This window comes from Varanus komodoensis, unplaced genomic scaffold (assembly GCF_004798865.1).
Source record: "Varanus komodoensis strain SLA01 unplaced genomic scaffold, ASM479886v1 scaffold25, whole genome shotgun sequence".
Taxonomy (NCBI): Eukaryota; Metazoa; Chordata; class Lepidosauria; order Squamata; family Varanidae; genus Varanus; species Varanus komodoensis.
The window spans coordinates 2,281,425-2,425,603 of record NW_025335661.1 but is presented as its reverse complement, the minus strand read 5'-3'; the positions used below and the strand labels follow the sequence as shown (position 1 = coordinate 2,425,603).

The 144,179-nt window shown below is 40.8% G+C and overlaps 6 protein-coding genes across 7 annotated transcripts in view; 2 read left to right on the top strand and 4 right to left on the bottom strand.

Annotated features, from left to right (window-relative positions):
* Positions 1-25,589, top strand: part of CAB39 (calcium binding protein 39) — a 55,275-nt gene extending 29,686 nt beyond the window's left edge. Inside the window, exons 3-9 of the mRNA XM_044432762.1 lie at positions 7,104-7,268; positions 12,388-12,506; positions 16,198-16,366; positions 17,541-17,600; positions 18,150-18,215; positions 21,818-21,961; positions 23,039-25,589. Coding sequence (XP_044288697.1) covers positions 7,104-7,268; positions 12,388-12,506; positions 16,198-16,366; positions 17,541-17,600; positions 18,150-18,215; positions 21,818-21,961; positions 23,039-23,227 — 912 coding nt within the window. The 3' untranslated portion in view covers positions 23,228-25,589. The remainder of the gene's footprint in view (positions 1-7,103; positions 7,269-12,387; positions 12,507-16,197; positions 16,367-17,540; positions 17,601-18,149; positions 18,216-21,817; positions 21,962-23,038) is intronic.
* Positions 25,590-33,076: 7,487 nt separating this feature from the next.
* On the top strand, positions 33,077-62,591 carry ITM2C (integral membrane protein 2C). The gene is made up of 6 exons (XM_044432838.1): positions 33,077-33,548; positions 46,708-46,881; positions 51,602-51,793; positions 52,437-52,547; positions 56,950-57,100; positions 58,937-62,591. Exons 1-6 carry the CDS (start codon positions 33,435-33,437, stop codon positions 59,026-59,028), a joined length of 834 nt encoding a protein of 277 aa, XP_044288773.1. The 5' UTR covers positions 33,077-33,434; the 3' UTR covers positions 59,029-62,591.
* Positions 62,592-62,993: 402 nt separating this feature from the next.
* LOC123024738 (G-protein coupled receptor 55-like) lies at positions 62,994-67,569 on the bottom strand. Its single transcript, XM_044432837.1, has 2 exons — positions 67,466-67,569; positions 62,994-64,403 (listed from the first exon to the last, which is right to left on the bottom strand). Exon 2 carries the CDS (start codon positions 64,389-64,391, stop codon positions 63,483-63,485), a length of 909 nt encoding a protein of 302 aa, XP_044288772.1. The 5' UTR covers positions 64,392-64,403; positions 67,466-67,569; the 3' UTR covers positions 62,994-63,482.
* Positions 67,570-70,374: 2,805 nt separating this feature from the next.
* LOC123024764 (tubulin alpha-3 chain) lies at positions 70,375-78,562 on the bottom strand. 2 transcript variants are annotated; one of them, XM_044432900.1, is made up of 5 exons: positions 78,180-78,562; positions 76,137-76,359; positions 74,716-74,864; positions 73,570-74,250; positions 70,375-71,090 (listed from the first exon to the last, which is right to left on the bottom strand). In XM_044432900.1, exons 2-5 carry the CDS (start codon positions 76,255-76,257, stop codon positions 70,794-70,796), a joined length of 1,248 nt encoding a protein of 415 aa, XP_044288835.1. In that variant the 5' UTR covers positions 76,258-76,359; positions 78,180-78,562; the 3' UTR covers positions 70,375-70,793. The 2 variants fall into 2 exon arrangements, with proteins under 2 accessions (XP_044288835.1, XP_044288836.1); XM_044432901.1 differs by lacking the exon at positions 78,180-78,562 and having other exon boundaries at positions 76,137-76,839.
* Positions 78,563-79,075: 513 nt separating this feature from the next.
* On the bottom strand, positions 79,076-87,131 carry LOC123024765 (G-protein coupled receptor 35-like). The gene is made up of 2 exons (XM_044432902.1): positions 86,672-87,131; positions 79,076-84,154 (listed from the first exon to the last, which is right to left on the bottom strand). The coding sequence occupies exon 2, from the start codon at positions 84,139-84,141 to the stop codon at positions 83,197-83,199; it is 945 nt and encodes a 314-aa protein (XP_044288837.1). The 5' UTR covers positions 84,142-84,154; positions 86,672-87,131; the 3' UTR covers positions 79,076-83,196.
* Positions 87,132-88,544: 1,413 nt separating this feature from the next.
* On the bottom strand, positions 88,545-91,663 carry LOC123024690 (G-protein coupled receptor 35-like). Its single transcript, XM_044432735.1, has 4 exons — positions 91,554-91,663; positions 91,077-91,244; positions 89,537-89,660; positions 88,545-88,571 (listed from the first exon to the last, which is right to left on the bottom strand). The coding sequence occupies exons 1-4, from the start codon at positions 91,661-91,663 to the stop codon at positions 88,545-88,547; spliced, it is 429 nt and encodes a 142-aa protein (XP_044288670.1).
* Between the last annotated feature and the right edge of the window lie 52,516 nt (positions 91,664-144,179).

Sequence of the window (144,179 nt, the reverse complement as noted above, 5' to 3'; positions counted from 1 at the left end):
TTTCTATCCTTTTGAACTACTAAGTAATCAGACTATGTCAGGTTTTACATTCTGTGCATTTATGTGCTGGTATTAGCATTTGCAATCCACCTGGGGAACCTTCGAGCTATGAGGCAGCATAGAAGTAGAAATGAATGAATGAATGAATGAATGAATGAATGAATGAATGAATGAATGTTCAAAACAAGACACTTTGGCTTATTTAAGCTACAGCTCTCAACCCAACAACAGGTCATGTGTTCAGGAAGGTTCCTTCCCACCAAATAAGCTGTGCTTGCATGGTTTGCCTTGGTGAGTAATTAGAGTAATGGCAGTTGGCATGGACCACCAATTTTAAAAAGCTACCATGGCTTAAATGAATGGTTTTTGCAAATCAGTAGCTTTCAGAAATTGGCAGCACATTGGTTGTTGGGTGGTTGAAAAGCTAACCAGAACCCTAAAACAACACATGAAATTGGGGTAATTTACTCACCACCTCAGCAACCTAACCTTGCTGAATTCACACATAACAGGAAATATTCAAATATCCATAGTTCTGGCAGCCAACATAACAGTAAAGCTTACAGGGAGAGTCATCCACAGTAGTTTTTCATTACATGTGAAAGTTTTTCATTACATGTGAACTTGGCCAGTGTATAGATCAAGTAAAGAAATTATTCTGAAACATGGTTCTTAATAACTTCTCAGCATATGTTCATACTTAGCTAGAGAAGAATCTCCATAGTTGCCCTGATGTTGAGAAATTTAGTTAAAACATAGCTGCAAGACTTATGATTCTGCCCATATTTTTAATTAACGTTAAATTTAGGTATTGACATGAGCCATAATCCACTTGAGTATTATTATGTATCATGGAGAGGCTACAAATACTTCTAAAACAGCTGTTCATGCCAGGAATATTCCAAACTTGGGTTGCTGAATTACTTTGAAGTTAGCACTAAAACAGCAATTTGAGAACATACTGGGAACCCCTGCTAAGAATAGGGTGGAGGTGCAAGCAGTTGAAAATGAAGAGTGGGATTAAAGATTTCCTGGACAGCTTTGGGCCCAGTTAACATCAGGCTGTGGGAAAAAGAAATTTCAATGTAGTGAGGAGAACTGGGGGGTGGGGGTTATATGCATGCAAGAGCTAGAATGTGCCCAGATTGGGGAACCAGGAGAGGTAGGAAGCAGGGTGGTATCTCCAGTGTAGGGATTTTGTTTTGTTTTCTGAGGAGGGAAAAGTATTAATGAAGAATCTAAAATATGAAAGGCATCAGTATGAAGACTGGGAAACTTGAAAAAAGTACATTAGTAAAGGTTTGGGGAAAAAATAGAACAGCTGCCTTGCGTTGCTTTTCATTTGACAGCTGTCAAGTGAACTTAAACTTTATGTGGACTTGCTTTGTCAATTTCCATGTGTGTTACCTAATGCAGTTGGACAGCAGGCACTTATTAGGATGTTGGCCAGTTCGGATACAACTTTTCTGGCAAACTAAATACCCGAGAAAGACTAGAGAGAAAAGAAATTGTGATCTCAGTTGCGCACATTTCTTCCAGCCAATTATTTTTTAAAATGAGCAATGAGCCATTGGTGGTTGCTACAGAAGTGTCACTTGCGCATCAGTGAGCAACTCACTGGCAGCTGTATGGGGCTTCGGGCAATGAAAGTGGGTTGCAACTTGGAGCAGTGAGGGAGATGTAAAACAGATTAGCCTGCTATGCAGACCCCTGGGATGCTGGCTGAAAAACTGGGAGGGAAGGAAGGGAACAACAACCCAGGGTATGCTTAATCATCTGTCAGGTGCAAACAACCCCAATTCTGTGGTTTCTTGGCAGGTATGGGTTGTTATACCATGTGAATCCACCCACCACAAGTTCTGGGTGATTTCTTAACCATCCTAGTACTTAGCATTGATATGTTTGCCACACCCAGCAAGGTTAATTAGGGAACTGAGCCCCAACATGCACAGAGGTACTTGATAAGCCACCGCCCCTATTACCCACCCTCATATCATGCAACTGGGCTAGTGAAGCTGGCTTCTTTTATTTGCTTTTGTTTTGATCCTTTATTGTTTTTCCATTTTATTTTCAGAACTCTTTTTTCCCCTTTGATTGTTTCCATGCAGGTGTATTGGAGTTGGAATTACAAAGTCATTGTCCCCTTTTTACAGTTTTTTTCCCTCACACTCCTTGTAATAATAAAAAACAAGGCAAAAGAGCATATGCTCAAACATGGAAGATGGACTGAAACAACATTTTTGAAAAACTGAATTGAAAAAGACCTGTCAGAAACCAGCCTCTAATTTGCAGTCTTATCACTTAATTATGGGCTGAACCTTTGTTTTAATGTGTTTACTTGAGATAGCTTTTATATGTAATCCAGTAGGTTAAATAGGGTTTTTTCCTGAAATGCTACAAGAAAATATTTACATATTTTCTATTTTTCTATTTACCACCAAATCTACAGGGAAATGTGGCTCAGGTTTACATAGCATATGTGAAATTATATTGCCCACATGACACAGCTAAACTTAAAATTAAAGAATAATAACCCTCAAAAAGCATATTGTATCTTATGTTTTCAACAAAACCTGGTTGGCAGGAACCAGGACTATTTGTAGTTTGTGCAAACACTCCTAGAAATTAAAGGGCTGACATTTGTTGTAGTCAGGTGTATGTCTGTGTATGTAATAATAATGAATGGCATTTCCCATTGCAGTGTGGCCCCTCTTAGTGCTCTGTTTCCAGATGATGCTGTGAAGCATTTGCAAGAAAGTTATTACCTTAGTGGCTGCTAATTGCTTATCCCTGGAGTAGGGGACAAATTAAATTATCTTGAAACTGAAGTTACCTGTGTCTAGAAAAAGATCTAAAATCACACTGGGAATTAAACATTCTGACAAGGGATCATGCATTGGTTGTTTATGCTGTTCTCAGTAGGGTAATTCTATCATTTTTTTTATCTGGACCTTTGATTAATCACAATTTTAGAGGTGTTGTGCTTTTTTTCTGGCTGCTAAGATCTTGATCATGCTGGCTACCAGTCCTGGAAATCTGAAAGTTAGTCTGACGTTTTTACTTATTTGCCTGGATGACAGGACCCCCTTCCCAGAAAATAATAAATACACAGCTGTTTCTAATAAACAAATTTACTGTTTTCAGTACAATACTTTTTACATTTTTCTTGGTTGGCAATTTCCTCACCTCAGATGTATAATATTAAAGAAAATATTCTGCAGTATTGAATGACCAGTATTGTACTCACATATACTAAGTTTATTCCATGGAAGAAACCTACCACATTAAGAAAACAGTCTGGCCAATGTAATCTTCATGTTTATATACACTTGCATGAGTAACAGAAGCTATTGCACAATTCCAAATACTGTCCTTTAAGCTTATATCCATTTTGAGAGCAAGTTTCATATTTCATATATGTAGCAGCACATTAAAGCTGACACACAAATGCATCAGAAGATTGTTCATTCCAGTGGGAATCATTTTATTTAATTCAGGTGTATCAAAATGGAAGGGAAACTGGAAAGTACTGTGAAGTAGAGACTGAAAACGTCTGTCCTTCCTGCCCTCTAGGGTTGAGATTTGAGACACAAGCTATAATTATTTGAAATGATGCATGTAGATCCTTGTCTATTTCTGTTAGACTTTAGATGAACATGGCCTTTCCCATGTCCTCAGCGAATGTGTACTCATTACAAGAAGCTCTTTGTAATACAGAAACTCTCTATGGCGCTTTAGATGATGAGTAGATGAATTTGGAGTTCTATGTATAAATTTTTTCACAGGTAAAGTTGTATGTTGGTTTACAAATTAAGCAGCTGAACTACGGAGAAGTGACTTGATTCCTAGACCCACCACCACTACTCTTCTGTACATACAGCAAGCTTTTTTCATTGGAAATAGTAACTAGTCTTACAGCTGGCAGTGGTCAGAACTGGTAGAGTCTGCATATTGTGCAGCCTGGCGTCACTTGTCCTTCAGTCTGTTTTTGTGCATAAAAGATCTAGCAGTTTCTCTGAGTGCACAATGCACTCATATATTAAAGGATCAGATAAATCCCGAGACTTGTGAAAGTCACTGACCCTTTTCATTATGTAGGTGTAGCTATTAGGCTGCTAAAATCCCTTCCATAGCATCATAATTAAGGATCAGAGATAGATGGCAACTTGATCAGTCTCCTTGCTCCTTAACTAAGCTTATTCACTGTATCCATTTCTGTAGACATAGACAGGAGCTTTAATATGAGCATATCTTTCCAATACTTGCCTTCTTGCAAATCCCAACAACAATTGTTTAAACTTTGCACAAAGGATCTAGTAAGGTTTCTGTTGCCCAAGGGGCATGGAAGAGACACCATCATTGGCTAAGAGTCTCTCATGCTGATCTTGAGCCTTTCCACTGTGGGTTTTCTCCCTGGAGATATTTGTCCATGATCTTTGAGATGACAGCTTTTCCCAAGTGCCCAAGCAGTTTGCTTGCACTGCCTTGCCATCCCCTTTCAAACCTTTAAAGTTCAAGAAACTTATATTTACATGGGAATCTGTGCACTTTCAGGGGGCTGTCGTTTTGGAAATGACAAAATCAGTCTCTGAAGAAAAAAAAGGCAAACGGGAAGCATAGTAAACTCGAGGATTTTGTAGTTACAGTGGAGAGAGGAGACAAGGTAGCCTTAACCACCAAGTCTCATGGAATTGTGGGTTGAGGGGGCTGGAGGACAAAGAAGAGAGCAAGATAGACAACTCACTGTTGTTGGACCTTAGATATTGGGCTTCAGAGATCTTCATTAATTTATGTTCTTTTTTCTTTCTGAAAATTGGAGATAGCATTAGGAAATGTAATTTGTTAAAACATGGTTATAAAGCTAAATTCATTGTTACAGTAGTGTATCTAAATAAATGTTATGAATTAAAAGCTTTGGTTTATTTTTTAAACTAACAAGCTGGAATAGGTAGGGAAAGAGGAGCTTTCATGAACTAGTGGCTAAATTTCAGATACGTAATAGACTTCTTCCAGTATTTGAGGCTGGGATCTACTTGGAAAATATTTTGTCAAAATAGTAGGGTAAAGAATGTTCCATCTGGTGCTTGAGAAATGTTTGTCTTCGGACCTCACAGATTTGAAGATGCTGACACCAAGTATGAAGGGGTCCTTTGAAGAAGACGTTAGATATAGATAGTACAAATCACAGCTACAGTGGGTGAGTGAGCAGTGATGTGCAGCTTGTAGGATTGATGGCTATTTGAAAATAGAAAGATAAGAGTAGTCTGGAATTATACAGCTTTTGAGGTTCTATTCAGTGCTGGAGTGATTCAGCTGTTCTTTCAGTGGACCCCTTTTTCTCCTAGTATTTATTGTAATTTTTGCAGCTGTTTTTCATGTTATGGCAAATAAATGGTTGAAACAATAGGAAATATTAGATAATTAATCTACATCTTCTTAAATATGCTGTCAGCTTCAAACTTGGTTAAAGAAGCAGCACAGTTTTTTAAGTGTTAGTGCAACTTTCTCTTGTTTGTTGGCAATTCCTTTGCTCTAATACCGAAACTCCAATTTGGCAGATCAACTACTTTGAGTAGTGAATAACTTGATATTAACAAAATGTTGCCTAAATGCTAAATCAGTGGAACTTCCATTTGTAGGAAGGCTCATGCTCACTTTGCCTAAAGTAGTATCTGGTGATGAACTTACTCTACTTTGAGTCAGGCTTAGATCACTTCCTGGGTCTTGCTTAAACTTGTGTGTTGCTAATGGGTACAGATGAGCTCACAAGAAGAAATGGAACTGGAAATATCATTCCTAAAATTAATTAGAAACAACATTTCCTGCTGGTGAGTATAGAATCAATAGTTTACTTCCTGATTTGGTTTGGGAATCACAGCACATCTCAAAACCAATGGTTTCCAGTAGAGAAATAATAGGCAAGGGTGCCATTAAAGTTAATGATCGATCAGGTAGGTTTTGCTTGTCTCTAGCAAGTATTTTCTGCCATTAGATCCTTTCCTCATTTCAAAGGCGGTGTTTTTGTTGATAGGGTAGGGCATTTCCAGCCAAGCCAAGGAAAGTGCCCATCACTAAACAAAACAATGTTCAGTTAAGGTGAAGTGTGGAGATGGCAGCTTATAGGATGAAGAACTCACTTCTGTGGCTAGAATAATTAACCTTCTCGGGTGCTAGTTTTTGCCATTTTAAGGGCCTCTACTGACCAAAACAGCAAGCTTATTTGAGTTTGAGTTTCCAACATCAGTTCACACAGCTAGGTAAGTGCCTGAGAAATGTCCAGTAGATTTCTTTCTTTATTATAGCAATGAACTGTTAGGGCAGCTTTGGGCATGCTTTTTAATGTATGTTGATCTACTTCCATTGTTTGGTTTACCTCAGCATTTATTTTTATGCTGCCACTGTACTGGTTTGTGGTACGTATAATTGTTCTTGGTGCTGTAAATATTAACTTAGTCATAAAACAGGCATTGCTAGTCTTCTGCTCTCTCTTTCTCTCTGACCTTATATCAGTCTGCGGTGGCCTTTAATTTTTAGCCAAGTACCTTTTGTGGGAAAAGACCTAGGGAACAACTGGCTGTTTTGCATCCATCACTTATTTAAAGTTCAGTCCTATGCATGTTTGGACAGAAAAATGGCCTTCGACTCCTAGCATGTAGGTTGGTTTTCTCTCTAAATAGGCATAGAATGGAGCCCTTAGCCAGTTACTAAATCATTCTGATAATTTCCTACAAGTTGTGATAGTTACAGGAATAGCGGCTCACTTCACTGGGAGTATAGTATACAGAATCTTACCACTTTCCAGGATTCTGCAAACTGGCTCAGCATAGTAGTGAAAATGTTTATATTTTAAAGTAATGGAATTCGATCTTTACTATCCGAAGTGGTGAACTATGAGTCCAACACATACAAAATACACAGTAGCTTAGTAACAACTTCACTGTTTATGTGGGAAGTGCTTATAAATGGGTGGGCAAAAGTAGCGACTGTCATTTTTCTGTGAAATAATTTATTGCTTCAGCTCCTAAATTGTACAGTCTGATATTGACAACAGATGACTATATAAAGCAGGTCTCCATATTAGAATGTTGGTTTTTTTTATCCAGGCTACTGAAGAAGTTTCAAAAAATCTAGTTGCCATGAAAGAAATCTTATATGGCACAAATGAAAAGGAACCTCAAACAGAAGCTGTGGCCCAACTTGCTCAAGAGCTGTACAACAGTGGTCTCCTTAGTACCCTAGTAGCTGATCTACAACTCATTGATTTTGAGGTAAGACAATATTACATTTTCAAATTCATACTACTTTAGAAGGGCATCTTTACCTGAAAACCCTTTAACAGATTTTCCTAATTCCTATTTTTGGAATCAGAGAATATGAGTGCAGGTTTAAATATTCTGGATTTAATGAATTATTGTAAACCCTTTAAAAACAGGAGAAATTTTGCACTATCGTAACACATTCTGTACATAGACCTGTTGTTTCATTTGACATCTTTTCCTGGAAAAATGAAGCACACAGAATTCTTTAAAGGCTTAGGGGAAGTCAGGATTTTAACACAGCTGGGTTTGCCACTCTATTGCCATGTTTCCCCACTTGAAATTGTTTAGCACATTGGTTTTCAACCACCAGTCCATGGACTGGCACCAGTCCTCAGAAGAATTCCTGGTGGTCTGTGGGGGCTGCTTCTCACTCACTATGGACCAGTGGGTGGCCACTGTGGGGGCCAGGGAGGGGAGAGATGACTTGGTGAGAGCCGGCTGGGAGCCATGCTGCACCAATTTTGGTATTTTGTTCTTTTGTTGACATGTTTTGTTGCTAGGTTTCTGGTTGTTTTAGAGAACTTTCTTTTGTTGTTTGCTTGCTTGCTTGTTTATTTTTTCTTTTGCTGTTGTGTTTGGAAGCTAGTATACAGAATACTGTATTATGTGAATGGTGCTTTTTGTTTCTGCCTTAGCAGTCCCCGAGGTGGTTTTCCTGTTTTTGATGGTCCCCCGCTGTGGAAAGGTTGAAAGCTACTGGTTTAGCAATAAAGCTATGGAGGTCCTGTCCATCATATAGCAAGTTTTCTTAACTGAAATGGTGTTTACCATTGACACAGATTTAAATTCATGAGATAGTAAATGATAAAAACTGTGACAAGGATGGGGATGTTCTGAGATAATTTCATGTTTACCAGAGCCTCATGGAAAGAATAGTGTTCAGACAGCAAGCCTGTAGTCAGTGTGCTTTCCATACTTCTTTTCTGGCGTAGGAAGCGGGGTTAGCTTTGTGCTATTTCTTTTAAAGAAATTACTCCTCTTAATGAAATTCACTGCGAAGCCATGAAAGTGGAGTATCCGGGATGTGCATTAAAACTTGGTGCTTGCAAATTATTACTAGACTGTGGTTAGAAAAATGATGTACAAGGTGTCCAAGATGTGCTTATTAGTAATTATGTTGACCAGAAATTTTCTTGATGAGCCAATGTCTGCATAGTTTTGAGTCACTATTCCAAACAATTCATTAAAATGTATTTCAAGAAATAATGTTACTTTCTCCTGACACACTGTGAACTAGAGATAAGTATGTCTTACAAATGGACCCAGAATGATGGGTTTACGTTGGAATGTCAAATCTTTCTGGTCTCTTCCATCCATTTTCATTTCTGGTGCACTTACATATTTTCCCTTGGGCAAGCATTCCGGAATAGATTAATCAGGAAATAAAGCCACAGCTGTGATTAATTGTGTCATTAGATTCCTGGGATACATGAGGGAAAATATTAAATAGAAGTCACATTGAATAAAGTTGAAAACAAGCTATTTGGTAACCCCTTTTTTATTTCTTTACAGAAGTGGCCCATTATAAACCATATGCATTCTGTGAACTAGTCCCTTTCAGTGTGCACTGAAAGAGCTCTTTCTGTGGCCTTGGTGTGCTATAGCTATCAAGCAGGGCATAGCCACAGTGTATCTTGCAGAAGATTCTGGGGCATATTTTAGAGCAACCACTGATTGCATGTGAAAGCACAAAAAGTCTTAGAATATACCCAGGCATCCCACAAGCCAATTGCAGTGTCATGGAACCTGCCAAAGTCCATGGACTGACCAGGGGCTCATAATCGGAAAATGAGGGATAACCCAAGTAATTTTCTTTTTCCTGTTGGGAAATGTATGAATGGGGAGATGGAAAGAGTAGACCTGTGGCTCTGTTTTAAGGTATTCAAAATCTGGAATTGGCCTTGAGCATGCCCACTAATTCCTATGGCTGTTTGATGTCTAGGAAGCTCATGCCTCCAGGAAGTAATTCTGGTCCAGCTGTCTTTCAGGAAATGTAGTATCCCCATGGTTACTTTTCTTACTAAGGAAACCTAGGATTCTTGGCCCCAGGTTGAAAATGCTGGTGTAAAATGAAAGACCAGAGCTATAAAATACATAATATAGTTTTCTGGCAGCTAGGAAAAGGCTTTCTTACTTATTTGTAATTTGGCTGTAGCAACTACAGATTCTGTGTTTAAGCCAGGATACAAAGAACTCTGATGGCATTTTGTAGATTAATTCACCTGGTGCAGCAAAAAAAATGTTTCCCCTCCCCACACTATATTGTAAACATTGTAGATAAAAGATAGTTTGCTATTCTGCTTTGCTCCCACAATATCACAAATTGTTTGTGTTTGAAATTCACCGGTATTTCAGGAAAAGTGAACCATGCAGCTCGGGGAATGATTATTCAGGAAGGCATATTCAAAACCCCAATGAACGTGCAGAGCTAGTTTCACAATTCTTTGGAATTTGGCCTCCTACTTTCATAATTGTATAGGCTTTATTGGTTCTTCATGGTCTTTATGTATCACACATATGGGCTCTCCACCTGTATGGGGCCTGTTGTCAGGAAGATCTTCTAGCTAAACTCATTTTTGGCAGAAGCCCCTCTTTTCCTGCCCACTTTTTTACCACCATTGTGAGTTCCTCAGGAATTTCTCACCAGTTTGGATTGCTTGGCCCCTTTCTGGTATCTAATTAACCTATAAACATTGACTTTTCTGCCTGGGTAATATCTCCTTTTGCTTTTCCGATGCTTCCTCCTCAAAGTAGGGCAGGGGAACCCTCCTATCATCTCTCTTCACTTTGCATTTTGCTTTCCCAATGGTACTGAAGATGCCATTACAGAAATGTGTTCACTGTGGGAGTAAACACCCTCCCACAGATGGTCACTCTTTGTGCCTCTTCGGCCTTGGCAAAGGGCACATGGTGAAGGCTTGTCCACATTGTCAGCCCTTCACTAAAAAGACCTGTGAGCAGGCAGGCTGAAAAGCTTCCATGCTGATTTGGAAGAGAAGGAAATGCTGGTAATCACAATGTATTTTAACATGGAAGTAGGCATCTTTCAAATCTATAGATGCAAAACAGCCCCCTGGTATAAGAAGAGGGAGGATATTTTGTAGGGACCCCATCCAGAATTTCTTCAGTATAATGAAGAAAGTTGATGTCTCTGAGGTCTAAGAATGGCTGGACTGCCTGTCCCATGAAGTGCCATGAAAAGAATCCATGGCTATGGTCAGGTAGCAGTGTGGGTTGTATGGCCCCTTTCAAGAGGAGTGTGTCAACTTCTGTTGCCTCATGGAACTGAGAAGTGGTACAGCATCAAGCTGTATACAGTATTCCTTCTCCATGATGGAGAGAACCCATCTGTCCAATTTTCTTTGGTGCGTGGATCAAAAAATTACATTTTACATAGGTTTGAAAACAAGTGCAGTATTTCAAATATGCAATGACTTTTCCTGAATTCTTCTGAAAGCTATTTGCCAAAACATCTTCAGTTGGTACTTGTAGCTTTTACTCTTCACCTCTATCAGTGTAATATGTGTGTGTATCATCATAGTGCGAAAGTTAGTTCACTTGGAAATAGTCAATACTTCAAATAAGTAATGAATTTATTATTGTGAATCATTACCATGTTCATTATATGACTAACAAGGAAGTGCTGTCATTAATGACAAATCCAGAAAGAATGATGGAACCCTGGGCAAAGTTTGTTGAGCTGCTGAATGATGTTTGAGTGTTGTGATATGTGCATCCTGGGTGAGGCAGTTTCTAGAAACACACTGCCCTACACATTGTTGGAACAAAGAACTCTAGTGCTGCTTTGGGCCAGTTTACAATGAAATTGGAATTTAGAAAACAGGCTATCTTGTAAATATTTATCATTTGCATTCCAACTGCATTTCACTACCCAGCTTCTTTGGCCGGGGGATACTTTAAATTTTCTTTATTCAAATCACAAATGCTTAAACACTGTTTTAATGGACTGATTCTGATGACATGTATCTTTTTTCACTGAATCATCACCTCTTGTAAGTGCCAAGCCTTTGTCGCTAGGCATTTGGACACTACCTTGGCTTCATGGGAGCTGCTAATGAAACATGGCTCCTTCACATATAGGTTAATCTTTTAAAGAGCTCCTAAATTAGCAAAGAAACCTAGAAATATTAACAACAAATGTTCTTAAGATTAGTTTTGTTTTTGGTCTGTGGGCCTGTGCCTGTTTTGTGTAGTATTAACAAATGTCAAGCAAATGAATTAACTTTTCTGAAGAAACGTATACGAAGAAAGCACTTTTGAGTCTGAAGTATTTCTCACTGAAAAAAGAGGAGGACTAAGATATGTGAGAGTTGCACATAGTTGTTTTACCACAATGGCATCCAGTACCACTTTTGTATACACAAGATGGTAAAGAACAAAAATAAGTCTGTTGTTGTGTGCTGATCTTCTGTGGACAGATACTGTGATGGTGGAGTGGGTCATTTCCATAAAAGAACAAATACAAACATTTGTAATTGTCTGGTTTAGTCATAGGGAGTAGAAATGTTTCATTTGGATATGCCTAATAGTAAACTCTGGACATACAATTTACCTCATAATCAAGGGCAAGACAGAAAAGCAAGTCAAAATGCAAGATGGGATCTTGGGTCATTATTCAACCATACTTGAATAATACCTGGAAGGAGAAGGGGTTGCAATAGCAACCAGGAACATCTTTTTGTAGGTGCAGAATGCAAGCTTACTATTATATTTCTTAATATTACTATTATATTCACTGTTCACTTTTTGTACTATAATACTATTTGCCATTATAATATCTTTTCTAGGAGAAAATAAAATACTCTAGGCAGGAAACTACACAATTGATTAAACTGGCTAGCAAAAGATTTATGTATGCTTCTGTATGTTAGAATGGATGTCATATCAGTAAATACTTGGAGGATTCTTGAATAGTGCTTAATACAAATCATTCTACTTCACTGATTCCGTTTGCTGTTTTAAAGTCATGACACTAGATGCTTATAAAGTTATACTTTTTATAACACTGCTGGTATTACATGCTTTCTCTGGCTTGTGTTTTTGGCAGGGTAAAAAGGATGTGGCTCAGATATTTAACAACATTCTGAGAAGACAAATTGGTACAAGAACTCCTACAGTTGAATACATCTGCACTCAGCAAAATATACTATTTATGCTGTTAAAAGGGTATGTATTATATATAGTGCAAGTAAAATGATCACCTGCTGAACTTTCTGTATAAGACTATGTTTGCAGTTCATCATAGACAGTTTCTCCATGTGATCCATTATCGCTCCTTTGCAGCCATGCACACTGCTTGCAATTATAAATGTTTATATCAGCTAGGTAGTGGCATGTGCCCACATGAATATAGATGGTGGCTGGTGAAAAGTGAGTTATGATGACTGCCGGTTGTCTTCAAGTTAAAACAGCCTTCCCCAATGTAATGTCCTCCAGTTGTTTGACCACAACTCCCAGGAATCCTGACCATTGGCCATACTAGTTAATGGGAATTGAAGTTCAAAGAAGATGGAGAGCACCAGGTTGGGATGTATACTTAAAGATATACAGAAAACAGTGAGCTGGTTTGAATGTAGTTATTTATTGTAAAGGACACAGTGGCCTAAACCACTGAGTGATTGGGCTTGTTGATCAAAAGGTCAGCAGTTCAAATCCACGTGATAGGGTGAGCTCCTGTTGCTCTGTCCCAGCTCCTACCAGCCTAGCAGTTTGAAAACATGCAAATATGATTGGATAAATAGGTGTCACTTCAGTGGTAAGGTAACAGCATTCTGTGCGCCTTGGCATTTAGTCATGCTGGCCTCATGACCAAGGAAACTATCTGCAGATAAACGCTGGCTCCCTCACCTAAGAAACAGAGATGGGCATCGCCTCCTAGAGGCAGGCATGATTGGACTTAATGCCATGGGGAAAACTTTTCCTTTCTTATTTATTGCTTAGCATTACAAGCATGAGCCCCAAGTTCATGTTCTGTTCCCCTGCCCTCCTGCTGCCACTGCATAGCCACCGAAGCTTTCACTTTTAAAATTATACACAATTTACCACATCACCCAAATCCACCCAATCTGAGGTTAATTTAACTGTGGTTTAGTGGAAACAAGCAAACTTCAAAACATAGTTTATAAATCTGGCTTGTGCCAATTCACCATAATTAAGTTTAGTCATAGTTTTAAGGTTGGGAAATGTGATAAACTGTAATTAAGCTAAAAAATTTCTAATTTCATGGCTGTGCCAGAGAATAGAAGAGGAATGTGTGAGTCTGGGAAAGGGGAAGAAGCAGCGAAACTCATTCTTGCAAGGCCAAACCATGGCTTAATTTATATTTAAATACAGTCACTATATTTCCAATACCATAACTTTTGTTCCACATCATTATTTGACGAAGCCTCATGTTTCTCTTCGAAGACTAAATTAGTCTGTCTGTGGAAGAGCTGTAAAACTCAAACTGCATTCTGTAATAACCTCTCTTCTGTGTACCTTTTGAGGTCATCTCCCCTTTGTTTCAGCATTTGTTGCCTTCCTAAGTTGTCCTTGTGTACGGAACTGTTCCAATTAAAGTTTGCTCATGGGAGCTCTGTTCTGCAGTTGTTTACTTACAAAGTTGTGCTGTGTGCACTAGCCCTTGGACACTGGCCACGTGCCTTTCATTCACTGAGCAGAACTTCAAGCTGAGTTCCTGCTTCACAGTTTACCCCAGGCTTTTTGATGCTTGATTCATATCCTTGGAGCTGTGTGCACCGTTGATTCAGACTTGCCCAAATAAAAGCCAATTCTTTGTGTGTTTTCCCTGCCAGATTGCTGCTTGCTTTTCTTATATCATCTGTATTGTTCCACCAAAGCATGATGCTTGATTTTAATTCAACATCAGAAACAAATACAAAGCCTTTCACCAAATGTGTGTGTTGGTACAGTTTGGAACAGTGGGGTATTGGTGATTGTTTTGCTCCATTCTTGAAATGAATCACCTCTTCTTTTTATTTTTTAAAAATCTGTTAAAACACTGAAGTGGTGTGAGAAGTCATAGCATGAGAGAACTTGTCAGCATAAAATTATTTTAGAAGTCTTTCTCACAGTGCATGCCAGTTCTTCTCTGTGAGCATTTTCTGTTATGATACTAATCTCAGTTTCACTTTGCCATCTATTCAGAAAAGCTACCCTCCTTTCTTTCACTATCCAGTGAAAGCAGTATAGTATATTTCTGTGCTGCTTCCTTGATAGAAATGTCATCCCTTGTTCTGAGAATGTCAGTGTTCCTTACGTAAACAGGCAGATAACTTACAGTATTAGGCAGGACACAGAATATGCCGTATTTCCTGACCTGTATGCTCTTGATATCCCAAAGTGCAGCATTAAGATCAAACACAAGGATTCTGAACACATGAAAAAATATGTGTGTGTTCAAACTCTTCACTCATCTGAAAGGATCAATATTAAAAAAAATTAAAATCCTACTTAATTTTAAGTCAGTCCTATTTCATTCCTTATTTCTGGGTAGCTGTGTACAGGATTGCAGCCTCAAATAGCTAAGAATCAGACTACCTTCGTAAAGGACAGGCTAGAAATGCTTTTAATAAATAAGCAAGCAAGCAAGCTAAACTTAACCCATTTGAAGCTCTAGCAGTCAAATTAGCACTTGGTGTCCTATTCAAGCTAAGCAGTTCTTCCAGGTATTGGTGTCCGTTGCTTTCCATCCCCATGAACACTTTCTGAAACCACTTTCTGCTTTATTTGGTGCTTCGAAACAATTAAGCAGAACTCTACGCTTAATGCATTTTAAAGGCATGAAGAGGGGTCACTAGGTCTGAATGGCAAAAGGAACCTAGCACTAATAAGTGCTCCTGACCTCTGCTCTCATTCAGTGTATCAATGCATCTGGCTGCATTTGGAGTTGTTTTTGATAGTCAAGTCATCATCAGTTTGAAACCAGGGCATCTGAAGGATTGCTTTCTCATATACCAACCTTTACATTAGAATTGTCAGTGGAGACCTTACCCCAAATGCCCTCACAGTCAGAAGTTAGAGAAGGGGGCAGCCTGAGACAGTGAGTCTTCTTGGTACTGGCGTCCAAGGTTTGACATTGTCTCCCAGATCGGACAGCAAGGTAAGCTTTCTTGGTTATTTCACTTGCTGTCAGCACCACAACATTGGGTAATTTTAAAAAGTTTCATCAGTATAATGTGCAAACATGACAGATGGAAAGGCTCGGTGTTCATAACTAGCACTTTGTGAATGCTGCAGAGTCAAAAATTTTGGAGTGGATCTTTATACAGCACAGCAGAATCAAATGTCTAATATGTGGAGCTAGAATTAGCTCACTGTTTTCATAGGCCAGGATACACAATCACACAAACACACTTGTTCACCATGTGTAAACAAAAAGCATTTCTGTGCTGACAGGTTGGAGAGGAGCAGGAGTCTCACTTTTCACTTCTTACTATAACATACTGCTCCAGCTTTCAGGGGGCTTTTCAAATGGTGTGATCTGGATTTGGAAGAGCCCCAACACATGCACAACCATTTGTTTAAATATTTACATCTGTATTTTTAGTAGTACTGTATATGGCGAATCTTCTTAATGGCCATGCAGTGTGTGAAAGTGAAAAAATGAGTTGGTACACAATATTGAATATAAAACTACCAGCAGTTAGTTGTAGGTTTGGGAAAAGCATGGGTCTCTTTTTTCTCAGTCGCTTGTTAATAATGCTTCAGTGCTACTCTAATGAAAATTTGGATATGTAACCTGGACTGTATATGGAACAATCACAGGCAATAGGGATGCAAGCAGTTTATATGTCATTTATACTTTGCTCAGATTGGATTTCTTATGCAGCAGGTATGTTGGATTCTCAATTTGCAGGTATGAGTCTCCAGAAATTGCTCTGAATTGTGGAATCATGTTAAGAGAGTGCATCAGACATGAACCATTGGCAAAAATAATCTTATGGTCCGAGCAGTTTTATGACTTCTTCAGATATGTGGAAATGTCAACATTTGACATTGCATCAGATGCATTCGCCACTTTCAAGGTAATGCCTTTATTTTAACCACTACGTCTTTAAAATATGCATTACCGAATTTCAAGAAAACTTGTAACAAAGAATAAACATGCATAAATAATAACTCAGTATCAGTAAAGTAGCACCTATAGAATAGCATACATAAAATCATTGCAGTAAAGTAAACTGTTAAAAAAGAGCCATGCTGGAACAGGTGATCATTGCATTGTTTTTTGAATGCAAATAAATGTCAACTTGAAGTGAGTTCCATGAGTATCTGTTGAGAAGGCCATGTTCTGCTTGAGAACCAGTATGTAGCTTTGAGCAGTGGGATTCTCAAGCTGCTTGATTAAGTTTGGAAAAATTGGTTAATATCCCCCTTTTAATTTTTTACTGTTAATGTTTTTTCTATCGCAAACATACTTTATCATTTAATTTAATTTGTGTAATCCCACCCTGTTGGATATGATGCATAATGGGAGCATTCACATGTCATGCTGAGCCATCCTGCAAATAAGCCACAGTAGGTTAGTTGTTATTTAAACAACCCACAGTGTGCCCAGTCCTCTTCTGAGTATCACAGGGATTACCACAAGAGGACCAATCTGTCTTCCCACTCCTGTGGCAATTGTGAGCTGTTTTTACGGTTTGCTGCAGCTTTTACCCCTTTTTCTCAAAGAATGTGATATCTCTTAGAGTTCCTGTTTTCCCTTCAAAGTGCCCAAGCAGCACCTTGCAGAGGCTGAGTGTGATTTCAAACAATGTTTTTCAAAATATTGCCCCTCCCCCACAATATATGCCAGTATTGCTATATCTGCAAAATACAACAGTCCAAAAATAATTAGCCTAAGTAGGGCAACGTCCAGGGTTAAGGTTAGCGTTGAACCCTAACCCTAATCCTGGCCATTGACAGAGAAAGACTCTAAATTGTGTGTCTGTCAGATGAACTGTCTAACATTCAGAAGGTCCTGATTATTATTATTTTTAAAGATTCCAAAATACTTAACCATCGATTATGTGACAGTCAAATACCATAGGAAAATGTCGTATGGTAAAGCTAGGAAAAGTATTGAAATGTATGAAACCGCCTTGATGTAGCAACCAAGCAGGAAGAGAATGTGAATAATTATATTTCAGTGCACCTGAAATATAAGGATAGAAAGGTGAATGCCCATTTAAATATAGTGTAATCACTTGTTTTTAGGATTTACTTACAAGGCACAAGTTGCTGAGTGCAGAATTCTTGGAACAGCATTATGATAGGGTATGTATTATTTCATTTTAACTAATAATTGTCATATTCATTACTTTGTGAGAATAATAATAAAACCTTTCCTTGTCCCTTAAATTTGTTAACAAATTTTATTGATTCATAGTATCAATGCATGTTTAACCCAGAAACTTATTTTTCACTGTTTGATAGTAAACTGCTACAATTGCACAGTCTTAAAAGTGCTGAGAATGAAATTATACATTAATTCAAAGAGCATCACTTCATTGTGGGTTTTCCATTGCTGGTGTGTCAAACTATAGACACCAAGGGCATATGTAACAATTTTGCTCCATCTAGTGGCCACATCTGGTAATAAAAAATGTGCTTGTATTCTCTGGTTTGTGATTGCGTAATGAATAATTTGCAAACTTATCAGCCCGCCATCGACCATTTAGGAATCCATACTGTGTCATTTGAAATACTTTAATTCTTCTCATTTCTTTACTTTTGTATTTGTGCTTTTAATACAATGAAAACATACGGGATCAGCATGTGTGTGTTGAATGGAAAAGTCCTAATTTTTCCCCTTTCTCCTTTTAGTTCTTCAGTGAATATGAGAAGTTGCTCCACTCAGAAAACTATGTGACAAAACGACAGTCACTTAAGGTAAGAAGATACTATGGCTTGTGTAAGCCTATTATTAGCAGAATCTCTGAAATGTTTGCTTTGCTTTATAGGACTGAGCTAGCTGTTTTGCTTTAGCCTCCCCAAGTATAACAAAGTAAAGAAAAAAAACCAATGTGTTAACTCTCTTTAACTGCTAGTATAAGCAGCATAACAACCTTTCACAGATTTGTATCAATATTGGTACTATATAACTTTTGTGAAAATGTTCTTATGTGTTGTATCAATATGGGAATCCCTTCCATTTTTCCTTAGTCTATCATGACAACTTAGCTACATAAATAAGATTGAACAATGCAAACAATAAGGTCAGGGTGTGGAGGTTTCTGTGAATGCAAACTGACGATGAGTCAAATTTGTGTCCCCATGCTGTGCCTAGCAATCTTGTGGCAGTCTCGAGCAGCATGCTGAGACCTCCTGTGTTGTGCAGATGGCCAGAGCATGCTTCTTCCTCATGCTGTTAAGTACAGAGGCCTTAGAAGGGTGCTGTGTTCCATCCACTCCCCTGTAGTTCCCTTTCTGGTCTAATTTGGAGAGACGGTCCACTTTCCTGTAATGCTCTTGCACTAACTGGATCAGTAAAGCCTAGCTCTCACCCATATTTTTCTGAAAGTTGTTGAAATGCAGTAGTCTGTCTCAGTTATACTTTGATGGCACAAAGAACAGAATAGGGTTATAATAGTAAAAGAGCATAATACCACAACTTCTGGATCTTGCAAAATATTTTTGATCAAGAATGTAGTTTTGAATGCAGTCATTACCTATGTTTATTTAATAAAGATTTTTATTAAGATTTTAAACTAAAAACTAAAAAACATCAATCATCAAATACATCGGACGTACTGGGTCATATATCTTTTTAACATTCTATAATCATATTCAAATCGATTTATAAAAATTTAAAAACATCTTTAAATCTAAGCCAAGTTCCGTTTCTCCAGCCAGTCATAAAAAAGGTCCCAAGTTTGATAGAAGTCAGTATCTTCTTTCTCCTTCAGTAATAGAGTCAATCTGTCCATTTCTTCACAGTCCAGAATCTTTTAAAATCAGTTCCTCCGTGGGTAGTTCCTCACTCTTCCAGTATTGAGCAAACGCAATCCTCGCTGCTGTGATTACATGTAGCATCAAATACATTTCTTGTTTACTAATATTTTCCGGTATAATGCCTAATGAGAAAATTTCAGGTTTAAAAGCTAAGGGTTTTTGTAGCATTTCCTCAAGCCATTTATGTATTTTAATCCAATACTTTTTCACATATTCACAGGTCCACCACATATGGTAAAAAGTACCCACATCCTGTTTACATTTTCAACATCCATTTGACATATTTGGAAACATCTTAGCTAATCGACTTGGCGACAAATACCATCTGTAAAACATTTTAAATAAATTTTCTTTATACAAAGTTGCTAAAGTTACCTTAATATTTCTCTCCCATAGCTTTTGCCACTTTTCTAATTCAATATTATATCCAAAATTTTGTGCCCATGTTATCATAGTTTCCTTAACCTGTTCCCCTTCCATTTTCCTGTCAAGAACTCATAACCTTGCAAAAAAATCTTCAGCTATTTTCTTAATTTGTGTATTTTGTACCTGTAGTCGTCCTTCTCCGTCTTTCAGTTTCGAAATCAGTCTCTTCTCTTTCTTTTTTTACTTTATATGCTAGCCATCTCCCTGGTTTATTAGCATTTTCAAAAAAACTCTGTTTAGCCAGTTTCATTTGCTTAGTAAGTTCATTTGTATCCAAGAGATTCAGTTTGTGCTTTAAAGTATTCATTTGGACCCTAAGATTTCTTTTTGTTGGATCCTCCTGCAGTTCTTGTTCCCATTTCCTCAGTTCTTCTACTAATGTTGCTCGCTCTTGCTTTTTCTTTTTATTTATTTTTTTCTGAGTAGGTTATTATCAGTCCCCTGACATAGGCTTTAGCTGTATCCCAGACATTCTGTAAAGAAGTTTCTTCCGCTTTTTTTATTTGAAAGAATATTTGCATTTCTTTGCTTATCTCTTCTGTAAATTTTTTATCTTTTAGTAACGCTTTATCTAGACTCCATCTGGGCATCCTTGCAGCTCCTTTCAGTGATATAAATACAGGATTATGGTCTGCCCAGACATTTGTCTCCATTTCAGCTTCTATCAGATCTGGAACTAAGTCTGGATTTATCCAAACCATATCAATTCTAGACCATGAACTATGTCTGTTTGAATAAAAAGAGTAATTGGCAGAAGTTGGGTTTTTATGCCTCCAGGCATCTATCAATCTGAGTTCTTCAGTCATGTTGGAATAAGACTTTGGAAGCATCTTCCTACCCTTTTTTCCCCTTACTTTCACTCTTGTGATTGATTCTCTTGTTCACAATTGCGTTAAAATCACCCATTACACACAATCTGATAGTCCACTTGTAAGAGTAACGTATGTAGTTTTTGGTAAAAAGTTTCCTGATGGTCACTTGGTGCACTAAGAGCACCTTTTTATGTTTAATTGTAATTTCTGCCATCAAGATCCTACCATCCTCATCAGCAAGAATATATTTAGGGTCCAATTTTTCTTTAACATATAGTGCTAAACCTCTTTTCTTTTACGATGCAGAAGATACGAACAATTTTCCCAGTTTTAAACATTCCAGAAGTTTAACACATTGTTTCTTAATATGTGTTTCTTGTTTCTTGTAGACAAATTATATCTAACTTTCGTTTTTGAAGTTGAGCAAAAATCCTTCTTCTCTTAGATGGTCCATTTAGTCCATTAACATTTAAGGAGAACAATTCAATTTTCCCTTCCTTTTTAAGAGCCATATTTAATAAAATTATCTACTTATTCTTTGCCTTTACAGTTCTACCTTTTTTTTTTCTCCTTTGAGTCCAAAGTCTGTACTTCTTGTTGTGAATCGACCTTCAGTATTTCTCCTTCAGAATGGTATGCTGTTATTTCCATTGCTTTGGTACCCTTTTCTCCTTCTTTAGAGACGACAGAGTCCTCCTCTTCCAACATGACTCTAAATTTTTCATAGAACTCTTGTGCTTTAAGAATTGAATCCAATTTATATCTTACAGAGTTCCATGTGAAAAATATTCCTTCTGGTGTTAGCCATTTAAAGATAATCTCTTTCTGGATCAGTTTTGTAGTAAGGAATAGATATTTCTTTCGTCCCTCTCTAATCTTCCACGGTATCTGTTTCAGGACCGTCACCTCCTGACGATCATCTCTCTTTAACGGCTTCTCCTGTACAGCCTTCAAAACATTGTCTCTTATAGACCTTAGAGCAAATTTGACATGAACTTCTCTCGGAAGTTTATTTTTTCTGGTATAAGAGGAATTGACCCTAAAAACAAGGTCAATTCCCTTACCCATGACCTCATTCTCAATTTCTAAAAGCTCCGCCAACATGTCAGTTATAAGCTCTCGCAGATCCTCATTTTTCTCTTCAGGTATATTCTGAAGTCTTCGATAGTAAGATGCCTTCTCCATCTCTAATGCAGCTGCTGAGTCCTCAGTCCTTACCTATGTTAAAAGTAGCTGATCATGTTTTGTATGTTATAGCTATATATTACAGAGGGGAAAACACTTTCTTCCTTTTTTTGGCAGCTGCTTGGTGAATTGTTGTTGGATAGGCATAATTTCACGATTATGACGAAATACATCAGTAAACCTGAAAATCTTAAACTTATGATGAATCTTTTACGAGACAAGAGTCGCAACATTCAGTTTGAGGCCTTCCATGTCTTTAAGGTAAACCTTGATTTTAATTAGTATTCATAACCATATTCAAGTCTTCCTTTAAATGTAAGGCCAAGGATGCCTGGTTTTAAAGGTGTGCTCATGCCACTTTAGGGAAGCACAATAGAGCTGAACAGGAGGTTTGTATAATTGGAAAAATTTGTATAATCTGAAACAACTGACTTTGTTTCAAGGTCAAATTACTTTTTACTATCCAGGTCTGTCTTTAATGAGGCTGGCATTTTATTTTTTCTGAAACACACTATACATCACTTGGATCCATCTGTTTATAGAGGAACCTGAATCTGGTAATGGTTCTTGCTTGTTGTTTTTGTGTTTTTGTATTTCAGTCCCAAATTTTTGCATTAATTACAGTAAAATTCCCATATCTGCTGTTTCAGTTACTGTAGTTCCACTTAAGCTTGCTTGACTTAAGTGGTCCAAAAACAAGACTGGACATGCTAGAGCGCTGTCCCCTTCAAGGGAGCTCGTCCTGTGTCTCATCACATCAAGAGCCTCACATGCATCTGCATGCCCAGTCCTAAGTCCAGTGGCTGCCCCACCCTCACCAGGGGGCAGGGCACCATTCTGGCCTGGCAGTGGCAGCCACTGGGAAAGGAAGCATTCCCCACCTGGCTGTCTGTGCAGAGGTACAGTGCTGCCGAGCTCTCCTTCCTCTCGCCCCCCCCCCCCCCCCATGCCTGCCGGCAGCGCAATAGGCTGCAAAACTCCCAAAAGACTTTCATTTAAAGTTATAAGCCTGCTTCTTGGTATTGCAATGGTTGTGAATATTGATAAGCAGGTGAAATCATTTTTGAATCTATCTAGATCTTTGATAAACAGTTCTCTCATTAGTATGTAAAAATATTCAATTACAGGAAGAAACAATTTATTAAAAATTGAGTGATTCCTGGACTCATGCACTGTGAAAACTCATGTTAATATTTATGCATATATTTGTTGTGGGTTTTTAGTTCCTTGTAGGTGTGGGTTTTTTAATCTAGCAAGTAAATCTTTATTCCACTGTTAATATTTTTAATAAACTAACTGAACTTTTCATTTACTATACTTGGTCTTCTTTCGTTTCAGGTGTTCGTAGCCAACCCCAACAAAACACAGCCTATATTAGATATTCTCCTAAAGAACCAGACCAAACTTATTGAGTTCCTCAGCAAGTTTCAGAATGACAGGACCGAGGATGAACAATTTAATGATGAGAAGACCTATTTAGTTAAACAGATCAGGGATTTGAGAAGACCAGCACAGCAAGAAGCTTAATCTCCTATAAACCCCTAAAATATTAAATCCAAATTCAGCATTTGCTGTTAGATATTCAGCATCAGGCACTCTTATCAATTCATGAGGAACATTACTGCTAATCTGCTGTTCAGTGAACAGTGTTTGTTTTTCTCTCTTTATTTTTTAGTCCAAGTTGACAAACCTAGCTGCTGCTTTCTTGCACAATGTGGACTTTCTTGGTATTTGTGTCTGAATTCAAGCACACTGCTTGTTTTTAGAAGTCCTCGGGGGGAGGGGGAAGGATTATTGGTTCATGAAAGCAAACATATAGAAGTTAGTCTGGGATAGGAGAGAAGGTATTAGAGTAGTTTAAGTGACGGGGTGCATGCTTGCAAATCTGATTCAATCCGTATGTTTGCACTTAACCTTGTATGAGATGCGAGCACAATGTGATCTGTGCATACTTGGCACCATAGTATAAGATTGTATGCCTTGATTTTTTTTAAAAAAAATGTGCAGTGCTTTATTTGTAATCAAGGGGGAAATGTATCTAAGATGTGAGCTTACTGGGATGAACAGTTGTCTTGCAAATAAAACTGATACTGAAACATAGCAACTTCTAAAAGAGTGAAATCTCAGCATTCATAAGGAAAATGTATATATGCCTTTCACTGCTTCATAGTTTGTTTGAGAGAGTGATTTTCGGAGAACTAAGTTGTAGACTTGGAAATACATAAGGGTTTTTGTTAATTTTACTTTGAAGGCGTTTCAAGCAGTAGAGCTTAGCAGTGACACTTTGCATTTCATTTCAACAAAGCTTGTTGGTTTCTTTTGTATATAACTCCTAGGCTGCTCATTTCTTTAAAAAATGATTTAATTTGTACAGCAGAGGAATGTTAATGTATTAGTCTGTAACTTTTACCTGATACTGAGTTTTGCAAAATGAAAGCTCATGTGTAATGAATACTTTGGATCGCATGAAAATGATGATTCCACATTTCTTAAATACTGCAGCATTAAAAGGCAGAGAACCCCTTTTTCCTTTATTGACTAGTTTAATGGGGTGCCATCAGTTAGTGTAGAGTAAAATATAGCACTGAAACCCACTAACCTGTATTCTTCAATGTTGGCCTTATCCATTTATATTAGTGCTATGTTCAAACACTTGCAAATTATAAAGATTATACTAAATTAATACCAAATTGTTTTCCTTGTGGGTATATATAGAATTTCTCTTCCTCTCATATAGTTAATACTCAGTATGATAGTTGTGATAATAACTTTAAATCCCCCTTTACTTCAAAAACAGTTTCATAACTATCCTAGTGTCAATATTTTGTTCATTAATGCTGCAAACTATCAGTATTTATTTTTTTAAAAAACTGATTTTGCACCACTTTTTGTTACTGTGATCATAACAAAAATGCTAAATATATCTAAACTATGTTATCAAAATGGTATCCATCTTAATAGTAGTACTAAAATTACAACCAGCCAACTTTATGGATTAGGAGAATGAAAGTTTAAATTCTGCATGATTGAACCTGACTGAGAATGCTATACAATTATTTATTACCTTCTAGCTTTCTGATTAAATTATTTTACAAATAATTAAACTAATATCCTGATTTACATTTTAGCTAATTTTTAAAGCCTTCATGAAGGAAGTAGGAAGACAGCTTCAGCAAATAGGATTCTAGTAATGTTGGACATCTCAACATTGTCATGCTTCCTTTAGAAGTCATAACCTGTATTTTGCAAAGTGATTTATAATGTCTACTGAAAGAAGAAGAAAAAAAAGTAATCATAAGCCTCTATTAAGTCATTTATGTAGACAGGCAAAACTGGCCATGAGCTATTATAGTTCAGTACCCTTGTCCTTTTTTATATTTTGGTTTATTGTAGTTAAGAAGAGGAAGATATTACTTGGCAAGTTATTCTCCATTATGCATAAGGCTTCCACTTTAAAGGGGGAAAGTAGAACTGCTAAAAGTTGTGTGTGCGCGTGTGTGTGTGTGTGTACATATATATATATATAAAGAAGTTAAAAGATGGATTTGGATATAGGTTTTGCTTCTCTACTATTCGGCATGGGAGAAACTTTTTAAAAACATTAATCCTTGGAGTGTTGGCATTCAAAAAAGTTGTATTTAAGACCATTTGATGTGCTATTCATATTAAAAACTATTGTACTGGAAGTGGTTTCTTATCTGCGTGAAGGCTTAAAGATATTACTAAAAGTTATTTAATGTGAGGTCTTTTTGTTTGTTTTTAAAAGCTGTATACAATTGTAATTCTACTTCCACAAAAGCATTTCATTCCTTCAGATGAATGCATTTCTTATTAGAAGATTTGGCTGGCCCCATAACTTAAATTGAAATAAAATTTTGAAGAAACACAATTGTGTGTTCTATAATATGTATTGACAAAAAGGTTCACCTGAATCTGAGTATTTCTCTTAAGAGGTATACATTCTGCACTTTCTGTGAACCATAAAACATTTGCAGTACATACAAAACTGTAATGCCAAAAAAAAGAAGAACAACCATAAGGCAAACCTTTCAGTTGTTGTATTTGCATATTGTTATTACTGCTTTAGACTGGATGTTCATTCTGTTAATGACTGGCCAGTATGCTGAGAAATGGAGAAGATGAACACCTTAGGACAAGTCTTTATTGCAAACATACGTCGCCTTTATACCTATGTAGCTGCCATGGCTTCCTCCCAAGTATTCTGGAAATTATATTTGGAAGAGAAGATGCTGAAAATTGTAAAGCATCTGAGCACCATCTGTGTCCCCCTCAGAGGATTTAATAACTGTAGAGGAGCCCACAGAGTATTATAAATAAGGTATGTTATATCCCATGCTACCTTCAGTTCTCTGTCGTGTTCTCTGTGCATCTCCTGCGCAGCACCTATATGTGTGAATGCACAGATAACCACTCAAAGAATGGCAGTAGGCAACCTGCCTTTACACTGATATGCATGTCTGATCTAGGGCACTTCACACACGTTTTAGGTTTGGTGTTCTGCATGAGTACTCCCCAGCGATCAAGAGGTGTTTGTACCATTCACAGATTTTTGCAGATCTTGTTTTAGTACTAAGCTGACAACACTACTAAAGTGTTCTTACAAAAATCAGATGTTTGCTGCATCTCATTCAAAAGCATGTTAAAATTTAGCTATGGCTTAAATGCTCTTCCTTTTTCTGTATTATACACATACAGTATTCTTTTTTGGCCCTGATTCACATGTTAGAATATGAAGTTTCACCCATCCTTATACAGCATCATTTTTCAAGTTGAAAAAAAAATATTTGGAAGGTGGTTGAAATCTTGCCTATTGTCATTGTTTCTGGGAAATGCATAAAACTACAGATTGCCAGAAAAGCTGGGCATTGTTTGGGCTAAACTGCAACTATGAAAACAGTCATAGTGGAAGAGTGGAGTGAATGAGTGGCATGTACATTCATATGCATGTGTAATTCCCACTGGACACCTCATGATCCTGGAAACCAAATAGGTTGTGCACCCCTTGCTATAAACGGTGGTCGTAATTAGCACACAGAACATAACACTACAGAAACAGAAAATAGTACTATTAATGAGTAAATTTAGGGGTGCAATCCTGTTATTTAATTAAAGCAAGGACCTGAAAACATGAAAAGAGTGAAGTGTTTGCAGATATTTTTTTAAACCCCCCTCACACCTATGGTGGCAACCAGAACAGCCATATGAATGGGATTGTACATGCTCACTAGCTGTGGAATATTGACCCTTTGAAGACCTTAACAGTTTCCTTGAGGATGGTTGCCTGGAACCACGATCAAGAAGCATTCCATACACCAATATTTTGTTAATGATCCCATTTTCTTTTCTAACTCCTAAGACTTTGAGTTCTGGCTGGGCAAGTAATGTCTTCCTTACAGAAGATGTGTTCTAAGAGGCAGTAACTGAGTCAGAAATCAGAGATCCTGTGCTGGTCTACTGCAAGGTAAATGGAATGGACTTCAGGGAATATCCAGACAACTAGTAGAAGATGATGATCCCAAGAAGTGACCTGAACTGATGTAGCTGATGTAGCTTTTGAACTGATGTAGCAGTAGCTTGATCTTGAGACTAGCAGGTGGGATGAAATGAGAATAATGATTGCAATATGTACATATTCAGGATGACAGCTGTCTGGGTGTAATAAAAGATCAACACAGCCTTTTCATACAGATTTCTACTATTTAGCAGTTGTACCGCAACTTTTATTATGCACCCTTTATTGGGAGAAAAACATTTCAGTGCTCCATATTTGCCAAATAGCTCCCTTTCCCCTCAGTTGACCTTGAACAGTTTAAACAAAACTGGCTTTCTCAAAGTCATGCTTCCCAAAATCATAGCACGTGCCATTATATAAGCAGTGACATCCTGAGCCTAGAAGAGCAGTAATCCAAGAGAAAACACATACTATTAATTTCTGTAGGTCAGCAGAGTAAGGAGGAAAGGGTGATAGCAAACCTGTTTGCAGAGTGAAACGTTGTTATGCGGGAGTTTGCCTAAGTGAACTTGGACTCATCAGACGACTTCCCTTGAAAACAGAACAACTCATCAGAAGAGCTGGGGGAGTGATATGTTCATTAGGAGTCTGCTTATTTAGTTACTCTTTAACCTGCACATCCTCCAAGGATTCAAGGTACGCCATTCCCTCTACTGCTCGCCCTCCATAATAGCCCTGTGAAATAAGTTGGGCTATGGTTTTTGTTTTTGTTTCAACCTCCCCTGCCTAAGCAGAGTATTTCCTTGCTGGCCACCTGTTGCATTGCTAAGACATTCTTGTTGAGGACTTTTGACCTAAAAGCTGCTCTATACTGCCTGGTCTCACACAACTAATATGTAGCTTTCTGTATGGTTTCTATTTCTATCACTACTTTGATTTACATGCAGATGCTCCCCCACACCCTACCCCTATCTCTCCATACATCGGGGTTTACTATGGTTATATTTGAAGTTAGCCGCCTTCAACTTTTTCCCTACAAGTAACAGCAGGGTTTCAGTTTTAAGATCAATAAATGACTGCACGGGGTCACCCTGAGGGTTGTGAATGAGTCAAGTTTTGAAATCGACACTCTGCTCCTAGTCTGATGTTAACCATCAAACCACAGTGATGTTCAAGTACATGCCCACTTCCATCCCTTCTGTAATTTCTTTCTCTCTGCTTCCATACTCTTCTCCAGTTGCGGTGTTCTGCATTATGTGAAAGCAGGGATGTGCTTGCTGGCCCTGCTGCAACTTTTATCATGTACCCTTTATTGGGAGAAAATCAAGTTGCTCTATACATGCCAAATAGCTTCATTCCTGATGACCTGGCCCTGCAGCATCCCATGTAGTAGGGATGAGCTGCAGCAGAGGGGCTGCTTGTGGGCTCCCAGCATTCCCTGGAAATCCTGCCTGAGATAGTAGCTTCTTCACTGCGGACATTCAGGCCCAGTGCATGGACAAGTGCCAGGTCAGAGAAATCTATCAAATCCCCTCTGCTCACAGATTGATGAATGCTCAAGCAAGCTTTTTTTGTGACAGCCTTTCAGAGAAAAGGATAGACCTGAGGGCTTAGCACAGCACTTTTCTGCTTCATGCAAGACATATTCATTTACACACTTAACTGCCTTAATTCTCTTTGCCAATGCATATCCTTTGGTGATTCGGACTGTAGAATTGCTGCTTGGACCTCCCATTCATTCTTGAATAAATATTAATTGCTGAATAGGTTTCCTTCCATGTGCCCTTTCCTAATTTTTAAATATTTCCTTTGCTGACTTTGATAAGAAAATAGCTTGGAAGAGAAGCTGCGTTTGTTTTGAACTGTTCTGCTGTGTTCCAAATCTCAGTATTCTGATTGACCCTCGGGGCAAGAATGGATAGCAAGAATGCCCCCCCCCCCCGTGTACGCACGTGCATGTGTCTGTGCACACATGCACCTTTTCATTCACTGCACTGAAACTAGTTTGACCAAATGCACAAAAGCAAAACGTAATTCATTGCAAAACTGATTGTCACCAATAAGACCTTTGCTGCTGCTTCATTTCCCCAGCTCAGTAGGCTTGCTTACAGCTTAATGTAGAAAAGGCTGGATTTGCTTGATGTGCTTCCAAGTGAGGAGAGGATTTAGAACATGGCTAATATGGTTAGCCTGCGCACCTGGAGTCTTCTAATTGTATTCTAAATCTGGAAGCAGGCCTTCAATGGTTGTGTTCTAACCACTGCATTGGAGACTTGAGAAAGGGATGCACTATGCACAAAAGGCCCACCCCCCACTGCAGCACTACTATTTGAGGCAAACACTGGCAAGGAGGCCCATAAGCTACAAGATCTATAGTTGTGAATTTGCTGATGCTGGGCCTGCGGGGAGGTGGTGTGGGAACATCCAAGCTGGTCTAGTATGTGATGTGACGTGATGATGTATGACGTGCGTACTGATTCCCCAGGTGAGAGGGAATCCAGGGCAGTTCAGGCTTGCCGTTTGCAAAAAGGCCCCAGTTTCACAAACTTGCCACATACGTAACCGCTGGGTGGGATCCTGGGGGCTTTGGTTGGCCAGCTCAGCCATGTGCCCTCCTAGACATGTTTTAAATGTGTGCTCATCAGAACTGCTCAGTAGTCCTTTGTTTAGTGATAACACAGAAAGTGTGGGAAGGTCATTAGCAGTTTGTTGGTGTTGATAGAACCAGTAGAAGTTTTACATTAAGTGCAGATGTTCCAGGAGAACCATTTCCCCTCATAATACTGACTGCCTTTGGATAGCAATGTTGGCTAGATGCATTACTGGGAAAGGTGAGCCGAGCTGGCGCAGACTTTTTGCTGCCTGAGACAGGACAGCAATTGGTGCTTTACCCTCTTCTAGTTATACTTGCCCGTGAGATGGCAAACTCATAAGCCCTTCTCCGTGCAAGTAAAAATGCAATAATAAAGAGCTAACCATTTGCTGCTGTTTTACGATGTCCAAGGTCGACTGTGAAAGGCACTTTCATTCTTCCCTATGGAAGGACTGGGCCTGAAGGGGAATTATTAGCTCTTCAAATAGCAGGATGACCAATAATAATGTGTGGAATGTAATAGCAAAACAAGATCTCCCAAGAAATACTTAGGGCACCAAGAGGGAGCCTGGTCTGTCCTGACACCAACCATGTCTTTTCCTAAGTTGGCCAATACTATATTCGTCTTGTGGTTTAGTTCAGTCTTAACTCAGATGCTGCATCACCTTGGCAATGGAACTGGCTGCCATAGTAACCTGAAGGCTGCATTACTCATCCCTTGGATTTTTAAGTAAGCAGATGGCAAGCAGTTTCACAGAAGGCATGAAAAGCAACTATTATCTCACAGAAGCATGAAAGCAACTTCTCCACAATTTAAATGTATTTATTTCATTCTGTGCCCCACCCTTGTGTGTGATTTCATATAGGAAACACTGTTACAACAGAATTGCATGCATGTTTACTAAGTCCTATTGTATTCAGTGCAGCTTACTCCCAGGAAGGTGTCTATAGGATTGCAGCCATAATCATAAAAAGATCAATATTTGTGCAAAAATGTCATGAATTTGGTGGTGCATTCTTGTAAGCTGATCAACTAAGGCTTTACTTGTACACTAAGATTTACCTCCTCATTAATTGGTTGAGGAGGATTGAAGGTGATACAGCCACAACAATCTTAAGGAGATACTGTTTTCCATGTATCAAATCAGAAGGGGGGCAGAGAAAACACAGCCCTTCAGTTATACCCAGAGTAGCAGAGTTTCTACATTTCATAGTGAAACAACTATAGTTTTCATTTTAAAAATAAGACTTGTGGGTATCTCAAGAGTAATCAGCCAACCTCAGAGGTAACATTTTTTACTCTTGAATTTTCTGAAATATCGACTACCCTTGAACTTGCTCATAATGACCCTATTCACAAGAAATGATGGTATGCCACTGCTATTTTGAATCTGTAACTGGCGGTCACCTGAATCATAAGCTGCTCTGTGACATGTGAACCCAGATACATGCATTATTCAGGATTAAAGAACCCAAATTCAATATACAATTACTTCTTAGGTTAATTTTAGCCTGGTTGTGTAATCCACCAATACAATATAATGTCAAGGTTCAGTGTTACCAAGCAACATGTGACTGGGCCAGTTGGAGGCTGATTATGTAAAGTGGCAGCCCATGAATTGTGCTCTTATGTGCAATTAGGTCTAATATTTCTACCCAATCTATCAGCTATGATCTACCATATTAGGAAAAGGGGGGTTGCTTATTTTTAAAAGTAATGGGTAGTCCCTGAGTTTAATGTTAAAAAAGATACCCCTCCTCCTCCTCCTCCTCTTCTTCATTAATTTATTTTTTTATTTAATTTTTTTTAAAAAAATTTTTGATTTATATCCTGCCTTTTTCCTACAAAGGGCTCAAGGCAGCTTACATCATTCTCCTCCTCCATCTTATCCCCACAACAACCACCCTGTGAGGTAGGCTGGGCTGAGAGTCTGTGACTGGCCCAAAGTCACCCAGTTGGCTCCATGGCTGAGCGGGGACTCGAACCCAGGTCGCCTGAGTCCCAGTCCCAGGCTCTTAGCCACTACACCACACTGGCTCTGGGTGGTGTGATATCATAGTGAGAGTGATATCATAATATCACTTTCTGAGATATAGAGTGTCCTACTTCAGATCTGGTGAGTATGATGAAGAAAAACTAATACATTTACTCAGAACTAAGTCACAGTGGGACTCACTCCCAGATGTGAGTGAATAAGGTTACATGCTTTGATTCTGTACCTGAATACTTGAGAGTAAGCCCCAGGGAACTCATTGGTGCTTAGTTCTGCGTGGATGAGTCTAAGATTGTGCTACGCATCTAACAGAGGACACAGTTGCCTTCACAACAGCCATTGTCTGGGTGACTCAACTTCAGGGAAAGCAACTTGAAAAGCAGAAGTCTTGCATTTTAATACTGGGACTTGTATTTCATTACTGCACTAACCGTTTTTCAAAACAAAGGAAACACCTGTGACTGAGTTCATGCCTAGTTAAGTATAGTGTAAAAAGCTTATGAAAAAATACGTATCTTGCCCCATATGAAATTCAGTTATGGAGCTTTATGAATTGTCAGTAGGATTCTGTGCCTCTCTCTGTGTGTGTGTGTGTGTGTGTGTGTTCTGCCCTAGCCAAAATGAGTGACTTGCACATTTTTATTTCACACTATTAGCATTTGTGAGTGATACACTGAAAGAAAAGGCTTGACTTTTTTTTTTTTTTTGAGAGGGAAGTTGACCAAGGAAGAGGCGGAATGTAATAGAAGGGTGGGCTCTCCACCTGGGCTGACCTAATGAAAGCCAAAAATTTGTTTCCATTAAGCCCAAATGCTGCATAAGAAGACCTGCAAACATTGTCTCACTTTGCTCAGCACATTCTGATTCCAAGGTTGCCATTTTAAACATACATCCTTCAAAGAAAGCCCCAGAGAAATCAGGGGGACTTACTTCTGAGTAAACACGCATAAGCATTGTGCTCTCCAGTTCTCATTGGAGAAGAGTTGGGAACATCTGGCCCAGAAGCAGAGTGGCCAAAGAGCAAGGTAATAAAATTGTAGATAAAATTGTATCCAAGATATCGACTTCTGTTCAGTGGGTCTACTCTAAGTAGGGCTAACGCTGGACAGACTCCTTGCCCTGATCCAGCAGCTCTCCCCGATGGTTCTAAACCTAGTAATAGCGACGAGTAAAGGTCGATCCTATGAGCAAAGCAGAAGTTGTGGATAAGAACTCTTAGCGCAACACTTCTGGGTAACAACAGATAGGGAAAGAGTGTGCGGCGTGCATATGCCGAGAAAGATTACGGGGAAGCGTGTTTCAGCATAGGTAAAGTTTCTTAGTATTGAGCAGGGGAGGGAGCTGGCACAATCCACGTCTTGCGTTTTGGGGAGGGACTTTCAGAAAACAGGCTGCATCCTGAATTGCTCCACAGCGGCTTTTTTATGTTTTGAAGTTACTCCTGGATTCTAGACGTGGGATCTCTCGAGCCTGGAGCGTGGCTCGTTCGCGAGCCGAAGAATCGAGGACGAGCGGGCGGGCAAACGTGAGCGCGTCTGGCGTTAACTCTTTGCGGGAGTGCAAGAAACAGGCATTTCTGATTCCCGTGCTTTCTCCGGGCCGGTGCGGGTGGGACTGGGAGAAGCGACGCCGAAGTAACGACCGCAGCCAAGACCTCGAGCGCGGATCGCAACCATGGTGAAAATCGGTTTTCAGCAGCCGGCGGCTGGGTTCAAGCCGGACAAGGAGGCAGACTCTCTGGGACCGGGCAATGGAGCCAAAGCAGAAATCCTTCTGCCCCAGGACGTGGTGAGTGCTGGCTGGGGGTGGGGGGCGTTTGCGGAGCAGGACTGCACCCCCGTATCTTTAGAAATAACACGGAGAAGAGAAAGCTGCCATGGTGGGGTTTTTTTGTGGGGGGAGGGAGGCGCGGGGGTTGCGGGTGCGTTTTGAAACCCGCCCGCGGTAGGCTTAGGGATAGCTGCTTCGGGAGGAAACCCCGCTGCCTGCCACAGCCTTTGGCTGCGTCCGCCGCCCGCCGCCCGCCCGGCTCTGCACGGGATCCTCGGGGCTGCTGCGCGCCGGCTCCCCCTCTGCCTGAGCCGCGCACGGACGGAGGCGCTGCGCGGGGCCTTGGAGGGGGCTCCAGCCCTGCCACGTTCGCCCGAGTGCCCGAAGCGCTGCTCCGGGAAGACGGGGAGGATGCTTCAGGGCATGTGCAGAGAGGGGCTTGCCAAACCTGGGCAGCTTCTGGTCCGAGGCCGACGCAGCTGGGCCACCGAGCAGGGAGCCCGTGGGAGCCGCAAGCCCGTGGACGTGCCCTGAGCTGCAAGCGAGCTCTGAGACAAACGCCGCTTGGCCAAGTCGGGGCTCCTCATCTGCCCAGGTCAGGCAAGCCCACGCCGTCCAGCTGTTATGGACTAGAAGCCTCATCAGCCCTGGCTCAGAGAGCCCGTGCTGAGGGAAATCGGAGCTGGTGCCCGCATCACCTGGAGGACACGCTCCTGGACAGTGCACGTGAACCGTCTGAATCCTGCCCCACCCCAAGTCTGAAGCTTGCCCTGGCGGGCTGCAAATTCGTTGTACCAGGGTTAGAAAGGACTCTTGCGCCTCATATTCACGAATGGTCGGCATCCTTAGGCAGTTCACTGTCTTCACTTACAAATTCAAGAGGGGCAGACTGGAGTGTTTGGGGCGAGCAGCTCTGTCCCTGCCACAGAAACTTTGCTGGTGCCCCCCCCCACCCGCTATATCTGCCCCAGTTAAGGGCGCATCATGGTGCCTGTGTAAACTTGACCGACTCCTTTGTTGTTTGTATATAGTGCATAATATCTGCCCTGTTTTCCTCCCACCATGGAGCTCCGTTTGCCTTCTGCGAATTGCATTGCACCCCCTCTTTGTGTGTGTGGCACAATTTCTCTTTCTCCCTGCCTGCTTCCTTGCATGGCCTGTGGGACATCCAAAATGCTCAGATAATGTTCTCATTCAGTCACATTTCTGAGCATTTACAAAGGCTCTCACTGTTACAAGGAAAACAAGGAGGATGGAAATAATGAGATTTTTATAAAGGAGATCTGAGTGATAAGGGTTCTGCCACCCGTGGTCTAAACGAGTGTATGGGTTCTGTGTGTTTTAATAGGTCACAGCAGTGCATTTCTCCTTCCACAGCCTTAGTCTGGAACATGTGCTCGGAAAGTGAACAAAGTGCTCTGCCTTGCCTTCCTGTTGCGCCAGAGAGTGCATAGGAAACTGCCTTACATAAGGCAGGCCACTGGTCTGTCTAGGCCTACATTGGCTACTCTGAGGAGCAGCTATTTCTCAGAGACTTGCCTCTCTCATCACCTGCTACCTGACTCTTTTGAACTGGAGATGCCAGAGATGGCTCCTGAGAGCTTCTGCACACAAGCTATGCATTCTCCTGCTGAGCTGTGATCCCTTCCTGACAGGTGCAGAACAGGTGCCTGGGGCTCCAGGCCTGGGGCTCCAGCTGGCCCTCCAGATGGCAGTGCTTCCTTATTTGATTGATGGACTGATTGATAAAACTGCTCCCAGTAGTCCCAAATGGGACTCTCTGGGTGGTGTATATCCAACGATAGCATATCAAATTATACAATAAATATTAATAAAATATTTTACAATCTATTAAAAGCATACAGTGATACTAATATTAGTATGAGATTGCCACATAGTATTTTAGCAAGATTTATCCTCAGTCAAGATAGTGACTATATGATCATTAAAATTTAAAATCATTTCAGTACTATTTAATTAGTTATTAAAATACCTGGAAAATAAAACTGCTTTTGCCTGGTGCTGAAATAATTGCAAGGATAGTGCCAGACCAACTGTTCTGGGGAGATGATGCCATAGATAGGGTGCAACTACCGAGAAGGCCCTGCTTCTATTTGCCCTCCCCTTCACCTCCTTCAGGGATGGCTCTTCAAGACAGATCTTAACAATTGGGTAGGTACATGTGTGAGAAATCAGGTAGGTCCATGCTTTCTTTCCATGGTGGTTTCCCAGCTTTTGTGCATTTTTTCTGAAGATGAAAGGTTAAAATAAGGCTCCTGTTGCTGACATTTTGGCCCTTGCTCCCTTTGACCCTGCCTGCCGTTGCAATGCAATGCAATGCCCAAGAAATGAAAAGCAACTCTTGAACTGAAAGAGGGTCAACACTCCTGTCTTGAAGGACTTTTCTGCCACTTTCCCTGACAGTGGGAAAGGGAATTTGAATCTGGGAGTTTGTGGGTCCGAAGGTGAGCTCCACCTCCACAAAACTCCAGACTGCTTGAAACAAACAAACAACAGATGCTGCCTATCTCCATGATCAGCAAAAGCAGAATAAACCATGCAATTGGAAGTGCTGAATACCTTATGAAAATAGTATTCATTTGCATGGCATCATGCGGAATTCAAATTTTCTAGGATCAGAATTTGGGCTCCCTTTCTTCAAGAAAAGCCAAACGTTGTTACATTCAAAATTATGACAAGCAAATGCACATGTAATTTGATTGATTTGCATAACTGCTTTATGGGGTGGGGTGTGGTGTGGGACCCTTGAATTCCTGGGCTTGTTTAATATGGTGCATTTATGGAATTCATTGTTTATCTCCTTGGGGTGCACGGTATGTTTCAGGAACAGTGATGTCAATAATACTGTTTCGCTTCAGCATGTTCAAGCTGCATCAGATTACCATAGGCTGCAATCCTAGATCCACTCCACTGAACCAAGTGGGACTTCTAAGTAGACATACCCATTGCATTGTTGTGGAGATTAAGAGCTTCTCTGTAAGAGGAGTTTAACCCACTGCTTAGTTGTAGGGAGAGAAGTGTGGCCTTTATAGGGGGTTTTTTCATAGGATTTGCATTTTTCTGCTTTTTGATGTATTCAGTTAAGCAGCCACAAGCCAGTATGGTGGTATAGCTGTACTACAGCAGACTTGCAGAGATACAGGAGCCTTTTGGTCCCATTTGTCGCAACTCAAAGTTCAATATCAGACTTTTCTGGCTCTAAAAACCTGCAAAGAAGGCTGGCAAACATGGCAGAGGCTCCGGAGGGTGACGATGCTGTGAAAAGCCCCCGCAGGCTTCGGTGAGGACCTGACGTAGAGAAGCCCTGATGATCTGCACAGCACATCAGTGGGATTGTCACTCCATTCTAGACTGCAGGGATGGCATGGGAATTTAAAGAATGCCCCAAAAATATACTTGTTGGATAAATTTGATCTTACCTTTTTAAATTAAATTTCAAGACAACTTACACATGAAAAACATCAGCAACTCATTATCAAAGTAAAACTATAAAAACAATTAAAACAGTGCTACAAAAACAGCAATATAATTTGTGGGAAGAAAATCTCCATCCCTCCCTCCCTCCTATATACTGGTCTCAGAAACACCCTCCATGCCTCTGACAAAGTGGACAATAGTTTGTTGACAGCTTATGCCAAAATACATTTCTAAATCCCTACAGCAGTTTTCTCCAACCTGGTCCCCTCCAGATATTTGGACTTCAAACCTCTCCAGCCAATAGTTAGGAATGCTGGGAGTTTGTTTGTTTATTTATTTATTTGATGTATATCCCACTTCTTTTAAAGAACTCAAAGTGGCTTATATCATTCGCTGCCACCTCTCAATTTCATCTCCACAACAATAACCCTGTGAGGTAGGTTGAGCTGAGAGTCTGAGACTGGTCCAGAGTCACCCAGGTGGCTTCATGGCTGAGTGGGGACTAGAACCCAGATCCTGAGTTCCAGACCTGTTCTCTTCAACACTACACCACACTGGAGTTGTACTTCAGACCTCTACTTCAGCATTTTCTAACCGGGTGACCTTCAGAGGCATTAGGACCACAACTCCCAGTATTCCCATCTAGCAGGGCCATTGACTGGGAATTCTGGATGTTGCAGTCCAAATGTCTCTGGAAGGCACAAGGTTGGGGAAGGCTGCTCTAGAGGACACTTAATTCAGGAAGGCTGCTTTAAGGTGCCCCAATACTTTTTTTCTCCTGAACACATAGCTATCTAGAAACTGTAAACAGGTAAAAATCCCCTGAGCAGCTAGAGACAAAAAGCATACTTGCTCAACTGAGAATGCTCAGTCTTCTGTCATATGCCTGTTTGCTCTTCAGAAAGTCCTGTCATCTAAGATCAAGTGGGACATATGGGAGGAAATCTTTGACAGCTTGTGGAAGATCTAGCAAGTTGATGGACACTATGAGATTTAAATAGGAAGAACACTGATGAGAGGGTTTTCCATTTTTTTATTTTTTTTGCGGTATGACGGCTATCTTTTTGTGTCTTGCTAGAATCCCAAGTCTTTTTGCGACCCGCTTCTTCATTTATGAAATAATGCGGAGGTCATAGACACTGACACAAAACTCCTATGGCCACCCCTCTAGAAATTGTGCCAGGAGTGCTTAAGCACCATGTAACTGAAAGATTTTAGCTGTGCTTGGGTTTGCAGATATGGAGCTAAGTTTCTTTCTTTTCTTTTCAACCCATTTGGCAAAATAGACTTTACATATCAGGCTATAACTTAATTTTCTCCTGCTAAAAGGTTAAATGCAAGCTGGATTCCAGATCTGAAGTTTCTGAGCACAGATCAATTGAAAGACAGCCTATCCCCCCCTCACCCCATATGGCAGGCCCAGAATAGCTACATAGCTTTGATATGAAGATGTTGACCCAAATTTCTTTATAAGTTTAGAAGTCTGCTTTCTCTGCTTCTGTGGAGGTGGGGTACTTGATAACATCTGATTCAATTCAGTTTTGATTTAAGTCTACTTCTTGTCCTTGTATCCTCTTGCTTTATTGTTTGTGAATCCATCTGCTTGCTTTAATGATTGTGAATCCATCATGCCATTTGCAGAATGGCATGAGTGTATAAAGAAATGAAGTTAACATACAATATACAGTTACAAGACTCTGCTGGAACTAGTCTATGTTATTATTAATTGCAGAAGACTAGATAACACGACTGCCATTAATTACCTAAAATGCTGGTAAACTTAATTTAGGCTGATGCTGTTTTCCTTCCTCTGCCTTGTAAACCCCTCTCACTCCTATGCATGAATAGCTTATGGCTCTCTGCAGATGGGATGTGGCCAGTATTTGAGGTCTGTTTATCTGATGACTTCATCATCTTTTGACCAGAAGCAAAATAACAAAGCAACTGGCATAAACACTATTCAGCTGGTATCAGAAACACAGTTGGTGTCTCTTTGGCATTAATCAGATGCTTCTGCTTTCTCAGTCATAATGCCTGAGAAGCATTGTCCTAATGCCGCTAATTCATACCTGCTGTTTTATCTTTTCTGTTGTATTACTATTTATTTTTTATATTTTAAACCTTCCTTGAAGTATCGCTGCTGAAGTATGCCATATTTATCTGCAAAATGACCTGGATCTACTGCTTCCAGCTAAATGACTGATGTGGACTACTGATATTTACAGATTTCAGAAAATAAATTGAAAATAAATTTTGCACATGTTTGAAAAGCTTGAGCCCTACTTGGAAGCAACACCTGTGCATTGAATCAGCACATGAGCAGGGTCATCCGATTCGGGCAAATTGCTGTGCAGAATACTGGAGGCAGGGCTATTTATTTATTTAAGGTTTAATTTTATATTTAGCACTCGTGGAAGCTTCCCTTGGTCAAGGTATTAAAGCCACGGACAGTGATAAAGGAAAGGAAAATTTCAAGAATTTTTTTTTCAGTGCTTTATTTTCCCATTTTGTAAGTTTGTTAAGAAAGATGATTGATTGATTGATTGATTTATATTCTGCCTTTTTCCTACAAAGGGCTCAAGGCAGCTTACATCTCCTCCTCCATCTTATCCCCACAACAACAACCCTGTGAGGTAGGTTGGGCTGTGAGTCTGTGACTGGCCCAGAGTCACCCAGTTGGTTCCATGGCCGAGCGGGGACTAGAACCCAGATCGTCTGAGTCCCAGTCCCAGGCTCTTAACCACTACACCACACTGGCTCTCATGAACGGCTCCAAACTGCAGATAGAATATTAGGCAATCTTGGCAGTTTCAAAGCTGTAGATGAGTAGTTGCAGCAAGTCATGCATAGCTCATTCAGTTGCCTAAATGGATCAGTGTACAACACTTTGCAGTATCTTTGTTGTTTTCCTCTATATTTAGACATTGTAGGGCAAGTGTGTGCTGTTGTCTTTAATTTTTTTCAACAAGTATTCCAATAAAATGCCTTTATACCATCTGAATTATGTTAAATGGGCTTCTGACTCCCCCTGCCAAGGTCAAACCGCTGTCTCTGAGTTTGCCAGGGGATGATGGATTCCCCCCTGACCTATTTCAGGCAATATCTAAGGGCTTATATGAATGCATTTTAAGGTACCATGTAATGCATGGCCTGCTGTTTCACCCACTGCTGTGTCTTTTGTGCTGTTATTTATAGTTTTCGGATACATGCTTTCCTGTGACATTTTAGATTGTGGGAATGTGGGCAGTTACAGACTGAATACAGTAATCAGAAGGTAGAGTAGAACCTTCAGCAATGTAAGAAGGTTGGTGGGGAGAGCTGCGGTGTGTATCGGGTTGTTCCAAGTGCTCCCCAGGAAAGTGAAGTGGACCCCCTCACTGTAGTGCTTTGGATGACTGATAAAAAGGGTCATTGTTCTGCCCTCTGTAATTCAACGATGAATGCCCCTCCTCCATTTTAGAGGGTTTCCTATTTTATTGCATTGCCTCTCTTTTATCTGCATTTTTACATTTTATCTCTTTGTAGTTTTATTATGACTCACCTTGAGCACTAGTAAGTGGAGGGATGATTCAATTAACAATCACATTAAAATATGAAACCTATGAAGTGTGGGGGAGTTTACCATCCCAAAACCCTCCTTGAAGCCTCAGCATTCCCGTTGCCTCCCCATTCTGCTGCTCCACTCCTCAGCTGCCTGTAACGGGGTTTCATTCTGGTAGAGCAGGACCCCCAAAGTTTGAAGGTGGCTCAACAGTCATCTAGTCCAAACCCTCAATGATGCAGGAAATCTAGAGCTACATCATCCCAGTTAGGTAGCCATTTTAATTTGGAACAGACAGAGGGTCTGCAACTCCAATGTGGCATCCACATTTTAAAAAAAGAAAGAACCCATTTCTCCAATGCATGAGCCAGTCAGGTATCAGATTACCAGGGGTTTCTAGCAAGGTCCCTGTGTTTCTTGAGCCTTTTAAAGTTGCTTCTGGGGTGAAGCTAGTTATAGCTTCATCTGTCTTGTATTGGTTTCCATGCTATTTCTTTCCCTTCCGGCCCACAGCTGAAGATGGTTCCAGAATCACCATGGCATTGGGCAAAATTGGATTACTGGGAATTTGGATATACTGTCTTATCTCTCATCCCCTTCCCACAATGTTGACATTCAATTTCCACCTTGACCTAATGAGAAAAATACAGTATCTGAAGGAAGAATTACATGTCCTGTTTTCATCAGGTTCCCTCGTTCTGATCACGCACCCACACTAATCAGCACAGAGTGTCTTGGCACCTCTGTCTATGGCAACAGTGCTGCGTGTTAATTAGAAAAGGAGCTATTTTAGATACGACGTATTTAGCTTCTCCTGCTGCCTGCCATCTCTGCTTAGGAACAGTGGTTGAGTTTTGTTTGTAAAGCATGTGGCTGGTCTTATTTTGAGATGCAGTTAGATGTGTCATTGTGATTGTTCTCTTTAAGTGGCTTAATTTGATCTGCATGGCTGCTCCCAGCTGTTTTTCTGTCTTTCCGTTGTCCAACTTGCTGTTGATTCTTAATGTATATATCCACTATCCCCCTTTCTAGGGCCCTCAGGCTGTGGGGACTACAGCTCCCATCAGGCCCACTCAGCATGCCCTAAGACTGTCTTCCTCAACTTGGCACCCTCCAAACTTGTAAGACTACAACTCCCATAATTCCCAGCAAGGCCATATGGCTGTTACAGCCCAGAGTACCAGCTATTATCACTTTGCACAAGCACCCTCTCTCCTAAGTTTTTTGCTGAAAAATTGGTCTCTTTGAAGACTGAATGTGGTGTATATTCCATCCTCAGTTGAAGCTTTCAAAGCAGCCTGTATCATCAGTGTAACCTTGTCCTATTTTCTGCCGATGCTTGGAGATGATATTCACAGAGACCTCCCCCTGGTCCTGCAGTGCTCTGTAGCGGCAGGCACAGAGACAAGGGGTCCAGCTGAAAGAGCTAGAGCCACAAGAACTCTTGGTGATAGAGGAAACCAGGTGAGATAGAAGAGGCAATTCACACACGCAGCAGAACGAGCGGGTAGAGTTCCTGTGGGAGTGGAAAGTACTACTTCAGAATTCAGCGACAGACTGCATCTTTGAGCGCTCCCTTTGCATACATTCTTTCCTGAACGTAGAAGGGTCAAGAGGACAGCTGGGCTACATCCTGGTATGCCAGTTTGCTACTTACAGGGGCACCTTTTGCACAGGGACCATTCAAGAATAAGACTCTCCTCTTCCCCCTGACTTGTGCTCTGAAGCAGTTTAGTTTGTTCTATCACCTCAAGACTCAACTTAATCCTTCTGCTGCATGTGACCAAGGAGAAGGCTGTTTCCGTAAATTACCTTTTGTGTTAGCAGGGGGGAAAGAACTGTGTAAACAGCTTTACACACTCTCCCTTCCTGAGAATTGCAAAACAAGTACCTCATAGGATGGGAGGAATGAAGGCTGTTGGCATGCACCTCTTCCTCCTTTGTTAACATGGGCTCAACAATCTACATGACACCTGTCACTTGCAGAATAAAATAAGTGGCCATCTCTTGCAGAAGCTGCTCCCCTTGCACTGCAAAATCCTCATGTGGGCAAAGGAAAACTGAGTTGGAGAAAAGAACCCCAGCCACATTTTGCTGTCATCTTGAGATTGCTCAATGAGCTCTGTGCCCATTCCCTAAACCTTTAGGCTTTTCCAGGCAGGAGACTTTCTTAACCAGGCAAAACTCTCAATCCAGAGTAGAAAGAGAAAGAACCAGCTAGCTACTTCAAATGCCCACACGTAAGCATATTTTTGTTCAGGTAATTTTCATATTGCACTCTTGTACAATAGATGTGTCCTTTGGGAACTGCCAGTTAGTAGAAGAAAGACACTGGGAAAGAGCCTTGACATCTCAGTGGAATAGAAATGGGAAGACTTCAGCAGAAAGTCATAAATAATGATGCACTTCTCTGCGTAATTGAATGTCATTGTACAGAGGACTAAAATGTGATAAGATTTGAAGGTCTGGATATCCTTTTCTCTTTATTTGGGGGAAGTTGTGATATTTGATCTGATGTGGCAGCAGCTGAAATTGGAACACATGGAGAGTTCCTTAAAAGCTAAAGAGGCAGTGGCAAAGCTTTGGGTGAATGGGTGGGATGAAGCCAAGGAACCTGTTTCCCTGAACCTGGGTGTGCTGCCATGGATCCCGTACTTATTTTCTTCCTCTCTTCTACATCAGGAGAAAACTGTTCAAGCTTGTCCTGATTCAGATTTTGCAAGCAAATTGCTCTAGCCTATTTTCTCACGCAGAGACACATAACACACTTTTTCACCCACCCACTGATGAGTGGACACTGCATACTTAGGAGGTCTAGGTCTTCTTCACTTTTAAAAAAGCAGTATGTTCCCCTTAACTGGCCAGAGAACAGCACTGAGCTCTGTCCCTCCTCCTAGAATTATGGTCAGAACTGTAGGTGGGCACTACCGTTAGGCAGAGTGAAGTGACTGCTTAAGGTAGCTGATTTAGTGTCATGCAAGACAGAAAACTCTTGGTTTGTTTTTATTATTATACTTTTAGTGCTGGGGCAGGGAGGGGCAAATCGAGGCTTGTAAGCTAGGTGACCTAGGTGCCAAAATAATCTGATGGGCTTTAAGTAGTATGCACCTTGACCATTGGGGCAGCAGGATCTGGTTTTGCATTTTAGGCAGCAAAACACTTTGGAAGGGACACACATGTGAATAATGAAGATAATTCTAGCAACATTGTCTCTTGGAACTTTAAAATCTGTCATCTTTTTAAAGCGGTGAGGTGGTTGGGAAAGAATGATCTGGGATGCTTCTGTACGGCATGCTTTTAATGCAAGCAGTCAAAGGTCTTTGTACATCTATTCCATCTTTTTTAATTTATTTCTTGAGAGAGAGAGACGAGATGGAAGAAGAAGAGGTAAGAAAGCAGGAGCAGGCTACAAATGGACAACGACAACATCTGGATTCCCAGCAGCATTTTATTAATGAAGCAGGGTGATGGCGGGATAAAAGCCTCGCCTGCAGGCACTCCTGTTCTACCCAATGTCTGGTATGTACATGTGCATCTGCAATAAGAAGATAAGAAGAGCCATGCTAGATCCGACCAGGAGTTCGTCTAGCCCCGCATTCTGTTCACCAACGAGCCGCCTGTGAGAAACTCGCAAGCAAGACATGAATGCCATACCGGCGTCCTGCTCATGTTCCCCAGCAACTGATGTACAGAGGCAAAATGCCTCTGATACTGGAAGCACCACACATAGTCATCATGACAAGTCATCCTTGCTAGTCTTGTCATCATCACCACACATTAAAGGAGTGAGTTCCAGAAGGGCTCTCTTTTACCAGTCCTGAACCTCCCGGCAGTCAATTTCCTGGGATGACTCCAGGTGCTGGTAGTTTGTCCCTTTCTCTCCTTTCTCCACCCCATGTGTAATTTTGCATATCCACAACATTTGTTAACCTGCTCCCCGCCCCCTCAAAAAAAAAAAAAAAAAAAAAGGCATGATTCTGCCATGATTCTTCTGCTTTATGCTGAACTTGGGAAGTCCCAGTTTGTTGACTGTCTGACTTTGATCTTGCTATTATCATCCCATGAATGTCTTTCAAAGACTTTGGAGCAGACTGGGCACCTGAGCTGACCCTCATGTTACCAGACTGTGGACCCCGGTATCCTTTCTGCCGACTTGGAGAGCACTGACATGCTCTCAGTGTTTGATTCCTTCGGCCTGGCCAGGCAGCCTGTTGTCTTTCTCTTACCAAGGCCACCAGCTCGATCTGCTCCCCACCCCACTGAACTATGGAGCGTTAATGGCAGTGTGCCTGGCCACAAGCCAAACCACACAGCTTGCCTTGTTTGCCACAGTGCTGTTTTTCTTCCGTGCTTCGGGGTCACGTGCTTTGTTTTGCTTCCTCTGGATTCTTTCTTTTATAACAAAAGCCCCATGCACCAAAGCCACACGCTGGGTTGGTGAAGTCAGGGATAGGCAGTCCTTCTTGGGTCGTCGGCAAATTTGGCAGTTTGAGAAAGCATCCTGGGTGCCAGCACAAAATGGTTGTTATAGTTAGCTTGGCAAAAGACAGATGGTTTGTCCAAAAGACTGAGGCCAAGGCAGAGGGGAGCCCCAACACAAAACCAGTTCCTTTTACCTATCTTCTCCATCATCAGCAGAAACATATTGCACAGTATCCCCACTTACTGGAAAGATGCAGTGTGCTGCTCTGATTTTTCATGTAGGAGGGCTTGAGCACCATGGCAAGGGCCAAGAAAGGTATCCTGGGTCTCACAGGGCCATGTCGCTTATCCCTGGCTTAGGAGCTCCCATTCAGAGACTGCTATTTGCAGTGTCCCTTTGCTGTATTGTTAGGTGGTGTGCCTGATGTTACAATGGTGAATTAGCATTATCATCTGTAGGCTGATCTCACTCCCACCGGGAAAGTGATGTCATGCCAGACAGCAGATAGTAGTTGTTTGTCAAAATGTGTTTCTCTGGTATTTTACAAATGTGTCTGGGGCAGTGTACAAAGATACATTTGAAGAATTTAGTCAACAAAACATGTTATGAATGCCTACAATCAGCAAACTGAAAAGTTATGCAGTAGTATAAAAAGAACAAACCCAAAATTTGTTTGTACATATTATTTAGACATATCCTGGATATGTTTCATCAAATGTTGTAAGCATTTCACTCATTTTTGAAACTGGACAGCACATGAACATGGTTATAAGGGAAAATTGAATGGATGCCTTACAATAAACAATATATTGAAAGGTTCATGAGATGTTTAGTATAATCAACACAGACTGTCAACATGGCAGCATACAAATTGAATCAGTCTGAAGCTCAACTAGAGTGAGTTTTTACTCCCTTTTCCACCTGCCTGGTTGCTGAGGATATAAGATGGGATGTCCTTACTGGTTCCATATGGACCTTTGGCATGGTTGGTTTCAGCTGGAGAAATACCTTCATTCTGGCAGCTCCATTTCCTTGGAACTCCCTGACGCTGCAGGTCAGACAGGCACCAACACTGTGGTATTTCCAGCAAATCCTGAAAACATCTTTTATGTTTGATCAGCCACTGTCTTTTCATTGATGTTCTTTTCCTACAGTGTTTTATCCTTTTTTATCTGTTTATTGTTCACTGTGGAGCAGTATAATGTTGCGAGTGTGTGTACATGTGTGTGTATGTGCGTATGTGTACACATGCACACATGTCAGTGCAGTGTAGAGCCAGTATGGCTTAGTAGTTAGAGTGCTGGAGAGTCAGGAGACCTGGCTTTTTGTCCCCATTCAGTCATGCGGCTCAATGGGCGTCTTTGGGCCAGTCACTGACTCTCTGCCTAAGCTGCCTCACAGGGTTGTTATGAGGATAACATGGAAAGGACCATCATGAGTCATAGCGGCTCCTGCCAACAGGAAAGCAAGCAGGATATTAATATAATAATAACCTTTACATATATTTATTAACATTTAATGTAGTATTATATGTAAAGATGTAAAGATAGTGATCTCATCTCACACAATATGTAACACACATATATACATACAAAGAGAAGACAAAGTTGCAGGGATCGGATCTTCATTGTGGAAGCAAACTATCTGAATGTCCATGCCTAGCCAGGATGACCTTCTGGAATGCCTGTATTCCCTCTAATGTGGAGAATCCCCACGGCCATTTCAACATGCATTGCATTGTTCATAAAATGGGTTTGTCTCTTTGCTTTATACAGGAGGAGCAGTGCTTTCCTTCACCTGTGCGGAGCAGGAGATCTCTTAGCCACATCTTCTACTTGGCCATGATCCTGATGCTGTTGTTCCTTGGCTTGATTTTAACTTCAATGTATATCTACAGATATTTCTCCTTTGCTGACTCAGTTACTGACTCTGTAACTGCCTTAGACATGGTATGTACGATGCACTGTGAAAGATTTTCTAAGTTGCTCAAGGTTCCCACTGGTTCACCAGATTGTGCCCCCATTAGCTGTTTGACTTCATTTTCCACCCCTGTCTTATTTGTCCATATAAAATTGGAAGATGGCTTTTTGTCCCTCCCTATATCTGATTCAGTTTTTTTCTGAGTTGTCTTCTGGGACTGGAGGGCAGAGCGTCTTCTACCAGTAACCATGGGACATTGGACCGCATTTCTACCTCTGTTTCCTAAGGGCAACATCAAGCCAGAGGGAAGGCTGACCTGGACAGTCCATTGCTCAGAGGCAGGGCAGTCACAGGAAGCTTGCATTCCTCTCCCTCCTGCGTTGCTTCAGCTGTCCGGAACTCTGGGACCGCAGGGGTAAGGTGGCAGGGACACTGTGGGCTGATGCATTGGCCAAAGGAACAAAAAACACTTTTTCAAGTGGAAACAACAGGAAGAGAAGAACAGCCTGGCCCAGATGGTTGCTTATACCTCACCATATGGTTCTGGTGTTGAAAAACTGTTCTCCCTCTTCTTCCTTCCCTCTCTCCCTATTTGCTTGTCTGTCTTTTCATTTGGGTATATAAGCAGGACAGCAGCGCCTGCCTCTTTCTCACTGATGTGAACATCTCTGGGAGACAATAATTGTCTGAAAAGCATGATAAAATGCAGCAAGTCAATCAGACTAATCACCAATGTAAATCACCTTTAATGTTGTCTCCGTCTCTCTCTCCTTGTGTGTCTCATCTTACTACCTCCCTTTCTCTGTCTGCTCTTCAGAGGCTAACCCTCAATTAGCTCCCTTTGCCTCCTTCTCCAATGTATTTTCTCTGCCTTCTATTGCAATACTTGCTCTGCTTAAAACAATTCACTGCCCACTCCCTCCCACATGGCACCAATTTCCTTCCCTTTTTCTGAGTCATGGGAATATAAGAATCACTCTGCTGGATCAGATAAAAGTTGAGTTTGCGCACCATAGCAATTCGCACTGCAAATAGGCTATGCAGTGTTGAGTTGTTTGCAAAATGACCATGATGCACCAGGCAGGTGATGGTGCTCACTGTGGCTGTTCTCCTCCATCCCCTCTGGTCCTCCTTGGAAGAACGCCTCGCTTCCCGGGGTTGTTGTATCCACCATGGATTTGTATGCCTCCCAAATCCAGGCAACGGACCCCATTTTTGGTACCAGGAAGCAGCTAGCAAGCTACTTGGCAAGATTGGCCAAAATACCTTCTTGCACTCGCCCGGCTTGCCTGGGCCACTGCCACTGCCAGATGCTGCACAGGAGTCCAAGCAGCAGTTTGTTTGTTTATTTATTTAGCAAACTTCTATGCTGCCCCATTCGCCTCATTTTTCTAAGCCTAACCCTACCCTGGTGCACACCCCAACCCTAATATAGGGCTAAAGTTCAATTGAAAATAGGACGATTTTGAAAAAGCCTTCCTTGAGTAGCTTTTTCTGCACATCTCAACATTTCTGCCCTTTCTAAACACATTCCAACCATCAAAATCATACCAGGACACCTTGTTTTTCTAGCCCTAACCCAGTGATGGTGAACCTTTTAAGGACCGAGTGCCCAAACTGCAACCCAAAACCCACTAATTTATCACAAAGTGCCAACACTGCAATAAAACCTGAAAACAGGCATTCCAAGCAAATATATCTATCCATCCATCCATCCTTGGCAGCGCACTGACTGGCCATGCAGAAGCTTGGACGAGTCGTGGCTAATGAGTTGTGGCTTGTGACGTCATTGCCTGGCACCACTACTCCCTTCTGGGCGTGCGCATGGCCTCTGTGTATGCTATTATCCGATGCTCAGCTGCTGGGGCGATGGTGGGGCGACTTGGCTCACGTGCCAACAGAGAGGGCTCTGCGTGCCCGCTGTAGCACACGTGCCATAGGTTTGCCACCCCTGCCCTAGGGGTTGCCTGCTGTCAAAATGTATCCTGTACCAACCCTGGAGATTGATCCCAAAAAACTTTGGAAAGGGTTTTCCTTTACTTTCTCTTGACAATTGTCAAAAGGTGAGCTGTCCATGGAAAGCAAATGTGTGCAGAATCTTAGCTCATGAAAAAGCAGTGATGAGATATGCACCCCCTTTGTGGTGCAAAGACTCACTCACTGTGCTCAGGATGCTGTCCATTTTACAGTCTTCCCTCTGAGACTCTGCCTTTCTGGAAAAGCACAAAATTGCACTCCCCACCCCATTTTCAGGCAAAAAGGAGTTTCAGAACCTAAACTCTGGATTCCCTTTAAAAGGCTGTTTTGACAGGGCAGTGGGTCTTCCTTGCCAGAGACATCAGACTTTCCTTTCCCATGGAAAGGGATTGGCTTGCACTTTTCTGAACAGCCAGTGTGCTAAGCTTTGGGAGGCATTTCAAGCCTTTTGGAATGAGGGGGGAACTACACAAAAGCTGGGAAACTACCAAACGGGGAAAGGAGATGGGGCAGGGGAAAGGGGGTGGCACGCTGGGAAGCTTGAAATGGGCCATATGGGCCAGACAGTAAATTTCCTCTTAAATTGCTTCTAACAAATAATATTCTGAGAACTGCAAAGTGAAGTCCACGGTATATTTGAGTAACAGCACTTATTCAGTGTTCTCTTCTCGTATCTGTTTCTTTGCATGTTGCATTCTCAGCTACAGCATAATTTTCAAGTACTTGTTCATTGCTATCTTGTGCAATGGCTTTTATTTTGCTTGCCAGAGACAGGTTTGCTCTGTATTTTTACCGTGAAGAGGGCTGTGTAAAAAGTCTTTACTAAACAGTTGAGAGGCTGTGATTTGAGACACTTGGTTCCAGAGAACAGGGAATAAGAAAAAAAGGTAAGATGGTACTTTTTACTAAGCTACTCTCTTTGGAGAAAAACAAGCTTGCTTGAAAATTACATGGAATTCTTCTCAGATGAACAGAAAGACAGCATTTCCTTAGCCTCACTCAAGGGCCATCTGTGCATGATACACAGTCTGTTTTAGATTTGTTTCACAAGAAAGGCTTTGTCCTGGCAGAACACACTTTGTTACAGAGGCAAATATTTTCAGGTGCTCTAGATGGAAAACTACTGGGACCTCAAACATGGTGACTGCAAAAGCTTGGAGGCTATTTGTGGCAACCCAGGAAATGATGGCCAGCTTGAGGGTTTGGTGGGCCTGTGTCAATAGATGGTGATCCAATTAAAAGACTTTGAGATAGGGCTGGGATCCTCAAATTTAATTTAATCATGCTTTATTCCCACTGAAATCAATGCTTCTCAATGACTCCTTCTCAAATTTGGGAGAAGTAGCAAGTAGGGTACTGCAGGGTTCAGTCCTTCAACATTTTTATTAATTATTTGGATGAGGAGGTGTGGGGAATACTTATCCGATTTGCAGATAACACAAAACTAGCTAATTTTCTGGAAAATACCCTGGAATACCCTGGAAATACAGCTAATACCCTGGAAAACAGAAACAAAAATCAATGTGATCTGGACAGTGCTGGGCTAAAACAGCAGAAAGAAATTCAGAGCCCTGCCAAGTTCTGGATCTAGGGAAAAAGAAAGCAAATGCATAGTTAGGAGCTAGGAGATACTTGGCTCAAGAATACTGCAAGCAAGAACTCAAAAATTTTTTAGATCACAAGCTGAATGTGGGTCAACAATGTGATGTGGCTACAAAAAGCAAATGGTATTTCAGCTGCATCAATAGAAGTATTACTTACAAATCACATGAAGTACTAGTTTCTTTTATTCAGCACTGTTTAGACCTCATTCTGAGAACTGCATCCAATTCTGGGCAGCACCACTTAAGAAATATGCAGACAAACTGGGAAATGTTCTGAGGAGGGCAAAAACGATTTCAGGGGGACTAGAAACAGCCCATGAGAAACTAAAAGAATTGGAGATGCTTAACTATGAGAAGACTGATGGGAGATATCGTAGCACTCTTCAAGTACTTGAAAACTTGTCATCCAGAGGAGGACCAGGATATTTTTTCTGCCACCCCAGAATGCATCGCATGGAATAATCTGCTTATTACAGGAAGCCAGATTCTGGCTGAATATTGGGAAAAACTTTCTGTCTGTTACAGCAATGCAACACTGCAACCTATGACCTAGGGAGTTCGTGGACCCTCCCGCACTGAAGGCGTTCAGGATGCAGCTGAAGAGCCATCTGTTAGCATTGCTTTTGAAGGCCTGTCTTGAGCTTGGGGTTGGACCTAATATCTTTATTGGCTCTTCCAACTATGATTCTATGAGCCAAGTTAGTCATGATTAACTTGGATGCCCATGGGAATGAAGCGTGACTAAATTAATCATGATCCAACCCACTGACTGTGGTCCAGGACTCAACAGTGACCAGTGACTACTACCCTAAGTAAACTTGAATTCTGTTTTAAACTAGCAAAAAAGCACAGAGTTCAGTTGTAATTCACTCTGCTAGTTTTCTGGAGTGCTGAAGAAGTATACGGAGCACTCACCACAGGCTTCCTTTATTCCTCCAATGAGGTATCACTTAGTTTGCCTGCCTGTTTCCAAGCCTTTCTTTTGCCTCTGTTTGTGCTAAAGCAATACTGGGCTAGATAGACCAGTGGCTTCATACAACATAAGGCAGTTTTCCATGTTCCTAATCCCGCTCAGTAGTTTTTTTCTCTTAAGTCTTGCAGTTAAGGCCACAGTACTGTGATAGTGTGATGTGTTTACCACTACCCTTTTATTTAAATGTTTTCACAGCTTGACTTAGATTATATAGAGTGGGAGTGTGAAATTATCTTTGAAGATGACTTTGACTTGCAATTGAAAGAAGAGCTGAAACTGCACGAAGATGTGAGGATTAATTTGGAGGAGGATTATGAGCGGATCAACGTCTCAGCACCCCAGTTTGGTGAAAGTGATCCTGCAGATATTATTCATGATTTTCAGAGGGTAAGGAATTAGGAAAATGCAACAGGTATTGTGATGACTACAGAGAACAGTCCCAAGAGGCTTCAGGGTTAGAGACAGGAAGTGCTGAAGTCACAACAGTCTGTAGAACCTGCAGATTCCTTCCTCATGCCAGGCCATGGACTTCCAAGCACAAAAATTGAGATGGGGGCATCTGTGTTGTGATGCCAGTTCTTATTAACCTTGTGACTCTTGTCCTCTGCAATGGTACTCCTGTGCAAGAAAGGTACAGACAGAGCGGGGGGGGGGGGGGGAGAGGGAGGGAGCGGGGAAAAGAGAAGGCAGGAGAACAGGACATTTTGTCTCATTTTGTTCTCTCTACTGCTGGTATGTGGGCCCCAGATGGTTACCGCAGTAGAGTACAGGCCCCACTATCAACATGTGCATCACCCCCTTCTTAAAGAGAGCTTTCTGAAAGGAAGGTACATCAAACATTAATATTTTAAATTATTAATATTAATAATTGTGTGTATGATGTAGCACTGAGAGATGCTAACTAAGAATCCTAGGTTAATGGAATACACCTCTAATGCTTTCTCATCAAAACGAACATACCTGTCCCCAGAGCTTTCTGTTGGAGCTCATGGGTCTGTTTTAAGCCTATCCTGTCTGGTTTGGATTTTAGGGGCTGACAGCTTATCATGATTTAGCCCTGGATAAATGTTACGTCATTGAACTGAACACCACCATTGTCTTGCCACCTCAAAATTTTTCAGAGCTGCTGGCTAATTTAAAGGTAAGTGAGTATTTTCTTTAGTTAAATAAATTCTGCAAACCTTGCTCCTGATGCCAGGTATACCCTGTTCCTGGAGAAGAACTCACAAGTGCTTCCCTTGGCATGAAGAATAATTTTGCAATCTATTTACACTGTGTTTTTATGGCATTTTTCAGATAGCATACATAAATCTATTCAAGGAGAATTACTATACTTGAATGCTTACAAACTGCACAGTAGCAGTTTGATGGTATGGACCTAGTAAAGGTAGTTGAAACTTGGATTTCCCTGCTTTCTAATGGTATCGGTATTTAAAAGTTGGGACCTGCAATAAAATGTTGCATTGTATTTCTTAGCTTGTAATAGCGGTCTTCTCATTTAGAGTTTCATCCAACCAGAATTTCCTTCATGGTATTCCACTCCACTCCACTCCTCTCTTGTTTAAGTTTTTATTTTCCTCCCTGGCTCTCAATATTCCATGGTGGCTATGAACAGTCAGTGCTTACTGGGCTGTTTTGGGGACAGGGAGTTACCATTTTAAAAATACCTTTTATTATAACTTCTGCAAACTTTATAACTTCTGCAAATTTGGGGTTTCCCAGAGCATGCGGAATCTCTCTCTTGTTTCTCAGTACCCCAATTCAATTGATACTCACAACCTAAATCTGGTGCTAGAGGAAGTTATACCATTCTTTAATCCTTAGAATTATAATGTACAGTGGCGTACAGTCCTTACCTGGACAGGCAGAGCCTAGCAATGGTAATCCATACTCGTGTAACCTCCCAATTGGACTATTGTACTGCGCTCAATGTGGGTCTACCCTTGAAAATGGATACTTCAGTTGGTACAAAATAGATCAAGGCTGCTTACTAGGACTGGCAGGACTGGCCACATAATGCCAGTCCTATATTAACTTTGCTTTTTACTGATTGACGTCCGGGCCCAATTTGAGGTGTTAATATTGACCTATAAAGCCCTAAGGCTTGGATAACTGAAGGATAGTCTCCTTCCATAAACACCTGCACAAACCTATTGACCTTCCGCTGAGGTCCTTCCCTGTGAGCCCTCTTTGAAAGAGGATAGAAGAACGGCTACCTGGGGAAGGGCCTTTTCAGTGGTGGTGCCCCGGATGTGGAACCTGCTCTTCAGAGCAGTGCAATGGGCACCGACATTTTATTTATTTTGGTGCCAGGCCAAATAAAACTTTATTCACCCAGTATCTTAATGGTTAATGCTTTATTTGATTTTACTGAATATGTTTATATATATTGAAGATCATGTTTATTTACTATGCTGTTTTGGTTTTTGTCACTGTAAGCTGTCTAGAGAGGAATCTTGGACATTAGACACCGTAACATGTTTTGAATAAATAAATAAGGCAGTGTTCTGATGTTGCTTATAGGGGATGTAGAATAACAAAGAGCAATTTGCCTTAGGGCCAGCGAGCTAGTGAATTCATGGCTCAGGTGAGATGAAATGGAGATTTCCCCTCTCGCAGCTCACACCAAGCCATCCTGCCATACTGTACTGGGTCTCTCTAACTTCCATGGTGGATTCTGCTCCCCCCAAAATTGACTTTGCAGGGTATCAACAGATCCCGATCCCCTCCTCTCATACACATGTTGTGCATGCATAACCCTGTGCATGTGGCAGGGAAATCTTGTGCGTCTGTGAAATCAGAATGGAGCTTTGAGTTCATTGTGCTAATTGACAGAACCCTAATAGCTCAGGTTTTGGGTTTTCCAGTGACAATGAGTCCATGCTTATAATGATCTTTAGATGTCTGACATCTCTGGCCTTTCTTGAGCCTATCTTTGGCATTTTTCTGTTTTTTTCAGATAGCTCATTAAGACAGATTGGATGGTAGTGATTGCCTCTGAGTGAGAGTGAGGTTGGAAAGATATTAGAATATTAGTAGGAGAACACAGCTTTCCTCAAGGCTCAAAGGATTCTAGATCTGTTGGTTGAATTCAAGATCAAACAGCAAGTTCTGTGGGTCCTTTTCACACCTGGTAATATTGATGTTCTTGAAGATGAATCATGCCAGTGTGCTGTAGGGCTTCAGATCCCCTCTCAGCCACAATACTCACCTGGTGACCTTGGAGCAGCTACTGTTTTACAGACTAATTTACATCACAGGATTATTCTGGGATATAGTAAGGGTCAAGCAGCTACGTGCACAGTCCAGAGCTTCTTGCATGAAAGATGGGATAGAAATGTAACAAGTGGAATGAAATAGTTGGGCAGCTTTTGAGACACACTGGGGGAAATGACTCTGGCCACCCTCATCAAAAGCTTCTCCTGCCCTTTCCCAAGGTAAGAAGTGACAGATAATGAAAGCATCTCCAGTGGCAAATGACTTCAGTGGGTCCAGGGCCATTTTTGCCTTGCCACATCCTGCCCATGGGCTGCACTTCCATCAACTCCAAGATCATTCTCACTAGCAATATGGCAAGCCAAGGATTCCTCATCAAGCGACAGTGCATTTGCTTCCAGGCGCTGCTGCTGCAGATTTTGGCCTTGGATCGTGTGCCACCAGCTGCTGCTATACCGTTTCCATGGATGCTTGTATCTAATGGTTAATAAATAAAAGTTAATGTCTTCCCCTTCTGAACCCCTCTTCACTGAAGTCAAGACATATTTGGCCCTGCAACTGGGCACTCAGGATCATGTTTTTTTCTCCTCCTTCAAGGCAAACAGCTTAACACATCTTTATATGTTTTCATTAACAATCCCACTAATAGACTATGACTGCAATATTCTTTGACAGACTATCTAGTTAGCCTGCCATGCCGGCATAACACATGCTCTCTGTTAAAATGACCTCTTCCTATTGAGTTTTCTAATCTTTTAGGGAATGCTAAATGACTGGTCAGGGGTAGTGGGGTTGGAAGGTGTCCAAGGCTTGCTTATTTTGTCATACAGAAGCATCCATTCAGCTGGTACCAATTCTGCTGCCATAATAGATAGATTTCTCTGATTGTTGCTTATGAGGACAGGATCTCCTAGGTTAATTGGCTGCTGGGATGGTGTCTGTTGTCTTCTGTTATGAGATCTGCCTTCCTTCCTTCATTTATTTAAAGCACTTACATAGCTGTGCTTTCTGGAGGGCTTAAAGAATAAAGTCACCTCTCAAAATATGAATATAATGTTGGAAACAAAGCCCAGGTATTAGGAATCTAAAATAGGAGCAGATAAAAGGGTGTGAGAAAATGAAGCAGTCTTCAGCTGGTACCAGAAGAACACCAAACTAAGTGCCAGAGAGCTTCTCCAGAAGAGTGCTCTGAAGCCAGGGTGCCACTGCTGAAAAGGCCCTTTCCCTGGTAGCAGCGTCTCACTTGACAGGGGTACTTGGAAAAGTGCCTCAGAAGAAGAACTGAAGATCTGGATGAGCGCATCTGGAAACCGGCATAAAGTGCAGCACTCCAGGCTTTAAAGATTAAGTCCAGCACTTCCAATTGGAGCTGGAAATGGATTTGGGAGTCAGTGAAGACGTTAAAGCACGGACATGCTTTGCTTATACTATCAAGCTTCCCCATCCTGCAGGGTGATCTGATTTAGCAAAAGCTCTCAAAGGCTCTCCAGCTGTGAGTGTATGGCTCTTCCTCACCCACACAATAACTGCTAAGATTGCAGCCTTAGAGACAATGCGGGTGGGGAGAGGGACATAAAGCTTTCCATAAAAGAATAAACCAAAACTGAATATGTTTTGGTTATATTTTCTCAATTTTCCATTTGAAGACTTAGGAAAATGGATAATTATATATATATCATGCTAGCTAGGACGAGTTTCAAAGATACCTTTATCCAAGGAAGCTGACTAGTTCAATGCTATTATCCCTCAGAGTTGCAGTTGCTTGTTCACTTGAGTTGTGGCACCATCACACCTTCAGAATCACATAAGAACATTTATGTTCAGAGGCCATTACAGGTTAAATGCAGACCAGGGGGAGAGCAAGGAGCAACATAGGTCAGTCCCATCTCCAAACTGATACCCTCCAGATGTATTGGATTGCAAATCCCTTGACTTCCAGCGTGTGTGGCAAGGTTGGAGAATGGTACAGGGAAGAAAGGAGCACTCTGAATCTGGGTATTTGCTTGTGCTCTTTGATTTGCAGGGACCTATTACGGCTGTCTGAGAAGGTGTTGCCTTCAAGCTTTCAAGAACAAACTTGTTCTGTAGCTCTAATCCCAAGTGCCCTGCCATCTCAACCATGTGTGCATGTGTGTATGTTTCATGTTTATGAAGTCCTTGGATGATGGGGGTGAATGAGTGTTGTTTGGGTCAGAATTCTGAAATCCAGATGAATGATTTCTGATGAATGACAGGAATGACTACTGGACTCTATGAAGGGGTTATTTCCCCTTGTAGTTGAAATCTCATTGTGTGATCTCAGTGGACTGTGAATTCTGTGATTTCAGAAAGAGGCTTACCTGCCACATACCTACATAATCCAAGAAGAGATGATAGTGACAGAATATGTCACTGACATGGACCAGCTCGGCTCTTTCATATATCGCCTGTGCCATGGCAAAGAAACCTACAGGCTGAAGCGTCGGACTGCAAGGAGACGTAAGAAGATTCTTGCTCTTGCCTTGGCTGTTACTGTGTATACTATACTACTCCCCTGTGTGGTGAATTAGAAACTGTGCTTATTTTTGCAATAACACAGTCGAAGACAACTGCTGTACCTGGGCAGATGTGGAAGGTTGCCATACTTTAAAGTGTCTGCCATACTTTGTGCATCAGTTGGGTTCAGTCTTCATTAACTGTTAGCAGGAACATGCATGTACATTTGTCCAGAACCCTGTTGTGGGAGCTGTTATGACTGTGTGTTGGTTGTGCCTGTTTTTGTTTCCTGTTTTGGAATTAGTTTCCCCCACTTCCCCATAGAATAAATGCATTGAAGCAATCTTTTTAAAAATCTGAAAAAGGATAGGCATCTATGCAAAATATTATACTGAGTACAGAATATCACACTAAAGTTACCTTATACGTAGGCAGAGCACTGATCCATGTAAGCCAGCATCATCTGTTTTCACTGGCAACTGTTTTTTTAGTCCCATGCAGACATCTTACTCAGCTGCTAATTAGAAATCCAAACCTGAACCTGTGATCTTTTAACCTTCCCCAACCTGGTGCACTCTAGATATTTTGAATTACAACTCCCAGCATTCCTTATCACTGGCCCTTTTGGCTAGGGCTGGTGGGAGCCGAAATCTAAAATCCCTGAAGAGCACCAGGCTGAGGAGGACAGTAATCAATTGGATTGCAGTCTGTAACTGAGGAGTAATCTCTGTCTGGCTATAGCTTCCCTCAAGTATAACCCACTGGCAACTTCTCACAAACTACATGATTACATTGAGTAGAAGTTCTGGGCTGCTGCACAACTCCCATTCATTTCACTGACATGTGCACATAACGGATTTCCTGGTGCATTGGCTCTGCTGGAATGACTGTAGTACATAGCAGAGTTCTTGTAATGCAGATGTTAGCATGCCTGTATTAAGCTGGAGTCAAATGATCTGGATCATTTGAGTGCCTGATGGCTCAGTGACTTATGTTTTATATGGAAATCTCTCAGATTCTTAGTTGGCCTGCAGGAACTGCATTATTGAATTAGCACAGATAATCTTTTTATTGAATTTAATATACTGAGGTCAATGGGGACATTTTTTTTTTATTTCTGTGGCTTTATTGCTTACATCAGCCACTCACTATTTCCTGCCAAGGGCTTCTAAGGTTCCGTTTTAATTTCCAGCAGAAGAATATAATATGTGAACAGCCTTGAGCCAGCATGCATTCCTGTTAGCAAACTATTTTAGTCCTCCATTGTAAGTAAGAAAGGACCCTTATAAACAACTGACAGGAAGTGGCAAGCAGCAGATATAAGCTGCAAAGCTACAGAGACTAAGGAACACAACAAACATGAACCAATGGCAATATGTGGCATACATTTGTGATGCAGTTTAAAATTCAATGTTAAAACCCACCCTACTTTTTACTATTTACTATTTTCCCTTTTAGAGACTGCTTGTTGCCCATAGCAATGCTGTTTAATCATTCTTCATGTAATAGAAAGTTGCAGTGTTTTGACAATGTGTTCTGCTTAAGAGTAGGTTTTGAGGTTTGTTTGTTTTTATTAAATACATGTCGAAGTTCACCCTGTGAGGACTGTAGCTTAGTACTGGAGTATATGCTTTGCCTGTGGAAGGTCCCACACTGAATCCCTGACATCTCCAGGTACAGCAAGAACATCTTGTGCCTAAAACCCTGCAGAGCTGCTCCTGGTCAGTGTTGACAATTCTGAGTTAGATGAACCAATGGCCTGAATCATTGCAAGGCAGCTTCCTGTGTTCCATGCCACACCTAACTTAACCTGGCTTTCTTTCTGGTGCCTTCTTTCAGATATTCATCGACGAGCTACTGAGAAGTGCCATCACATCCGCCACTTTGCAAACACCTTTGCGGTGGACACAGCAATTTGCCAGGAATCGTGAGAGCTGCTGTCCAGATGTAACCTTCTAGGCTTTGCTTCTACTCATCCTCATAGGTGCTCTTGCTCTCTTCTTGAGAGAATTGGCACAACTTTTCTTCTTGCTCCCACTGTTTGTGCATTACTAACTCTTCAGGTTGCTTGTGGTCAAACAGTGGACCTGTGATGTCTCTATGTTGCATTTGCTTCTTTCTGTTCATACTTTGCTGGGTATAAATTTGTCCATTACCCCCAAATGGCTTCGGCAAATGGGGCGGCATAGAAATTTTTAAGTAAATAAATAATAAAACAGTAAGCAAAGGGTTTCCCTTGTGAAAACCAGCACAATAATCTCATCTGAGAGTACACAGTGCCCTCTGAGAAGTGTGGGGATGAGGAGAGAGGGATAAGGAGGGAAAGGTAATGAATGCCTTTAGCTTTCTCATCAGTGCTGAATGTGGCAACTGCCACTACCTTGTAAGGAGATCCCTTTGCACAGAAAACCTTTTATATATATCAATTTAGTATTAACAAAAAAAACCACTATAAAATTAATTCCCTAAAGGGGAAAAGAAAGTTAGCTAGATGGATGATGTCTGCAGCCTTAAAAATTTATGGATCGACAAGACTGATTTATTCTACAGAGCAGCTTATGTGGCCTTTGTTAGGCTTCTTTATGATTATGCTCGTTTCCCTGAAATTGAAGCAATCCTGTGATGCAAGTCATGCATGTACAATCCATCAGCATGCAATTCTGGTCAGAATAGTTTAATCGCTAAGTGCCCTTCCAGCGCAAATAATGGGCCAAAGCAGACTTGCCACTGAAATTCTCATTCACTGGTTTTCTTTTGTAGATGCTCTGCCTAAATACGTAGCTCTCAGTAAAAAGACAATGTACTTGCTGACACCTGTTCGCCTCTTCTGTCCCTGATTGTGGCCTCAGTCAGATGGGAGTCCAGACCAAGTGGGGGACAGGTAGGCAAGAGTTTGGGTTCTGCTAATGGCGGAGTTTAGCTTCCCTGACACCTTGGATAGCTGTTTGGGGAGTTCAGGCTGGAGATTCATAGGACCTGACTCAGCTTAGACATCCCCAAACTAAGTCATAAATTGGGCTTTAAAAAATGCCTGATGGTGCAGGGGAAGCAGTCGTCATGGGATAGCTGCGCAACTTAGTCAGGCTAGGGAACTGGTAGCAAAACAGGCTTCTGGTAGTGGAGTTTCTGGGAAAGTCCAAGGTCTGTTGTGAAAAACTGCCTCTTCCCCTTTGACAGCTTTCACATGCAGAACGTGGGGAGTCTGCTGCCAGAGTCCTACCGTTATCCTAGCTCCTTACCGGCAGCTTTAGCAATTCTTCTGGATATTGTGGCAATTATGATAAACACAAACGCAAATTTGCCTTCTCTTCACCTCCAAATGAAATGCAGAGACATTTCCCTGTTTAATGTTGGATGCGCAATGACTGAGGTCAGACCAAGTATTTTTCCCGCAAAACTGGTTGATTATTTTTGGATTCTTAGCTTATTGATCCAGAAGATTGCTTAGGAGTTGATTTTAGCATGTGGCTATGGTCAAACAAGTGCAGGTGTAACAGTCAAATTCAGTCCTCACCTGTCCCAGCTGTTGCTTTAAAGGAGTCAGTTGGCTTGGCAGAGTTGCAATGATGATCAGGATGTCATGCAAAGCCTGACAGAAATAAGTAAGGAGCCAGACCACTACCTGTGATCCTCAAGCAGCATAATCACTCTTTTATGTCTGGCCTGGGTTTGGGTGTACCTGTTCATCATTATCAACAATCGAGTGCCAGGAAAGAATAGAACTTCTATTCTGTCACATCTTTCTAAACATGAGGACTGGAATAGTAGGCCATGATCAAAGTTTCAAAGTTATATCAGACTTGATAAAATAAATCTCAGCTGCCGTTGGAATTAGGCCTTAGGGTGGATTTTATCATGGAGGGTGTAGAGATCTGTTGTCACTGGTTTCTAATGACAGGCAAAAGAAAGTGTAGTAGATGGGATACATGTGAACTGGCAACCCTTAGATGGGTAGGTTTCAGGGTATGATAGAAGTGAAAGGAGACCACTGCCAGTTCTGTGGACTAGAAAGTTCACACCGACTTGTAAATAAATGACTTTCAAAATCAGGTTGAATTACTTTTTAAACTGGAGTGCCAAGGTCTGTGAAACACCATCAGGCAAACTCTGCACATCTGCAGTTTTGGGAGTGAGTGTGGCATCGTGGCTGGAGCATTGATTGAGAGTCAGGAAATCCAGGTTCTAGTCTTCACTCAGTGATGAAGCTCACTGGGAGACTTTGGGTCAGTCGCTGACTCTAAGCCAAACAAGGTTGTTGTTGGGACAATGAAATGGAGAGGAGAACCTTATAAGCTGCCTTGGGTTCCTTGCAAGAGGGGAAAAAGGCAGGGTATATTAGTATTAATAATAAAGGAGAGTCTGTCCCTTGGTGCAAGAGGCTATGATCAACACAAATTGGCATGGTTTCCCACAGTTTATTTTGCACACCCAAATTTTCTCCAAAAGGGTTGGAAATAAAAGGTTAAAGTTGTGAACTGTCTCCATTCCAGAAGTGTGCCTGGTCTGCCTGCATCTCACTTTGAATATAGGGCAACTATGAATGAAGAAATGGCTGAACAGTACCCAACTGAGATAACCAATGTTGCATCTGCCTCCCTCTGGTGAGGCTTCACTATGCGATCGCAAACACACCCACATGTGGTGAAGAGCATTTATTATCATCAGTGAGAATAATAAAGCACATGATGATGCCTGGGTGTCAATAAAGAAGACTGACACTGAGCCTAAATCCCCATGATCCCTTACCATTAGCTATCTTAGCTAGGGCTGATGGGAATTGTAGGCCAATACATCTGGAGGGACACAAATTATTTGTCCCTGATTTAAATGGTACACATACCTTGCCATGTGGAATCCGGAAGTCCTATGTAAACTGGCCATAATTCAGGGGCTCATTATATATGACCACAATTATGACTTTAATATTGCAGACAGTTTTTGGCTCCTGTTGATGTGCACACACTACTGGGTTACTATTCTTGTTGACATTCCTTTTGAATTCAGTGAGACTTCACCTGAAGAACTGCAGAAGCAGAGACAAGTTGTAAAGGGGCAGGGGCATCATACAGTTTGTTTAACAACCCTGCATATGACTGATAAATTTGAGCCTTGCAGCTTTTGGAATTTTGCCCTCAGTTTGGAAAGCCAACCTTTCTCTGTGTGGTTCTGTAAGCTGTATCCTGGTCATTAATCTAGTTAACTTTCTGCACAATTTGAATCACAAGAAGGACACCCTGGCGTCTTGCTGGGACTAAACTTGATCCAGAATGTTGCAACATCAGTACTCCGTGGGATGGGGAAGATGATGAAGGGTGCAATCCTATGTGTGTTTAAGCAAACACAAGCCTTACTTAGCAGCTGAGAGTTGTAAGGTTGTCTTCTTGCTAAATATGCATATGACTGAATCCTAAGTGCTTTATATATTTTGTCTGAAACAAATCGTAGCTTTTAAGTAAAATGAATGAAATAATAAAGTATTTTAATTCTGGTTTAAGTAGCCTTTTGTTTGTGTTTCTGAAGTATATTGCTTTAAAGTAGAACCAGCTGAAAACAGTTTTTAAAAATAGCATGGAAAGTTACTTCTTAGCCACAACTGCTTGTTGGTGTGCTCTGATTTCTCTTAATATCTTCAACTTTTCAACATACATTACTTTACACTTGCTTACAATGAACTACATTTGCTATTTTGATGCCCAGCTTGAAGAGATCTCTTTGGAGTCATCCTAAATATTTTGGTGTCATGAGCAAACTTGGTTACTTCATTTCTTACTCCTAATTCCAGACCATTTTTGAACAGACTGAATAACATTGGTCCTAATACAGAATAGAACGAATGCACTTCAGAGATCTTGCTATCTGCTCTGCATTTTGATTAACTGGAGCAAATTGGCCTTGAAATGGTTGTGTTGTCAATTTTATTGGGAAAAAACACACAAATATATTAAGTGAGGACTTTATATCATTAAGTGCCCATTGGTGATATGATACACACAACAAAAATCAGGAATAATCAATCATATCTAAACATTAACACTGGAATGGGAAGGGGTGAGAGACACCTAAACACCCTCCTGAAAAGGGCTCCTGGTTTGACTCCCAGGAAAGACACAACATTTGATACTTATCGACCAACAGAGATCTGGATTTTTTCATTACACAGTCATCAGTATGCTGTTCCAAAGGGAAAATGGTCAACAACAGGAAGTGGCCTTATACTGAGTCAGACCATCAGTTCCACTAGCCCAGCATTGCCAACACTGACTGGCAGCAGTTCACAGGAGTCTTTCCCAGCCCTACCTCAACTGAACTGGGTCCTCTGTGTTCCTGTCTCCATTTTGACCTGCTCGTAACATTAACAAAAACCCAGAACTTTATATGAAATGGTTTAATCAACATCAGTGGTGTTAGTCTCCTTGGAAGGGCTTTTTAGAGACTCCTTGAAAACAAAATAATAACTGATTGCATCTAGAAAGCAGTTGAGGTTAGCCCAGCATAGGCTGATCTGAAGAAATGTGCGAATAATTTCCTGTCCATCATCTAGAATACTATTCTTTGCTAGATAGTGCAACACAAGTACCACATGGAAAGGAGTAAAGCAGACCAGAAATGTTGCTAGGTTTGCCACAACTATATTGCCAAATTTGCTTCTGACAGTGGAATTATCATCTGTTCCTCGATTCCTATGAAGACGTATTAAGATCTGAACTGTACAAAAGATCATAGTTGTCATGCAGGCAAGAAAGGTTGTCTCCAGGAAGATGAGCAAGACTGTGTTTTTCCAAAAAGTTCCAGAAAAGCCACGGAAGCAGAACTGAGGGCCTTGGTATTCATGGAATTTGTAAGTATATGCAGTTCCTGCCCAGATCCCAGCTGAGATGATCACACAAGTTATGGCAGCTTTCCTAGGAGATCTCAGGATTACTGCTACAAACGGGTGCAGGAGAGCGATGTATCTATCAGCACATATACATGTGGAGATGAGGATGCTCCCATACATATTCACAAAGTACAGACTTTCCAGGAATGAGCAAAAGGCACCCCCAAGGTTCCATGTTGTGTTACTATAGGAAATTATCTTAAAGGGAAGAGCAAAGAGCACCAAAGTATCTAAAATCATAAGTGATACCATATAGATCACAGGTTCTGTCAGTTGCTTGATCTTGTAGAAGGCAAACCACATAGCCATGCCATTGAACAGCAGCCCCAGGATAAATGTGGGAATATATATCATGATCTGGAAAATCTCCACATATGATTGTATGGTGTGCTTAGTGTTCGCTTGAGATGTCTCCATCTATTCAGTTTCCTTGAAAAATGAGAAAACAGAAAGAAGATGTTCAGTTCCAGAAATGCAAAGCTTCCAGACACATTTAGAACAGATACTTCAAGATTCTGACCATTTTTCTGCATCCATCTTCTCACCCCAATTACATGTTCAAAACTTTCCTGTTGCTTTTTGTGTGATCTCTTTTCCAGTAGCCCATGCCTAAGAATAAGTCAGGAGCTCTCTCAATTTGTTGGGAATTGCTCTCTTAGGCATCGATATCATAGCAGTAGAAATAAACTTGTATCTGCCTTTGGAAACACAGGGCTCTCTGAAGCTTAGCAAGTTTTGAATTAAGGGTAGATTATTGGATGCTAGCACACAGTGCTGTATGGAATAAGCTGTGGGTTGGGAATTCCTCAGCTGAAACCTTGCGTCAACCAGAAATTCATAAAAATATGAGAAGAGACCTGCAAAATCTGATGATGAGTAAAACTGGTCCAGCATTCTTTCTGTACAGTGTCTAACCACATGTTCCTGCAAAAGTCCACAAGGATGACGTCAGTGTAACATCATCCCTTTGTCTTCCAAATTTAGAGCCCAGACAGCACAGAAAGAACAATGCTGACTGTGAGAGCAGGGGGAGGACGCTCTAAAGTCGGGGTCCTTATTCTGACCATGGAGCACTTTTCCGAGATCAGAGCTAGGACTCCAGCTTTTTCTGTGGCTGCCTTGATAGCATCTAGCGATTATGGGTTTACACCCTTACTGCCGTTTATTTGTCGAAGCCTCTTTTAAAGCCATCCAACATGTGTGTGTGGGGGGGGGCATTAGTACATTTTTGTGGTATTAAAATACATGGTTTAAGAATACATTGTGTAAAGAAGTACTTCCTAGTATCTTGAATTTCAAACCATTCAGCTTCAGTTCCCAAGATGTTCTTGGCTTCTATTATCATAAGAGGAAGAAAAACATCTCCCTATCAATTTTCTCCACACTATGCATCATTTTCTAAGCCCTTATTTCTAAGTTAACAGTCCCAAACACTGTCACCTTTCCTCATAGGAGAGCTGCTCCAGCCTCTTGATCCTTTTGCTTGCCCTTTTCTACAACTTTTCCACCTCTGTAGTACCTTTTTTCCCCAGTGCAGTGCCCAGACAGACCTCATCAACACATATGTGAAGTGAGTAATTTGTTTGCTGTTTCTACCCTAATGTGCATCATTTTGCACATGTTAATGTTTGCTATTTTAAGCCAATTCCCCTGGTTTTGCAGGTTTATTTGGAACTCTTCACTGTTCCTTTCTGTTTTATCCACCCTAAATAGTTTGGTGTTTTCAGCTTGAACAGTTTGTTATTCAGCCCAGTAACAAATCATTTGTGAACAAGTTAAATATACTGATCCTTGGGGAGCCCAATGTTTTCATTCCTATCAAAATGAAAATAGTTTCATTTTGTGAACTAATTAGTGGAGGAAAACCAGTTTCTATTGATAACTTCTGCGCATCCAAGATGCCAAGGATCACTGACTTTTTGTGCACTCAGTGTGAAAGAGATACAGTCCACTAGATTGAGTGAGTGAGTGTGTGTGTGTGTGTGTGTGTGTGTGTGTGTGTACTACTCCTATCAGGCTATTCAGCGGTCTATACATTTGAAAATAAATAAATAAATAAAATAGTAGGCTGAATTGGATTAGTTAATCATACAGAAGGAGCCAGAGGGTTAGATTGAACAGTTCTTCTGCCAGAGGAAGCTGACTTCCATTCACGAACATGCTGTGCTGGAGTCTTGCACAAGATAAATGAAACTAATAACAATAACAACAACAACAACGACAACAACAAAAACATTTCTAACCCATCCTTTACTACAGTGTCTCAGGATGGCTTACAGACATAAAATCCACAACAATGATAAAACAATTCATAATATGATGACAATAATAAATAAATACAATCAATAAATAAAAATACAATGAGTCGGGATAAATAAATTTTTAAAAAGTGACTGGTGGCTTAAACTCTAAAATCTCTTAATCTTAGAATGATGTTCAAATAAAAAGGTTTTCACCTGGCGCCGAAAAGAGTACAGACTTGGCGCCAGGCGAACCTCTCTGGGGAGCGCACTCCACAACCTGGGCGCCACTGCAGAGAAAGCCCAGCTCCGAGTAGACATCCTCTTTACCTCCTTCAGGGAGTGTTCCTGGGGCAGAGCCTCTCCTGCAGATCTTAAGAGGCGTGAGGGCATATAAGGAAGGAGATGTTCCTCCAGGTATCCTGCTCCCAAGCCGTTTAGGGCTGTTTAGGTTAATACCAGCACCTTGAATTGGGCCCGGACTTCAACTGGAAGCCAGTGGAGCTGGTAGAGGACCAGTGTTATGTGAGCATAACAACTGGTCCCCGTCAGCAACCTGGCAGCTCTATTTTGTACCAACTGAAATATCCGGACCATTTTCAAAGGTAGCCTTATGTAAAGTGTGTTACAATAATCCAACCTGGAAGATAAAAGATATCCTACTTGTGCAAGAACTCTTCTGCAAGTTTGAGAACTACTATAGCAGCCAATTGTTAAGCTTTTGCAAATATGTTGCAGAATAATACCAACTTTTGTGCTCCTTCCATGGCTTCTTTGGATCCGTGAAATTGTGAAATCTTTCACAATTTTGATTTTTTGCATTATCAACAGTGATGTTCCATGATGTTTCTGTGGAAATTATTTTTGTTTTCTTAATATTTAGCAGTAGTCCTGCTTTTGTACTTTCCTCTTTCATTTCTATTGGAAGTCCTTTGATGACATTGCTGCTTTCTGCTGGTAGTATGGTATCATCTGCATATCTTAAATTAGTGGTTTTTCTTGCACCAAGTTTGACTCCTTCCTCTGATTCTAATCCTGCTTTTCTCATATGTTCTGTGTACAGATTGAACAGATAGGGAGATAAAATGCATCCTTCCTTGTCTAACACCTCTGCCTATGTGGAACCATTCTGTGTCTCTTTATTCTAGTAGGAGCTTCTTACTGTGTTCTAACTCAGAGTCTCAACACTGCATATAAGCCTGCACTGCTCAAATCCCACTTGGCCTTCTATTTATTACTAATAGTACTTACCCCAAACTCATTCTCTATAAGTGCATCCAGATTACTCCATGAACTGGCTCCAAGTACTTCTTTAGCAAATTAAACATCACTTCTGAAATGCAAATAAAGAACTGGGGTTGTGGGGAGAGGAATGCAGACTTGTTAAGGAAGGGGAAGTTTTCACTGCGGTGGGTGGGTACAATTCCCGGAATTGCCGTGTCACGCCAACGCATCCATTTTGTGGTATAACTGACCTTAAGAGCACAGAGGGAATATTCTTTGATGGTCATAAAGAACTTAGCAACATGCATGACAAGCTGCTTAACTTGAGCCTGGAAATTCTGAGTGAAATATGCTTGCCTGAAACCTCTTTAGAGACACCTGCCTGTCACCAAAGACAGCATTTACCGTGTAACATAGCAGTTGATATTATTTCTGTATTGCCCTGAGCTGACACAGCCGCATGGTTTAACCTATAATGCAAATAATTAGCAAATGTGGTAGTGGGGCAGGGAAGCAATCGTTAATCATTTTAATTCAAGCAGGATGGCACTCTATATTGGAGGTGATACAAAACCAATTAGGATCCTCTTGCCAATAAGGTCAGCCTTCTTTGTTCATTTACATTTATGTCCTGACTTTTTTTTTCCTTCCAAGAAACTTTTAAGTGGCTATGTAATTCTCCTTTCACTCTTACCCACACAACAACCCTGTGAGGTTGGGATGACAGTATGTGACTGGCTCAAAGTCATCCAGAAAGCTCCTGGGCTGAGTGGGAACTAGAACACGTATCTCCTGAGTCCCATTCCTACTCTTAACCACTACATCACTGGTTTTCAACCGCGGGTTCAGGGACCTGCACTGGTCTACTGGCATTTCATGTTGGTCTGTGAAAGAGCCGCTCACGTGCGGGCATCTTGCTCACCAGGACCAGTGTGGGGCTAGCTGTGCTCTCGCTGCAGATTCCCCTCCACTTCATCAGTTGAGGAGGCTGGGGAGGGGCGAGACAGCTCGATAGAGGCCCGCTGGAAGCAGTGCGCACCAGGTACCCCCTCTGCGAGGGCCTGAAGACCGGCCCTTTTCCTTTTCCTGCTGTTTTCCACTGGGAAGAGAAAGGCTAAGGCAAGACTGTGCCTAGAGTGTTTTCTCAGCCAGTCTGTGTCGATGTGAATGGGGGTTTAAGTGAGTGGGGTTCCTTGTATTTTATTCAACGTTATAAATATTATTGTATTAACTTTCTTTGATTTTGTATTGCTGTGCTGTTACTGTATTTGAATTTGTATTTGCTATAAGCAGAGTATTGCATTTATATTGATTTTGTATATTGATATTGCAAATTTTTGATCAAGCATTTTTGAAAAGCAACAGATTTTGCAGTAGCCTTATATGTAATATGAACTACATATTGCTCTCTAAAAATTTCAGTTGTATTAAATTACATTTCAGTATTTTATTCTTTTATTAGCATTTTTACTGCTCAGTTTCTGATTAGAGAATTTTCATTTTTTGGTACTATATTTAAAAACTAATACACAAAATACTCTATTATGTATATAATGTTTTTTATTTCTGCCTCAGTGGTCCCTGAAACAATTTTCCTATTTTTGTTGGTCCCCAGCTATAAAAAAGTTGAAAATCACTGCACTAAAACACAGTGGCTCTGAATTTGTAGAGTAAGCAGAACTACATTATTCTTTTGAAAGTTATCTTTCAACTTGACTATTTTAGAGTTGTCAAAGGAGATGAGTTGCTATTCATTGAGATAAAAGGGAGATGGATATGTGATCATTTTTTATGTTAACTCTCCTCAGCAAACTTCCACATTTGCTAGGATGTATTTGTTGCAGACTGCCCTTTCCATTACGGATATTGTTAAGATGTCAAAAGGTTAGCTGTGCACCTCACCTCTGAAAGGAACAGCCAACTGTCTAACCTTGCATGATTATGGTACTCATTCATGAAATGCATACTCCTGTTATATGAAACTGTACGTGCAATGAGTCATCTGTGGCTTTCACCCGCTGATTAGTCCAAGGCAGCCAGTTTATGACAGAATTGTCTACTGCATGATATGTACTGAATATTCATAAGATGTCAGAAGTGAAAACACTGAAAATTCACGTTCCTTAGAGTGCAATTCAGTAGGCTCCAAACTCAGAGGCTTCCATGTATCCATTTCAAGGACTGAGATGAGTTCTACTGTGCTTCATCTCACCATTTATGTATTCTAGAGAGCTGTTTTCAGCCATTCAAGATTAAGCACCAGGAAGAGGGAAGGAAGGAGCTGGGCAACCAATAGGAATCTGTATTAGCTGACAGCCCTCTAAAGTTTCTTCTGATTCCGATGCCCAGCTGTGTCCTTGGACAGACATCCATCAGTTTTTCCACACAGAATCTGGGGAGCTGGTCATCTGGAGTCCCAACTCTGAAAGGTCCTATGTTGTTAGTTGCTAAGTTGTGTCCAACCCATCAGGACTCCATAACAACATGCCTCCAGGCCTTCCTATCCTCTACCATCCCCAAGTCCACCCAAGCTCACATCAACTGCTTGTTACTCCATCTAACCACCTCATTCTCTGCCAACCCCTTCTTTCGCCATCAATCATTCCCAGCCTTAGGGTCGTCTCATGATTTCAGTGCTGAGCTCCCCCCACTGCCCCCCGGTAGCTGGCATGGTAAGATCTGAGCAGGGAACCTCTCTGAAAGGGCCTCAAGAGCAGGAGGTGTATGGATGGTAGGTAGCTGGACCTATCTACCTATTCCAATTCCTATTGGCTCCCCAGCTGTTTCCCTTCCTCATACTTTTATCTAAATGAATGCAAACAGTTGTCCAGATAAAATACATGGCACTAGGAGCAGTGGTGGCTGAGGCTGCTTTCTCTGCACTTCAGCATATAGGATGCACAAAGGCCACTGAATCTGGGAAGAGCACGTGCGTGTGTGGATAAGCTGTGACCTAGAAAACATGAGCAAATAAATAACACTAGCTGAAGGTACAGTCAACTTAACTTGCCTGTTATGCTTGAGTTTTATTATAAAGATATACATGTTAAGTGTTAAGATTCAGTAAAATTTTAACCATTTTCTTTTCAATATATTTTATATGCTTTCAAATGTCAGCTATGAAGAGTAGGAGGGCAGGAAGGAATATTCCCTATCTGGAAGCATAGACATAAAACTTTTCAAGTTTCCTCAGAGAGGTTTTGTGGAAACTTTTTGTAGAAAGATGTGAATTTCATTCTAAATAGTAATTATTAATTCAAACTTGCTAGAACATTTAAAAGTTTATTTGAAACTGAACAAGGGAACTCCAGTATGAAAATATTTTGGAACATTTATCATCTGATATTGCTTTTTTTTAGTATTCTTCTCCTTCTTCAGCCTCAGCCTCCACAGAATCAACACCCACTTCTTCATAATCTTTTTCAAGGGCAGCCAAATCCTCTCGAGCTTCAGAAAATTCTCCTTCTTCCATTCCTTCTCCAACATACCAATGTACAAAGGCTCTCTTAGCATACATCAGATCAAATTTATGGTCAAGACGAGCCCAAGCTTCTGCAATGGCAGTTGTATTACTCAGCATGCACACAGCACGTTGCACCTTGGCCAAATCCCCTCCAGGCACTACAGTGGGTGGCTGGTAGTTAATGCCCACCTGAAAGGCGAAATGGGAAGCAAAAAAGGAAATCAAGTTTTCCTCGAGTATAATGCTGTAACACCTATGATAACCCTAACTATATTTGAAGAATAGCTAGACTTTTAAAGAACTGTTTCTTTCCTGTCTCCTGTCTAAACAAAACAACAAAAGATATTATAAGGTAATGTTGGTTAGAACTGAACTATATTCCAAGTAATTTTAACACAGCAGAAAGGGAAGGCTGGATGGGTGTTCACAATAATGATACTGCACTAATATAAACAAATGCGTGAGCATTTCCTGTTTTTTTTAACAGGAAAAAGTGTCAATCTGACACTGAAGTTCAAAACTTACAATTTTTCCCTGTCACTTTAGTTAAATTGCAAATGCAACTTACGCTACTGCAATTGCATTAGAACCCAAACACTGTTGCATATTACTGTCACAGAAGGCGTGCACATCTGTTCTCAATGTCCTTACGGTCTGCTTCTGCAAACCAGGTTAAAAGGAAGGAAAATAATTAGGGATTAATGGAATAACAGATTCATCTGTAAGCACTACCATATCCTTGAGCAGGGAATTGTACTGTCTCACATTTATCAGTATACTCAAGGCAACACATGGTTGCCATTCAGAATGCTGTCACTGTTACACTACAGCCCCCCCTCCCACCCCCCAAATACCATGAGATCATTTCAGCATTACTTGCCTTTTTAAAGTCTATAGAATGTGCCAGGGAGGGAAAATCATTTGGAAGCATTTTTTAGTTAGTCTCATTTCCATTTGTAGGCCACATTTTCTTTTAAAAGGATTATTTTAGAATGCCCTTAATACTTGGCCACATCATTCCCATTTTGAACACTAGTATCCTAACTGCGTAAGTCTGCTGACAAATAATTTGAAGTAAATATAGTTTGCTGGAGCCAGAGTTGGTGAATGAGCTAATTAAATTAATGGTACAATGCTAAATCATAACAAGCCTGGATCCATGCAGTAACTATTGTTGCCCTTATGGATATTTTTTCAGAAAGCATGTAAGTATATTGCAGATGTACTATAGCCTTATCAAGTTCTTGGGGATACTTATGCATAAAATTATGTCAACTGTTATTATTTACTTTGCAGAATGGAGTAAACTCAACATCCCACCCTGGTGTGCTAGCACTTTCAGAACCTGGCAGCAATTTCTCTACAGGAGAAAAATCTTTTTCTACGAAGCTTATTGTAGTTTTAGACTATCAAGCTACTTTACAGTTTTTGTGAGAGTAAATGGACATAAATCCATGTATGCTGCTCTAAGTTCCTTGAAAAAAGGCAAAATACATGAAATGTACTACTCATCTTCCTTAGGTGTTGTTTCATTTTAAAAAGTCACTTTTTTCTTTCCAGATTGAGAAATTAATTGAATTTGAAACAGTTAACCTAGTCTATTAAATAGCAATGATTTATTATGCAAATAATCCTTTGATTGGTGTAACTAATAATTGTAAACAGTAAGCACATCAGGAAAACAGAAGCATGAGAATGTCAGGTAAAACAGCTTTACTTATGAACTACTTTTCCTTTTAAATTTTGATTAAAAATTTAGCCATCTACTCTATCCTATTTATTAGAAGCAAAGAAGGACCTCAGCTGACCATCTCAAAGAAAGGATAAAGCAAAGAGATTCTTGTGGTATGAAGATCCCAACTCAGAAGGACTTCAAAGGTCAAAACTAGAATTTTAAATTGGGCCTGGAAACAGACTGAAAGCCAGTAATCACAAGTTAATGGCGTAATACTGGCATGATATGTAGCACACTCCTAGTCAGGACTCTTAAATGTATGTTTTATACAAATTGGGAGTTTCCAGACAATTTTCAAAGGCAGTCATGCATACAAAACACTGTAATTCAAAAAGAGGCATATATCACTGCCTTTGAGCTATCTCTGTCCAAGTAGGATAGCAGCTGGCATACTAATCTAAGGTGCTGTGTAACATAGAGTGATTCTACCAAATCACTAATATCAGTACTGCTTATTTAATGTAACATACATGTTTTAATTATCATTTTAAGGGTGACAACTGTTTGCCAACTTTCCAATTTCTTTGGGAAACACTTGCGCTGTCAGTTGCCAGTTTCTTAAATCTCTTATGTATAAATTATCATTTGCAGCATTTTTATGAAAAGCAAGTTTTATGTTGATCTTTACTGTATACCAAAACTGGTTCCAGTAACCTCACTTTTAAATTTAGTGTGGTCTATAAAAATGTATGTAACAAAATATGAAAACAACTACTCATTCTTCCTTAGCCTGCACATATTTACAACAGGCTTAAAAATGAGTATGTGGAAAGCATGTGAATAATGAAAAACAGTTACAGCAAAGTCCTATACATATCTAACTCAGACCTAAGTTCCACTGAGTTCAATAGGGCTTACTTCCAGTTAAGAATAATTGGTAGCCTCATAAAGTTAACAACTTGTATAAAACACACAGAACATATTTTAAAGTACCTTGAATCCAGTTGGACACCAATCCACAAACTGAATGGTACGCTTTGTCTTGATGGTAGCAATAGCCGCATTAACATCTTTTGGGACCACATCACCTCTATACAGCATACAGCAGGCCATGTATTTACCGTGGCGAGGGTCACACTTTACCATTTGATTGGCTGGTTCAAAACAGGCATTAGTAATTTCAGCTACAGACAACTGCTCATGGTATGCCTTTTCAGCTGAGATGACAGGTGCATATGTTGCAAGAGGGAAATGGATTCGTGGATATGGGACAAGATTTGTCTGAAATTCTGTCAGATCTACATTCAAAGCACCATCAAAACGGAGTGAAGCTGTGATGGATGAAACAATCTGACCAATGAGACGATTTAGATTGGTGTAAGTAGGCCGTTCAATGTCAAGATTGCGTCGACATATATCATAAATAGCTTCATTATCTACCATGAATGCACAGTCAGAATGTTCCAGTGTTGTGTGTGTAGTAAGGATAGAATTATAAGGCTCCACTACAGCAGTAGATACTTGTGGAGCTGGGTAAATTGCAAATTCCAATTTGGACTTTTTGCCATAGTCAACTGAAAGTCTTTCCATGAGCAGAGATGCAAACCCAGAGCCAGTGCCTCCACCGAAACTATGAAAAATGAGAAAACCCTGGAGACCTGTGCACAGATCAGCCTGGAGGGAAAAAAAACAGATCCAGTAAATTACAATTATTAACTATTGCAATTATATATACACCTAAACATACAAAATCATATAATTATTATTTATATTTCAGACAATGTTAAACATATTTTCCTTTCAGTTTCAGATACAACAGGTTACAGAATCCTTTACTTATTTCTAGGTAAAAAAATAGACACTGGCCCCTAGTGTACTTTACTAGAAATTTTAAAAATATGTTTAGAAACCATGTCTGTCTCTAGGACTTGCTAATTTCATTGTATCTGTCACTCACGTATCCATACCTCTCTGGTCATGGGGAGAAGATATGAAGGAAAATCTGACTAAAGTCTACTTAGTAGCAACTCCTATGATCTACTTTAATTGAACCATCACAATTTCTTAATGAACAATTTCAAAAATTCAAACATCAAAGCTACTTATCTGCAGTTACATAATACTAATCTTAAAACTCACCAACTTGCGAATGCGATCTAGTACTAGATCAACAATCTCTTTTCCTATGGTATAATGTCCTCTAGCGTAATTGTTAGCTGCATCTTCTTTCCCAGTTATGAGTTGCTCAGGATGAAATAACTGTCTATAAGTGCCTGTACGTACTTCATCTACAAAATAACAAATAAAAACCTCCTCTAGTTAAATGTTTCTATTCTGGTCTCTGTTTTCCGTCCCTCTGTAATTTGGCCTGAAAATTCGTACGAGAATGATTTATGGCCATGAAATGCCTAAGCACCAAGAAAACACAACAGCAAGAGAAGAACAAGAAAGCATACCAATATAGTAATTACAATAGTACATCAATAAACAGTCCAAACATTTCACATAACATTAATAAGCTTTGCTGAAAAAGATACTTTCATCTACCAATGACAAGTCTAAAACTGTTGCTTCAAATTGCTATGTGGTCCAAATAAAGTGGCTTTGATATTAACTGAATATTATGGAATATGAAGGAAAACTATTGCACATAAATACATTTCAATTTAGATATAGTATGTGTCACTAATAAAACTTAGGGTCCTTCAGCCAAGATGAGCAATGAAATATTTCTGGATTTGTTTTATTTAAGTATCTTTAGACTAAGTTTGTGATTTTGCCATATATAAGATAATCTTGTTTGTAACAGAAAAAAAAACAGAAAAAGCTTTTTTTCCCCTCGGGATTCTTAGAGTAAACTTAGGTCTGCTCCTGAAACTGGAGGCTGCCTTTTATGGAGTAAGAAAACAGGACCATTTAACCTAGTATTACTGACACTGACTGGAAATATTTCTCTAGGATTTCAATATTCTTGCAGGAATTCCAGCCCTACCTGGACTTGCAAACTTTAGACATTGGTTTAATACATCCAACAACAAAAACCCAATTAAGTTTACTTCAATATCATCTTAAGAGTGCAATCTTGCTTACTTGGAAATGAATCACATTGAGCTCATGTATTAGATTAGGCTGCATATTTATTAGGTGTAAAACATATACTTAGGACACAATGCCATAGAAAAGGAACAGTCAGACCTTTGTCTACATGTACTCAGGCTTAATTCTTAATTCTAAATAATGAGATGCAGACAACCTGACAGCCAAATCAGTTAAGGTACAATGTATTTGTGACTGCCCTGTCTATGTAGCTAAATTATTTTATATTATGTGTAACACTTTACTTTTTAAGTTCTTTAATCTTTACAGTCCATTTAGCTTTGACAATTTGTATAGAAAAGTAATAAATGAAACCCAATAGCAAGTTAATAAAATGGGCTACACAAAACGTAAATATTGGAAATTAGAAATAAGTTACATTCTAGCTGTGTCAATTAATTGATAAATGACTGTTCAAAATGTTTATCACAAAACAGAAAATGTCTTAAAATTCATATACATACCAACCACAGTTGGCTCAAGGTCCACAAAGACAGCCCTAGGCACATGTTTGCCAGCTCCTGTTTCACTAAAGAAAGTGTTAAAGGAATCATCGCCCCCTCCTATGGTTTTGTCACTGGGCATCTGACCATCAGGTTGTATTCCATGTTCGAGACAGTACAGTTCCCAACAAGCATTACCAATCTGAACTCCAGCCTGTCCAACGTGGATAGAGATACATTCACGCTGTTAAGGGAAAGGGGAAAAAAACAACTACCTAGATTACTTCTGGAACGCTGTAGCACCGTGAAAACGCATCCTACTTAGCCAAATACGTATTGGATAATGCAAAATTAGCTTTCAGGTTTTTTAAAAAACTTCGGATGCTTGGGCCGTTTCCCTCCCTCAGTCCAAGTAAAAAAACGTGGGATCCTTAAAGGACTTTCAGCAACATTCCCCGAAGAGGGGGCACATATTTGTGTTCCATTTTCTTACTACCGAAACTCTTACTCCTTTTGTCACTAACATTTAATACCTGCCCAAATGTTTAATGATGACTCACTTTTCATCCCTCTCTGCGATGTATTTCCATGATTCCTTCTTATTTACTGTAACGTACGGATTTCTACATGGCCTACCCCTGCCCGCCTATACCCTAATTCTAGGAAAGCAGGAGAGCAACCGCTCTCGCGCCTGTCCTCAAAATCACCGCCCCCATGTTTCCCCGCGCTCCTAATATTACGACTGTGAGGCGGCGCGACGTCCAGCCTCGGCCGCCAGACGCGCAAGGGCGCCAACGACACGAGAGCAACCGCCACGCCAGGCCGCTTCGCGCCTTCCCGACGCGAGGCGCAGCTCTCCATTGGCTGCCCGCAGAACCTCTTGCTCCCCGAGCGCGAGGCGAGGCGTGTTCGCGCACGCGGCCAGCGTTCGGCCCTCGGCAGCGCGCTTCAGTGCTGCCGCCCTGCCCTGCCCTGCCTTGCCTTCCATCCTCCTACTCACGGCTCCTCAGGACTCCCGAGGACTCCCCTCCTCAAGCCTCCCGACTCCCTCACAGCACTCTTCCATGACGGCACCGAGCCGAAAGGCTTCTGGAACCGCCACGCACCCTCTCCTCCCTCTTGCTTCTCAGAGTCCCCAGCCACAGAAGCCCCCGCTCCCCACCATGGTGCCTCGCGGAGAAAACGAGATTCACGGTCACTGTTCGCACGTTCGGTGCCCTGCGCCGTCTGAAAATGGCGTCAACTGCCGACCGTTGGGGCAACTGTCCGCTTCGCGCGCCCCAGCCTTGCTGAGCACGCGATTGGCGGCTGTTCCGCTGCTGCATGCTTATTGGTTAACACGTTCCTTCTTCATATGGGATGTGTGGGGCGTGATGTGGCGCGTGTGGCGGTGGTGGCGAGGGGTGGCCGTGGGGTTCTTGTGGGCCAGGTTGGGGCATTGCCTTGGGTGGGGAAAGGCTCTTCTACAGCCATATTAAAACTGAAAGCGACGTAGTTGAAATGAGATTTCTTCGTGTGTGGTACTTTTGAATTACTGGGCCATCGGTGTACATTTCAAGTTTTCTTTGAGCGCTAAAACTCTTCATGCTGCTAGGGCTTATATATGCACATTTTATTCATTTAGTTACTGTTTTTATATATCAGCTTTTCTCCTCCAAGGTGTCTTTCAGAATCCTTTACATTTTATCCTCACATGGATCCTGGGAAGTGGTGTAGTGGTTAAGAGCCTGGGACTGGGACTCAGGCAATCTGGGTTCTAGTCCCTGCTCAGCCATGGAGCCAACTGGGTGACTTTGGGCCAGTCACAGACTCTCAGCCCAACCTACCCCACAGGGTTGTTGTTGTGGGGATAAGATGGAGGAGGAGATGTAAGCTGCCTTGAGCCCTTCGTAGGAAAAAGGCAGGATATAAATCAAAATAATAAGTAGGTTTGGCTAAGGAATAAATGACTTGTGTAGGAAAGCTTGTTGAGGGTCATACAGAGAAGGAGATAAACATATTAATTTCCTCTTTATGTATTCCTTTTTTAATAAAAAAGTAATAATTGACAGTTTTGTATTTTACCAGGTTTCAACATGACAACCAGCCATATCTGTTTGCAAGTTATCCAGAGCCTTCTGGAAATGATCCATATCCATCAACCTCCAGGAATGGACTGCCCTAATGGGTTTCCCTTCCCTGTCATGGAGAAAAGTTGCCATTAGTGATCTGACCATAGATAAAGAGAACAATTCAGAGTCTACCACCTTCAGATCATTATCCCCTTGTCCAGCTACAAAAATATCTAGTGTTTTCCTTGCTGTGTGTGTTGGACTGATGACTTGTTGGTGATGTACAAATCAATAGGTATAAGTCTTCATAGGTAAAATCATGCAATTACTGACATATAGCTAGGCCAGAAAAAAATCCTCTTTCCTAGCAATCAACCTGTGTGCATCCTTGAAATGTAACTGGTGCTATCCAGGCACCTTTCCAGAGAAAGCTAGTTGGCACTTGATAGATAATAGCAGCTCAGACAAATGGCAATTCACACCAACCCACCCCATCCTCTTTTTTTCCCTATGTAATAGCACCCCATGCTCCCCCTCTCCTTCAGAGCATCTTCTTTTCTATGCAGGAATGGAAAATCATGCTATTGTAACTTTTTACACTATTAGAAAGTGCTAACTGTGTTATGTGTAACCCTCCAATGATCAATGTATGAAAGGGCAAACTGGATTGCTCAAATGCTCCATCTGGAAGGATTTGTTGGCAGCTGGTTATTCTTGAGAATAAATCTTTTAAAAGAAAACCTTCCCCTGTTGTGTATTTTGGGCATATGCACACCAGGACACGGACCGTTTGGTCAACATTGGGATAGTCCCACTTGTCATGGAGTTCATGGAGTTCACTCAACAGCTCAAGCAACTGTGTGTGTGTGCACGTGTTTGCTTTTTAATTTACCTTTTTTTGGTCTGTTATGTTGTCTGAACCCTGTCATGGTATTTATGCATGGTACGTTGGAGTTTGATAAACAACAAATACAAACAATATTCTGTTCTGTGGCTTCTCAGCATCACAATTATTTGTTGTGCTGTCCAAATTGGAAATTATTTGTTGTGCTGTCCAAATTTCTGATTCTCATACTGAGGAAAGTTTCTCACAACTAGAACCAAGGGTGCTGCTTACATTTTAATGAAGGCTTAATTGCCTCTTTGAGATGTGAGGATTTTAAAGGAGATGAACAGGACATTTTCCATACGGATACATTTTAATGCTACATGCAAAAGCCAGTCACTCATGAAGTCAAATTATATAATCCAGAATATCATCCACAATATCTAGAGCAACAATCTTGTTCTTAGGACAATTGAAAATTAAGCTTGACAGAAAGAAGAGAAAAATAAATGTTATTTTTTTCCACATAAGATCTAATTCAAGTACATCTAATCTATTAAATGTACATTTTAACAGGCAAACAAACAAGTCTTACTGTATTACATTTCTGGAATAATTGTTAGATTAGCATCTTCAGTGTTATATTGTTCTGTGGGTATCAACCACTTCAAGTTTAACAAAATGGCCAGTTTAGTTTGCATAATGGCCAGGGCAGTTTATATAAAAAAGCTTCCAATAAATATATTTGGATACTTTTTAGAATAAGTGTTGCATGGACACAAGTTTAAGGATCTAGGAAATGGATCTAAACTTGGTGAAGCTTCTGATGGGTTTTGGTTTTTTATTTCCCCTTGCTTGCAGAGCAGTGCACTTTTCATGATTCATTACTGTGTAAAGCCTTCGTGGGAAAAGAGGTAGATGTGAAACAATCAGCCGCATATGTATTGTATTTCCTCTTTCTAGAGGGAAGCAGCCAGACCAAAGTGCCCAACTGTGAGAATTATAAAAAAGTCCCTCTTTTGCAGCTTGGGTGTGTCCAAATATAGACAGATGTTGGTAGCTAAAGATAAAAGAAAATACAACTTTTCAGGTTCCTAATGCATTTATTTATAAATGGAACCTGGAGCAGGTCTTATGTAAACAGAGAAATCAAAATCTAAGAACCAATATATACTTCAGTGGGCCATATTTCATGTGGCCTTTGCTCTAATTTATAAAATGAATCATGTGCTTCATAACTTTACATCATTATGGTTGCACATATCAAATACTTCTGTTTGTCAACAGTGGTGGTCCTGTCTTCTCTCTGAAGATGTTGGTTTAACAGTTATTCAGAAATGTAAAAAGTAAGGCTCCAACCAAATTGCAGTTTTCCAATGAGATACTCAAGATTAGGGCTGGTGTGCTTATTTTACAGATCATCTACTTGCTAAAATGCACCTTAACACATGCACTTACTTACAAATAGTGTCTTTTGTGTTCTGTATTTTTCTAGATGCTGCTAATGTTTCCCCTGTGAAGACTAAGGAGTCATTCTCTACTCTTTTTGTGTTTACAGCACAGTGGATGCAGTTAAAAAATTTCAGGGTTAATGTTCTTAATGCAATACTTCCTTTCCAAGTACTTAGAGGCCAGCCCTAATGCCTTTGGGGCACTCTTGTTCATTCTGCTTTGAGACTTCTCCCCACAAATCCCAACTTGATGGCATCTCTAAAATATACATGCTACTAAAAGTTTTCTTTTTCACTCAAAATAAACCCAATTTTTAATAACATCGTGTGGGAAATTTAGAATTCTATTTTCAGGACTGTGCTTCCATTTCAAGGTAACCCTACCTTTTAACAACTCAGGCCAAACAACAATTTACTGAAGGAAAAATCCACTCATCATCTGAATGGGAGAATAGTGCAAGACAATATTTTTCTTCAGAACTGTTCTGTTTCTAGTCATACATATAATTTGTTCCATAAAATTATTTAATAACAAAATTAATGGATACACAGCCAATCACATGAAGCCCAGGTGGATCCTGCTCCTGATGGCATCTGACCTGTGATATGACTTTGTGAGTGGAGGAAATCCAGGAACTAAAGAGTTCCCCACCCCAATGTTAAATGGGCCAATAGTCCAATTTGAACTATAGGCAGTTTCCTATCTTTCCAAAATGGTGCTTAGCTCACTGAGTGATTGACTGGAAAGACTATGTGAATGATTAAATGATCAACATTATAACTGGGTTTGCATGGCACACTAAGCCATGGCAACCATGTCCCAACCCAGCAGGCTTTCTGTGGGGTATTTCATTGGGCTATGAAGCCACTACAAGATGTGACTTGTATGGTTTGCTTTATCTGCCTTTCAAAATACAGATTCCATTGCTTTTAGGACTGGTCTTTAATGACCCACATCTTGCCAATTTTTCAGGGAGGTGGCAATTCATTGCCATTATATTTGTGTGTGGGGGGTGTGGTGGTGAGAGGAATCCTTGAGCAATAACAGCAAACTTTAACTTTTAATTTCTAGCATTTTGCTTCCATCAGAGGCGGTAGCAGCAAAAGCAAAGCTCTTCTTTGGCAAGGCACTGTTGAACTGTCATTGTTTTCCTCAGAATGCCTGGATACAGCCACGGTCTGGCTCATTGTTGAGAAGGAGGGAGAAATTGTGCTTGCCAGTGGGAGACAATTTTCTGGCAGAAGGAGTGGCCAGAATTTTTCCCACAGTGCTGTGGAAAAGGGACTATCCAAGGCATTCCAACAACTGGTTGACAGGCTACCAAGAGGGGAGCTCTGTTGCTGTCATCACTGTTTATGGCAGCAGGATAGTACAGTTAGAATGAAAGCACTCCTGCAGCTACTAAGGGAAAGCTCCCTTGCACAAGGAGAGATGGATTTTGCTGGCCCCTCAAAAAACAAAGATAGTCAGTAAAAAGTGCTCCCAGTTATGGGGGAGCCATTTTTTGCCCCCAGTCAGCTGAAAGTACGCTTGCTGAGAACTTTTGAGGTCAGGCACAGTTGCCTTAAGCCTATAAAGCCATTTCTGCTGTATAATTTGCCTCCCATTAAAAGTCAAGATTCATCATATATAGACAGAAACAACTGACTCAGCCACATTATGCATATATGAATAGTAAACTTCAGAGGTGCAACTACAGTTTTTGCTGTAAACAAATCTTACATGCTCTAGCAGAGTGACCATGCTGTTATTAAATTTAGCTTGGGATTGGAACAAATTTTCACCCTGAAACTTTCAGTTTCTGCCCAGTGATTTCCTGCAATAAACAGCCAGTGATCCAAATAATCAAAAAGTAGATTGTGAGTTTTATTTATATATCAAAAGGCATACCTACTTCTCAAAACTGCAAAAAATTATTTAAAAATTCAAAATGTGTTAAAAGGTTTGGAATATAAACTTGAAATCTTAAAGTGAAAATCTGAAAATTAGGGAGGAAAAGCAAAGAAGATAAACTGCTTTGAAGGGCGACTCTACCTGTGAGCTTCTGGGAAATACCATTTTCACTCATATCTTACTTGCAATGGAATGCCAACAGAGATTACCAATTTACCAAATGTGAAAGCCACATTAAGTACCACGAGCTTTATCACTAAAATTCAAGGCTCAGAAATATATACACCACATTTTCATGAGTACAAGATAATCAAGCAAAAATGTGATAGGAACATTACAAGCTGGTAAGCTGGTAATCTGTACTGAAGTTCTACCAAGAGCCAAGTCCAATGGGTCAAGTTTCAGGGATCACAAGTAAGCCATCTGTCAGCAGAGAAGAGAAGAGAAGCCCAGGCATCAGTCAAGTACTATAAACAGCAACCCAGCAACAGAATCAGGTCAGAGACAGATAAAAAGTCTGTCCATGTTATCCCAAAAGCAGCTGCTAAAGTTCAGTAACATGAGAAGCAACTAGCCAATGTAATCAAAAGCAGCAGGGTGAACTTCCAGAGGCAGCCATGTGGGGGAAAGGAGCTAGATGGTCTTAACCAGTAAGGCAAGTTGCTTAGAATGAACACTGAGTCTTGTATTTTATTAGGCTTGTAATGTAACCAGGTTACCATTAAAGTCGGTTGATGGTACTAAGCCAGGAACAAAGAGCAAAGAGCTATAGAGGCAGCATTGTAGGGAAATTGTCCCATCACTTTAGGAGAGAGAAAGAAAAACAGTGGTTGAAGAGTAGTTCTCATGCACTGCTGTACTAAATAATTTCAGAAACTTCATTTGCGGAGCTTTGATTTTTATGTGATACATATTTAGTTGTTAGTTCCATGGAAGCCTCCTGAAATTCCTTGTTTACAAAATAATAGCAAATGACATCAAGGCAGCAGTTGGTGTTGGCGAGAATTCCTGCAAGGTTTACAAAGATGTCAATTTTTTCTGTTGTAGTACAGCTGACTTGTTTGGCATCGGCTATGAACCGAATTAAGTATGCAAGATGAATGGGTAAAAAACATATGATGAACACAGCCATATTTGCAATAATTATGTTGATTGCTTTCTGAATTAGCTTTTCTTCATGTGGCTGGATGTTTTTCTTTCTCCTGAGTTTTTTTACAGTTTGAATGGAACAGAAGCTCAAGAAGGTTAAAGGTATTAAAAATCCCCAAATGACAGCTGCAAAAATATTCCATGATGGTGCTCTGGAAACCTTTTTAAAGCAAATGCTTCCTGTCTCTCGTTGGTCCACCATTTTAGTTGCACATAGAATAGTTATTATTAAAATCCAAAGAAGTCCACAGACAATAGCTGACTTCACAGGAGATCTTACATTCTTTGCTTTGAGGGGATATGTTATGGCAATGTATCGATCAATTGCCGTGATGGTGATAAGGAAGATGCTCATGTACCGATTAATAAAGTATGAAGATTCCAAGACTAAACATACTGTATCCACACTTCCTGACTTATAAATTAACATGAAAGGCAAAGTGAAGATGAAGAAGCAGTCTGCAATAGCTAAATTGGTCATATATATTCTGGTTTCAGTCCATTTGTTTAGTTTGCAGCAGAATACCCTTAAGGCCAATGCATTTAGGATGAGTCCAGTAAAGAAAACAGGTACATAAATAATTGCTTGAGTTAAATCTATGGTATTATTGGTGATGGTGCTGCAGGTCTCTTCATGGTTCATGTTTTGGACCATTACTGCAATGTTGCTGTAAAAGAAATATATAATGGCTATTTCTGTGAAGTTATAGAACAATTACATTTAGCACTTATGGACAATTTTAGAGTGTTCAAAGTACTGCATATATATCATGTTAATAAAGTGTACAACATCCCTGTAAATGTAAGTCAATATCAGTATCCCTGTATAGCAGATGAAAGGGCTGAGGCTGCAATGCAGGGGTTGCCTAAGGCTTCTACAAAATTTTATGAATTGATGCCATGTGTTCCCATTCAGTTATAAAAACATTCAATTCCCCTTTTGGGGACCTGTTATAAATTGTAGGCAAGATCTATGATTGGCATGAGGAATGGGGGAGTGTGGCTCCGCTGCTTCTTCTCAGCTTTGATAGCATTGACCACAGTATGCTCCTAAACTGCTTCCATGTGGTGGGAGAGAAGGCACTTTTTTATAGTGGTTCAGGTCATACTTGTGGGGTTGGTTCCAGAGAATACCATAGGTAATTGCACCTCAGTCCCATACCAGCTGAATGTTGGATGCCACAGGGTTCTGTCTTGTTCCCAATCTTATTGAATACTTCAATGAAGCCATTGGGAATGGTCATCAGGAGTTTTGGGACAAGAGGCCATCAATATGCTGATGATACCCAGCTCTAATTCTTTGTGGGATCTGAACTGAGAGAGGCTATGCACATTCTGAACTCATTCCTGGATGTGGTTATGGCTTGGATGAGAGCTAATAAACTGAAGCTAAAACCCAATAGGATAGAAGCCCTATGGGTTGGCAGTTCCCTGATATGGGAACTGGGCTGTTTACCTGTTCTGGATGGGATGGCACTCCCTCTGAAGAAAGGATATGTAGTTTGAGGGTGAGCCAGGATCCAACTTTGTCACTAAAGGATCAGGTGACCTCAGTGACCTGGGACATCCATTAGCGGGTTTGGTATTCTATCTACACCCATTCCTGGATAAGCGATCTAATCATGGCAATCCATGAACTAGACTACTGCTAGTGCACTAAATCCATAGTGCACCCTGTGTTTTCCATGACTGGGCCTGTCTTAAAAGCTATAGGTAGTGCCAAATGTAGCAGCTTGGGTGCTTACTGGGACACTCCACCATTCTCACCTAAACCCTGTGCTAAAAGAATTGCACTGGTTTCTGTTAGCTACCAAGTCAGTTCAAGGTTATGTTATTGTCATACAAAGCCCAAAACAACCAGGGACCAGGATATTTAGCAGACTGCCTTCCTTTATGTATACCCAGATATATCATCAGAGGAGGTCTTGCTGGTCATTCCAACCTCAGTGGTAGTCCTTCTTGTTAGTGATGCCACTGTGTGGAAACACCTCTCTTGTGTAGTTCGGGAGGCAGAAAATTTGCTATCCTTCAAATGCCTCCTGAAAATGCACCTGTTCACCAAGGCTTTTCCTGGCCAGTAATTAAATTATCTACAATTTACTGTTTCTTTACTGCTTTGTATTATCATGAATTATTATTATTGCATTGTTTTTAAAATTCTATTTTAAATGTGATTTTAATATTTACATGGAAACCGCTTAGGCATTTTTCTCAATATTTAGTGGTATAGAAATAGAACAAATAAATAAATGATCAGCCTGAATACGAAACCTTATGCATACTTGCAGCTGTGATCCACTTTCTCCACAGTTGTAGCCGTGCCATTAGTGTCATGGGTAAATTATGCCTGAGATAGCAGAGTGCTTGCAATAGTGTTTTCAACTGATTTGTCTTTTATCTTTGAATGATAATTTTGTGTTTTTCTCTATTATATTTTTGCCAACTGGTTTGAGTACTATTTACATATAAATGTAATAAATACATTACTGAAAGTACCATGTTATAGATACAGAAAAGCATTTCATTATGGAATTGAAAAGCAAATTTTAAGGAGTAGAAGACAAGCACAATTTGGTTACAAGTTAGATTTTCATATTATTTGTATCTGGAGATCACAATGGTATATTTTTAACAACTGCCAGATTACAAACAAAGCCTGTGTTTAGAGAGTAGTAGATTGTAGCTTGTCAAAAAGCCTGTGGACCAGGTTTTTTTTTTTTGGCAGGCTACAATACACTGCTATGTAAACTCAGGCTTTGCTTCTAATCTGGCATGTATGAGCCCTGGAACCAAATCCTTTTTAGTTCTAGGTGACAATCGGCTGCAGCACAGGCAAAGTGTCAGATTAAATGGCATTGGATGTGCATGGTTCTGTCACATGGAGGGCTCCTAGTGCTACCAAACAGAAGGCAGAGTGCAGTTATACTGTCTGGCATTGTAAAACCCCCTTTGGAAGTATCCATGCTTCTTGGGAGATGGCTCCCAGAAGGCAGTGTGCTGTTTCTCCATCATTTTCTCCTTAACAGTTTTATTATTTTATTTTATTGTGGAAAAGAAAAAGTGATAGGAATAACAGAAAAGTTACATATTCAAAATGATGCTGTAGGACTCGGTAAAATCAGGGTTATTACATCATAAAAGCCATGTCTGGAGGCACCTGGAGATTATCAGAAAACACAACTTACCATACACAGTTTGAAGTACTTGACTGCTATAGGGTTGGGGTCCTTCTGTTAGGCTTCCTCTTTGGTTTGTAGTCTTTGCGATGACCTTGATTGCTCAGCCTGCTCCTTTCAACATCTTATCCTCACCGTATTTTCTTCTTGAAAGCTTACCAGCTAGCTTTTCCTGCATTAAAAGTATCACATGTACTAATGCTGATGCCAGTTCTCCAAGAGATGGTCTTTCTAAAGCCAAAATGAAGCCATCCACACTCAAGAGACTTTTATCAGCAAGCTTGGGGGATCTGAAGAAACATAATCCTGTGATGACTGAGAGGTCATATTTCCATGACATAACAGCCCATCCTGCACAAAAAGCTATGCAGCATGAGCTGGTAGAGTCGCAGGCTACCATGGGCGGTCCCCCACTTCCTTCCCCTTCAGTCCTCCCGTTGGTTTAGCAGGAAACTTCACAGTAACACCTTGGTATCACCAAGGTATTTGGAATTAACAGTATTTTTAAAACTGTGGGAAAGTGCAGTTATCTCACAGAAAAATACAGCATAGTCAACTATCAGATGACTAAGAGCTTCCTCTTGCACACCCTTGTTCAGAAATGCAAATGCATTTGAGAAATGGTTTGCTGAAGACTAGAACATGGGATGGAAGTATGCACTTTGCTAGAGCCAAAACATCTAGAAAGTCCTGGCCCAGGTCACAATTCTGTCACCATGAGAGGAAAGTGATAGACTATTCAGCAGAATAATCAGGGACATTGATTCTAGGGACAGCAAGTGGTGGTGGAAAATTACAGTCCCAGAACATATTATGAATAAAGGAACAAACTTATGGATCCTTGACATTGTCTGAGATCAGAGACAGCACTGAACCTCTGTCCACTACATGCCACCCTTACAGATGGTGCTGATGTTAAGAGATTAGAAAACTGATTGTGGCCATGAGGGGAAAGGGGAAAGGCAAAGACTCAGAGCTCATTGGCACTACTTCTTGGTTTCCATCATATGACTTCAAGAACCATCAAAGTGCATGACTTCAGGAAGGGATGCAGTGACTTGGTCATCTCTGCAAATCTGGGGAAGTTCTCGTTGCCAATAATGTGGAGGCTCACAGCAGGACAGCACTTAAAATCAGGTTTATTATCGGATATGCCCAACTATACTGAATAAAATAGGCCTTGGGACACCAAAGGAATAACATCTTACACTAGTTAATGAAACACCATAGTTTTCCTGTAATTATCCAAACTGGAGTTACAGGCAGCCACATTGGATTGTGCTGTTGGTTCCTTTTAATTTTATTTATTTTATTGTTATCTCCTTTGAGCATTTTGTATGGGAAGGAAGAGTAAGCTGAAGCCAGCTTAAAGTTTGGTTTTAACTTTTAAGGCTTGGGGTCAGGTTACTGGCAAACGACTGTCTCTCATAGGCTAAACCTAAAGCCCCACTGTGAATCCCTCTGCTGAGTTCTGTGTGCAACTACCAGGGAGATAACATCTGACAAGGTCTGGCACTCCAGTTATGGAAGGGCCTTCCAGAGGAGGCTTGCCTGGTGCCATCTTGGTGGTCTCTTCACCCAGGACTTTGTACTGTTGTCTGGGTTTTAGATTTTTTAAAATCCCTGTTTGGTGTTGGAATGCTGTGCTACTTGTTTGGTTTATGTATGTTATGATGAGTTTAAAGTTATGCACTTGCATTTTGTTTTGTATTGAAATTGTTTTGTACTTGCTTGTTTAGGTCCCTCAGAGAACTTTATGCCAAGAAGGACATATATAAAGCAAACAAACAAACAAAATTGTGTGAACAGGTGGGAAATCTGCTCTGGAACTAAAGGTGGAATGATGCTGAATGTATTAGTTATAACCACTGACATCAGCAAACTAGCTATAAGCATAGATATTGTGAACCTGGAACAAGAATGGAGATGGAAGCTGTAACCATTACTTTTATCTAGTTTCTTGTCTTCAAAGTTATCAAGGAATTCTTGAAAGAAAATCTTTCAACCAACATTTCAAAGACCTTCTTCAGCTTAATGAAACCCAGAATTCAGAACTCCAACCCTTCCTTTTTCAGTATTTAATGCTCCTGTGAAAAAAAATTCTAATTTTTCTGAAAGTTTACATAATACTTCACTATAGTGTGGTTGTGACTAGCTACCTTCCGTAGTAGCAGATAGACATTTCTTTCCTGTTATAAGACTGATTACATTTTGTGTTGCATCAAAGAGGAAGACCAGGTTTGACACTAGTAGCAAACTAAGCAGTGGGGGGGGGGGGAATACTACAGTGCAGATGCCAATTTTGGGTGCTCTTTTTCCAAAAATGTATATACAAGAGAACGTAGTCCTGCATCCCATGCACTGCATTTTACTGTCTTGGAAGCATGGGGATTACATGCAACTGGCAGTGGTCTGTTTTTATTTGCTACAGAATTCATTGGAATCCTGTGGTTCAGGATCTACTGAAAGAATGATGAGGAGGTTATTAAGGTTCAACAGGTAGTATAGCGAACTTTCTCAGTGTCCAAATACTTTCTTGAAAGCAGGCCATAACTTTCAGTTTGTTAAGATCATCAGAATTAAACTGCCTTCTGCAGTCACTCTGCAGATAAGCCCTGCCTTTGCAGTGAGAATGAAGCTGCTTGGGGAAAAATAGTGTTGTTCCCCTGATGGTGGAATGTTATAAAATCCAGAGCAAGAGGCATTGCCTTACATTCTCAGCCTGTGGGGAGGTATTGATGGGGTGCTTGCCCAGGTACCCTTGCAGGCCCACAGAGCATCCTCCTGCCTATTCAAGACACCAATAAGCCGCAGAATAGGGGAATAGAAGCTTTTATTTATGCATCTATTAATAATGTGCATCCATATCCATACACATCCATCCAGTGTATTTAATAAACCAGAATCATCACTGGCATGGGTGGTAATAGTCTTCCAACGTATCCTCAGACCCAAAGTAGCATGCCTTGAGTGACTCAGGCTCCTTGGAGCATAGGCTCTGTCCGTCCATGTCATGGCTCTCAAGACATTGCTGGAAAAGGTAGAAGCTGATCATTAGGGGCCCTCTGTTGACTTCAGTGGGAGTTTTAAACTTTAAGTGTGTAGGAAGAGTCCTGCAGTATCAGATGAAATGCCTTTGTGTCTAGCATCCTGCTTTCCACAGTGGCTACCCAGATGTCTAAGGGAAGCCCACTAGTAGGACATGGAGGCGACAGCTCTTTCCCAGTGCTGTTCCTCAGAAAAGCTCTCTGTGAAGCATCATTATGATTATGATCATTTGTATCTCTTCTCTCCATGAATTTGTCCAATTCTGCTTTAAAACCATTAGAGTTGGTGATGATCACCATTTCATGTGTGAAGAAGTGCCACCCTGAATATCCCATGGGACCTTAATGGGAGAACTCAGGCTCTAGGAGTAGAACAGATTTGCCCTCATACTTAATTTGATACACCTTCAAGAGTTCAGTTTCTGACTATCATATTCTCCTCACTAACTAAATGCATTCTGAGTGAAATGCTGATGAAATGGCTGAGGCTGAAGTACATGATGTGCTCAGGTGAGAGAGTGCCAGTGGTACAGGAATAATACAAATAAATGATATGTGATCTCTATCAGTCATGAGGCAGGCTTCAAAAAGCCTATGGCTCAACATGGCCCCAATCAATACATTTTTTGTATATGAAATTTAACATGCTGCAGTTACAGATTATGAAACTTACTAAGTGGTTCATTCTTCACAAATGTTGAAGAATCTGCATATTTATACACTCAGTGACATTATAGCAAGTCCATTCTCTGACTATCTACACTTATATGTTCAAAGCAGCAGCATCCATGCCCAATAGTGAGGTTTCAGCAGGCTTGGGGAAGCCTCAAGCTTTGCAGAAATCCAAGACAAAACAAAGGAGTGGTGGAAACCCTTAAACAACTTGATGGGAACTGAGTGTGCTGAGTGGTCATGGCATGTTGATTAACTGTTTGGGAGAGGGATGGAAAACAAGGGTGATGATAAAATGGAATGGAAATATCCTGGAAGAGGACATGGCTGGCTGAGTGGCCCCGTCAACAGCAGCACTTTCTACTTTTGTTGTAGATCCAAGGTATATTTCTAGGAATAGCTAGCAAGGCCCAGAAGGGTTCAGTCTGGTGAATCGTTAATTTTCTTGGTCTACATGGTTATATCATTATTTTGTCTAAACTGTATTTTATTTTTATGTTTTCTGCCTTGCATAAGCCATCCTAAAAGTCACCCTATAAGTATGCATGTATGTAAATAGACAAGGTACTTGCTGTCAACTCAGGGATCAAGACTGGCACAAGTCAAGGCTTTCAATTTGCACGTGAGATGTCCCATTCTGAAGGTGTGGAACTTGAGTTACGTTGGACCTAGTTTGCATAGTCTTAAAGGGAGGCAAAGCAGAGGCAGCTTCCTGGAACTCCTTGGCCACCAAATAATGGCAGATTGCATCCAAGCAGCAGTTGAGATTTGTCAGGAACAAAGTTTCCTGGGTGGCTTTGACAATAGTTTGGTGCATCTTGCAATCTGTTCCAAACCTTCCCAGTGCATATTGAGCCAGCCGGCTGATATGGAAAGGCAGAAAGCATAGAATGAAGGTACCCATGTTCACCAAGACCAAACAGATTGCTTTATGGGTCAGCTTTTTCTCCTGTAGGCTTGCATTCTGTTTCTTCCTCAGGCATTGGATGACTTGTATAGAGCAAAATGACAAAATGATCAGAGGTAAGAAAAAGGAAATGATGAATTTGATTGGAATATGAGCTGAATACTTGACAGAGGTTTTGTAAAAACAAAGCTTTTCTGTTTTTCTTTCAAAATCGAGGACCAGTGTAATTATATAAAATAAACAGCAGAGCCAAAAGAATAAACACATAATAGCTGCCTTCTCTGGAGACCTAATTACTCTGGCTTTCAGAGGATGTTTGATTGCTATGTACCGGTCTAATGCAATCAAGGCAATGTTACTGATGCTCATTGGCATGTTCATGGAATGGACAGCATATATGACTTTGCAGAAGTAATCAGGGGTCCAATTGTATTGGTGAAAATATATTATGAACGGTAAGGTAAGGACCAGCATGAAGTCTGTAGTTCCTTGGTATTGTTGACAATTTAGCATGCCAAAAAAATATCCAGAGCAATGTTGACCTGATGAACTGAAAGCCACTAGAAACATTTCAGAGACTCTTATTTCATAGCAGTGCTTCTTGTTTGTACTGGATGCTGCTTGCCATCAGCGTGTTAATCCATCAGTTCTGCAAGCAAGCGCTGTAGCACTATCTGACATAGCATTCTCTGATTGTGGTGGCCTAACAATCTCATGTGGGGGTGGGAACATAGTTGAAGAAGTTTCTCATATGCAACTTCTTATGTATAGGAAAGTATAACAGGAGTGCACCTGATAAGGCTTTTATCACACTGCCTCTTTCAGATAAATTTATAGGGGTGTGTGTTTTTTTCTTCTCACAAGCATCTTGTTTTCCCCCACTATGACATCTGCCTTTTCTTCTTATGGCTGAATGCCATTAAGATTATATATATCTGTAATGGCTGCACAATGACTTCTAATAGGTTGCACGAAAACCCTCCATCTGGAAGCACCCAAGGTTTTCCTCACTGAGATGCCAATGGAGAAAGAGTTCCCACTTTTCATCCATGGAGTGTATGGCCAGTGGTGGCTTTCACCCCCCCTCCTCCCCAGATGTTCAAACTATGGCATAGCATATTTTTTCCTGCCCCACCCTCCTCCCCAGATGTTCAAACTATGGCATAGTGTGTTTTTTCCTGCATCACTGAGTAATCACAATCTGTTCGAAATCTAACTATTTGCATGTTCTGCTTAGTTTGGTCTACTCTGATGGGCAGGGGCTTTCCACTGCTGTCCAGTACATTTAGTTAAAGATGCTGCAGATCAACCCTGGGACCATTCATGTGTATCCGCGCTTCCGCCAAGGCTGTAGTCCCTGCCTTTAGTCAACATGCGAAATATAATCCTGAAAAGCATGGAATGAAACAGTTTCCTACATTAGGACACTACAGCATAGGAAATATTTCTGTGGGATTACAGAAGCTAATGTAATGCCTTCCATTTGTAGTTGTTTGCATGGTACTATGTAACTTGATTATTAGGTGCAAACACACGGAAATGCCCAAATTCTACAAACTCAGAGGATTATAGGCACCCTATGCATGACAGAAGGATGGAGATGAATTTCATTCTTCCGTGCTCTTCCTGCCCTGTAAATCCCCGTGTAACTGCAGGGCTTCACAAAGGGAGGAAAGGAGATCCCACCAAGATCTTTCATATCTTGGCAATGCTGGTCTCCTCCCTTCACCTCCCCTCTTTCCTGAGCACTAACTAAATATCCTCTCTGTGATTGTGGAAGTATTTCTGTGCCTGTGGTGAAGTGGGTTGAGAATCCAAGCAAACGGAGAGGGGGATTGGATTGACTATCCAACCCAGAGGTAGGAATCCAAACAGTCCCATTGTCCCTGAGACTGTGTTCTGCCTGTAACTTTTTGCAAAGTTTGCATTAATTCATTGAAAAGTTGCACAGGGATATTCATGATGCAGGAAAGTACAAAGATTGCTATCACTGTTTTAAAGCCAACCACATAGTTTTCAGAAGTATTTGCGCCATTTGTGTTTATCTCTGTGGTAAAAAACTTTTTTTCCTGGAAGTGCCAAGTGGTCAGATTGGTAGTATCAAACAGGACACAGTCTTGCATGCTGAAGGACCGAATTGTGTATTGTTACAGAAAGGAAAACCAATGCATAGCTTTTTCTCCTTAAGAGATTACTAAAAATGATTAGTGGTTGCTTCATTTCTCTCTTACGCCACTGAAAAAGTATTCTCAGTCTTGCTTTTCTATCTCAGTCACTGTCTGCTCTTAGATGTTATATGTTAACACATTTCTTTCTTTGTCTGGGTCATCTTAGGGACATGTTACATATTTTTGTAAGAAGCTCAGGATTAGCAGCTCACTTCTATTCTACATATCCCTAAGTGAGTCAATGCCCCATTTCTGCAATATGGAAATAATAAGAATGACTTGCCTTGCAAGTTTACTGTAAGGTTTATCAGGTAACAACGGCTTTGTACACTCTAAAAAAGACAATAAAAACTTACTGTTGTAACAAAGTGTTTCTACATAAGCCATGCTATTATTAATACACAAATTCTGGTAATTTCCAACATTGAGAAATCATAGCATTGTGGGTCTTTAATTTTCCATGAGATAGTGTCTGCAGTCTTTTGTCAAACATTTTTTTTAAAAATCCATTTATCCCACACCTCTGTTATGAATGGATGCAATTATCTTCACTGTAATAATATCTTTATGAAAAGCCTCATCTGCAGACAGCATGCCTCAACCTATTGGAGTAAGTATGTATTTACAGTTAGAGGTAGAACTACCTCCCTGCACAGAAGATAACCCCATGCTACTAGGGACACAATTGTTTGGAAATATTCTGAGTCATTCTAGGTTCTGATCTTGGGTTGAATGATATGGAAAGTTTCAGTTAGCAGAGCCACAGACTTTTCCATATGACAACTGTAGACATTGTTAAAATTTAATTCTACCTTTCTGTAACACTTTCTGATTTTCTGTTTCTGCTGGTTTTTCAGGTTGGGGAACCAGCAGTCCAGCAAATAGTATATTTTTCCTCCCCAGATAGGCAAAGGGGTAGTCTTTTCGGCAAGCTTGTGCCAGTGTTGCAGCACCCAGCATAAGCACCTGAGCTGTTAATTGTTGTGTAAGGAAGTCAGTTTTTAATTTAGTTTATCTTAAGAGCCGGGTGTAGTAGGACTGCTGTCTGTAGGGAGATGGGCCCAGAAGGTCAGAGAGGTTTTGAGAAGAAGGCTTATACATGTTGGAGTGGGATTGGAGTTTCAGGAAAGGAAGCCTAGCTTGCACTGGGGCAGAAAAGATAAAAGATATGTTGCATTTCTAAACTGCATGGCTGTTCTCTCTCAAAAATATCCTGCCAGGCTGAGCCGGTGGAGTTGCCTGAGAGCTATGCAACACTGGTGCTACAGGTGGGATTGTGTAGAAATGGATGAGGAAAGCCGTAGTGAAGAGAATGACACACAGCAAGTCACATCGGGAATGAAAGGAAACAGGACATGCTGCTTTTGATGTCTGAACCATTCTTAGGGGTGGAAGAGTAATGGCACTCTTGAATAAGGCATTTTGCACATGCTGTCATAGGTAGACTGATGAGAGAAAGGATTTCTTGGTGTTGCTTCAAAAAGAAAGCGCATCACAAGTGTTTACTAGCTTGTTTCATCAAATGCAGGAGAGGTTAGAAACTGTCTTAAAACCTAATTTTTTTTAGGACACCATCTTATGATGACTGGACCAGAGAAGCATTTGCAGACAGAAAATCTGTCTGAAACCAAATTAGGAATTTGGTGGCAAAAGCATACCTTAGCTGGGATGCTCAAGTACAGGGGAATTTCAGTACTAATTCCGGCCAAGGAGAAATCCAGATTCAATGCAACACCAGAAGCATGCAACGGAGCCATTGCACTAGCCACTGAATGAACTGGATTAATAAGCTGAAATGTGGAAGAAACATCACATACAATTAATTCCCAGGCAACTCAGCGACTCAGTGATGCAAATGCCGGAATTGATTAAACAGTCAAAAGTTGTAAAGATGAGTATTAAAACTGACTCAAGTGATCAGGAAGCTTCAGGCTGAAGAACAAGCACCCCCAGCTTGGAAGGAACTGCAGACAACCAGAAAAGAAGGCCAATTAAGGCATGGGTGTTATCCTAAGCAAATATAATTGGGATCTTGCAAAGAGTCATCATACACTAGCCAGGATCAGATCTGCTGCAAAAAGCCAGGTAAGTGTAAATGAAATTGCCTGCTTACTACATCTGAGGGGGCACAGAATAATGTCGAAGTACAGTTGAACCTGCTAATCAAGAGGCAGCAGGTGCTGTGGCAGATAATGATATAACCTGCCTGGTAGTCTTGGGGTGTACTATGTGAAATCCTACTAAATTTTGGGACACAAGATTCTTTGGTGCCTTGAAACATTATGGAAGAAAGCATCATAAGGGTTTACTTTGGGGGTGGTCAGGGTGGCCAGAAGCTGGAAGTAGCAGAGATAGTTAAACTGCTCTATTTAAAGCACAGAGGTGCCCAGTCTTGTGAGTGGAACTCACTCACAAACTGGCAATTGCTTCCACAAGAGGCTTTACTTTAGATGCAAAAGCTAGTGACATGGGAATTGGGGCTGCCCTTTTCCAGAAGCATTTAAACAATGGAGAGCAATCGCACATGCTAACAATGCTCTTTCAAAACCAGAATGCAAATGTTCTACAACTTCCCAAGAGCATATGGTTGCTTTGCTTTTTTGTTTTTTGTAAGCCGTCCAGAGACTTTAGTGTTGGACAGCATATAAAAACTTTAAATAAATAAATAAATAAATAAATAAATAAATAAATAAATGTGCTATAGTTACTTTTACTCATCAATTCTGGCACTGTTTACTTATGGAAGGGTTTACCTTATGGCCAGGTCATCACTCATGAAAATGGTGTGCTGCCAGCGCAAATAGTAATTAATTACCCTCTTGGAAGAACACATATTTGATGTTGCTGTTCTTAGAACGCATACTCTAGTATATTTTCCAGTATGAATTGCAAGTGTATTTAAAAAAGGAAAGATAAAGGTGGTCCCCAGAGGCAAGGCTGCAGGCACTACCAATTAAAAGGCTTGTGCAGCTAATCTGTGTTAATTTCATGCCCCTGCCCACCCCCTGGAGAGAACAAGATGGGAGAAGCAGTAGGAAAATATGGGAGCACAACAAATGAAAGATGGTGATGCCCGGAGCCCCTGTAAAATTCCATGAAAACGACAAGAAGACTGCTCAGTAAAAGCCTCTTTTGGAAATATATTGTTTTAATTTTATATTGTTATTTTTATATTGTTACTTTTGTAATTTTCTTCATATTGTGAGCCGCCCCGAGGCTTCGGCGAATGGGGCGGCATATAAATGTCTAAATAAATAAATAAATAAAAATACTCTCCCAGAGTGTTTGTACACTTGCCAATTCTGGCTGCTGCTATGACCGGTATGGCATTCTGACTCTAACGCAAGAAGAAGTGGTAAGAAGCGGATAGGCTGGGTTGCCATTTTCTAGTGATACACTTTATGATACAAATTTAGAAATGTCGCGTTTCTTGCTACTGAAGTCAAATTCAACAAGACTCATGCAGCATCACGCCCAACCAGGAGGAAAATTTGTTGGGGGAGCAGAAGGGGGAAGCCGACAAAGCAGGCCCCAGCCAGAGTCCCCTGCCGCAGCTAACCGCCTGCCAGTGGAAGGGCAGCCTGGACCCTCCAGGTCCATCCCTGGACGTCCCCCAGAGCAGGAGGCAGAGCTGTCAGCAGTTCATCCTGCTGAAAGGCAGAGGATGAAGTGCAAGTGCCAGAAGCCCACACGGAAGGCACCACAGGAATCCTCCCTTAAAAGCAACACACTGACCAAAAGAACCAGCTGTGCTGCCTTGCAGCCAGCTATCAGTTAGTCCAGCTGGCACATGCGGTGGTCTGCTGAAGACAGCAGCATCTCCGCTTGGTGCTTTGCCTTGCTCTTCTGGAATGGACAAACTCCTGCCATTTGGCTACATACCTGTCTTACCTGCATGCTAGGCAGGAGCCATGTGGACTGGCCTCTGGACTGGACTGATTTCTCCCTTGGAGTACCTCCAGAAGATACTTTAGCCTGCTCCAGGCTCTGGTGAATGTGTCAGCAGCTCCCGTTTTCTGTACAGCTGCCCCGTTGGCACAATGGAAGGCTGTCAGCTCCAGCATTTGCTTCACTGCCTGGCTCTTGCTCTGGCCTACCATGCTGACTCTCCCCTTCTTCTTCCTCAGATGAATCCTCTTCCACCAAGGGCATGGCATGCAGATTCTCGGGCTTTCTCTGAGGGAGCCTCCACATTACGGAATGATCTCACTGAGGCTCACCTGGTGCCAGCTTTGCCATCCTTCCAGTGCCGAGACATTTAACAGCTCTTAAATAGCACTTGTATCTTTGGCTGTTTTAGGAGGCCAAGCTGCTTGAACCTGCCTTAGCTGTTAAAACTTGTTAATTTGGTTTTACACTGTTAGTTACATTTTACTGTTATTGCTATTTTATATTGTGTTTTATTAATTACTATACACCACTCAGATGGCTTCAGATAATGGGTACTATAGAAAAAATGAGAGAGAAGCAGAGAAGGATTCTACTCCATAAGTAGAGTCTTGTAATTAACTTGTAGTAAGAGAGATTAGCGATCAGAAGACGTGAGTGGCCAATACATAGCCTTCTAGGTGCATCCAGTCAAATTGCTTCAGCTCTTTCTTTCACTGCCCTTCCAAAGTCAGCCTGGAAGCAAATCACTGGGAAAAGCCAGGTTGACTCCACTCAGCAAGCTGTAGGGACCCATCCTGTGGTCCCTATTTTAAAGCATTAGACACAGACTAATATTCATTTATTGCACATGAAAAGCCAACCAGAGTAGAAACACGGCTGTGGAGATGAGGCTTCAGAAGAGTGTTCAAATGAATTTGCTCCTCCATCTGCAAGCCTCATGGGGCGAAGGAGAAAGTAGCGAGAGCTTGCCATGAATTGTTTCACGTTCCTGCCTAACAAGAGGTGGGCTGTGGAAGCAAGTGTTCCTCCAAGCAGATCGAATCCTTCTTCCTATTCCTCTCCTTAATTGCCAGATTCCAGTGGTAATTTGAAGGAAAGATACTTTTCACAAACGATAACTGAGTCCCATATTGGAAGTCAAAGAAGGGTGCAGAACAAAGCATGCTTACATGGAAGTTAACTTTCCAAACTGCCAGAATTTACTTCAGAGAAAATGTATAGCATACATTATGAAATATGATTATTATTTTATGTTAACATGAAATATACTCTCTTCAGAAATCGAACATGTGGAGCAGCGTTTCCCTGCAGTATTTTGCTGAAGCTGTTTGAAAGAATTACTAGCAGGCTTTGGTCTCTCAGGGCCAGAAGCAAAGGCAAAGTACAGAGCAAGCAAAGCTTCCAGCCAAGCAGAGCTCCGTCAGGAGCAAGGTGAGCCCAAAGAACAGGGCAGGGATAAGTACGGGGCAGGGCAAAACTGGGGAACCCAGTGAAGCCAACACAGAACCCTGTATTGCTAAAATCAAACCGAGCACTGTAGGAAAGCCTTTTCTAGAGTCTTCCAGTGCTCCCAGCTGTGCCACATGATTGCACAGGCCCCAATTCTTGCAAGTGCCTACAGGTCTGATCCACTTGCAGGACACTTTTAGAACCAAGGATCAAAGCTGGCTATGATGCAGAGCCTGGAAAATTATCTCACCTTCAGTAGTAACTCTGTGTGAATGACAGCATTGATGAAGCAGGTGACCCATCAGCACTGACAGAGCTGTATATGCACAAGTTACTCATCTGCACCATTGCTCCTTTCTCTGCTTACTTTAAAGAAAATTAGGAAAGGATATTCAAAATAGAATAAAAGAAGGGCACACTAATTTCCTGCTTTGGCTAATGAACACTTATTTTTATAAATGATGGTTCTGAAAGGATTGGGTAAAATCTGAGGTTGCACAAGAGGGCCTCCGCTTGTGCAATGGGACTTCCTCTTTTTCTCCTCCTCCCTGCAGACTCATATGCATCTCCCAAATTTGCTCTGCAGGGGCTACCAAACCTCCAGAAAGCAGCAATGAATTGGAACAACTCCTGGTGAAGGAAGGCAGTGTAAAAGCGGGATTGCAACTGAACATTAAGAAAACAAAAATCATGACTGCAGAAGAATTGTGCAACTTTACAGTCCACCATAAAGCAATTGAAATTGTGAAAGATTGTGTATACCCTGGCACTGCCATCAATTCAAATGGACAGTGCAGAGAAAAATTTCAAAGATGGCAGAGACTTGGAAGGAGAGCAGTGAAGGAAATAGAAAATATGAAGTGTAACAATGTTTTATTGGAGACCAAGGCTGAGATCATCCACATTATTATATCCCAATCACTATGCATGGTTGTAAAAGACGGACAGTGAAGAAAACTGACAGGAAGAAAAGTGATGTGTTCAAAACATGCTATTGGAGGAGAGCTTTGTGGACTGACATTAAAATGAGCAAGTGGGCTCAAGATCAAATCAAGCCACAACTTTCCCTGCAAGCAGATAGGATGGAACCAAAGTACTTGTTCTTTGGACACCTCATGCAAAGGCAAGACTCACTGGAGAAAACGATAATGCTGGGGCAATCAGAAGCAGCAGTGGCAGAAGATGACTTACTATGCGCTGGTTGAACTTCACACAGGAAGGCACAGTGCTGAGTTTACAAGAGCTTAGCAGGGCTATCAGGGACAGGACATTTTGAAGAGCATTCACTTATGAGGTTGCTATAAGGTTGCTGAGAGCCAGTGTGGTGTAGTGGTTAAGCGCTGGGACTGGGACTCAGGCGATCTGGGTTCGAGTCCCCGCTCAGCCATGGAGCCAACTGGGTGACTCTGGGCCAGTCACCGACTCTCAGCCCAACCTACCTCACAGGGTTGCTGTTGTGGGGATAAGATGGAGGAGGAGATGTAAGCTGCCCTGAGCCCTTTGTAGGAAAAGGCAGGATATAAATTGAAAAATAAATATAATAAATAAGTCAGAGGCAACTTGACAGCAAAACAAAACTGTGTTAGAAATTTAGTTGAAAGATGGTACACAAATATGCTCAATCAATCTTTTAAAATGTACTCTTTGGCCATTGTATAAGCATTTCATATCATAAGTAGCTGGTTATCCCTTTACAGTATTAGGAACATTTGCTGCAAAATAAATGAGTCCTTTAAAATTAATAAAAATAATATAATATTTATATTATTAATAAAATAATAAAAACAATAAAACACTTTCTCCAGAAGTAAAAGTATAACATAATTCTTACTTCAGTTCAAACCTGTGCACAGCAAAGAAAACACACTTTTAGTGAGCTTGTTTTTGCTGGAGAAGTATCAGCCTCTGCACATGTGACCCAAACAGACTGACACATTCAGGAGCTATGTGGTCACCTGTGGACGGTTCATAAACTATGCAGTGCTTGCAAGTCAAAAAGCCCCGGCTGAAAGCTAATGAGCATTCCCAGTGTGGTGGTGCTGATGCAGACATGTTTGCAAGAAACCTGAAGGCATCTCAACTCAGGATTCATTTGAAGGAACACACATTCAAAAGTGTGTCAGAGGGTGGGGGAGAGTGTTACTCGGATTTCCTGTAAGCTTCTCTGCTCTCATTTCTAACCTGAACTCTCAGAACCAGCAGCCTGTTGTTCCATGACCAAACACTGATCCTCTTTTTTGTAGAAATTTCTTCTGGATTCTTGTGGCTTCCAAGGAGAGAAATTATTTTCACTTAATAGTACTCCCCCCACCAATTATTCCTGGACAAAATATATACCCCAAGACTGAATGTACATAACAAGAATTTTGGGAAACCTTTACACAAGTTTAGGGATGGATAAGATTGTGTTTTAGAGAAAAAATGTATTAGATCTTTGGTATATTGTTCTGCATGCAGTTTTGATGTAGCAAATGCTTTATCTGAAGATAAATGATGGGTACCACAGGTAATGTGGGAGTGCATGCAGGCACCTGAGGAAGCTGTTTCTGCAAGTGCACAACAGATGGCAAAGACATTTGGATGTGGGGAAAAGGAGGGCTATTTTTTATCATAGGGTGGAAGGAAGGATAGAAGAAATCCCTGCATGTTAAAAGTGCTGATCTTCTCCCTACTTCTGTTGCTGCTTAAAGAATGAAATCCATGCCAGTTAATGCACATTTATCATTATATGTAATTTGGTTTCACACAGAAATGAAAAAAAAAAATGCTTCTAAAATGCTTTCTCTGATTCAGAAAGCACTCCCCAATTTTGTCTGCATTTATTGTGCATTTTCATTCCTTACTCATGATTGTGTAGAGGTCCTTTAGAAGATGTTGTCATCCTCCAATTTTGCTTTGCTTCTGCTTTTAAAAAACACTCTCCTGGCTGGCTGGTTGGTATTTTATAGGGGAGATGGGACACTATTTTTAAAAAGGGAAAGAATTTTTTTCCTTCTTGTATATCTGAGCAGTTCCACAATAGAACAGTGCTACACAGAGGCTGTGTACCAGAAAAGCAGGACAGGAAAATCTCTTTGAATAGAACTCAGTTCTTAATAATGAGACTGTACCAAAAGCAGGCACTGTGTTTAACAGCCTTGCGTAGAAAACCTTTCTGTCCCTTATCTTTCCATTCATATTGATATTAAGTGCATTGGAAAACTATATGTATGGTGCAAAAGCATGAGGGCAGCCCATCATACACCAATGGTTTTACTGAGCAGTTATCTGAAGGCTTACAAAAATTCTAAGAAATGTCATCAAAGGATTTTTGCCCTGCAAGTTTCATTTTACAGAGAAAAGAAAGTGCATCTTAAGTGACATGTCCTAAAAATTGAGATTCTCAGTTTAGACCAAGCATGTTTCTTCTTTACACAGTGTTACAGTCTTTAGTCCATGGAGGGAACCTGGATTTGTGTGCATGCATGTGCTTTTGTATTTGCATATGCCCAATATGTATGGGAGCTATGTTAGTACCTATGCAATGACTACCCTTTAAAAAGAAACGCAATGTCTCACTATAGCAAGGGAGACTGACCAAGGAATGTGTCGACCTGCTTACTCTGCTGCCCGGGCACTAAGTTCAAGCCCCTTCACTCTCTTCTTAAAGTTCTTGATCTTTAAATGGCCTCGGACTGCTCAGCCCTTCAAAAAGAGGACTATCCTCTGTAAAGTAGAGGACAGGACCACCTCCTTCTATACCTGCCCTCACTGGGGAGGCTTTTCTAAGCAAGGAGCCTATCTTCCACCAGAAATTCTAAATTCCCAGAGCAATCTGCCATGTGAAGAGAAAGACATGGAAGCCACCCAGGTTTGCTTGTTGGAACATGTGAACCCAGCCCTTGCGTTACTTGAGTTTGTGGTTCTGTTACATACATCCTGGTTGGGGTGGCAGTGGGAAGCGGGGGCTAGTTCTCTGTAGGTTCTATGAGCTGGGCAGGGCAAGAGCAACACGAGGGTTAGGAACAGAACCTTTTAATGTCATAGTTCTCCCTCAGCCCTTCCATATATTGTATTGCCTGCATTTTGAGAGCCAGAAGGTGCTGATAACAGCTGTCCATTGAGGTGTACCTACCTGCAGATAATAAAAATGGAGTGGGCATTTTAGAATTAACATTTTAGGTTTATTCTAAGATACAGGGCGAAACGGCATATGACTATAACCACTGCTTGCATATATGCAAGCAGTGGTTAATTGCCTTCCACTGGTTTCTCATTCCTTAAAGAACCAGTAGGTGGCAGCAGAAGACAACAAAAAAACCCCTCTCTCGGTAGCTGTCCCTGCCAGTTTCCACCCCAATGGTCTGATTCAGTAAAAGGTGTCACCCCATGAGCACGTTTTCTCCTCACCGGTACCCCCATCGGCTTGCCTAGGGCCACTGTGCACCCTTCCTCGTCCCCCTCCAAGGACTTAGTGGATTCTCTGACGTCTCCTCTTTTTCGTGTAAGGCTGCATGCCACCTGAGACTAAGGGTGCAGAGGAAAGTCCAACGCTCTCCAGTCAGGACTTTTTTCCATCATGACATGTGTAAGATTGTCCCCTAATCCAAGGTGGTTTATAAAGTTGTACAAAAGCCATTTGCGATAGACTGTGTCCCACTGTAGGATTTCCTCCTTGGAAAGCATAAAATAAACCACAGAGGGATTCATTTCTACTCATCCTAATGTCCAAGGAACGTGAAGGTTTAGGGGACATGGAAAAATAAAAGTATAGGCAAAAATACCCATTCACCTTCTGGCAAGTCACATTATGCCCAATGAAGCTTCCTTTCAAGTGACCATATTATTTCTTTTTATTTTTTTAAGTAAGCACATTATCCAAAGTTGGGTTCCAGAGGGCAATAGACAGCAAGTACAGATTTATACTGATTTGAAAAGCACTGTAGTGCCTTCTCACTATATTGGAACCTTTCTGCTATTGTCTTTGACTTTCAAAGTATAGGATGAATAAAGCGAAGGGTGCATCTGTTTGAGAACATCTAAGAACTCTGTGCTATGCATGTGTACACAGCAAAAAGTTCTCCATCTCCCAGTATTGTCTAGCCAGTCATGCTGGCTGTGGATTGCAGAGAGTTGTAGGGCTTTTTTTCTGCCTGAGAATTCATGGGAATGCATCAAGCAAAAGTTATAGCGGTAATTTACACTAGGCATTCTTGCCAGCACGGTAATGCCTCACTGGCATGTCATAAGATGCTCACCTCAAACCGTCCTTCAATCTGTCACCGTGCCATGAATTTCCGCAGAGCAATTACAGCACATCTTTTTAATACGTTGCCTGTTTTCTGTGGGGCATGTTTCACTGTGTGCTAAACTTGTGGGCTGAGAAGTGGTGGCTTCAATGGGTCGGTGAGCTGGAGGGGCATGGTAGTGCAAGAGGAAAGATTTTGTTGGGATCTGACAAAACAGCAGCTGCTCTGAGGGGCAGAAGAACGAGATCAGCCCACAGTTGCTTTCCTGCCTCCCTTGACCTCCAGCTCCCCACAATTGCCAGTAAGCAGGAGAGTAAGTACAATGCTGCTTCCCCCTCATGTCCCAGAACATCTGCATGTCTATTTAGAAGTAAATCACATTATCTTCAAGGACATTTCCTCAGAAGAAAATTACACTGAATTTAATGGCACTTAATCTTGGGAAGATCAGCACAGGAGATTGCTGGGAGAGACAGCGAGAGTCAAGAAGCTGTACATGCTTTTGGAAATTGCTTTAGGATGAAGGGGAGTGGGGTAGGGTTAGGACTCAGTGACCTTACTGGCCCATTATGATGCTCTGATTTCATGGCCTGTGCATATATTTTTGTAGTCGAACTGTCCCTACAGGCTAGGACCTAGGCTAACTGATTTTTGGGTGTTTTGAAGCAATGCAACCATTTTAATTAATTATGATCCGGCCATAAGGTAAACCTTTCCATACATAAGTAGTGGCTTTTCATACATGAATTGTGCCTAAACTGATGGGTAAAAGTATCTATAGCAAATAACTCCTTGGATGTTGTAGAACATTTGCATTCCTATTTGGAAAGAGCTTTGTTATTATTTGCAATTACTCTCCACCATTTAAATACTTCTGGGAAAGGACAGCCTCAATTCCCATGGCACTAGCTTCTGTGTCTAAAATAAACCCTTGTTTTATGGAAGGAGTAGCTACATTTCTACAGTTCTGTCAGTCTGTCAGTCTTTCCTCTTCCCAGATCTCCACCCATCAGAACAGGGCAAAGGAGGCTGTCTCAGTTAGGAGTTGCCACCTCAAGGTACTTTGAAGGAAAGGTTCTGGCAGCTGCCTCACCCTTTGCCTTTCCAGTGGGAAAGATGAGAGATGAAGGATGCCTGCTTTCTCAAGAGCCGCCACCTCAAAGCATCTGAATTGCCTGACATGGTGATTCCTTAAGAAGCACCTCCCTCTTTGCTGCAGTCACCATGATACTAATTGCGCCACATGTAGCTCAGGGCTAGCTTTCTTTACTTGTGCATGCAAGGTCCCAGTTCAGAATGGGACCTCCATATTCAGGAGAGGAGAATTAAACCACCCTCCAATTGCTATTCATGGAGACGTGTGTGTGTGTTTGTGGGGCGGGGGGGGGGGGAATCTTGACAAACATTTGTGTGTGGGTGTTCAACATTTTCAGCCTCAACAGTTAGATCGGCTGTCTGCTGGGCTGGCAGGAACTGCATGTGTGCTCGCTCATATGCCCATGCAGCACTCTCCCATGCACACGTCCACATCCACACCACAGCACACTGTGCCAGACCACATCCCCCGTGCATTCACTGCGCACAACCCCCTCCAGCAGCAGATCTCTGTCTTGCAGAAACGGCTCCTCTTCCGATCAGCAAAGGGCCTGTGCTTCCTGCCACTGAAGCTTCATTCCTGAAGTGCCTCCAGGGCATCCTAGGGAGTAGGCAGGAACCGTCAAGCCTGTATGAGTTATCTGGAATATAAAATATGTAAGGAAAAGAAATATTAATAACCTAGGTAACATTTGTTTAAGAACTCTTGCTGAGGGGTTTTTTTTGGCAACATTTATGGGTATTCTTATTTTTTCCTTTTTTTCCTTCTCTTTTCAAATTTTGCTATTATTAAAATAAAATTAGATATGTCTAGGCACATATCTTCTGTGGCAAGAGCCAGGGCTTCTTCCCATCCTTGTGCCCATTTCTTTGGCTGCAGCAGATGCCCGGAGCTTCCAGATCAGGGCTTGGGGACTGCCTGTAGGGTGAATCCCCAGCTTAATCCCCTTCTGCAGGAGTGCAATGGTCCCAGTCTGAATCAGGGCCATGCACGTATGAGAGGCAATCAAAAAGGAGCCCTGAGCTACACACTGGAGTTAGCTTTTGGTCAAGCAGCAGTGAAGCAGGAGTCGCTTTGGATTATCTCTGAGGGTATTGAGAAGGAGGCTCCCTTTGAGAGTGCAGACAGAGCTAGTGACTGGGGAGGAGCGCTGGCTCTCTGGATGGCCATGCCTTGGTCTCTTCTCCAGGCAGAGATAAAAGACTCCCATTCTCTGCATATAGAGAAGAATCTGGGAAGAGAAGCATATTTTTGCACATGTGTTTTGAGATGAGAAATTTGGAGAAGTGTGAAATCAGAACAGTGGTGTGTTCCAATGTGTACATGAGTCCAAGAATTAGGTCAGTTCATTTACAAATGATGACCAAAGAACATTTTCCAGCAGACTTAGGTACAACTAAGTAAAACTTCAACAACATTAAATATTTAAGAAACTGTTTTAATAAACCTATTTCAAGGCATCTCAAATCCTTGACATTCTTGAGTGTTTTATGTAAACATGAATAATCATAGTCCATTTTGAGGTGCCAAGAACCAATTATCTAAACAAATTAGAGAAAATGCCATCTTATTCTTAAAGAAATAAAAATGCTACGTGACTGTACTATTGCTTTCATTGTGTGGCACTCCGAGCTATCTGCTAGGAATGTATTGACACAATTGTACTGAGACTGACATTTTAACTGGCGATAAATTCCTGAATTGTTTTATTGATTGCTGCAATTTTCTCAGCAAGTATAAAATACAAACTATGTCTTTTTTGCTTTGCTTTGTTCTAATATGGCAAGGTTAATTACTGCTCATCTTTGACAATTATCACAATACTGGAACAAAAGAGCTGCTGATGGAAATCTTTAGAAGCCCTTCAGTGATGTGTGTCTTACCAAACAACTTTTAAGGTAGTTAGTCTCTTACAGCATTAGACTTGGATTTAAAGCAATGTCCAGTTTGGCCATACATATATGTGATAATCCAAAGCACTAGATCCAAAGGTCATTGAACTACGAACCCGAAAAAGCTAGAATGTCAATTGATTTGTGCTTCTGTAATGAAGCTGAACCCACCATGGCCAAACTTGGCTCCAAACCATGTAGAACAGCGGTAGGCAACCTGGTGACCTCTGTTTATTTTGAACTTCAACTCCCATAATTCCAAACTATGGTCATGCCAGTGGAGTGCTTATGGGAGTGGTAGTCCAAAACATCTGGAGGGCACCAGGTTGTCCACTGCAATTGAGATTAGGGAGTGCAACAAACAGAGTTCATAAATCAACTCATGCTGGAGTCATTTTCAAATTTTCTTAGTAAACTTCAGAGGTGACTTTGGCAAGTTAGCTGAGATATAGCTGAAAAGGAGAACTGAGATAATAACCAGCCAATCTTCTGTGCTGGCATTTCTTCCTGACACAAATTAAGGATGCTTTATATCTTCAAATATCATGTATGTCTCTTGATATCCTGCCATTTGATGGCTTAATAGGTACAGCTAAATATGTTAAATGCTTCCTTGACAATTGCTTTGTTTTGAGGTACAGCTATCATTCATTTAAAGAGTACTGAGTACTTGGCTGGGGCTGCATGACGTGCTGAGCAACTGGGGAAGGTGGCTTAGCATGTTATGAGAACCCTTCTGTGCTTCTTGGGAATTAGTTTATAAGCCATGGTTTGTAGTGGAGTTTAGTAAAACCCCTGAAGCTTAGTGTGTTATCTGGATCCACATAAGATGCTAAGCCAAGTCAGGCCAAAAGTCTAGAGAGTCCCTTGGCAGGAATGGCCAAACAGGACTGCCAACAACATGCCCGCTTTCCCTCTGGCATTGGCAAGAGCTTGCAGGGAAGTTGCTGGTTTCTGCCTTGTGCTGCTCTCTGAACCCCCATCTGGCACTTAGGGAGGAATTTTGCAGTGCTGGAACCCCAGTCAACCTTGCTTTGTCTTGACGTTAGGAGCTCACATCTGCTGCCACTGTTGAAAGAAACTGAGGCCACGTGGCTCGATTCCACCTGCTGCCCTGCCATAGGCAAAGGGAAAGAATGGCCATGATGTAAAGGGACCCACACTGCCTAACTCTGAGAGCAGATGACAGCTGCTGGAGAATGACAGCAGGAGAATGGAGTAGGGAGAGGCGCCATGCCCCACTGTGCCAGATTGTCTGCCAGGTCTGGGGAACCCACTGGGAATTCTTGCTGCAGTTCATGGCTAAAATTCCCAGTGGGTTAAAGGGGTTGCCTGAACTGAGCCTTTGCATAGGTCTGCCTTCTGCATCCTGGTGTGCTCAAGCATTTTGGATTATAAACTCCCATGAGTCCCTACCATTAGCCATGCTGGTTGGAGCTGATGGGAGTTCAGATCAGAAACGTCTGGGGGGTACCAAGCTGGAGAATGCTGGCATGTCCTGTAGCTGATTATCCAGATATGCATACCTGCACACACAACTAAAAACCAATAGTCTAGAGTCAAACACGTGAGTGTCCTGTGATATGAACTCCTGATGATGATTTATTTTATAGAAGACAGACAGTAAGCACTTGATTTAGATCAGAATCATGATGTTGGGGTGGGAGGTAGAAAGATGGGCAGGTCAAACTCCTCCTGTCCTTTGCTGATTCCCCAATGTAAGCATGGAAAAAATCCCCTCTGTTGATAATAGAGTGAACTGGAATAGGTCCATAGCAAAAGTAGCAAGCAGTTTTTGTTATTCCTGCTATGTGCTTTGCTTGCCATTCCCTGCAAAACATTGTGGGATTGGTTACCCAGCTCTGGACTGCACCAGGTTTGGACAACACTGTGAGTTGAGCAATTCCTAGAACAACCCATAAAGTCTCAAGGGGACTTACTGGGGAAAAGAGCAAGCCTGTGGGGAAGGGTTCTGTGTTCACGCAACATGTCAACATGGTAGTTAACCATGATAGATAGATTGTCATGTCATACAAACCAGATAAATAACTCAAACTAGTTGCCATTAGTATCCTATGTGAGATAGCACTGGAAAACCACAATGGGTTTTCTGCTTAAATTTTATAGATGTACAGATCCCAAAATAATTATGTTAATGATATCCCTGATTTAAAAAGGTTACTTGCATTAATAACATGAAATGACATGATTACTGGAGACTAACAGGAAGATGAGTCACTGCAAGTAATCATACAAATTATCGCTTGAGCCGGTATGAATATTCCAAGAGCTGGGACCATGTGCTACGCACAAGGTGATACATTACTTTCCCAATGCAGTTTTTTATATCACCAGGCAATTATTTAGTCTGACTAAAGAAAGTTTGGTTTCTGACTTGCACTGAGATTATATGAGGAAAGATTCAGCCTCCCGACTGCCCTGCCCGCATATTTAGGTCACATTAACTGCCACAGTTGTAAGGTATATATATTAAAAAGGTAATGGATGATTGTAGGATCATGCATGCACACACACACACACACACACACACAAAATTGTCTGATCTGCTGAAAAAATCAGTCTCCAAGTTGGTGCCATCCAGATGTGTAGCAGAATCCATCAGCAACTACAACGCAGCTGACGGATTCTGAGTGTCGCAGTGCAACCGGTTGGAAAAGGTGGTGCTATTATGTATTTCCCACAGTTACATCCTTCAATTTATTGTGTAAGTGCAGGGATCCCCTTTCCAAGTACAGTTGTAACCAGTGCTCCTTTAACCACTTCCATTTATGTTGCTTGCTCCCATCTTGAACAAAAACAGAAAATTCAGTAACATGATCTGAACTGTGCAGTTGAATTTTATTAATATTTTTGTGCCCCTCAAAAAGTACTGCAATGTTCTGGGTCTTTGAGAGAGGGACCAACGCTCCCTGTTTGCCATGCAGCACTACATCCATGCTGGGTCTGAATTTTGCCATCTCCAGGGATTAATTTAGAAAGCCTTTACTTCTAGAAAGCTTAGGTATACAGAATTCTCCAGTTTGTTGATGCCCCATTTTTGCTTTGAAGGTAGTGGACAGGGGGATGCTGATGCTGGTATTGGAGGAAAAGATAGGAATACTGGGAAAAAAGTGACAAGATAAAATGGAATCTCTAGGGATGCACTCATGTCAGTTTTATAAAGTCACTTTACTCGGTAGGTTAAAAGCTTTGACCTTAAATTGCTTTGATGGAACATTCACACTACTAAGGGATCTCTCAGACTTAGGGGATTGCCAGCTAAGCCCTTTCACATTGCATCCTCCCTGCTAGCTAAACAAACTGGTCCTTGGAATATATGCAGTTATAGCACTCAAGCTAAAACTGTAATGCTGTACATGAAAAGACTTTTTAAAAATCAGTAAGTGTGAACAAGGCTTTATTGATGTCAAAGTTAGGATGGCTGCCACTTTAAAAGAACTGAATAGCATCTGACAGTGCCTGCATGCTCATGGAGCAGCACCAATGCAACCAGAATTAGTGGCTCTGGAAATGAGAGGCAACGCTTGTTCATGGGATGGGGCAGGCCAAGAGAGCTTCCAATTCAAAACAAGCCTTGTTCCTACATTCCATTCTGCTAGTTCAATACTACACAATGTATTGAATTTACTCTTTATGAATGACGATACAAAACTGATGAAAACTGAGTAGAAGTTGAAATAGGAAACTGGGTTTAGGAAAGGAATTTTCCACTGTAGACTTACTTAAACTGTGCCACTATTTATTCATTCATTTATTTGATTTAGCCAAAATGGCTAACAAAATATCTCCAGAAATAAAATGGAGTTTGCTTCTGCTGCTCTGAGCCCAAATACACTTACTTGGGAAAAGGCAACATAGACAGACCAGATAGAGGAAAATATCTGTTTGAAGTACAGATATTAAAAGTACAAGCCCATATCTAGGTTACTGCAAATTATTCTGGCACCAAACATGGACCAAGAGACCTACACAAATGCTTAACGCAGGCAGCCAAAAAGTCAATTAACACCAACATTTTGCAGATAAGGAACACAGAATGCGGAGTCATCTGGCAATGATATTGCCAACTTTTTTGTCTCAGTAGGAAAGAGGTGGTATGTAGCTTCTCTCAACCAGCTGCTGCCTTCAATGGAAAGGAAGATCCAAAATGGTATCACCATAACACCTTCAGGAATAGTGGGAGGAAAAAACCAAGATACTCTAGCAGGGACTGGATGATTGTGTGTCCCTAAATATGTGCAGAATGGTTTCCTTCAGCATTTGGTCAATGCAAATGGAGGAAAAAGCAAAAGAGAAAGACTGAATGTTAACACATGTTAATGCAGTCTTGCACATATTTATCCAGGAGAGAGTCTGGATTTTGTTTATGTGCACATATGTGATACTTTGCTATTGCAATCTAGACAGCATACTAAAAAGCAGAGACATCACCTGCCAACAAAAGTGCATATAGTCAAGGCTATGGTTTTCCATTGGCAATGTATGGCTGTGAAAGCTGGACCATAAGGAAGACTGAGTGCAAAAGGATTGAGGCCTTTGAATTGTGGTGCTGGAGGAGACTCCTGCGAGTCCCTTGGACCGCAAGGCGATCAAACCGGTCAGTCCTAGAGGAGATCAACCCTGACTGCTCTTTAGAAGGCCAGATACTGAAGATGAAACTCAAATACATTGACTACCTAATAAGAAGAAAGGACTCCCTGAAGAGGAGTCTAATGCTGGGAACAATGGATGGCAAAAGAAGAAGGGGAAGGCAGAGGATGAGGTGGCTGGATTTGTCCAAAGAATATTGTCCAAATTCTTATATGATAAGAAGTTGTTGTCTTTCCAGGATATTAAGGTATTATATTAAGAAGACATAAGCAGCACATATTAGTTCTGTGTTAATTGAATGGTATAGAAATGCTGGCAGGAGGGAAGGAAGGAAGTCCATGAAAATCCTTCCTAGATACATTGACTTTTCAAAATTAAACATCCAGAGTTTTCTTAAATTTTAATTTCAGTATTGGTTTCAACTGGTTATTAATTTTAATTAAGGTGTGCAGGAAACATGGTTTTAATGTTTTCATTTGCTTTTCCTTCCTTGACCAATTTCTTAGCTCCCCAAGTCTCCTCACACTCTGATTAAATGCAATCGCCAAGTCTAATATCCATGGAGACAATCTAAGGCAGATGTGAATAATTCCTTCTGATCTTTGATTTATTGATTTTTTAAGAAATGGATTTGAACCTTAAAATATCAGAAGCATCAGTCAAGAAATAGCTTGGAATGCCCATACACAAAGCCAGCAGGGAAGGAACTGACAGACGTGAATGGCAATTGAGAGATCACCTTGCTGCATAATTGGAAGCACCATAACGATGGAAAAAATGCTAAAATTCAAGAAATACTAGAGATTCTGTCAGTTGGGGCCCATCATTCTTTGCAGGAAGCTGCTGATTTGTGTTATTTCCTTGCCATGCAGATGTTCCCTGATATGACTGGTGATGGCTGGGTAGACACCTCCAACAAGGATGCACAGTGCTGTTCTGTGCTGGAGCCATATGACAGCAACGTTGCATAACGCACAATTGTCTTGATGGAAGATCGGAATATATTCAACTAGCCTCTTTTTCACATTAAGAAATCATTATAGGTTCTTTTCTCTCTGACTTTTCTTCTTGCTGCTCTGCTTGACTTGGGTTTCCTCCCCCTTCCCTTTGTTAAGTGCTACATTTTTTAACCCCCAGAAAGATGCACCCACCAGATAAGTTGGACAGCAACTCTCAGCCATTCCACCAGGATGTCCGTGGGGCATACCTGTTAGAAATGTTGGCATTTGCCCCCCTGGGAGAGCACATCCCAGGAAGCCTAGTTTTATACGGTCTTCCATTTCTTCCATTTGTGCAAATTTTCCTTTTCCCCTTTCCTTTCTGCGTGTGTGTATATGTTCGATGTGTTTTTTACATTGTGTGCTTGTGGGCAGGGACTTGCATTTGCAATTCTTGTGTGACACCAAGCCTGTATTGCTGATGGTTACTATGGAAAGTAAAGATGATTGCTATGCTGATAATCAATCCATTTTATTACAGCCATAGACCAGCAGAAGGCCAGCATAACCTTAAAATTAAAAATATTAAAAATTAAAACAAAACCTCTAAAACAAGGCAAAGCAAGTTAAAATGAGCCAAAACAAGTTACTTTTCTGAAACTACAATTAAAATGAATTTAAAAGAGACAAATAACAAACACAAAAATTAAATGACTATTACAATATACATATATGTAAATCAGGGCCACATATATGAAAAAATTAATACCATAAGTATGACAGAACATAGTAATATTATAACTTTTGCTAAAAGCTGTTGTTCTTAATTTCTCATTGTCTTCCTACAGTTGATAGCAGAGGCACAGAAATAAGCTACTTTGTGAGTAATTTGGGGGGTTCCTGTGTGATAGTAAATAAGCTTCAGACCTTCCTGGTATTTTTTGAATGAGTGGGAGCAATGAAAGGCCGTTTGCTGTTTTAGACACATAGCATGTAGGTATACATTAAGGATCAATAAACTAACTGATCTGCTCAATGTAGTAAGTCTAACTATATTTGCCCTAAAACTAGTCAAGATCAACACAGCCAAGCCTCCCTGTGGAAGTCCCCCATGATAGGTTTTGCATCTTGAGAGTACACAGAAAAACCATTTAAAACCAGACTCAGTCCTACATCTCTTGTAGCAGTGCAATAGCATGCTTATTTACAAAACCTTGGAAGGTAGGATCCACAGGTTTATGTTGCCAGCCTGCTATATTTCATGACAAAAATGTTAGTGTATGTCTTTGTTGACATGGAGCTTGTCCGCACCTTTTTGGCATGTCAATGCAGGTAGATATCCCATGCCCATTAGAGAATTTAAATGATTTGGAGTCACTTTTCCATCCTGTAAAGATTTAGTCTGAATTATACTTTCCAGTTTTTGACTGTACTACTTGTCCATGTTATGCAAGGTCAAATTGCTTGGAATAATTTTGGAAGGTCTTCTACTTAATTACCTCTGGTTCTTCAAGAGATGCATTTTTTTCTACTTCAAAACTTGGTCTGCTGACATTTGAGAATATCATATCTGGTTGCTTTCTTGCCTTATTTGGGAATCAGCAGGTACATTTTGCTTCAGTGGTGAACCTAATTCATTTCCTCCAGGAATCTCATATCAAGTCATGGGCTTTTTTCTTGTACAGCTGTCAGATATTATTGGAGTGGTTACAACAGTTCTAATTTGACTGTCATTTAACTGACTAAGTTCTGCTACCGTTGTTACTTTTCTAGCATATTTTTGTTCCATAAATATTTCTAAAACATCCTTTCTTCCCCATTTTGGGCAAAGTTGCAGCATCTGATTCATGAAGATCCTTTGTTTTAAGTAAACTCTCAACTTTCTTTGTTCTCAAGTGTGATTTTAACAGGTCTATTCTTAGCAAAATTTCATCTTGTGCCTGAGAAGGCAATGCACAAAAGGAATTTATTAACATTTGCTCTTCCTTTGTAAAATACATCTTTTCCTTTAGGGGAAGATCCCTCAGTTCACCCTCTCTTATATCATCATTTTGACTGTAATGAGGTGTTTCATTTAAAGAGTCAAGATCAATTAAATTTCTTGAGCAACTGTTTTCTATTAATGTATTTTTCAGATTTGTTTTACTTTTGCTGAGCATTGCCTGGGGTGGTGTGATATTTTGAAAAAGTCTCGAGACTGCTATTTTACATTCAGCTAGAATGTTCTTAGAGAAGACGACCAAGCTAGCTAGACTTGGATCCATAAAAGTAACCACTGCATGAGCATGACTATGAATATAAAAAAAAATATTCCACTTGTTTTATGTCCTCAGACTCTGAATTGCTGTATTGATGATCTTTCATAAATGGTGTTTTCTTTCATACTGAGTTACTCCACAGGTTTGGGGTAATTACTCATTACCATTTTTTTGAGTATATAAGCCCATTTTTCATTAGTAGTAAAATTCTTAGAGGAAGATACTCTTTCAGGTAGAATAATAGTCTGTGAGTAATTTATATCCTAAAGTTCACACTGTGTCTCTATTGATGTTATTAAATTCTGATGTGTAAGGAGATCAGGTTTAATTCTCTGCACCAATGTATGATTTTCCTCCAGAAATTTCTTGTTCTTTGCTTTTAGCTTGTCACTAGGATTGAGTTTTTGCTTTGAGTTTTTCCTATTGCTTTACTCATCTTTCTGTTCAGGATGTTCATTTAACAAATTAGGAGTTGGGAGGGGGTGCTGTACTTTTCTATCTTTGGATTTGAACTATTGTTTGCTTTCTTGATATTTTTTACTCTCTTTCTACTATCTTTAGTTCCTTTCATTGCACATGTTGTTTTATCCACTTTTCCACATGTATTTGGTGTCTTATCTATCTGAATGTTTAACTTAACCATACTATTTACCAATACTGTTAGAAGATTAAATAAAAAAATTATCCTGTTAAGTCTCCTTCATCAACAAAATATTCCAGCCCTCAACTGGCAATCTCTCTTTTTCTTCCTGAAAAAAGGGCATATTCTGAACAGCTTCATTTTATCCTAGGCCAGCACTTGTATTTGCCTAAAATGGAATCATGTAATTGTTTGCTATTAGTAGTTGGCTGAATTTGTCCTACAGATTATACTTGTTCAGCAAGAGCCAAAACTTTACACAAGTTGCTGTTAAAATATTTCCTTTATAATGCATAAGGGGTCTGGCCAGTCCAAAGTGGGGATTTTAGGGTCCTCTCTTCTACCCCATCAGCAAATCCTCTATCCTCAAAAAATATGTGTAATCTTTCTTGTTCTTTGCAGTTACCCGAGAAGAGGTCACCATCAGAAGGTCCAGTTTCTAAAGTTGCATAGTCTCTTCTAGTAAGCACCATATCACTTGTTTAAAGTTGTTGTTGTTGTTGTTGTTGTTATTATTATTATTATTATTATTATTATTATTATTATTATTATTATATTTCTATGCCGCCCCTTGCCGAAGCCTTGGGGTGGCTTACAACACAATAAAATACATTGAAATACAATAGAACATAATAAATTACCACTAAATACAAAAATACACTGAGATACAAACAAAAGTTCCCAATATATGCACTCAAACAATAGATGTAAACTTGCAAATAATTCTGGCAGTTTGCAAGTAGCTGCTTACATGCAGCTTGTTACTTGGTGTTACTTGTCCTCCTTGTTTTAAGAGTAGTTAACTCCCATTTGCTTGTAGATGAAAATGCCATTCCCTTCCAAAAAGCAAACAAAGCAATCTGTTCAAGAACTGTTTAGAGCATCTCATGGAATCCATTGAAGGGTTTACTAAACTGAAGATAGCCAGAGAAAAACTGGCTATTTTCTGAACCAGAGAAAACTAAGGATAAGCTATGCAGCCCTTGCAGAAACAAGCCTCCGGTTCCTACTACGCTGGTAAACTATGATGAGAGTATGTGTGTCTCTGTGGTATTTTACACAACAGACCTGGCATTTTATTGCACCACATGGAGCATCTGGCAGGAGTGCGGAACTGGCATTGTTTTGGACCAGCTCTTTTTGGCTGAAGCAATCACAAGAAGTGGCCCTCAGCAGGAAGAAAGCATCTTAAATCCAGAATCTAAAACCACACATGAGGTGTGATATATTATTAATGTTGGTGTGCACAGGCAGTGACTGTAAGTAAAGGTTGGATCAGGAGATGTTTGTGTCTGTGGAGACTTCCAGTTGGTCGACTCCTAGCACTGCACTGAAAGGAGCTGTATACCTCTGTTTCACCCTTTTTTTCCTGAATGATTTCTTCCCCAGTAAGAAGAAGGAAGGAGGAGATGGTGGGATAGCACGGGAGGATAAGAAGTGGATGATGGCAGTGTCTGGACCACCCTCCATAAAAAGTTCATGTCTCAAGGGGGGAGGAGATTGCAGGATAGAAGCCTTGTCAGGAAGCACACTTCTTGATCCTCTGTTCAATACAGAGTTTGCAGGAAAGCAGTATTATGTGTAGCAATATTTGCAAGTCACCATCAGTTCTTTGTGTCAGTTCTTTGTGTCATCTCAGTTCTTTGTGTCAATTCAGACTGAACGTATCTGGGTTCGCAATCATTTTTCTAGCTCTAAGGCTACAATCCTTCACATACATACTGGTCTGGTCAGTGGGAATTGTTATTAGTAAACATTGATAGGGAAAAACTTTCACAACATTGAATTATTGTATTTATTTGTTTAAAACATTTTCCCCATCTTTAAACAGTTCAGTTTTGGCTATCCTAGGATAAACCTCAGGCAGCTGCTGTCAACATTGCCCTTCTGAATTTATTAGATGAAACATTCCTCCAAACAAACTATTGCAGGAACTGGTTGCACAAAATCCATCAGGACTGCATAATGTATGGAACTGCAGCTCTAGCGTAGCTTGCTCAGCTCCTTGAGAGAGTGAACAGCAGAAACCATTCTTCTCCAAGTGTTGCAAGGACTTTTCCTCTAGTTTACTTTTCATACCACTCTAGCTTTGACTGGCTAGATATTTAAAAGGCATGGGTTATGTGTATGTATAATTATATACATGTATATGTATATAATTATGTTTATGTATAATTATAATTTTGTCTATATAATTAATCAGATATGTGTGTGTGTGTATATATATAATCATGCATATTCACATTTTGTTTCCTTTGAATTCTTGTTACCTTAAGCCTCCAGGTTAGAACTAAACATTTCAATCAATCAATCAATCAATCAAATAGATTATTGTATCTAACCCACAAATTAAATAAACAACCCACTAGAGCTGTTGCAAGCCAATGTTTCTCCTTCAGGCATTCAGAATCACAAATCGTTCTCCTTGCACAATGGTCTTTATTGACCCAAAGTACAAATAATCTCGAATGAACTTCTAAGGCTGCACAGAGCAGTTTGCTGAACTCAATGTAGTGCTTACTTCAGCAGCTCTCCTTATGAACTTGTCTGGGTCCCATTCCTCTGGGAGGGGCTTTCTGAAAGTGAGCCTACCTCCTCTGCCCAATTGAGCCAGCTGCCTCTGCTCACACCTTGTGATTGGGTCAAGAGCTGGGGCTGCCTGGTCTGCATTTGAGAAACACTCATCCTCAGAGCCCCCTCCCTCTGGCTTTACATCTCAATTGTTCCCTCGAACTGCCTGCCCTGCCAGGAAGAGTTTCGATTCTTCTGAAATCCAGCCAGCAGTCTGTGAGAATGAGTGCCCAAAACAGCTGTCCTTCTCACTCCAGACATCAGCTGATATTCAAGGTGTAGGTGTATTAACACAGCTTTCCTGGATTCCATTCTTCTCTTTTGTATAACTTTTGTGGAAGATCAGATCCAAAGTCTGTCTTGATGCATTAACAAAAGAAATGTGCATGCAATTTAATTATTATTTGTATTCTGATTTAAGTAGTTTTGTTTATCCTATTTGTTATTCTCCCCAAATTAAATAAACACAGTGCTGAAAAAGTACACACTGATTGTGATTCAGTTACCTGCACAGTGTTCCTTGTAAAGAAAATGAGTCCCACAAGGTGGCAGCTCTCATTGCACGGAAGAAGAAATGAGTCTTTCTGGTTTGTGTCTTCTGTGCTCTGGTCTCCCCCAGTGCTACTGTGCATTAGGCATTCATTCTGCACTCATGATCTCTCATCCACAGAATTTTGTGGGGCATTTCTTGTCCAGGGCCTCTCCTGCATTTTCTGCCATTTTTACTGTGATCTTTTAGAGCAATGAAAGTCAGCGATGGAAATTCTAATTGCAACAAAAGGGAACAAACACCTCCTGAAAAGCTGAACAACTGCTATACTGCAGCTATACCACTGAGCCACCAAATTACAAAATCTGTAGGAAGGCAGACCGTGTGTAAAGGATGCATTGTTTTTCCTCCAGCAATGAGAACAGAAGTCTCAGTAAAGCCAGTTAAACCCCTCAGTGGAGAAGCCTGCCGTGGAAACTGGAGGAGGCACAGATGCTTGGAGATGGCCTCTTTTAGCTGACACAAAATAATGGATCTCCTACTGAATCCTCTTTTTTTCCTTCTGGTAATTCTGAAATAATAGCTGTACTTGCTGTTGATTTGATTTGTATTTGATTTATTGCATTTCTTTATTTATTGTACAAATCAAATTTGTATTGAGAGCCAGTGTTAAGAGTGCAGGATTGGGTTCTAGTTCCTGCTCATCCATGGGCCAGTTGCATGACTTGGGCTCAGTCACAGACTCCCAGCTCAGTCTCCTTCATAGGGTTGTTGTTGTGGGGTAAGACTGAGAGCAGCAGGAGGAGAATGATGTAAACTACTTTCCGTTTTCTAACAGAAAAAGGTGGAATATAAATCCAGTGCATACATAAATAAAAACAATGCATCTGCTATACAGTATTTGCTTAAAGTAAAGTCCTGTAGGTCCAACTAACAGAGGATTAAGGGACCAGGGTCATGTGTCTGTACTCCTTTGATTTCTCATCATACACTGAAAATGTAAGACTCTTGCACTGGCAACTAAGTAAAATTGCACCAATTTTTATCTCCTTGCTTATTATCATTTAAGCTAGTCTGAAGTAGTGGTGCTGCCAAGCTCTGAAGATTATGGGCTTGGGTTGGAGTACACATTTTCACAGTTGTAATATATTCCAAGCAGAGATCTTCCTCCTCCTCCTCCTCCTCCTCCTCCTCCTCCTCCTCTTCTTCTTGCAATTTGAATTGAGAATTTTATGAGATTCAGTGCTGATTTTTCATCTGTGGAATCTGCATCCCTCACACCAGGCACTCAGACATGGCAGTCATTGTGGCTGCATGCTTAGAAACTGAGTTCTTTCATCCAGCCTTCCCCAGCTTTTCCTACCTCCAAGGAACAAGCCTGTACAGAATCTTCTGCTGTACATGGAAGGTTCAAGGGCCAGAGATGATGGCTACCTGAAGACATCATATACCATACCTGCAGAAAGTGTAAGCAGGTTTCTGTTGGAAGAATAGGTGAGAGGATTTAGAAGCAAGGCATTCCCTTTGCTTTGATGCAATTACAACTACTGGTAGGAACACCTGTTAATTAGAAAAAAGTGGCCAGGGAGGACAGCTTGGCAGGTATAAAGACAAATGTCCTAGGGCACACTGATACCCGGGCACCAAGCTGCTTATTTCCACAGAAATCCAGCATGGATGTGATCAAGGCATATGTGCTGGTGACAAGATCGATTCTCTCCAGGAATGGATGCAGCTGGCATATTGGTCAAAGCAGTGCAAATGGGCTCCCATTGACCTTCCAAGTCTTTGAGTACCCACAAACGATGAAAAGATTCCTCCAGGAGTGCAATCCAGTCCAAGATGACTTCCAAATTACAGGTCTTACCATTCATGCAGACCATTTCAAAACAAATGCAGCATTCTAAGAGACCACTTAGCAAATTTTTAGCTTTTTTTTTTGCATTGCATCAGGTAGGACTTAATCTGTACTGTTCACAAATACACATAGAAGTTGCATCTTCAACAAATAACTTAGAAGCAAAAGTACAGTTCAGAGCTTGGCAAGTCTGTGGTTCTCTGCTTGTTGTGCATCGTGAGTGTGTGTGTGTTCCCCATAAAGAATTTTCAGGCTTCTAGAAGCTTCTCTCCAAATGACCTTTCCAAGGATTATTTGAGCAATCTTTCTGCATCCATAACCACTAATACCCAAGGAACTCTTTCTGTGCTTGCTTTGAGATGACTTTAAATGCACACATCTTCACTGTAATAAAACAAAGATGGCATGAAAGCACATCAGGTCACAGGAAAAGACTTTTTCTCAGCTAAATGAATAACTTTAATATATGTACAATTAAAAATTCAGACCTGGAAGTTACATTCTCGATATTTCAGAGGACATTTGAACTAGAACTAACAGAACAGAAACGAATTAAAGAATGATTTTCATTTTAGTAGTTACCTAAAACCCTATGTTATTAGATACTCAATACTGAATGGACATCTTACCTCCTCTCTTTCCTTCCTCATATATATATCAGATACTCATGAAGAATCCATGTAATTATTATGGCCTTACTTGCTAAAGCACCAAAAGTTAGCTATGAAACAAAAAGGGTCAATAAGCGCACGTTGCTCTCTCATCAGGTCTTCTTCTTTCTCTTCCAACTCTACCTCATATTGTAATTATGTCTCCATACATGCTTGATTTTCCCAAGTCCAGAATGTCATCCACCCCAGGTTAATTTCTACCTCTAGAATGTTTTACTTCTAGATCCTGGTTGACATTTTAAAAATTATATTTATATCCTGGCTTTTTCCTGTTGCAGGGAACTTAAGACAGCTTACATAGTCTTCCTACTCCTCTCCATTTTATCTGCACGACAACCTGGAAGGTATGCCAGGCTGAGAGTCAGTAATTTGCCCAACATCACACAGTTAGTGTCGAGGCTGAGGAGGACTAGAACCTGGATCACTTGAGTCCTAGCCCAACACTATAACCACGATGCCACACTCACTGTTGTTTAAACATGTCTTCAAACCAAACCAAACATAACAAAGCCCCTTTTGCCTTACTGAGCAGCTTGCATTTTCTGCTTACCTGCTTTTTAACTTTTCTTCCACGTTTAAATATTCTTGTGGAAGTTCTGCACATTATGCAAACTCAATAGGAATCCATAAAAAAATCTCTGCAAGGAATATACAACCTTTTCTTTGAGGAAAAATAAGGCAATATTAACAATTTTTCAAAAATCTGCAGGGCAGTTTGTGAAAGCATTCCCTGTGGGCAGAGAAACCAGCTGGAACATATGCAGATGCCTCATGTTTTCTCATCTACCTCTTTTTCTCTCCTGAAATCCTTCTTGAAGAGAGATTGCCCTTGGGTGGTATGGGGGGGTGAGTGCTAGGAAAAGTCCTGCTGGGCCTGACCCCAAGATCTTTGCCTGCCTCTCTTCTGGAATTCTTCCAAGAGGTTGGCAAGGAGTAGATGAAACATTTAAAAACTTTAATGCTGGTGACTTTATACAATTTAATCCCTCAGTACAACTACTTTTACATTTTATAACAAAGGAACATTTTATCATGCTGGTTGACAGGATAATCTCTACTTGTAGCATGGACTCAAGCCTGACATTAAAAATTTAAAAAGCAGCATGGAATGCTTAAGTTATTAATATCTGACATAGGACAAAACTTTAATGTCACTTTTAATAAAAGAAAATGAAAGATGCCAAACATATTATTGATAGAATATGCCTTGCTTTAAATACATTGGCTTTCCCCCCCTAATGATTCCACTGGGAGAAGGAGAACAGCTATGGGGCATTTTTCACCAAAGACATCTTTCTTTTCTTCTCAGTTTCTTTCTTGATTTAGTAGGATAGAATTAAGTTCTGCTCAGTTCAATAGCACTTATTCCCAGGTGAGCAGGGTTAGGACTACAGGTTTGGGCACATATTTAACTTACACTGAAATTGAAGGGACTCAGCAATGTACAGCCCTGACTCCTTTCTGAATACTCAATTTTCCTAGGGATGGTAAGAAAATATATAAGGTTTAAATTTTGATCCCCCTTCCCATGTTGGAAACCTATAAATTTTCCCAAGTAAATTTCAATTTCTAAACAGTTTTTGTTATTGAAGACCTCTTTCATTTTGTTCCTCATAATGCTTCCTATTTAATAACCTCAATTACTTTCTTAGGCAAACAACTACTTGTTTATTTGTTATGTTTGAGAAAACCAGAGAGTATGCAAGGATAAAAAGGGTTATCCAAGGTATTTCTGCCATCTGTCAGTACATGCCTAATCTGGCTATATGCTGAAGAAGTACTAGATGTTCTGATCTATTGGACACAATCTTTATTTAGAATGAAAGCAGACAGAAGGAAAATGTTTATAGTTATTATGGTGGAAATTGGGCAATGATGGGCATCTGCAAAACTCGGATGCTATCAGATTTTTGAGAAGAGATACCACTCCAGAAGATAAAGTAGAAAATAATATTTCTAGAATCCCCTTTCAAATACAGAGGCTAAGAAGGACATTTTACTTATCTTTACATGCCATCCCAATCAGTTTAGGATGGTGTATGGAAAGTTATCTGCCCTAAGAGAATGAATGAAGTTGAAAAATCACCTATTTTCCTTCTTCAGCAAGCCCACACCCAATGGGACAGCATCTGCAAAATATGTTCAGAACAGTCTGTGCAAGAAAAACCAGCATTCCCAAATGACCTCTTTCTGTACTCTAGCTGCACCTTCTTGGAAGCCTCAATTTAATCTCAGCAGTAGGCAATCTGATATCCTCTAGGTCAGGGGCCCTTGCTTTTTCAGCAGGGGGCCAGTTGAAAGGTGCCAGTGCTAGCCACGGGCTAGAAAGGTGGTGTTGGCAGTGCACGCGGGCCGGTGAGGGGGTGGGGGCGGTGCGTGCGGGCGCGTGCTCTGAGGTGGGGGTGGGGGGCGAGGCACACGGGTGGGCGGGCATGGGTGGGTGGGCAGGCACAGGCGGTGAGGGGAGGGGGGGCAGGCGCATGAGGCAGCGGCTTGCTTGCCTGGAGATCGTTTTCTCTGAGTGAGCAAACGGCTGCCTCCCTGTGCGCAGGGCGAGGGGGTGGCAGTGGGCGTGCACATGGGCACGGGCATGGTGGGTCCAAATGGGCATGGCAGGCCAGATAAATGGGCATGGTGGGCCGGATCCAGCCCCCGGGCCTTAGTTTGAGGACCCATGCTCTAGGTTTTTTAGACTGCAATTCTCATCAGTCCCAGCCATGTTGTGAATTAGAGGTATTGTAGTGAATTGTGAATTTTACTAGATCAAACTGATACAAATTTAAAAATAAAATAAGGAATTAAATTTGCTAGCATAAGGCCTGAATATATAAATTACAATAGATATATATGCAATGTGTGCAATGTGTGTCTCTGTGTGTTTTTCTATATGATGAGATATACTACTTAGGCATAAATGTGTATAGACCAAGGACATCCAAAAACCCATATTTGTCCATTTATAGATTATGTCTAAAAACATTGATTCAAAACTGAAAGCATCATTAAAGTTTCAACTCACTGTACTATTGGAGATGTCCATTTGTCTCTTCAGTATTGTAATATTAGTCATTTAATTGTCAAAAGTGCATAGGGTCAATCCATTTATGCTGACCTTGCACTGAGTTCCAAGAAGCAGGTAGAACTTTCTGTTGCATAGTTTATCCATACTATTGTCTCCTTGCAAAAAGAGGTAGTCCCTGAGCATTGCCAAAATGTATAAATAAGACAATCATTAGCTGCATTACACCTCCAGCAGATGTTCTGGTGCCTTTAAATATGAGACACATATTTTTTTGCTGAATCAAATGTAACCTAAGATCTGCTGCCCTAAGATTCTGAGATAGATGCCAGTGCAGCAATCCACTGACTGGGCAACACAGGACAATCCAATGTATTATCCATTTCTCGCTTAAGACTGTGTGTTATATTTACTCACTGTTAGTAAATATTTATCAATGTTTGATATAGCTGCAAAGTCTCAATCAATACTTCCAATAACAATGAGGCCTTTGAAGCTGTAAAAGCATCAGGGCCAAATCTAGATTAAAGGAAATCTTTCAATTGCATGCATTCAGTCATAGCAGACAAATCATATTTCAGATGCAAAAGAGAAGAGCAGAAAATTATCGACAGGTTCTAGCTGATCCAGAATAAAAATAACATCCACCTGAGTCCACCAAAGTAGGCTTTCTTGCCAATTTTTAAATCTGGCTTCCCCCATAGAATGAATTTTGCATGTGAAAACTGTAATTGATGTGCTATGATTTGCCACATCTCTTTAATGTTCCAACTTTGGGAAGTGCCCTATCCATTTTGGTATATCAACAGCCTAGTGCAGGCCATTTGGAGAGAGGATCCAAACATGAAGATTGGAAAAAGGTGGAAGTGACCAAAGCTGAATAACAGTCAACAAATGAGGAGATGGGAAAGAAACAGAAGGGACGCCATGAGTTCCATCTTGCTTTCTCCCGCAGCGTGGTCAATCTGTGCAGAACTTCTGAACAGGAGTTGAAGGGCGCCTGCTTTTGTACTTGTTGGGTTTGCCTAATCAGGAACAAAATGAGGAAAACTGTGAGAAGGGGAACTGGCAAGAAAAAGGGCCTTCCTTGTTATTTCACCTCAGTTTTGGAACTCTCTTCCTAAAAAGGTGTGGCTGGTACCCTCATTACTCCCATTTTGCCACCAAGTAAAGACTTTTAAATTTTAGTACTTGTTTTTAGACTCCTGCTTTTATTTGGTTTTTTGCTGCTGGTTTTATTGTTTTTTATATTATCCTCCTGTTTTTTGCACTTTATACTAGTTGGATTTTATGTGGTTTTAGATAGTACTGTTTAACTTTATTATAGGTATGTTATGTTGTTGATTCTGTTTCTTGTGAGCCACCCAGAGAGCCCCTGGACTATGGGGCAGCATACAAATGCAATAAATAAGTGACTAAATAAAATACGCAGCAGAAAGAAAGGAAACATAAGTAAATCTAGAAAAGAGAATAAGGGGAAAAAATCCTAAACCTTTCTAGAGGCTCATGACTTAGTTATTTAATAAGTGCAGCAGCTTCGCTTCAGAGAGGCAGCACAATTCCTGGCATGCATTAGAGGCCATGCTGTGAAGACTGATGGACTGGCAACTGGCTGAGGGCAAATCCCTTCATTTTGGAAGAGGCTTGCCAATTCCGCCAGCTGTCAGTCTGTCCCAATAGTAATTGATGCCACTTAGCTCCCACGTTTGGTACAGAAAATGAGCATGTTCAACTGGTAGATTGTCTCTAGTGATCAGCAACCACACCTCTCCAACTACATCCTTCTTGTTTATTTGGTTTTGCCCAGAAGCACAATAGTCACCTCTGATAAGAGTCATATTGTCTTCTATTATTACTTCTGGAATGAAGTGGCAGACCGATGTATCGGCACAGCTGCACTGAAATGAAGAGTTTTACAGCACCAGCCAAGGAGCTGGCCCCTGTCCCTGTTGCCATGCACTGAGAAGTGTGGTATAACCACTTGCACTCGAATGAGAGCTGGCTGGCAAGGCTAACAGGTCCAGCACGGGCTGTGTGAGTTTAGCAGGGGAGATCTATAAATGGGTTTCAGCAGACGCTGATTGCATAGGCAGTATAAGAGAGGATTAATGATCTTTGCAGGATTAATTAAGGTTGCGGTCACATAACTCTTCCATTGGCCTCTTCTCTCTCCTGCCTTCAAAGTGCATGGACTCAAGGCTCTGTTGGCTAGGAAAGTCTGCCCTTAATGGCTGAAGAAATTATTGCAGGTTTCAACTGCTTGACACAACCACATTTGGGATTAATAAAAATGCATTAGTGTATTAAACAAACAAACAAATGTCCCACAGTTCAGATCTCCAGGGCTTCATAGTAGGCACAGTATGCCAGGTTTCAAGTGTCCTTGTTTCACAGTCTTGACACTATGGTACTGATGAATGGACAGAAAAACAGACACATCCTCTTTTATTGCCTTGTATGCACATAAGCAAGGCAATAAAATGCACTTTGTGCATTCTTTATGCTACTTTGTGCTAGAGATACATTTTTCCTAGCCTTCAGTCCAAGGTCTGAGGATGGGGCTATCAAGTGCTGTTACTGATCCTGTTGGCTGTGTATTATCTCCAGAAAAAAGACTAAAACCTTTTTATTTACCCATTATATTAACAGCTGATTCAGTTTTTATTGTATGATTTTCTTACTGGATACTACGGTTCATTTTTATCCTGTTTTTAGTGTAAGACTATCCTGAGACAGTAGTAGTCAGACAGTATACAAAAATCTTAAATACATAAATAAACAATAACTCCAGCAGTATGAACCTGAACACGACTTGCTGGGGAATACAAGCTGGGTGGGTGCTATTGCAGATTGTGTACTTCCCTTGATTGCATTCTGTTATTATTTTATTCATCACTTAGTTTTTTAAAATAACAGTAAATAAATAGGCTCCTGGCTGGCCACTGTAGGAACACAAAAGTTAGATAAGGCCTCAGGTCTGATCCAGCATGGGTCTTTTAATTTTCTTTAACCAGAACACAAAAACTCCAGCATGTAAACCTTCTACAATAAGTAATTTCAGGTATCTGCAAAATATTCTGCAAATCTTTCTAAAATCTAATAATATGGCATGCTTGCAAGTGCAGAGCTCACCTTGTATATTTGATATCATGCATGGCATCACTGGACAGTGAAAAGGCCTGTTAGCTCAGACCTATAAGAAACAGACAGAAAAACAAGGGAATGTTCAGCTGACATTGCTCAGCTGCTCTGCTGATGCAAAGGACTAGTCCCTTTCTGATTTTTGGAGAAAGCAGATCTTGTTTGAGGGATGGAAACACCCACAATAACCTACTGAAGGATTTATTGCCTCAGAATGATGTGGTCCATGGTGGCAAACCTATTTTTGGGATGAATTCAGCACCATGGAAAGCTCCTATAAAGTTCAAAATAAAAGCTGCAATAAATGAGGCAGGCGCTGCAATGACTTTGGAGTCACTAGCCTCCCCCTAAGAAAATGAGGGAATGTGATCCAGGAAGCTGAATTTAGGCACCAAGAAGGAAGCTGAACCTTATAACCTCCATGGTAGCTGACTCTGAAATGCAACTGGTTCATGTGTGGAGCTAACTAGATGTGGTGGTGGTGTTAGGAGGGTAAATTTGCATTTATAAAGATGTGCTTCAATTGATATGATGGATTTCTACAGAGTCTTTTTCATGAAATAAGAATCTGTCTGTTGTACCATTCCCCAAGCAATGACTTAGAAAGAGCTGAATAGGATTCATTTTCAGTGTTGCAGAAGAGACTGTGCCCCCTCCCCCAAGTCATCTGATGGCAGGGGTAAAATAAATCTTAAACAGTGTCTGTGAAATATTAGGAAAGAGTGGATCTTTGTTAAGGTAAAAGCCACTGGAGTCTCATGATTTATAGTCCCACAGGAGTCAGACAGAGAAGGGCAAAGTTAGATCGTTATGAAAGACACATTTGCTAAGTTAGCTGCCTGTCTGGAAATGCTCAAAGTCAGCGCAGGTGAAGAAGCAGCAGCGACAGTGACCTCAGCCTACGGAGGCAGCACCGGCTCAGCACTTTCCCATAGATCTAAACTGACCTTGACAGAATCGCAGGAATCTTCACATGGATGATGTGTTTGCGAACACTATCTTCTGCACGCTAAGCACAAATAGGCTCTCTTTTTTTAGTATATTAGTTTTATGGAGGACAGAACCTGCCATACAAGTGATGTGCTGCCATGAACATTAGGAACAGTGTTTGTGGCTCAAGAATGAAAATGGCAACATCAAAGCCAGTAGCATGAGGGGAGGAATGCAGCATCGGAACAAGCAGATCCAAGCAATCCATTACATTTTTGCAGGAGACAAATGAATCAGTTTTCCCATGTGGGGCATGGAACACCTTAATTTAATGGGGATCTTCTTGTTTTTGCTTTGAGATAGCACATTAATGGTGGCTGTCATTAATGTGAACTTCCCAAGAATTCCTATCAAGCACAAAGATTCTGTGAGTCAAGCTATTCAAAATGGTTTTTGTAATCTTCCAAACTAAGCAGAATATAGCTTAGACTTTAGAATGCCTCCCTTCGCTTCCCTTCTGTTAATACTGTTAAACTTAATCTTTCTGAGAAGTCAGGCTGAAGGCTCACATGCACAGGCTCACAGCAACGTAAGAGAAAATGTCTGGAGTAGAATTTAGAGTTGAGAAAAAGATAGCAAAGTTGTTGGTGTGTCTTTCCACTGCCCACAGAGTATTGCAGTATTATGCATTTCTTTAAGTTCCTGGCCCTTCAGTTGAAAAAGGAATCCTGAAGCAGTTAAGATCAATGTTGTGTCAGAGCAAACTTAGGTGTGGTGGGAGATTGTCTGTCCTTAAGCCTGTCAGCTGGCAGAAGTGCAGATCAGAAGGCCTGTGAATGTGCATTCATGTGTGTGTGGTGGGATTTCTACTACCTCCTGTTTGCCCTTTTAAAAGTGTGTCTTCCCATTGACACTAATGGCAGGGAAAAGCATTATTCACTTTCAGGGTTTGCATGGTCTTTAGGAGCATGTCAGGGTACTGAGAGGAAGCTTTGGACCCAAACACAGACATGAGAGTGGCCCCATTTTTAACACAGACCTCCCTGAACGGAGAGAGAGTTACACTGCATTGCATCATTCCTTACCCATGCTCACTGGGGATTACAATTACTCCCTAAAATGTTTATAACAGTGACAACAAGAAATAACAAGCTCAATTAAATCAAATGCCATCAATCAGATCATTAATATCAACATAAAAGCAGCAGATAAATCATGTTTATACTTGCTCACCCACCCCCATGAACAGAAGGAAGAGCAACTCATGCTTCACCAGATGCTGAAAACAATAAACGTTTACATGCTTAGGCAAATAAGTTTGTAACCTGATTCCTAAAGCATCATAACAATAATAAAGAAGGTTCTGGGTGAAACTCTCTGGAGAGGACATTTTCCACATTTTGAACAGAACCACAGCACTTGAGAATGGAGGTTTAAACTTTTTCCTTCCATCTTCCCCATACTTCTTCCATTGTTTTTTAACTGTTTATGGTAAGGAGTAGCATTTCAGGAAAAATCCCAGTCAAAATTGTGGACCTCCACATTCACACAAAAGTAAAGAAAAAAATTACATGTACCTAAGTTATGCATGATTTATCGAATGTTTATTTTAGGGTTAGGGTTAGGGCCTTGAGAGTACATGAAAAGATCCATAGCCAATGTACCTGAGCGATGAATTTCCCCTGGCAGACCCTCTTAGGTGCTGCCCCACTAAGTTATCACTAGCCCCCCATCACCCCCACCCCCACAAAAAGCCAAGCCTGCTACTCTTCCCCCCCATCTGAGCCCTTTAGTGTGTTCTGCCATGGCCTTTTCAAAACTTTGAATTTGGCTGACTATGCTTATGACCAGCACTCTCTAGCAGCCCATATTAACATTGGCATTTATTCACAATACTTTTCTTCTGGTTTTATAGTCTGGTTTGGACATTGTTTGTCTTTTCTGGACATTGTTTGATTTTGGTTGTAAACTGCCAGGCTTCCATAAATGAGTCAAAAATAATGACGGGAAATGCAGAAACGCGTTGACACCAGGGCAGATGCAAAGACCACAGAGGCTGCTAGCAGCCCTGTCTTACTATTTGCTACAGCAACCTTATAATTGAGCTCCAAACTGTACTGGCATGCAAACTTTTTTTAACTCACATTTTTATGCAGAAGAACAGGTGGCAGAGGAGAGATGGAGCACCTATTTTGAGTAAATAGCCAGCCAGTTAAACAAATTTGCATGTCAAAAGTACAGCAGGCTGTGGAAGAAGCCATGGAGTATTCCCTGCCTCTCCTGCCAGTCTGCTTAGTTTTGTGTAGCATGGGAATGGTGTAGGTTAGCAGTGGAAGGAAGGGTTATTTGCAAGATCCCTTGGATGAATAGTATGCACCAAGGAGGGCAATGTTGTTTAAGTGTTCTGAAGGTGATTTGTTAAATATCTATCCCTTCCCCAAGGTGTCCAGGCAGCAAATATGAACATACATCCCCAACTCTCCACCATGAAGAATCTTCTACCATTCGGAGTCAGTGGATGATGTAAGGATCTTGTGTTAGAATACACACCATCTCAGATAACCAATAACATAACCATTTTGATACCTGTGTAAAAATGTCCTGTGGAGTTGAAATAAACAGAAAACCCATATATAGAGCTCAATGGATAGGGGGAGAGTCTGTATAATGAAGCTCCCACCCCATAGTTGAGGAAAATACTGAGTCAATGAATCCAAATTAAACTTTTTCTTGTTAAGCATCTATTGGAAATCAAAGTTGCTAAACCTTTGTTTCGCCCATCCATCTTGAAGGCTGTGTTTTCTGGTAGGTATACATGATTGGATTGATCTGTTTTTTGCATTTTACATACAGTTGTTTCTGCTTTGCTATTGACTGGAGCTACAATTTAGCACCCTATTCTTCATTTAATTTCCTCTCAATTGGCACTTGATGAGAATTATTAGTGCTTCTCTTAATTATGCCAATGAACAATGTAAGTGAAAAATCAATAGGCAAGTTTCAAGACACAATACACCAGCTTTTGAAAGGTTAAATCTCTCTCTCTCCCCCCACCCCACATTCCCACTAAAAAGTCTGTATTCAATATTGAGTCTTGGAACTTTGGAAAGTGTTTTATTTTAGAAGCAGTTTAAGGGTTTGGATTAATTTGATATAGGGAAGAAAGTGGAGGGAGATGCAGAGAGAATGGGCATCTGTGAATATGGCATCTTTATTCTTGGGTCCCAAGCAGAAATGTTAGCACTACATATGCCTTCTCCAACCAGGTGCTCTCTAGATGCTTGGGGATACAAGTGCTTGTGTTCCCAAATATTTTTCAAGCTGACTGAGGCTGATGGGAGCCAAAGTCCAAAACATTTTGAGGGTATCAGTTTGGGAGAGAAATATTTCCAGTGTTCTATCCCTTTTTTAAAAAAAAGTATCCAGGATGCAGAATCATCCTTGATAGCCCTGATGGATATCCTTTTTTGGGAGAGAAACAGGAAGAGTGTGATGGGGGAATGACCTCTGGGAGTGGTCATTAGGGGAACTGGAGCCAAGTGCCATCATAATGCTGACACACAACTCTACTTTCCTATGATAACTGAATCAGGAAAGGCAGTACAAGACATAGATCATTTTCTGGACTTATTGATGGACTGGATGAAGACCAATAAGCTGAAGTTGAATTCTGGAAAGATGTAAGTCATATGGGTGGGTGGTTCCTGAGGAGATAAGTTTCTTGCCTATGTGGATGGGTTGGCAATATCAAGTCCATAGTCTGGTGATCTGCCCAAATCCACCCAGTAAGTCCCACCTCTGATCAGGGATATGGAATGATGTTTTCTTGTCCAAGTTTAATACTTTTCACAACAATGACTATCTGGCAGTTTTTCAAGAGCTACCTTTCTTCAGTTTCATTCCACGGCACTGGTGTAACATTGAAAAGGACATGAAGATGTGGGTAGAAGTGTACCAATCTCATAGAATCTTTTAACCATTAATGTAAAATATTTATATACTACTTTCCTTTAAAAATAATCCCGGAGTAGTTTAAAGCAGATTCTAAAACAGTGTTTCATTGTAAAAGCACTAAGAGATGTGTTAATGGCTGGGAAAAGCCAGGATAAACAAGTAAAGTTTTAATATTAACTAAAAGGACATGATCATCAGTGCCTGATCTGTTTCAGAGGAAAGGTCCTTACAGAGGGTGAGTAGCACCACAGAGAAGGCCTGTTGTCATGCTAGGAAGCCACAGAGTATGTTATGGCTTCTCCTGTATAATGTGGTGGTATAGCAGGGATTTATTGTCAAGAAAGATGATCACCTGTGATAGCACCCATCAAAGTAGTTGTGGTTTTGTCAGTGTTAAAATAAGTCTGCAGTAAGAACCCATCGCAAGATGACACTGCCCTTTTGACATTATGTTGAGCCAAAGTCTTTCTTTTCAAATGGAAGTCCTATTTCTGCCTTTAAGGAAGTAACTCTGTAGGTATTTAATACACACCATGGCTCTCTGAAAGAAAGAATAAGTGAGGCAGTGATATGAAATAGCTGGAGTCAAAGTTTTTAAGGATTGGTTAAATGATTTGTGGTTTTAGTCACAATCACCTCATGTTTTGTTGGGAAGCTAACAGAAGAATTCAGTTCCTTGCCACTTTCATCTTGTTCTAGTAATGCTATGTATTATCTTATTTTATGGAAGATAAAATAATCCGTCTCCAACTGTTAAAATAAATGGGTTTTGCTTGTGGCTAAATTAGTTATTATTGTACAAATAGAAAAGTTAAGATACCTACCTTTCCCCTTCCAAGATCGAAATGCACATTAATGGGGCCATTGCACATTCCAAAGCCCAGATAAATAATGGGATGTTCATTGGGCTTTCCATCATTCAGGGTTGGATTTAATAAGCTAGTGGAAAAGGAAGCATTTTGAAAAATCACTGGTATCTGCAGGTTTTATGGAGCCACTCTTTCTTTCTGTGGAATATATCTCTCCTTTAGAATTGGACCCTGGGAGCACTGAATTCATTTTATGTTCTAGATAATGAGAGCGTTAAATCATTGGATGGGATGGGATGTAGCTCAGTAGAAGAGAACATGCTTTCCACATAGAAGTTCTGAAGTTCAATCCTCCACATCTCCAGGGCTAGAAGAACTCTTGCCTGAATTCCTGAAGAGCTGCTGCCAGTCAGTTGTCAACCATACTGGTCTACATGGACCAGTGGACTGATCCAGCATATGGCAGTTTCCTATGCCCCTGTCATCTCAGCAGCCTTGTACAGCAGCAGTCAGAATGTTAATTCATTTCCCTCAGTATTGTGTACTCTAGCTGGCAGGAGTTATCCAAAGTTTCAGACGGGTTTTGCCCAGCCCTACTTGGAGAGGTCAGTGAGTAACCTTGAGACCTTCTGCATCCAAAACATGTGTTCTGTCATGGAGCTACTGCTCTTCTGCCTCTAAGTTAAGCATTTGGTTTAGCCTGACAATTTGACATCCTAAGTGTAAGTTAGACATTAGGAATGTTATACTGTTCTCATGAAGCTCAAATACTTTGGCCACCTAATGAGAAGGAAGGACTCCCTGGAGAGGAGCCTAATGCTGGGAACAATAGATGGCAAAAGAAGAAGGGGACGGCAGAGGATGAGGTGGCTAGATGGAGTCACTGAAGCAGTTGGTGTGAGCTTAGGTGGACTCCGGGGGATGGTGGAGGACAGGAAGGCCTGGAGGAAGGTTGTCCATGGGGTCGCGATGGGTCGGACACGACTTCGCGACTAACAACAACAACAACACTGTTCTCATACCTTAATAGGAGTGTAGCTGTGGCATCCACCCATGCCCATGAGGGTCATGTTTCCCATCCATGCATTTGGCCAGTGGGTGAAGTGGCCCGATATGCATGACAACCTCCACATGCTGGATGTTGTGGAAAAAATTTCATGGCTTGATATTTCAGGTTGAAATTTAATATCAGCCATATACTAAAATCCTTGGGTGAGGGACTTGTCTCTGAGGCTCATCAGTTTTTACTTCTTAGTTTCCTTTCTGAGAAATAGGCATTTTGTTGGTCTTGGTTTGGAGTCTTATCTCCATGTAAGGCCAGAACATTGAACTGCCCCCTAAGCTAGACTAGATCAAAGTCAGCATGTTCAGAATATGACTCAAGGATTGTTCAGATGAGTATTTTTGCCTGAGGTGGGTATTTCCTTTAGTCAGGCTGTGCTAATTTTCACCCATACAAGTGCTCACTGCCTCTTTTGGCTCTATCGGCTCATTTCATTGCATTGGTACTTCCTGTGGCTACTTGTTAGGATGCTGGCAAAGCTGGCCAGATCCTCTGTTAATAGATGACATGCAAGGTGCTAGGTGCTGTGGCAGCTAAGATGGCCATTTCTGCTCCTCATTCCTTGCATTCTGAGCTTGGAGGTTGCTGCAGCAGTGGGCACTGGATTGTGCCCTTAGACATGAAGTTTCTTGTAGCGTCTGCATGTCATTGTTTATTTATTTCTTCATTACTGTTCATTACACTCTTGACTGGGTGTGTGTTTAATACATCCAGTTAATTTGGAAGCCAGTTGTCTGAAGGGATTCACTGATGGAACAGCTAAATCAATGTGACAGAGCACAGCCTCAGATTAGTTTTAACATGGTTCTGGGTGACTGTCACTTATATAGCAGGGGTTGTGCAAAAATATTTTAAATTATGCCTTCTTTTCCCAGCATCTGCCTTCTCCTGCAAGATTTGACATAATCTGCCACCCAATTACACCATACATATATAAAATGGGTGGTGGTAGTCACAAGAGATCAGATAGATGAAATGGACCCTAATAATAGACAAATAAGGAGAAAAAGACAGACGCAAATGGTGGACCCAGATTTAGGATATGTGGGCTCAGTGTTGGTAGGGGAGGAACAGATTTTGCTTAGAGAAGATTTTGCAAATCTTTGAATAGACCGTGGTGAGGTACAAACCCTGAGCCATCTACTCATTGCTACACTACTGAGTTTCAGCAGAAAATTTGGTGATGCTGTCCTGCCAAAAGGGTCAGGGTGGTACAGATGCTGGCAGGGGATTGCAAGTTGCCCATACTTGAATTAAGGGATATTCTGCACAGGTCCTGCTACAACAAATAGATTCACACAAAAGCAGCACAGGAATGTTCTTCCTGACTTCCATTTATTCTAGTGAGGCTTGTTGAGCAAGCACACTTTTATTTGATCGTTTGCCTGTTTTTGAATTTGCACGTCACTCACTAATTGAGATGGATTCTCTAGGCCCCTTCAAACAGACATCAGAATGGGTTGTGTCTTTCTTGACTTACGCTTTAGCTCTGAAATCCTATTCAACAATGGATAGAGTTGAATCCATCAGGAAGCAAAGGGCAGTATTTAATAGATGAGATTAATTGGGAAAATTTCCTTGCGTGTGGCCAGAGTTGCTTGAGTTAGTGAACCTCACCATTCATCTTCATTTTTTAAAATCATATTTGAGTTAGGTTCCAGCTGGGATGCATTTGATATGTGATCCAATGGTAATTTTGGAGAAGCTCTCAGTTGCTATGTTCCAGTGATGGGCAAAGAAGATAGGATTGATGGAAAATGGAGTGGTTCAAAAACAACAAAGAATAGATTATATTATAGCTTAAAGCACTTACTGCTAGACTGCGGGAATTAGGTGAGATATTTAGGAGGGAAATAATGGTGCAAAGGAGGTGAGGCCAGGGGAGGTGATGTGGTCTCCTGGATTTTGCTCCCAGCTTGGACTTGGTCCCAAGCACCCCACCCCTTTGTGGGTATTGGAGCCTGGCTGCTGGAGTTCCAGGTTCAGGACACACAGCCCAAAGGTACTTTGTTTACTGATTTATGCCATTTCTATACCACCCAAAGCTAAAGCTCTCTGAGTGATTCATAAAGAATAAAACCATAAAACACAACTTTTAAAGCTGTTTTAATCTGAGTTTAAAAATTTAAATTAAAATTTAAATACAAATTTAAAAACACCCCACCGAAGAAAAACTCCCAAAGAACTAAAAAGTGCTTGCTATTTCATCTTTCAGTACTCTTTTTTGCCTTTCTCAAATAGAACTTACTTGAACCAAGAGCAATCCTGTTGCATCGGGAAGACTTATTTAGTGCAAAATCCTATGCGTGGTTAGATCGGGTGGGGGGGGGCAGCCTTCTTCAGCCAGGATCTTGTATGACTCCTGCTCTTTTTGGCAGGACTTGTACAAAATGTACCCTGACTTTTCCTTAAGCTTTTCTGGACTAGATCCCACTTTGGTAAATGTATGGGTGATGTCTTCATTTGGTACATATGTGTACAAACAGGGGAAAACATAACTAGCACAAAGCAGAAAATGCAGGAGCTAGTGTGATAGCTTGTAGAATGTTCAAAGGGTGTTTCAAGCTGTCTTAATCCACTGTAGTCCTATTTAGTGTTTCTGTGTTTAAATAGGACAAATATTAGGTCTAAATAAAAGAAATTCATTTATCCTCCCCCCCCGCCCCCCCAGGATTCAGCCACATTCGACATGGATTTGAACATAATCTTCTTCCAAAGTCTGTACATGTCCAAGCTTGCAGTGTGATTTGGAAAAATACTAAAGAACATGGATTTTTATATTAAAAAGAAGAGAAAAACTCTTAATCTGATGTGGATGTAAGTCAGACTGAGTTTTGAGATGGCACCTGGAGAACTTCTGTAAGTGCAAGATTCACACATCCCTAGCAAACATGCAACAAGAGGGTAATGGTGGTGTCCCTCTACTTCATCTCAATAGTTGCCTGTACTGTCTGAAGGTGAAGATCTGAATGTAAAGCTTCTTGTATCCATGGATTTTTCACATGAAAACTCAGCTTTTTAGCTTATGCAGCTAGCATAAAAAAACGGTCTTTAGACAGTCACTTTCTGTGAACTGAGAAATGGGTTTCTCACCTACATTCATGGGTTTGTCCTATTTAGGTACAGGTTACTTGCATAAGTAATAGAACAATGTACCTCTGAACCTCATAGTCTAGATTTTGGGGGTTGGATCCTTATTTAGGTGTGTACACCTTTCATTCTCCAATCAGCTGCCCCAGCTCCTTGAAAATGCCACAAAATTGGTTGGAGACACCTTTGGTGATCAGAGCAGATCCTGGTTCTAGTCCTTGATCTAGATATGTTCAGAGTTGATAATTCATGCAAAGATCTCTTCATCCCCATGTCTTGCACCTCATTCAAGCATGAACTTGCTGTTTCCCATGTTAACAAATCTCATGCATTTGTCAACTGCCTTTCCCTCCCCCAAACCTGACTATCTTTAATACAGAAAAGAAATGAAGGGGAGTATGGAATTGCACCTGCTGAGAAGCTTCCCTAATGTACTGTCATCATCTTTGCTAAACTGTTATCAATATTTATCAACTGAAGAGGCACTTTAATCAATTGAATGGTGCATCAGCTCACCCTTCTTTTGTTTAGTCATTGGTATTTTGTGTGTTTTGACAACTGAGCAACACCATAAAAGAAATCCATTGTATGAATTCTCTTAAGAGCACTTGTCTTTTGAAAATTAATCAAGGCTGAATGTTTTTTTCCCTTCATTTTAAAGTTAGAATATTTGTTTTCCAGCTGAACAGCTCACTCCTTTATCCTTTCCAATATATTTCATGTTCACATTGGTAAATACATTGCCTGTACAATATAATGCCATGTGCTTACAGTTAATCATCTGCTAAACTACTATTTAGCTTAAGGCTAGCAATCCTTGCCATCTTTATTTGTAGGGAACATATGGAAGATGATCCAGTTCTTTATTTTCACTTTGGCTAATGAAGATAAGTCTGCTTTATTCTGAATAAAAAGCTACAGTTCCTTGAGACTACATTTCCAAGGGCAAAATAAATCAACCCCTGATTCAAGGAACTAGAAAACTAACATAACAAACAGTCTAGTATTGTGGAATCCAACCACCAGTATATCTAGTTTGGCACAGGCTGCTCTGACTGATGCTTGCTTCCCAAGAGAGTATGAGGGAATCTTCTGCCAGGCTGCTACTTGGTTCCTTCACTGGAGATGCCAGGGACTGCATCTGTGGGGGTGTTCATACAAACCATGCTTTTTAACACTAAACTGTGGGTGCTCGCCTGCATTTATGGAATTCCTCTATGAGAGAAATCTATAAGGAGGAGTTCAAATGTCTGAGTACTTCTGTCTTTGCGAGTTTGTTAGGTCCAGCCTCCTGATGAGCTCTTATCAGCAAGGCATAAGGACAATCAGAGGGGGAGTTTTGGCCTCATTTTCCTTCAAAAGCATATAATCAGCTAGGTTAGCATCAGGGTTAGTCTAACTTCTGGTCTATGTTGTGGGCTGGTGGGGTTTAGGTCCTTCGGATCCACAGTTTCTCCATGCTGGGTCTCTAGGGTGCCTCCTCCTACTTTCCTCTGTGAGATCAGAAGTCCTGAGCCTAGAAGGTGGAGGTGCAGAACCTCAGACCTGGGACCAAACCAGCCTGGTGTCCCAAATCCTAGATGGCCATGACCCCTTCCCCTTCCATCTGACTGCAAAGATTTGGTGTTTTCCTAGCTTTTGTGCAATATTTACCCCCAACGAAATGTCTATCTTAAAGCTTTCAGACTGAAAGTGGTTCAACAATCATGTTGTAAAAGGATCCAGTGCAGAAATGGGGGAGAAAACCCTCCAATAATGGAGCTCTGTTTATGGCCTTGGAGGGATTTTTCTGAACTGTTCTGTGACCCTGGGGACACTATCTAAGGAACTCCAAATTTGTGAAGTATGGAATTTGCAGTATCAGTGTAATTAGTGTAGGATTAAAAGTCTCAGAAAAACCAGCTAATTTTATTAGTACTGTTAGTTATATTGGAAAACAAACTGAATTTTGTCTCCAGTTTTATTGAAAAAGGTTTGCATCAAACTGCCAAATGATCCAATGCCAAAACTCATAAAAAGGATGTTTGGATGAAATGTTCTACTCTTTAGTGCCAGATGCTTCTTCTCTAATAATCTGAAACAATGAATTTGGGCATACTGTATTTATTAGTGTGTGAAATGTATGCTGTGTGCTACAATGACCAATTAGCATTGCTATGGCAGTTTAGAATCAATCATTCTCCACCACTCCCCCCCATAAAAAAATCTAAAACAACGATGAAAAGCAACAGTGCAGTATAAGCCCCCAGCCTCCATTCAGACAATCAGAAGTTGTATTCATGAAAAGGATATGTGGTTGCATGTACAATCCCTGCACCGCCACCTCTTCCCACACTGAAGAGGAATTGTACAATTGTATGCACGTTTGTCTGAATGCTGTTACAGTCCTTTCCAGGAATTTGCTCAACACAGTTTCATACCATCCCAAAGACCCTCTGTTTTTAGAACATCTGAACATGGCTAGCATGCCCAAGAAATATAGATCAGTAGCTATTCAGAAGACAATTAATCTCATGGTAATGTGTGCACTGAACATAAATGCTATGGCTCATACACAAAGGTGCCTTTCCTAACTTTTACAGTACAGGTTATTTTGCATACTGGAATTTGTTCTTGGCTGCAACATTTATCATCAGAAGGCCTGGGAAGAAGAATTTCAACCCATGATGGAGGGATAGAAGCATACTATCCAACTGAGTAGCACAGGTAGAAAATGGGAAGTTCCAAAGCTTCTCTTTCAGCACCACAGACAGCTCCTAGCAGTCTGATAATCTTCCAAGCCTTTATCTGAGGGTCAGAGAATTTTGAATGTAAGCTTGGCATTTCCAGGTAAGCACTGTAGAAACCTTACAATAGAAATCTTCAGTGTTTGGAAAAAGAACCAGACATAGGTAGTGCTGAATGTGAAAGCCTTAAGAATGACACTCTGGCTTTTTTACACAAGGCATTTATTGTGCAATTGAGATCTCTCACTGAAAGGTTTTTCATAATGTTCCTTCATGATCCTTCAGGGCCTCTCCCAAATTTTCTGTCACTTTTTTAGAGCAAGGAAACTGGTATTTTCCTAGATGGCACCATTATTCACTAAAAAGGCCCAGTGTATTTTTGTAGTACGCCTTTATGACACATCCTTACCTTGCATTGTGCAACAGAACATATAGGAACATAGAGAATGGCAGAAAGGGAAAGCCGTGGAACCAAAACTTCATGCAAAGGATGTTCTAATATCCTGCAAGGTTTTGGTACAGATGCGTTACATCTGTACCATGTATAGATGCTGGCTGATAGTATTGGTTCTCATAATGTAACTGCCAAGGACCCAGCTGGGATTCCACAGAAGTCTGTTTTCAGCAGATTGCTAACCAGATTCAAAATATTATCACTTGTTTTGCTGCAAAGCATTAAAGACTATCATATGCTGCTTATGCAAATATAACCAGAATCATAATCTTGCTTTGAATTGTGCATTAAAAATTCACATCAGATCAAATGCAATATGCTAGAATTCAGTAGCTTTATTTAGCCATGATCCAGATACCTCTTAGCCACCTCCCCATATTAGGGGCCTGGCATCACATACCTTCTATTTCAGAGGGTGATACATAATATTTTTTCCTTTTTCCTCTTAGGATGAATGTCTGATACTAACTTCTTTCCAAATGATGAAGATTCACAGATCAAGACTTAAGTTTGCAGGAGGTCTTGAGCTGGTAATCTGGAGGATGTCAGGCAGAAATCCATCCTATGCTCTATATTGACACTGGCTAAGAAAAGATCTTCTGGGTCTGGGTCTGGGTCTGAGTCCAGGTGAGGTCAGGAAACTGCATAGACTAACAGTTCAGAGTGTGTCCCATGAAACACCTTGACCCACATGGACATCTTCTTGGTAGTGGTTACTCACTGTTTTGAGCAACTCAGAGATCTTCTCCCTCTGCCTCAGAGAACCTGAGTGTTACAGACATCATCAGAATGAACCCCACCATATACTCACTCTAGCATCTACTGACACGAACATGACATTCCAGGGTGCAGTGGGGTTCAAGAGTCCTGTAATTGATAGGTTGTTTCCAATCTCCCATCACCAAGCTATTGATCATCTTCGCTGGTGCTTCATGAAGACCGATACATGTTTTAGAAGCTTTGGGGAAAGCCATATTAGCACCAAGGTGGCATAATTACTGAAACCACATTATATTAGTAGCAGAGAAGGAACTGGTGTGTGTATGTATGTGTATAGTGGTGTGCATGGGGGGGGCAGCTTATGCAAAATGGTAGAAGCCATCAATCCACTCACCTACTCCATTTCCTTCCCTTCTGAGGCAACAGAATATAGCCTCCCAGTTTGATTACAATTCAGGTAAGATGAGGCAGTGCTCAAAGCCTGCAAACAATGCTTATTAGTTCAAGCTTCTAGTGCTGCTGAACTCAGAAAATTTACTAGAGAAAGGAAATATTTTCTGTTAGTGTCATTGATTTGTTGATTGTATGTGCGGACTATTCTTGAAATATTTGCTGCTTTCCACCTACAACTTTCTGCACTCTCTTCAGCCCTATAGACTGAAAGAAAGAAAAAAAGGTGGAGTTTCCCAGAGAGTCTATCAAATCAATGGTTCTAAACTCACCACTGTTTTTTCTACAATTTTTTGGGCATACTGGTTTCTCCTTCACAATAGCAGGGAATTCTAGTATTGAATCCAGCACTTTATTTCCTTGTTTGTTCAAAATAGATTTTTCTGTATTTTTGCACTAATTGCTAAAGAATGCCTTTCCTTCATTATGCCTTATAGCTATGTTATGACATCCATTGATGAGATTAGCATATAGATAAATGAAAAGAACTGTTATGTTTGCCCTAGATGACACAGGAAGCTTAGGCCCAAACCCTCAAATGTTCTTGGGAAATCTCCTTTTACCTGCTTGAGATTGGAAGTGAGGCACCATTTTACCTAACTCCCAGGCAGTCTCTGTGGATGTAGAACATTTTTTTTTTTTGCATTACCCTTTTCCTCCAATTAGTTGCAGTAGTGAAGTTCCCCATCAAGACATCTTAAGCTCTTTACCTTGACCCTGTTCCCTTATAATATATTTCTGCCACTTGCTTGTTTGCTTCTTCATAAAATGTATTCATTGGTTGCTCTTTTGCTAAAAGCTGTCAGAGCAATGTACAATGAAAAACAATCAAAATCTACTTAAATAAAGTAACCTGGAAAATGATCTAGCAGAGATTAAAACAAGCCCCACAAGAAAACTTAGAATTTCTGTGGAGATTTTGAATCATCTGATAATTTTTAAGCCTAGACATTAAGGATGCCTGGACATCATCATCATTAATGCCTGAGCATTATTACTAAATGACCCTTAGCACCAAGCAGCCCGTGCCGTGACAAGTCAAGCTGATGAGAGGAGGACAAAAAGAGTTTTGACAGGTGGATGATCGGAATCACATTAACATGATCACATTGTGTAATGAACATAACTATATGGTGGTCACTTGCTATTAGCACATAATTAAATGAAAGGAACTAAATTATGATGACAGCTTCAAGGAAGGAACCTACCACATGAGAACTGCCACTATGACATGGAGAATGGATATAGCATTAAACTTTTCAAGGAACTTCATTTGTTGCTTCCTTATGTGTGAATAAACGACATAGTTATGAAAAAGTTGTAGAAAACGGCCTATTACAACTTCCTTGTTAGTTTGTTTGCTATCATTCCTTGAATTTCAGGATGATGAAAAGTGTGATACTGAGCCATGATCATTCAGGCAAATGGTTTGCACGTGGGCTGCATTTGCAAGTCTGGCAAGCAGATTTCTTTTTTTTTAAACTGCAACCTGAATCTTGATAGGTCAGCAAGACAAAACCAGTGTATCCCATAGTACCATTTTATTGTGTTCCCTTTTAGAGTTCTATACTGTGGTATAAGGAGAGCTCTGAATGTTCTTCTGTATAAAAAGCCATCCCCATGAATAATGCAGCACACAATCATCGCTCACAGTGGTTTTTAATGCCCTCCAAGAGTAGCTTTTAGTGCCATTGGATATTTGACTAAATTACCCAAGCTGCCTTCTGCCTGAGCTTTGCTCTCCAGAGGTGGGAAAACTCATTTATGTGTGCTTTGGTATTCATTATTTTTTCTGAGTTTTCCTCTCAAATGCTTGAAAGTGGGAAACCTTTCTTGTTTTTCTGAGAAAGCTCATAGACAGGGACTAACAGGTGGAAGTCTCCTCCTTCACTTCTTGCCTGTTCCATCATCCTTTCCCAAGTCCTCTCCCCCAATACCCTACCCTAGGAAGGGAAAGGCTCACTGGAAGAGAAAAGGTTCTCCCAGCCTCTCCATAATTAGACATGCAATCTTGAGCTTATCTTCCTCCATTCCCCAATAACTATTTATAAATGATAATGTTATTCTGTTGATTAATAGCGTGCTGTCTACTGGGTTCCATTGGTGTTGTTTTCAATTATTGGTTCTATGTTGGCCAATTCTGGTTTATTAATGATACCTTTCTTATATTTTTTAATGATAATTTAAGAAGTCTTGCCCTACAAAATCCATTATTTATACTGTATTTCCTCTGTGTGTATCTGTATTTTTTTCCACCTGCTGACCTGGTGCTGGCAAAATGCAAGGATTTTCCAAAGGGATAAGTACATAAGAATTATGTAACTACTGACATTGACCATCAGTTATAGTTGAATTGGGTTGGATCCTGAGAATGAGAAATCAATGGAACTTAAGTTGGTGATATATGATGGAGTGCAATCCTATGCATGTTTAGACATAAAAATTCCAAAACCTCCAAGCATCCCCCAACCAACCATGGTGTATGTTTTTATTTTATTTATGTTTTTAATTTCCCTACTGCCCAACAGTTGAAGCTCTCCATAGGACTGGACCCTAGGCTGGTCTGGATGCAGTCAAGTAGAAATGTAGCATTCTGCTCATTCTCAGATAGCCTGGGCGAGTCTGTAGAGGTATCCATCTTCTTCCAGGCATAAGGATGGGATGACAAAAGAGTGGACGGAGCTAACTGCTAATCATAAGCTGATGTGCCAACTTGGGGAGGTGAGAAGAATCCATGATCCTTTTATGAGGTATGCCTCCTCGCAACATTCCTC

Coding starts and splice junctions, on each gene's coding strand:
- LOC123024690 (XM_044432735.1), bottom strand. CDS start 91,663: ATGCCAATGAGCATCAGTAACATTGCCTTGATTGCATTAGACCGGTAC. Junction 91,245..91,553: donor CCAGAGAAGGCAGCTATTAT/GTGTTTATTCTT, acceptor TTTCCATATCAG/CCGGCTGGCTCAATATGCAC. Junction 88,572..89,536: donor TAAATACACTGGATGGATGT/GTATGGATATGG, acceptor TTCTTGTTCCAG/GTTCACAATATCTATGCTTA.
- LOC123024738 (XM_044432837.1), bottom strand. CDS start 64,391: ATGGAGACATCTCAAGCGAACACTAAGCACACCATACAATCATATGTG.
- LOC123024764 (XM_044432900.1), bottom strand. CDS start 76,257: ATGCCCAGTGACAAAACCATAGGAGGGGGCGATGATTCCTTTAACACT. Junction 74,251..74,715: donor TAGATCGCATTCGCAAGTTG/GTGAGTTTTAAG, acceptor TTTTCCCTCCAG/GCTGATCTGTGCACAGGTCT. Junction 71,091..73,569: donor GGTGTCCAACTGGATTCAAG/GTACTTTAAAAT, acceptor TTCGCCTTTCAG/GTGGGCATTAACTACCAGCC.
- ITM2C (XM_044432838.1), top strand. CDS start 33,435: ATGGTGAAAATCGGTTTTCAGCAGCCGGCGGCTGGGTTCAAGCCGGAC. Junction 33,549..46,707: donor TCCTTCTGCCCCAGGACGTG/GTGAGTGCTGGC, acceptor TGCTTTATACAG/GAGGAGCAGTGCTTTCCTTC. Junction 57,101..58,936: donor GCGTCGGACTGCAAGGAGAC/GTAAGAAGATTC, acceptor GCCTTCTTTCAG/ATATTCATCGACGAGCTACT.
- LOC123024765 (XM_044432902.1), bottom strand. CDS start 84,141: ATGGTCCAAAACATGAACCATGAAGAGACCTGCAGCACCATCACCAAT.